General features: G+C 41.6%; 2 protein-coding genes across 3 annotated transcripts in view; one reads left to right on the top strand and one right to left on the bottom strand.

Annotated features, from left to right (window-relative positions):
* Window positions 1-2,735: 2,735 nt before the first annotated feature.
* On the bottom strand, window positions 2,736-84,833 carry ccdc12 (coiled-coil domain containing 12). Its single transcript, XM_060824443.1, has 7 exons — window positions 84,726-84,833; window positions 26,947-27,026; window positions 15,128-15,207; window positions 11,878-11,939; window positions 5,480-5,514; window positions 5,277-5,353; window positions 2,736-4,189 (listed from the first exon to the last, which is right to left on the bottom strand). The coding sequence occupies exons 1-7, from the start codon at window positions 84,807-84,809 to the stop codon at window positions 4,110-4,112; spliced, it is 498 nt and encodes a 165-aa protein (XP_060680426.1). The 5' UTR covers window positions 84,810-84,833; the 3' UTR covers window positions 2,736-4,109.
* Window positions 84,834-107,922: 23,089 nt separating this feature from the next.
* nbeal2 (neurobeachin-like 2) overlaps window positions 107,923-112,013 on the top strand; it is a 246,023-nt gene continuing 241,932 nt past the window's right edge. The window contains exon 1 of one of the 2 annotated variants that reach the window (XM_060823728.1): window positions 107,923-108,433. In XM_060823728.1, coding sequence (XP_060679711.1) covers window positions 108,383-108,433 — 51 coding nt within the window. In that variant the 5' untranslated portion in view covers window positions 107,923-108,382. Of the gene's footprint in view, window positions 108,434-108,919; window positions 108,942-112,013 lie in introns of those variants that run through there. The other variant, XM_060823731.1, reaches the window with a different exon arrangement.

Genomic DNA, 112,013 nt, shown 5'->3' with positions numbered 1-112,013 from the left:
ATTAATAATACAATAAGTTCACGAGGAATGGTCGGACGTGTATCCATTGGGGTTTAGATGAATGCAATGTGATCTATGACCCTGCGTGAACTTGACAGTGTGTATCCTGGGAAGATATTTCCCCTTGAGGGAATCGAGAACTATAAGACGCCGTTTTAAAAAAAAAGGTACTTCCCATTTCAACAGATTAGGAGGTTTTTCTCAGAGAGGGGTTACTTTTTAGAATTCTGAAGGCTTACTTAAGACAGTTAAGATAGTTAAAGGATATGGACCTCGTTCGAAAAGTAGAGCACTCAATCAAATCAATTATATCTGATCAAAAAAAAAGCCGGAAGGACTTAATTGCCTACTGTTGCTCCTAGTTCTTCTGTTGTAATTATTGCACCTGCATAATTTGTGATATCTCCATTATTTTAAGTCTCTCAACAGGTAGAATCAGAGCTCGCAGAACATGGGGCGCATTTGTCTGCTGGCTTTCTAAAGGGGCAGTTCACCTAATGCCACTTCTCCATATAACTATGTACATGTTTCCTTTTCAGATAATAACACAACTCCCTCGCTTTAATTGAACCCACTTCCGCCACACTAGCAGACATTGCATTCCAGATCAGAACATTACATTTAAAAAGCTCCATCACCATTACTTTCTCTTCCTTCTTTGCAACAGCACTTTAGGGAGACTAATGGAATGTTAGCCATTACTGTAAAATGATTTCAGTACAGGAAGAATGAAGTATTGCTTCAATTCAATAGGAGCTTGGTTAGATTGCACGTCCAGTCCCATGTGCAGTTTTCATCTCATCTCAGGTAAGATCTTATTGCCATAGAAGGAATGTGATAAAGGTTTGTCTAAAATAGCAGAAATCTTCTATAAAGAGAAGTGGGTAGAATGGTCCATTATTCACTAGGGTTTCAAAGAACAAAAGGTGATCTCATTGAAACCTATAAAATATTTTAAGGAATAGACAGGCAGAGACAGACAAGAGGCATTCCTTTGATTGAGGAATCCAGAACCATGGAATATAATTTTTTTTTATACTGATGAATTTGGGACCAAAATGAGAACTTCCTTTACTTAGAGAGGCGAATCTTTGGAATTCTTTACTCCAACCACTATGGAAGTGCAGTTTTTGAGTATATTTAATACATTTTTCATTATCAATGATGTAAGAATTGCAGGAATAGTATGGGTAGGAGGCATTAAAGTGTTTGGTCAACCATGATCAGATTAAATGGAAGAACAGGCTCAATTGTAATCTCTGGTTCTTGTCCCTTCTACCAACAAGAAATGTGGAAGTGTTTCTTCTTGTATATGTTAACCTGACCCTTCATGGTTTTGAATACCTATATCAAATCTCATTTTAGCCTGTTTAATCCAAGAAAAACAATCCCAGCTTTTCCAATCTGTCTTCATAACTGAAACAAAAACAAACTGCCAGAAAAGCTCAGCAAGTCTGGTAGCCTCTGTGAACAGAAATGAGAATTAACGTTTTGGGCTGAGTGACTTCCTCAGGGAGAAAGTCAGGACTGCAGATGCTGGAGATCAGAGCTGAAAAGGTGTTGCTGGAAAAGCGCAGCAGGTCAGACAGTATCCAAGGAGCAGGAGAATCGTCAATTCTCCTGCTCCTTGGATGCTGTCTGACCTGCTGTGTTTTTCCAGCAACACATTTTCAGCTCTGACTCTTCCTCAGAACTACTGTTTCTGATTTACAGTATCTACAGTTCTTTCGGTTTTCATTACTGAAAAACCAGCTTATGAACCTTTTCTGCACTTTCTCAAATACTTTCACAATCCTCCTGAAGTGTGATGCTTAGAAATGAACACACTATGCTGGCTGAGGCCGAACCAGCATTTTATTCAGGTTTAACATCCTTGCTTTTGCACTCTAAGCACCTATTTTTAAATAAAGCCCAGAACATCATAGGCTTTTTTTTTTAACCGCTTCCCTATCGAGAGTCAGCCTAACAGCCACTGGCTCCACCTTTTGCACCATTTTGCTACCAACGCACTGAAAACAAGTTGGAACATTCCTTAAAAAAAACTAGGGGCCATAAATACAAGTTAGTTTAATGAATAAATCCAACAATTAATTCAGATATTTCTTGGTGTGGTTTGAATATGAAAATCAACCACAGGAATGGGTGGCACAGCTGCCTCACAGTGCTAGTCACCCATTGTTCAGCACTATCACCACTCTTTCTCCCCTAGCACTCCATACTCCAACTATTGCATAAATGCTAACCCCTCCACAATTAACATCAGCTCTGTTGAAGTCATCTCAACTTGAAACATTAACTTGCTCTCTCTCTCTCCACAGATGCTGCCTAACCCACTATGATTTCCAGCAATTTTTGTTCTCAGTGCAGATTCCAGCTTCTGCAGTAATTTTCTCCGTTAGTATATTTGTCAGTCCTTGATCTTCCATTATACTTAACTTTTATCTTTAAACAGTACTAACATAACATTCCAATAGAATCTGACTGACCCCAGGTTTAGAGGTTAATATTAGTACTACTGTACTAGTCAAGGCCTCTGCAGATCAGGTTGTTTGAGTCAATTTCATTTGACCAGTCTGAGGAGTCACGTGTCAGAGCTGTTAATCTGAGTCTGGCAAACCAGGTTTCAATCAGACAAAGCAGTCTGAATAGTAACTGCTGAGATTATCTGACCAGTCAGTCAAAATGACAACGTAATTTATTTCACTGTAAACCCATTAGGATTGTTTTGTAATTTGTTTTATTATAAATTGGTGCATCAGTTCATAAAAAAAAGTACAGAAAAAGCTGTCTAAAATATTGCAGAGCAGAAAGCATAATCAGTTAACAAAAAGGTAAAAATCTGTTTTGTGAAATCCCAACTCTAAGTGCTGACATCAGTCATTGACAGAGATGGACACAGACGGAGATGTGGATGCATCCCTCATACAGAGATAAGGAGATACACATTTACAACCCTACACAGAGGAAGACAGACACCCAACATGAGACCTACAATCTTCAATGATACCCAGAAAGGAATAAGCTGAACTGAAACTCAATAATAAATTATTTTAAAAGAAAAGCTGCAGGTATGGACTCTTCAGAATTCCCACCAAAGGTCATTAACTAAAATATTCACTTTCCTTTCCTCTTTCAGATACTACACAGGATCTCCATAACAACCAGCAAATTATGTATACTTTTGATTGTTTTTGCAGATTGAAAATTTTTAAACACTACAAAAACTTATTCCGGAGCTCAGGTTGTGTCTCTGTCGACATTGATGTAAATTTCACTCTATAATTTCAGTGCACTTTAATGTTACTGGCTTCAACTTTCAGATACTGAAGGTTTTTGTAAAACCTCACAGCTCCCCATTCTTTTAATCCCTCCAATTCACATTGGTTAGATTTCCTGCAAGATCAAGTGAGCTGATGAGTGTCCATGATCATAAGGAAATACTTATGGTCTCTCAGGGACATGTTAATTATATTGCAGGTGTAGGTAGCTTTTCTCCTTTAACCAATTAACAATTCACCGCATGAAAAACTGGAGAAAACATAGGAGGATGACTCAGGACTCCAAAGTGACCAGTTACTGGTGAATAACTGCACAGTGCTTGAGACAAGTTGCACTGACTACTATGTCCAGCTCTGGTCAGCATAACACAAAGAATCATCCAAACTCTGAAATCAGAGTAGAGAATAGGCTAAAAGGTGATCTCTCATGTCAGATGGACTGAGCAGCAAGAAAAACAACTGACATTTTGACCGAGAAAATAAGAAACCAAGAGTGATCCAGGGAAGTATTGATAATAGTAATTGGTACAGAAAAAGTAAATACTGAGCCATATCAATATGAACTGTAACAATGGGAGATGCAAATTTAGAATGGATTTCAGCAAGTTCTTTACTCAGCAACAAGTTGAATGGAGTTTCAGGAAAGCTGGAGACGGCTGGACAATCACTGTAGAGAGGACTGGAGAATCATCTTGGGGAAAAAAAGGCTGAGAATTCTCTTTCCTCTTCACTGTGATCACTCAGTGAGTACAGCAATAGTGTTCTCATTCTAAGAAGTCAGCTGTTGTGTTTCGTCTCCCCCACACCTCCATTGTCAAGTGAAATTCTGAATCACTCTGAATCATAATCCTCCTGCTTCACAGCTCCAACTGCAGATGCCAGATCATCTTCATTACCTTTTAGTTTCTCGCCTGGAGGGATGGAACAAAAAAATTAACATTATTTCCAATATTGTTATTTCCAAATTTTTGAATAGGCTTTCTTCCTTTGCCCCTAAACTACCATCTGCTAGTTGGCAGTTGTGCTGAGGACTTCATGTTCACTGCTTCTATAATCACACTTGAACAAAATCATGTAATAAAAATAAAAGCCTATGTGTGCATGACCAATCGAGTATATGTAAGTAACAGTATGATGGAGAAGACAGCAAAAGTGTGAGAGTACAAGAACTAGAAAGACATGCAAGGGAGAGTCAGACATTGAGAGAAAAAGAGAAGTAAAAGACAGACGTAAAGAGTATGAGCGCGATTGGGTGCGAAAGAAATGAATTTTGTGATAGTGTGTTAGGTGTTAACAGGATCTTGTGTGGTTGTGTTGGCTCCTAACCAACAATAGGACAGCACCACTATTTGCTGAATAATGCACTGTACTGCTTAACTGTGGCTTTGTCTATATCTGTTTATTTTCTGGTTTTCTTCCTCTTCTGACAATGATGCCTGTTGAGCACTGTAGGATGTTGGCCTGGAGGTTAATCAATCGACTAGCTTTACGGTCACAGCAGAGACCGCTCCTGATCTCAGTCACTGATCAACAATAATGTTATCCAATGACAGAGCAGATTCAAGGGGCTGATTGGCCCATTCCTGTTCCCAATACATGTCTGTACCTAAACCTTACATACACCAGCTTATGCAAGTAGGCACAACATAAAATGGTGGAAATTACAACAGAAAAAGATGCTATTTAGCTGGTCACAGCAATGCTGGGGCCGGCCATAGTCTTTTTTTAAATTCTGCATGCCAATACATTCTTCCTTTCAAATACATTTTTAATTAACTTGCAAATTAACCATAAATTCTGCCTGGGTAAACATTTCTGATAAAGCATTCAAGATAGTAAGAAGAATCAAGTTAAGGAATTACTTTTCAATTAGCAGCATTCCTTCCACTTGACCTTAACCACACTGAATAAATTGTCTCAACAATTTTAGGAACTCTTTGGTGACCACCATTGCTTCCAGTGAAGGCAATGGAACCTGATAATTAATTAATTACTCACGGATCAGTTCTGCTATTGCTCTCTGTGTCCTCTTCTCCAGCTTTTCCAGTTTCTTAGCTACATCCCTCTTCAGATCCCTGCAAAAGAAAGTCCATCAAATTGAACAACGTATCACCAAATAGAACAGAAATTTGTATATATACAAATTAGGCACATTTGCTTCATAAACAGCATCTTGAGAGATTCAAAAATCAGATACCTACCAGTCAGGCTTCCTGGGAGCAAGGTTCACCAAGTCCTACAAAATAAAGTTTAAAAAATTGACAACATTTTAGCAACAGTTTAAGAATAGAAATTCAATTATTGCAGTTTTACCAAAATTCAGGACACTGGACTTTGGTTCCCAAGATCCCTTCCAGAACATTCGCTAGAGTGCCCCAATACCTACGAAGTTTGTGGCATGACCACAAGCAGTGAGTAAAAGTACCAATATCGGTTTTACATTTGGGGCACATTGGAGAGACTCCTGTCTTAAATTTCGCAAGCCACTCCAGTGCTAAATAAGCCCTGTAAAGTACCTTCAGTGGCATTGCCTGCATCCTATTACAAATCAAACTCCTTACATTCTCCCAAATATCCACCCATGCCTCTGACAAGATCTCTACCCCCAATTCATGAGTCCAGATGCTGCACAGCCGCTCAATGTCCTTCGAAACACTACCTCCTAGTAAACAGAAAAGGGTATTGATTGAGAGTGCACCTGTGGACCAAAGTACTCTCCTCTCTACATCAGGCTTGCAGGGACGAACCAATAATGTAGTATTTTTCTGTATAAAGTCCCTAATCTGAAAATAACGAACGAGGTCCCTCCTGGATAGTTCATTTTCCTGGCTCAGCTGTTTGAAAGACATCATGACCTCCCTTTCAAATACATCTCCCAAACAGGAAACTCCTCTAGACTCCCAGAACCTAAAGCCAGAATCCATTGATCCCGGCTGAAATCCTGGCATTCCTGCTATGGGAGTAAAAAGGGAAGTTTTATGTAAATTTCTCTCACTTTGTCGCATCATTCTCCATGCTTAACCATGTTAAGGACAATTGGATTTCTGCAATGCTCCATGACAATCTTCATCTTGTCCATAAACAACAAATTAATGAGGGGGCATTTTGCCTGGGAAGCCTCGATGTCCAGCCAAACTGACCTCAGGTCCTGGCAAGTCCAATCAGCCACAGAGGATATTTCTTAAAATTTGGAAAGTCCATGCCTCCACATCCCCTGTGGGAGCTGCAATTTAGCAAGCTTAATAAGAGGCTGTTGTGGTTCTGTTCGCCGAGCTGGGAGTTTTTGTTGTAAACGTTTCGTCCCCTTTCTAGATGACATCCTCAGTGCTTGGGAGCCTTCTGTGAAGCCCTTTTGTGATGATTCCTCCGGCATTTATAGTGGTGTGTCTCTGCCGCTTCCGGTTGTCAGTTGCTACTGACAACCGGAAGCGGCAGAGACACACCACTATAAATGCTGGAGGAATCATCACAAAAGTGCTTCACAGGAGGCTCCCAAGCACTGAGGATGTCACCTAGAAAGGGGACGAAACGTTTGCAACAAGAACTCCCAGCTCGGCGAACAGAACCACAACAACGAGCACCCGAGCTACAAATCTTCTCACAAACTTTAATAAGAGGCTGCCTGTGATGCCTGATGAAAGAACTGAGCCAACTGTTAAGCCTCCACAGCACTTGCCTAGGTATCGTCAAAGGGAGCATTCGCATGGGATATAATAAATGAGGAAGAACATTGATTTTAACCAGAGCTATTCTACCCAACCAAGATATCGGAAGAGCCTCCCAGCGCTGAAAGTCCTGTCTTATCTTCTCTAGAAACTGCACAAAATTAGCTTTGTATAATTGATCAAAGGTCAGAGTAATAAAAATTCCTAAATACAGGAAACCTCCCTGTGACCACCTGAAAGGCGGATTCCATCCCCGAGAGACTACTCCTACGAGAACCTCCACAGGCATGGCCTCAGTCTTCATAAAATCGATTTTATACCCCGAGAAAGAACCAAATAATCACTTGTATTAAATGGGACACAGATATTGTCAGGTTAGTTAGAAAAAGAAGAACATGATCTGCTTAAAGGGTGATCTTATGCCCCCCACTGATCCCACCTCCGGAGCAATTATGTTGGGGTCCCTCCGGGTAAGCCTCTGCCTACGGCTCAACCACTAATGTAAACAGCAAGTGAAAGAGGGCACCCTTGTCGGCTGCCTCTATTAATATTAAAATTGTCAGTCCGTATGCCATTAGTGAGAACTGCTGCCTTAGAATGACTATAGAATACTGGCACCCACTTGGCGAAGAGCCCTCCAAGACCAAACCATTTCAGGACATAAAAGAGGTATGGCTACTCCAAATGGTCAAACGCTTTCTCTGCATCCAGGGAGACTACCAAGTCCAGAATCGACCCTTGCTGACATACCTGGACCACATTCTGTACTCTTATAATGTTGTTAGATGACTTGCAACCCTTAATAAAACCTGTATGGTCCACCAGTGGAGGGCAAGACCTTGTCCAACCTCAATGCCAACATTTTTGACAAAATTTTGAAATCCATATTCAATAGTGGTGTGGGCCTGGATACCTGACACCTTAATCAAACTATCAACCTTGCCGCATTCAAAGACAATCCTAGGATCACCTGGTGGGTTTATTCCTTGGAAACTAGTGGCAGAAGAGTTAGATGGAAATGGATTTAAGTGACTTTAAATTAGGATGTGGAGGAGCCAGTGTTGGACTGGGGTGGACAAAGTTAAAAATCACACAACATCAGATGCCTGATAAAGGAGCAGTGCTCCGAAAGCTAGTGATTCCAATTAAACCTGTTGGACTATAACCTGGTGTCGTGTGATTTTTAACTTTAAATTAGGACACATTGCAGGAACCTTGCTCTCTACCTAAAGTTCAGAAAGGATGGCAACTGACAGAGGAAACAACAAATAGATTAACAACATTTCCTGGTCACTCTCCTGAGCAGGTATTCTGCAACAGGCAATTCCATAATATTCTCGAGTACTAACAATGTGATGAGGAATCAACTAGGTACCAGGTTACTTCGATGTAGACATGAGTAAGGAGGTACAATTTTCGTCCTGGGAATAGCAATCATAATATGGTGGAACATCTCATTTTGAATTTTAAATGAGGAGTTAAGAATCTGTAACTCAGTTCTTAACTTTAAGAAAAGCCAGTTATGGAGGTATCAACTGAGGTGGATTAGGAAATGAGATTAATTTGATAAGCAATAGAAATCACTCATAATTCTCCTGATACCTTGAGGAATAAAACCTCTACCAATCAGGTGGTACAACTGGAGCTAGACAAGTCAAAAATCTGTTGAAAAGAAGAGGCCTGCAATGTTGCCATAAAGAGTAGTTACTTTGAAGATTGAGAGGTCTTTATTAATTTCTTCATGATTGTTCGTTGACTTTGGAGAGATAAACTAGAACATGAGTAAATTAACAAGAAATACAGGAAACAGATTTTACAAATTTGGAGGTGCTGGTGTTGGACTGGGGTATACAAAGGAAAGTGAAGGTAAATCAGGCAGGAAAAATTACAATAGGGAATAAGGAAATGGCAAAAAGTCTTGTCAATCTTCACAGCAGAAGATGTAAAGAACAAACTTTAAATTAGGGAAACCTTATGTTTAAGGAAATTAATTAATTAATATTAGTAAAATAGAAGTACCGGAGAAATTACTAGGATGAAAAACTGACAAATCCTCTAGATCTTGTGGCCTACATCATAAAATTGTAAAGAATATGGCTGCACATATGATCAATTTATCAGTTTTGATGTTCTAAAATGTTGATAATTCTATAACAGATTTATGGATTGAAGACTAACAAGTGTAACCCCATTGTTCAAAGGCGGCGGCAAAAGGAAACTAGGAAACTACTTACTACTTAGTCTGACATTAGTAAAGTGAAAAATAATGGAATCTATTACTGTTGTTGTGACAACAGGGCATTTTAAAGACATCACAATTAGTAGAGTCAAGATTTTAAGTGGAAAATGAAGTCTGACAAATCGAGAAGAGGTGACTGGGTCTTTAGTGGAAGAGCCAACCCGAAGGGAAAATTTACCTTAGCTCGTCCTTACTCAACTAAACTGAGGTCCGAAGAACAGTCATATTGAATTGGAAACCTTATATGATCTTCTTTCTCCACAAATGCTGACAGATCTGCTGAGTTTCACCTTCTTTAATTTCAGTTTGCTAATATCTGCGGTATTTTGCTTTTAACCTACTCTCTGGGTTCTGTAGGTCCATTTGATTCCTGACCTCATTACAGTTTTGTTCTGAACATGGATAAAAGAGCTGAATTCAAGAGGTGAAGTGAGGGTAACTTCCCTTGACACTTGATCAAATGTGGCACCAAGAATCCAAAGCAAAATTCAAGTAAATGGGAATCAAGGGTACACCTTCCACTGGTTTGAGTCATACCTAGCACAAAGGAAGATGATTGTTGTGATTGTTGAAGATCAAGCACCTCAGCTGAACAACTCTGTATAAGTTGCTTGGGGTAATATCCTAGGCTCAATTGCCTCCACTACTTCATCAATATCCATCCTCCAACATAAATCCCAAAGTAGAGATGTTTGCTGATGATTACAGTATTCAGTACAAGACAACGCCTCACGCTGAAGAGTTCTTGTTCATGCGCTTTAAGATCTTGGTAATATTCAGGTTTGGACTGGAAAATGGTTACTAAGATGCTCACTCCATAAGTGCAAAACAATTGTGATCTCCAATCTCCAACAGAAGAGAATTTAACCATCTCCTCTTGAGGTTGAATGGCATTACTATTGCTGAAAATTCCTAGGGTTACCATCGAATAGATACTTAACAGGAAAGAGGAATGAACAAACAAAGAGGTACTCCAGATGGAGTCTGATTAAGGTTCTGTACAACTAATGCATAGTACCATACCTTTATTTTGTAACGTCCTTGATAGTACAAGTGTAACAAAGGAATGAGAAAAATATCAAACAGTTTAGCATACGATGGCATATTTATTTGTTGGCACCATCAACCAATTTTATTTTTCCTTTTTTGTTTTAATCCTAAATTTCTCCTTAAATTGTTGCTAGAGAAGGCTGTTGGGTATTTGTTTCCAATGTCTACACTCAGCTATCTTTCAACTCTTTTAATTCTCTAACTTCTACATTGATCTAACCTATCGCATACCTTTCTGTCCATTGGACTGAATAACTTGTAACAAATTCCTAAGTGTGAATGGAAGTAAAACATGGGGAAAGATCACAGAAAGGGAGATATGGGGCATCAAAAAGGTATATAAGTCATGGTAAATTGATTATAAGTATTCGCGTAAGAAAGAAAAATGGAGAATTAATCATGTTAAGAGTCAGCCTCAGTACCTGGGGCCAATGGGGCGGAGGATTCATTCTCGCAAAATAGGGAAAATACATAAAAGACCAGTGGCTTTGGGGCAGGGATATTTCGGCTGGAAGAGGTTACAAAGATTAAGATGAGGAAAATTGAAAGAGATTATCTTTATTAAACAGTTTTTAAAAAGATTTTTTAAAAATCATTCTGGGCAGAGGTCATTTCTGACAAGACCATTTATTTTACATCCCTAGTTTCACCTGTGAAGATGTGGAGAGAACTTCTATTTAGACTGCTGTAATCCATTTTGGGAAGGTGCTCCCACAAATTCACGTCTTTCCAGAATTACATCCAAGCAATAATAACAGAATTATGATAAATGTGCAAGTGTGAAATGTGAAAGGAAATTTGAAGTTGCTGTTGATTTATGCAATTGTTGGCCTTGAAGGGGTTGCATGTTTGGACGATGCTGCAAAAGCTTTCACGGCCCAAACTGAAATCATTCACTCATGAACCAATGAGTGGGCGGCACGGTGGCACAGTGGTTAGCACTGCTGCCTCACAGCGCCTGTAGACCCGGGTTCAATTCCCGACTCAGGCGACTGACTGTGTGGAGTTTGCACGTTCTCCCCGTGTCTGCGTGGGTTTCCTCCGGGTGCTCCGGTTTCCTCCCACAGTCCAAAGATGTGCGGGTCAGGTGAATTGGCCAAGCTAAATTGCCCGTAGTGTTAGGTAAGGGGTAAATGTAGGGGTATGGGTGGGTTGCGCTTCGGCGGGTCGGTGTGGACTTGTTGGGCCGAAGGGCCTGTTTCCACACTGTAAGTCTAATCTAATCGTAAGTCTAATCAATGCAGTTCCAACATTAGCTCTTCTTTACAAAGTCAAGTTTTCTTCAATGTAAGATTATAGTGTGTGTGCTTATATGTAATTAAGCCATGCACAGCATCACAGAAGCATAATTCTATTCTCGCCTACTGGCCAAAGAAACACATTGTAAAAATAAATGCATTCTCATCAGTGCTACAATAAATGCTGATAACGAGCTCGGAGAATAATTTGAACATTCTGACTACTTTCCCAACTAAGACCAGCAAAGATTTAGACCTGCATCTGGGGGCCTTCCTTTTACAAATGGTTTATTTACCAAGCAACTATCACCAAATCAAGTATTGTCTTCTGTCATAAACGTTTCTAAGCTGGACTGTTCAATATCAATTTGTCATGACAGTGGGGGAATAAAAAGCACATCACATACCACTTCTTCAATGATTGGCTCAGGCTTCCCTGCTTCAAGTTGATCCTTCACCTTTTCGTCCACTGTTGATACAAACATAGCATGGACATCCATGAACAGATAAAGTTAACTCATTTATACAGTACCAAGTAACACTAGAAAGTCACACATTCATCTGCTTCTTGAAATTTCAGCAACAATCCTGCAAGACATCAATTCATCATCTGAAAGTCTTCTGTATCTTTTCTTATTAAATATGTGATAGCACTGGAAGACCATACACAGCAAGAAGGACCGCTCTATTAAACCTACAGCCCTAATGGGCTATGATCACCAAGAGAAATTCAGTTTTGGTTCCTCCACCTCCTAGCTCAGGTACACTGTCAACCAACTCTACAACATCAGACACTGAACAAACCTACACCGCACTGCCCAGCAACATATAAATCAGTGCATTTACTCAAGTAAACATAAAGCCAGTAAAACCACACTTTTCATTCCAGTCTAACTTAAGTGTCACTCTTCAGCAAAAAGGCAAGTGGCACAAGCTTTATCCTTTGCAAATTGCACTCTCCACCATAACTGAGATTCAGCTAAGAAAGGTTGTGAAAACCCAAGGCTTTGACTATTTGTCACACCTCCTTTGGAAGAAGTCAGCCATTTTGCTATTATTTTGCTCCAGGACTGCAGGAATCACTGGTAAAGGTGGGATTTATTGTCCTTTTCTGGTCACCCTGGAAAACAAGTTAAGCTTTCTCCTCAACCGTTGCATATGGTGTAGCAATGAAGGAAGTTGCATGGTCCCCGGAGCTATTATTGTAGGACACTGGGTGTCTAGGACTCCATGTATAGGGCACGTCTTCTTCAGCTCCTTTCCCACATTTTATCCACTCACCATTCTTATTCATAATAACTGAAGAGCCTGCTAGAACACAGGCAAAAATAAACTTCTAAAGTCCACAGACATCTCTATTTCAGTACTCATTGTGATTTTGGATTCATTCCTTCCAACGTGGGCCTGCTCAACAGTTTGGTGTATTTGTACTAGCATAACCATGGAATCTGCATCAGGCCACACCTCTACACATCATAGAGGTGACATGAGATATTGGCTGTTACAGGGATATATCTTATTTGTAATGTAGTTCATAAATCAATAAACAATGAAGTCAGGTGTAATTGACTTATTGCACACAGAATACATGCAATTTTACTTAATATACCTGATAATGGTTGGTTGAGAATTTAAGAATACTACCATTGAGATTAATCTCTTAAGACTTTGAGAACCAACTCATCATAGACTGTCTCTAGCCAGATGAGCAGTCAGACCTGTCCCAGAGGTCTGTCCTAATATTTTAGAATAGATTGACAAAAAGTCATTTTGTTTTTCTACTAAAGAATTGTTCTATTTAACTCACTCCCTCTACATAACAACTCCCACAATTTTAGATTAGATTCCCTACAGTGACCCTCACCGTCCACACCGACCCTCTGCAGAGTTACCCACCCAGTCCCAGTTCCCTCTGACTAATGCACCTAATACTATGGGCAATTTCCCATGGCCAATTCCCCTGACCTGCATAAGCTGTGCAAGATGGCAGCTGGGTAGAAGGGATGCATATGGGCTCTTGCCTGGGACTCATCCGCTTCCATCTGCTTTCATTTTTTTTTTAACTTCGGCTCTTTTTCTTTCTTTGGTGGGTCAGTCAACAGCATTGAGAGTGGGTCGTGTACAGAGTGGTGGCAGCGGATGTGGCACCTTCCAGTGAGGCGGTGGCAATGGCAGCAAGGACATCCTCCCTGCACTCGGGCCGGCAGCAGTCGCAGCAGTGGCAAAGCTCCTCCAGCTGTCTGAAACAATGGTGGCAGCAGCAGACTCTTCACGATGGTGGTGCCAACAAGATGACATCTTGGACAAGGGCAACCAGAGCAGGACACTTGCCGCTGTGAGACTTTTGACAAGGCGGTAGTTGCAGCAGAGCCAGTAGGGGCAACTGTAGGTCCAGCATGGGAATTGGCAGCAGAGCCGGCAAGTAAGGCCAACAGTGAAGAGGTTGCACGACGAATGTCAGTTCATCCCTTCTCACTTAGGACCACAATGTTTTGGGTGGAGTAACTCATCCAGAATTATTGTGACAAACCTGTTCCTTTGACAAGATTGTCAAATGCTAGATTGTCCTTGGTTTTTATCAGGGAGGTTCTAAACGACCCAAGGTTCCATCATGTCTGAAGTTCGAATGGTTCATTGGGGCCTTTTGATTTACCTCTAACAGATAATGCCTCCGGCCTAAGCCTATCATGTCTTTTAAAAAAACTCAGTATAATCAAAGGAGGGTGGTCAGCTAACTGTGTAGCTAATCTTCATTTAGAGTTTTTTGGTTCGGTTGCAGCAGGGGATATGTGAAACACTGCTGAATTCTCTCCTCTGACTTGAAACCTGTAAACTTGTTTGTGTCATTTTTCAATCTTTGTGTTGAGGGATGTGTTTATGGAGATTGTTGCAAGTATCTTTGGAACAGCATCATTAAGTCAGGATAGTCTGTTGGGTTTGGATAGAATTAAGTTATCCAGTATTCTATTTTATGTTCTTTGTGTTTCATTCTGTAACTTTGTAAATAAATTCTGTTTGTTTAAAACTTGGCAGGTGTCCAATCGATTCACTCCAGGAATATCCACTACACATCTATCAAAAACAAATAGCAAAGTTATGATCTGGGCTACCTACTTAAAAATGTTTTGGGCGGTCAGGCCTGGTCCATACCACACAATAAATTAATGGCCATTGGACAAGGACCAGTTGTAATATCGACAATGTTATCAGACTATTACATTTCTCTGAAACATATGAATCAATAATGTATGGCACATCTTTAATTTCTTATTACTTCATCCGAAATAGTTCGTAACTGCAGAGTCAACCCTGACCAACAGTGCTTTAATGTTACATACTGGTGCAAAAGTTGGGCAAGAGGTAGAGATTTTAAAGTATTTGGTAGAAGGATAAGAAGGTAGGTGAGCAGTATATGACAGGGTGGTAGGCGTTTGGACAATATTCCTGAGAGATCAGTCAAGGCAGAAACTTCCACTGAATCTAGAAAAAGCACTTGGATTTACATTTGAGCTGCAGTATTCTATAAGTCAAGAACTAGAAAGCAGGATTAAACTGGATTGCTTTTCAGGTTGGCAGAGATACAGTGAAGCAATGAGCTTCCTTCTGTACCCTCCATCTTTCCATGAGAGGTATTTCAGCAGCCACAGATTTACTAACCTGAAGCTGGCTTGGCATTGGGCACCTGTCGTTCTTTCAGTTCTCTATCTTCTGGGACATAGTTGCGGAGTTTTAATTCTCTAGAAGAAAAAAAGAAATTCTTACAACTTCTATTCTTCAAAAAAAAATTACCAATCATTTTTTTTTAATTTCAGCTATCTGAATCAATGAAGGTAGCAAACGTAGCGAAAACTGGAAAAACTCAGGTCTGGCAGCATTTGTGGAAGAGAAATAGATTTAACATTGAGTCCAGTACATTCTTTCTTCAGAATTCTTCTTCCATCATCCTTCAACCACGTTTTGGCCAGAACTTTTTCTGAATAAGTTCAGCTGGACAAAGATAGGAATTGACTCAAAAAAAGGGTGGGAAGCATTCAAGCATCCCTGGTAAGAGATGTACAGGGAAAGAAACCAAATGAAATGGTACAAGTGGCACACAGCAGTCAAAGATGGAATAAACTTGGAAAGCAGAAAATAAGGCCAAGTTAGGAAGAAATAGATTGAGAAGACTGAGTGGACTGAAATAGAATAGATTTCAGGAAGGACATAGCAGAAGACTGCACAGGCACTCCAATTTTCTCAGTTTCCTCTTCATAATTGTTCTGACAATCCCAACAACAATATATTCTTTGCCTCTGCCATTCTCAGTGCTTCTCCCAGAAGCTGTTTATCCACAAATTTGAATTTGTGTGACTGCTGCCTTTTCAAGGATCCTTAACTACAAGATTTTTTTTAATACTGATTTATCAGCTGGACAGAGCATGTTAATAATCAACAAAACATGCCCTAACTCATGTTTGACGTGATGCGTGAGACCTCCTCAAGTCCAGAGTGAATGTTGAGGACTTTCCAGGACAACTCCATACCAGCTGAATATCACTGTGCTGCTATCTCATGTGTATTTATTCTGCTGGTGGGATAGGATGTACCCAGTGATAGCAACGCCTGGGACATGGTCTGTAAGGTACATCTTTGAGTATGACTATGTCAGGATGTTGCTTGACAACTCTGTGCAACAGTTCTCCCAATCCTCGTACAAGGCCTCAAAAGTTAGAAAGGAGTAATTTTCAGGATTGGTAGGGCTGCGGTTTCCAATGTTGATGGCAGGTGGTCAATACAATTTCATTTCTTTGTTTAGACTTTGTTGCAATTTGATACAAAGAGTGGCTTGCTAGATCACTTCAAAGTCAACCACATTGCTGAAGGTCTGAAGTCACATGTAGGCCAGATTAGGTAAGGAATTTTTCCCCAATTGAGAATAGTTATATGGTTTTTATTTCTTACTTTCATAAATAAATTTTCTTTAACTTTTAGTGATCCATTATTGATTCCTCAAAGATTCCCAACCCTAGAGTCTATCACTATTTTTTGTACTTTTGATATGCTCCTTGTCCACTTTTGTCAATCATGGGTGGTTCATCCTTCTCAGAAAATCCTCCTTTCTGACTAGAATAAATTTTGCCGGGTGTTAGAAAGCATCTGGTTAAATGTCTAGCACAGCACATTTCCTCACCTTACAGCTAAATCTGATACTTTTCTCATCTAACATCCATCTCTCACATGCACACACTTCCTAGCTATGATCATTTAATAGTGATTGAGAATGAATTCCTGGTATTCATTCTCTTCCTTCCTGAGCACAATCACACAAAGAGCACTGAAGCATTCCTGTCATTGCAACACTTGAACGTCACAGTGCACAGGTGCTGTCTCTGTCTTGCAGAATATCTGCCACTTGAGGGCAGCAAATATCACAACAATTACTCCAAATGGTATTCTAGAAAGTTTTTGAAACATACTGAAAGGATAGCTTAGTATTTTAAATGTATAGCTCAGTAACTCTGGTGATGCAGCTAATTTGCTAAAATAATAAATGATATAATGGGATGGATTAAGAGTATTGCCAAAGATTTCTGTCAACAATCAGAGGGGAAATAGCTGCATAGGACACTTACCCCGAGCATTGGCTGCAAGAGTCAAATCAATACATTTTAGGTAGTTACTTACAATACAGGAGCAAGGAAGAGGGTAAGAGGTGTTCACAGACAGAAATACTGAAGTTTTGAGAAGACAAACATGAGGCTGCAGTAAACAGATGCAATACAAAAGGGTGCAAAGCTAATGTCCCTGAGAGACGGGTAATGTCAGTTGCACTCATTTGAGATGTTTGTGGGAAAAATTTTGTTTACAAGGGTGTGTCATAGAGATGAAAGCCAAATACAAGAAAACAGGTTGGTAAGAGGTTTGCTCATAGCTAGTGAACCAGTCTTTTAGAATACTCTGGGAATACTAAACAAAGTAATGTTTTCTGGGGGAAATTTTGGCAAATGAAAATTTGTTATGGTGGCACTGGGTAATGCAACATTTTAAATAAATACAAAGCTCATTAGAGAGGGGTCAGTTTAAGGTAAGACAGATGACAGAATGAAAACATAGGTAGGCCAGATAGGTCTGAATAAATTGATCAATTAATCTCTGGATCATAATATAGGTAAATAGTGGACTCCCAACCTCTCTAACAAGTCAGGCAACATAGGATAATTGAAAATTTTTCAAAATTAATTATGTTTGAATGCAAGATTTTTGATGAGTAATGTTCACTTTGTTTGTCTCTCCACACTTAATGCCTGGTCTGTTCAGTATCTCCAACATTGTAAGTTATCAGATTTCAGCTTCCACACTGCTTTTGTCTAAGTATCTGGTTGGCAATGAGACCCGATCAGAGGAGAATCTTTTATTTTTAGATTGCCATCTATACTGGAAGCTAAAGTGGTTCGTTGGATTTTTGTTACCCAAGACCTTCAACTTTCATCACAAATGTTTCACAATGTGCCTTTCCAAGGGAGCCACTATAAGCTCCAAGTTGTTTTGTAGGGGCCATCAGCATTCCTCACTCTAGAGAATGTCACAACCTCAGTTGGTACACATTTCAGGAAGAGGTGATGGACTGCTGTTGGGATCACACAACATAAAAGAAAGAATAACACCATTTCAATTAATACAGGTCTACTGTTTCCACACTGTAAGTCTAATCTAAAAAAAAATGACTCTTTGTCTCTAATATCAGATTTTTTCTTGGTATCCTGGTCAATATCTATCCATTAACTAACATCATTAAACTGACTTTCACAAAACTGATGATGGAAGCCTGTACTGCATAAAAGAGCTTACATTTCATGTAACAATGACTATACTTATTTTGAGTTGAGGGGGCAAACATGGTCTTACTTTAAAAAGTCAATTAAAAGCCGAGGGAAGTGATTGCTGGGCCCATTGCTGAGATATTTGTAACAGGTGAGTTACCAGTGGACTGGAGGTTAGCTAACGTGGTACCACTACTTAAGGTGGTAAGAAAAAGGCAGGGAACTATAGACTGGTGAGCCTGATGTCGGTGGTGGGCAAGTTGTTAAAGAGAATACTGATGGACAGGACATATACATATTTGGAAAGGCAAGGTCTGATTAGGGAAAGTCAACATGACTTTGTGTGTGGGATATTATATCTCACGAAATTGAGTTTTTTGAAGAGGTAACAAAGAAGATTGATAAGGGCAGAGCAGTGAATGTGATCTATATGGATTTCAGTGGAATTTGACAAGGTTTCCCATGGGTGGCTGGTTAGCAAGGTTAGCTCTCATGGATTAAAGGGAGAACTAGCCATTTGGATACAGAACTGGCTTGAAGGCAGAAAACAGAACGTGGTGGTGAAGGGTTGTTTTTCAGACTGGATACCACAAGGATCGGTGCTGGGTCCACTACTTTTTGTCATTTATATAAATGATTTAGATGTGAGCATAAGAGGTATAAGTTAGTAAGCTTGCAAGTGACACCAAAATTGGAGGTGTACTGGACAGCAAATGTTATCTTAGATTACAACGGGATCTTGATCAGATGGGCCAATGGGCTGAGGAAAGGCAGATATAGTGTTTAATTTAGATAAATGCGAGGTGCTGCATGTTGGAAAAGAAATCAGAGCAGGATATACACTTAATGGTAAGGTCCTAGAGAGTGTTGCTGAACAAAGAGATCTTGGAATGCAGGTTCATAGCTCCTTGATAGTAGAGTCACATAGTGAAAGAGATGTTTGGTATGCTTTCCTTTATTGGTCAGAGTACCGAGTATAGGAGTTGGGAGGTCATGTTGCAGCTGTACAGGACATTGGTTAGGCCACTGTTGGAATATTGCGAGCAATTCTGGTCTCCTTCCTATCGGAAAGATGTTGTGAAACTTGAAAGGGTTCAGAAAAGATTTACAAGGATGCTGCCAGGGTTGGGGGATTTGTGCGAGAGGGAGAAGTTAAATAGGCCGAGGCTGTTTTACCTGGAGCATTGGAGGCTGAGGGGTGACCTTATAGAGGCTTATAAAATCATGAGAGGCATGGATAGAATAAATAGGCAAAGTCTTTCCCCTGGGGTGGGAAGTCCAAGACTAGATGGCATACATTTCAGCTGAGAGAGGAAAGATATAAAAGGGACCTGAGGGACAACTTTTTCACACAGAGGGTGGTACGTGTACGGAATGAGCTGTCAGAAGAAGTGGTGGAGGCTGGTACAATTGCAACATTTAAAAGGCATTTGGATGGGTATATTCATAGGAAGGGTTTGGAGGAATATGGGCCGGATGCTGGCAGGTGGGACTAGATTGGGTTGGGATATTTGGTCTGCATGGACGGGTTGGACTGAAGGGTCTGTTTCCATGGTGTACGTCTCTATGACTCTATATAAAAGGGATCTAAGGGCAACCTTTTCATGCGGAGGGTGGTGCATGCATGGAATGAGCTGCCAGAGGAAGTGGTGGAGGCTGGGACAATTAGAAATTTTAAAAGGCATCTGGATGGGGGTATGAATAGGAAAGGTTTAGAGGAATATGGGCCAAATGCTGGCAAATGGGACTAGATTAGGTTAGAATATCTGGTCGGCATGGCCAAGTTGGACTGAAGGATCTGTTTCCGTGCTGTATATCTCTATGACTCTTTGAAAATACTGTGGATCCTGAAAATCTGAAACAAACACAGAATGCTTGAGAAACTTAGCACATCTGGCTACATCTGTGGAAACAGAAACAGAGTTAACTTTCAAATCCAGTATGAATCTTATTCAGAATCACATTGCGAGGAGCAAATACAATGTACACAGAAATCCCTGCTTCAGGTCAGAAGTGTGGGGCCTTGGACAGTGAGGAGGCCTCCTGCATTTATATGAAAAGGTGCAAAGGGAAGAGATGGAATATCTGGTTCGATTAAGGAGTGGACCAGGGTTTTGTGGAGGGATCAGTCTTTTCAGAGAATCAAAGATTATCAAGTGTATGCAGGAATGTCAAGTTCAGTTTAAAATCAAATTAGCCATGATCTTATTGAATGACAGAGCAGGCTCAAATGGCTGGGTGGCCTTAAATTAGATTTTCCTACAGCGTGGAAACAGGCCCTTCAGCCCAACCAGTCCACACCGACCCTCCGAAGAGGAACCCACCAGACCCATTGCCCTCTGACTCATGCACCTAATACTATGGTCAATTCACCTAACCTGCACATCTTTGGATTGTGGAGGGAAACCGGAGCACCCGGAGGAAACCCACGCAGACACAAGGAGAATGTGCAAACTCCACACAGACAGTCACCCGAGGCTGGAATCGAAGCTGGGATCCTGGTGCTGTGAGGCAGCAGTGCTAACCACTGTGCCCCAAATGTTCATGTGTTCTTTGGAATGCTGATAGGGACAATATGTTTAAAGCAGTTAGCACTCAGAAAGGTTAACTAACATTACAAGATAAGCTCTGCCCATCAGGTTCCTATGAGGAGCTAATCATTGCATACCTGTGTTCAAACCACTATGTTCCATGCAGCTAAACAGTACTGTGTAATTATTCTCAAGTCTACCTTAAAGTCTCACAAGATACAATATATCAGTGTTACATGAGTGTAACTAGCTCAATGTCATGTAATAACCATACTCTGTTCAACAAGACTCTCGTTCTGCCAAAGACTTCATCTGGGCGTTGTTCAAGGTACTGTGAACCTACACTCCAAGGTCTCTTTGTTCAGCAACACTTCCCAGGACCTTTCCATTAAGTGTATAAGTCCTGCCCTGATTTGCCTTTCCAAAATGCAGCACCTCAGATGTATTTAACTTAAACTCTATCTGCTGCTCCTGGGTCCATTGGCCCACGTGGCAAATGGGACTAGATTAGTTTAGGATATCTGGACAGCTTGGACGGATTGGACTGAAGGTCTGACTCTTTGCTGTACATCTCGATGACTCTGTTATTTCTCTCTGTATAATAATATAAGTATTGCTGCATTAGATAAAATAACCTACAGATATAAATCAACATCACAGCAGCAGGGACCTTGTATTCAAATAAACACCATATCTCTGGCAGACATTTAAAAACCATTGAAGACTGATGGCAAAGCATAAATGAATTCTGAAAATTCACACAACCAGCAGTATCAGTTTCTGAGACTATAGTCAGCATTCAGAGCATTCGGTAAGGTATCGACCAGTCAGAAGAGAAAGCCAGTTTCTTTTTGACTGAAACCTCTTTGAAGATCTAAGTAATATCTAAGGGTCAATTCACTTGAAATAAAAGGACTGAAGTTACAAATATGAGCTAACTAAAAGTTACAAATGTGTGCTATTTTACTCCTGTCTCCCATAAAAATTCAATAGCCACAGCTTCATTTTTTTTAAAAAAAAGAAAAGCAACTAATTATCTAGTGCTCCAATAGGAAATACAGCTTTAAAAATACCAGGAAGCCATCTTTACACTAACCTCAATTTTTTTTCATATTGGTTCCAAAATATACAAGTCAAAAATGATGTCTCCTTATTTGGCATGATTGCAGTACGCAGGCAAAAAAGCTGCAGACACAATCCTAAACTAAAAGCCTGCAGTTCTCAAACCAACATTTTGAAGGGACCAAGACCAATAAAGGTGCACCAACAGGGAACAATGAAGGGAAATTGAAACAAAAGAAAGGAATGACAAGAGAGAAGCAATAATTTTTTTTAAAAGTGCACTGCATTTTATTCTTAAAAAATGCATACAGCTTGCAAAGAGAAATGGAAGATAAACAATTATGAATTGAGGATCCAGGGGCATACTTGTTGAACTACAACTATTCAAACAGTATACATTTCTATTTTGCAGAACAGCAGACAAATATATTTCTCAGCCCATTCTCCTGCTTTCTCTCCATAATCTTTGATCCCCTTACTAATCGAGAACCTATCTACCTCTGTCTTCAATACAATCAGAGACTTGGCCTCCACAGCTTTTTGGCAAGAATTTCCACAGATTGTCAAGTCATACAGCACAGAATCAGACCCCTCAGTCCAACTTGCCCCCACTGAGCAGACATCCCAATCTGATCTAATCCCATTTGCAAGCATTTGGTCCACGTCCTTCCAAACCGTTCCTATTCATATACCCATCTAGATGCCTTTTAAATGTTCTAATTGTACCAGCCACCACCACTTCCTCTGGCAGCTCATTCCATATATGCACCACCCTCTGCATGAAAAAGTTACTTCTTAAAATCTTTTTCCCCTCTCACCTGAAAACATTTAGCTTTGGATGCCCCACCCTATGAAAAAGATCTTGGCTATTTAACCTACCCTTGCTCCTCATGATTTTATAAACCTTTTGAAGCTCACCCCTCAGACTCTGATGCTCCAGGAAAAAAAAGTCCCAGCCTATTCGGCCTCTCCCTGTAACTCAAACCTTCCAGTCCTGGCAACAGCCTTGTAAATCTTTTGTGCACCCTCTTAAGTTTAACAACATCCTACCCCAGAAGGGCAACCATAATTGTACACAGTATTCCAAAAGTGTTCTGTACAGTTGCAGCATGATGCCCAACCCCTATACTCAATGTTCTGACCAAAGATGGCAAGTGTACCGAATCCTTCTTCACACCCTCGGAGAAAGTGAGGACTACAGATGCTGGAGATCAGTCGAAAAGTATCACACACTCTCATGAATAACACTGTCTTTTAATCAGGTTCAACCATAAGCGGTCTGTGCTGCTTTGACACTGCTTCGAACAACTGAATTAACTATCAAGAGCCTGCTGCTAATTCAAGGCGGCTGTGGTGTCAAGGATGTCCAATTATTAGATTTTGAAGATTCATTTGCTATTGGAAACCAATGAAATAATTTGTCTGCACCCGTGAAAGCAATAGTATCTTCCAGTCTCAGTCATGAGGCATTGTACAGATTAAAGTAATTCATTGCAAGAGGTATAAGTCTATTCTTGGGTTCAGTAAGCATTCTTCTGAGACTTATAAAGTTGTTGAATTAAGTTGGGTTGATTGTTGGTATTTGGCTTCTGAGATGCTGGAGGTTCACAAACATACTATGGAGAAGGTGGAACTATCATTGTCAGACTTTGAGATAACCTGGGATACCGAGACCGCATAATGTGATCACGGCAGATTTCAAAGCTAGAATTAACTGCTTAGCTCAGTTAATAACAATTGTAAGTCAAAAGGTGTGGCGGTGGAAAAGCACAGCCAGTCAGGCACCATCCAAGAAGCAGGAGAATCAACATTTCAGTGCCTTGCTGCTGCTCCCCACCCCAATTCTTGATGAAGAGCTTATGCGCAAAACCTCATCTCTAGCTCCTCGGATGCTTCCTGACCAGCTACGCTTTTCCAGCGCCACACTTTTTGACTGATTTCGAGCATCTGCAGCCCTCACTTTCTTGTAATAACAATCATAATGCAGGTGTCAAAAATTTATGATCTGAAATGCATTCCAGGACTTGAGCATACTATGTCAGCAGACTTTCCACATTATTGGAGATGTCTTTCTTCAAACAAGACATGAATCCAAGATCCCATTTGTCACTTTTGTTTAAAACTGCACTCTTCATAGATTGGAAGCTATCCTGGCATCCAAGTCATCACTCTACACTCAAAATAACATGATCAAAAACAGATATGCTGTTCAGCTATCTCATTTGCAGTTTATGGTATTTTTTGGTCCAAAATGCCCTGCATTATAAAAAGAAAGAATTGCAAGTACTTTGAAAGGCTGTACCAAGATGTGGTTTGAGCACACAATCTTATTTCTTTGGTTCCAAAAATTTTGGGATCCACTGGGGTAGGGAATGGTTCAATAATAAGCGCAAGTTCTTCATGTTTTTATCAATGAATGGAAGTCAGCCAAAATCCACAGTGGAAAATTCGAGAGGGCAGGAGACAACAGCCTTTTTCCAAAATGTCCTTCTCCTGACTGAGAAAGAGCACTTAAAAAATCTTGCAATAGACATTCTACTCAAAAAAATTGAAGGTATTTAACAAAATTGCTTTCATAAACATACAATACAATTTGATCAGAAATTTAGCTCGTAGAAGCCAGTACATTGAGATTTAGAAATCCCTCAACAGTGAAAAATTGGAAGCATCTGCAAGCCTCCAGGTGTTAAACAGCATACTATTTGCCTGGGAAAAGTCAGCTGTGGTCTGATCATTGTGAATTCTACATATTTCTAAACAGTGATGTTTCAACATGCTATTCCTTCCCTCCCAAAGTAAACTTAATAGCCAAAAGAGAGGCCATTGTTTTGGGTAGAGACTCACTACTAATTGATTAACACCTTTACTAGTCTCTTATCTATCCAAGCTTGTAGGCAGGCTCTGAGTCATGAGGTTACACTTTCAAACCCCACCCAGTGAGCACAGAACCTAATCAGCACTGTACTAAGTGACAGCCACGTCACCAATGATACAAATTGTTCCAATGAGACTTTAAAACTAGGTCCTTCTTGCCTGTACCTGTACTGACTTGGCATCATAGATCCCATGGCACGATACCAAAGAGGAGGAAATACCCCAGTGTGATGGACAATGTTCATCCCTCAACTATCACCACGTCAACAGGAGGCTCACTGCTGTTATAAAATTTAAAAATCACACAACACCAGGTTATAGTCCAACTGGTTTAATTGGAAGCACACTAGCTTTCGGAGCGACTCTCCTCCATCAGAGAACACAGGGGGCTAACACCTTCAACGTATTGTCTAGCTATCACCATTGTTAACAGCTAACCCGAGAATGCAATTTAAAAAAAGAGTTTTGTGATTTACACATGAAAGAAGAGAAACTATCACTATATTCTAACAGATGAAAGGCTTAACAGACAATCAATTTCTCAATGTATAATTTCAGTTACATCACACTGCAAATTTTTGCTATAAATTCTGTGCTACGAATAAGCCATCCACAATCACCTGATGAAGGAGCATCGCTCCGAAAGCTAGTGTGCTTCCAATTAAACCTGTTGGACTATAAACTGGTGTTGTGTAATTTTTAACTTTGTACACCCCAGTCTAACACCGGCACCTCCAAGTTATGAGATTTGATAGGGAGGTGCCGGTGTTGGACTGGATGGACACAGTTAAAAATCACACAATCCCAGGTTATAGTCATGGTGTTGTGAGATTTTTAATATTATGAGATTTGTCATCCCAAAAAGGATTGTCACATTTTGTAGAACTGTCACCATAAGTGCTTCAAAAGTCAGAAGTCACATGACACCAGGTTATAGTCCAACAGGTTTATTTGAAATCACAAGTTTTCTGAGCGCTGTTCCTTTGTCAGATGAAGTTGCACTTATTATTGCACCATTCACCTGACGAAGGGACAATGCTCCAAAAGCTTGTGATTTCAAATAAACCTGTTAAGACTATAACCTGGTGTCAAGTGACTTGTCCACCCCGGTCCAGCACCAGCACCTCCACATGATGCTTCCAAAGTAATTAACAATTCTCTGCAAGTGCAACAAACATTGGGAAAATTCAGGGAAGTTTGTGAGGATGCTACAAAAGTCTTGCTTCAACAGATCCTATTATATTATATTTCAGGTGTACAAGCAGTCATCTGGTAGCACAGAACTTGAGGATTATTGAAAAAAGTTTGTTTTCTCAAAGTTTTTCATCTTGCACTCATTGGGATAATTCACAAGGATACTAACTTAGCGAAAGAAGCATTTCTGTTGGTTATGCTCATTCTCTGTATATTGCTTATATTCTATTCTTACTTCAGAGTTCTAATACTTTTAGTTTCCACTTAGTTCCTTCCTGCTGTACTTTTTGTCAAATTGTAATCTCTTTCAAAAAATACTTAAAATGGGATTGAGGTTTTAAAAAATGTTTCATCTATTTGAAATGTACCAAGAGCTTTAACTGTAGTTAACTCATTTCAAATAAGATTTTAATTTCTTGGACTCAGCAGAAATCCACTGTTTGTAGTGTCAGTTCCTACTCAGAGGCAACTATGCTTTACCTAAATTGCTCAGTTAACCCAGCAAGTCATTGACCCACAAGATCATTGTAATCAAGCCAATCTTGTCCCAAGATAGCTTTGCTTTAGTTCATGGGGTATGAGCTTAATATTTATTATGCATCTGTTCCTGCCCTCGAGGAGATGGTGGTGGATTGGCTTCTTGAACTGCTGTGGCAACTTGGCCACATTTAAATGAGTGAGCAGATTAATTTTTAAATTGTTAAATTCCCATCATCTCCCATCACTCCCAAAGGCTCTGACACTGTTGTTTCATTATGGCTCCACAACCCAAAGCAGTTCTCTGACACTGTGGACAAGAATGAAGCACAACAATAAGTAGTGCTGAATGGTAAGTAATTAAGTATACTCAATGTTCTAATCTTTATGATCTCAAGATTCTCCACCCTGATGAGTCTAATAGTCACACAAAGCCAATTGGCGTCTGTGGAACTGCAACATCATACAAGTTAGTGTGAAAAACAAGGGAAAGTTAGGGTAAAAATGTTAAGACAGTCAGTAAATGCAATCTGCTCACCGGTGCTTCACCTCCTCATTCGTATCCTTGTCTTCTCTGAGCTGTTTATTTTCTGGCTCTCCTTCATCTTGGTTTCGGTTCTATAGATCAAAACGCAAAGAGTACATTGATTCACTTTGCCTGCAGTGCACTACTGTTCTCACATTAAGTCAAATAGTACAGGAACAGTTCAACTCATCCATGTCAACCAAGTTTCCCAAAATAAACGAGCATTTAATGTGCAACCAGATTGCAGTTCATTCAATTCTCCAAATAGAATTCACATAACCTAGGTGAAAAATGCATCACCTTGTACCGGAGTAATTTATTGATTCTAAATTACATGTTGGAGCTATCAGAAAAGCATTTTAATCTTTTTAAAACCTGCTCAGTCCAGTCTTTAAAATATAAATCATTGTTATTGGTGTCAGACTTCACATGGCAAATGTGGCCTCATGAAAAATGATGACTCAACTAACATGCTGTAGAACACACAATGTTGATGGTCCCATACCATGACAAAGATCAGCTGCTGCACAAGGAGAGGAGACAGAACTAGAGGAGTAACAAAGTTGAATGACCAGGAATGTCTATTTAAATCCAAAGTGAAACATTAGTGCGCAATAAACTTTGCTCAACTGCTCCTGTCAACTCCATTACATATTCTGTAAACTTTACATGTTGCCCTTGCTTCACTCTGGCCTGTGTCTGGTCTCCCACAGCTCTCTCTTTGAAGTAAGCTCACCAAGCTCTTGTTCCTTCATACCCACATTATTTTCTTTCTCTTCCATTCTCCCTCAAAATTGTTTGACCTTCCTTCTTTCCATGCCATTCTTGAGATCAACTATCCCTCATACTCCAGTTTCTGGTTTCTTGCTCCCTTTCTTCCAGCACGCATTGCATTGGACATGCAATATAGCCTGTTCCTTAATCAAGATTTCAATATTGTGCACAACAGCCAACACATTAAACTAAAGATTTACTTCTATTTAGGAATGAATGACTGAATGATATTGGAAACATACATGACATTTTCTTTGATCAAAAAATATGCAAGTCACCAGTAAAATAAATATATGGGCTGAAGAACTTCTGTTTTAAATGAAGGACAGGGAGCAAAAGAAAAATTTTACAATAATTTTTTTCAAATCCTGGGTAGAGTCAATGTTAATGCAGAGACATTTACAGACTCTGGCATGATACACTGTATATTCTAGTTCCTTTCCTTGAATGTATCACATAAACATTCAAAGGCACGACCATTTATGCTAACAATTAATATTCTGAGGTGCTGGTCCTGACATAAATATGAACTGTGCTTTCACTTCCCTGAAAAGCCTACAGGCAATCAAAGACAACTCAAATCTTCCAAATGCAAAAGCATGTCCGAGCTTGTGTCTCATACTTGCTAAAAACATGTACAACTCAAATGCATTCACAAAGTAAATTAGCTCCCCACCTACATTTTGAAATGTTTGAGCAAAGAGCCAAACTCTTTCAACCTCAGCAGGTGTTAACTATTATCCACCCGGTTTCCATGTCAGGTATGATAATAGCTGTGACACAGCCATTTGCTTCCCTCTCCACATTTTGCATACAATCTGGGAGGCAATGTGAGACCCAAAGTTAACATATCAGAGTCACAGAAGTGTTAGGGTGCGGAAGACAACTACTTATCCTGTTTTACCTGCATTGCTTTATTAAACAAGCATCATTACTTGTACAAAATCCTGGTTTTTCCTACAATCATGCATACATTTTATTGAAATAATAACCCAATGGCTCTTGAATGCCTCAACTGAACAACATAGTGAACATGATATAAACTGAAAATTATATAACAATCAACTTGATCTCAACAATGGCAACATGAAACTTTCAACCTATATCCTCAATTTTGGAAAATATGGAATAGGACAATTATATCATCCTTCCAAACCAGGTTGCATCTGCAGGCAGGTTTGTGAGCGCTTCAAATGTGAAGTCTAGTTGTTAAAAGTCTTTCACTAACATGGAGAGGCATTGAACAGGAACAGCTGATCAAGTATTCCAAATAGTAAAACACACTCAAATCTATGCAAAGTTCACAAGCCTGCAAATTAAAAATCCTTTCTCTCACACTAAATTTTAGATATTAAACTGACTTTCATGGAGAGTTACTCTGATCAATTGAAAATTTCAAAAAGGAACTCTTTTAAAAGATGTAGGAAGAAAGGAAACTGAGGGTTCAAAGCATGGGTTTGACATTTTTTTGAACGGGAGGTAGAGGAAGGAAATTATCACTTGTTAAAGTGGGAAGTTAAATGGAGATATAGAAGCAATGATCGCAATATAATCAAATGCTGAAAAATGTGTTCCTGGAAAAGTGCAGCAGGTCAGGAAAAAGATTGCAGGTCAAGAAGGCGATGCTGAGTCCGAGGGTTGGGACTGAGATGGGGGGGGGTGGGGGGGGGGGAATGAGGAAGCTAGAGAAATCTGCATTCATCCCTTGTGTTTGGAGGGTTCAGAGACGAAAGATGAGGTGTTCTTCCTCCAGGTGTTGTGTTGCCATGGTCTGGCGATGGAGGAGGCCAAGGACCTGCATGTCCTTGGCGGAGTGGGAGGGGGCGTTAAAGTATTCAGCCACAGGGCAGTTGTGTTGGTTGGTGCGGGTGTCCCAGAGGTGTTCTCTGAAACGTTCCGCAAGCAGGCGGCCTGTCTCCCCAATATAGAGGAGGCAACATCGTTTACCTGGACCGTCTCAGACTCCTTCCTTCCCTTCCTAGACCTCTTCATTTCTATCTCGGGCGACTGACTCAACACGGACATTTACTATAAACCGACCAACTCCCACAGCTACCTAGATTACACCTCCTCCCACGCTGCCCCCTGTAAAAACACCATCCCATATTCCCAATTCCTTCACCTCTGCCACATCTGCTCCCAGGAGGACCAATTCCAATACCGAAGAACCCAGATGGCCTCCTTCTTCAAAGACTGTAATTTCCCCTCAGACATGATTGACAATGCTCTCTACCGCATCTCCTCCACTTCCCGCTCCTCAGTCCTTGAACCACGCACCTCCAATGGCCACCAGAGCGCCTCATCTTCCACCTAGGAACCCTCCAACCACAAGGGATGAATGCAGATTTCTCCAGCTTCCTCATTTCCCCTCTCCCTACCTTATCTCAGTCCCAACCCTCGGACTCAGCACCGCCTTCTTGACCTGCAATCTTCTTCCCGACCTCTCCGCCTCCGCCCCCACCCCCTCTCCGGCCTATCACCCTCACCTAACCTCCTTCCATCTATCACATTCCCAACCCCCCTCCCCACTTTTTATCTCAGCCTGCTTGGCACACCTTCCTCATTACTGAAGAAGGGTTTATGCCCGAAACATCGATTCTCCTGCTCCGAGGATGCTGCCTGCCTGCTGCGTTTTTCCAGCAACACATTTTTCAGCTCTGATCTCCAACATCTGCAGTCCTCACTTTCTCCTAATATAATCAAATGCTCAAAGGCAAAGTCTATAATAACATAGTGATTATAGTACTGGACTATTAAATCCCATTGTCAAAATTTGGTGCATGGGATGCGGATTAAGCAACCTATTAGTCCTGGATGGTAGCAAACATCAGTGCTGATGGAGCTGCACTCATCCAGGCACATCAACCTATATTCCAGGAAGAGTTCTTAGGAACAAAAGAACACTTTTACTTTGAAAGCACCTCCCATCTCAAAAACCTTACATTATAATCAACATAAAATGAATTGTGAACCATGAAATGCACAGTGTAGAACACCAAAACAAAACAGAAGGCGGTGGATTGGCAGAAAGCAGGGACATGAAGTCCAATGTATGAAGTGTGAGCTGAGGCATTTTCATAGGAACATAACTACACAAAGAAACACTATAAAGTAAGAGTTACAATTCTTAAGGGGGTGCAGGAGCTGATAAACCTGCTTTAAAGATAGTAGGACTGATGGAAAGATAGAATATTCTGGGCATCAGGTACAAAAGCAAGGAGGTTATGGTGAACTTATATAAGGTACCTGTTCAACCTTAACTAGAGCCTTGGGGTAGTTCTGAGCACCAAACTATAGGAAGAATTTCAAAACATGGAGAGAATGCCAAATGGGCTTACAAGACTGTTTCCAAAGATGAACATTTTCAATCATCAAAGATAAATTGGAGAGGGTGAGACTGTTCTTCTAGGACAGAAGGCAAAGAGGAGTTAGCAACGAAGTTTCAAAATGGTGAGAAAATTGGAAGCAATAGATAGAAACTGTTTACACTCATAACAGGATCAAGAACAACAGGCAAAAATTCAAAGTGGTTTGCCAAAGTAGCAAATTTTATGCAAGATAAAACTTATTCATGCAATGAATAGTTCAGATCTAGAATGTACTACCTGGAATTGCAGTGGAGGCTAGTTCAATTAAAGCATTCAAGAGGGTATTAGATAATTTCTTGAATAGAACAATGCACAAGAGTACAGTGAAAAGGAAGAAGACTGGCACTAAGTCATAGTGCTCATTTCAAAAGTTAGTGTAGAAACAGTGGGCTCAATGGCCTCCTTCTGAATTGTAACACTTCTATGATCCTGTGAATGCATTTGAAGTCCAGGAAATATAATATTTATTCAATGCTGAGATAGACAAATTTCTAATCAGAAGCAAAGCCAAGCATTATGAGGAAAATGCAGGAAAAGTAGAGGCGAAAATGATTAGATCAGACACGACTTCACTGAATGCCAGAGCAGACTTGATGGGCCAAATGGCCTATTCTCCTTCTCCATCTTAAAGTAGCCATTCTGCTCAGAATAAGCGCTCACATTGTTAACTTTTCTTGGCAGTCAGTTTAGGGAATAAATATTGGCCAAATTCCAAACAAACAGAGGTTTCTGCACTACCTCCAAATATCCAAGTTTGATTAATTCTGCTCCTAACTCGTATTACACTATAAAAGAAACTTCAGTGCTACAAAACAATTGGGACAACCATAAATTGTAAAAGGCTCCTGAAAAATACGATTTTTATTTCTCTGAAATAGAGCCTTGAGATCTTTATCTTATAGACCACTGGAGGAGATGATGATATAACATCGTGATCCTCAGTAGTGCATTGACGACACCATCCGAGAGGTTGCACATTAGTCTGGAGTGCAAGTTGGACCAACAATGTTATGAAGCACACTGACATGCACACGCACAGCAAGACATCAGTTAAAAGTGAACATTTTTTTGAAAATCAAGTAATCTGGAAAATGTTTTCGGGAGGGACCAGTTAAAGTAAACAGTGTAGATCGAAGACAATGATAGGAAATGGCTACATTCCTGGCAACATGCGAAATATAAATTGCACATCTATGAGGTAAATATTGGAACAGTCCAATCTGCAGAACATTACAGGAAATAATTTAAGGAAGACTGTTTTCAGAACAAAAATTCTATTAAAGGGACTTAATCACTTGCATTACAGTACAAGAGTAAACTGCATGACTAAATACACACCCTGCCCAGTTGCAAAGTCCTCCTCATTACATCTGGAGAACCTGTGCTAATACTAGGAGGTGCACACCACAGTCTAGTCAAAAAACAGCCTGACACACTCTCAAAATCATATAGGCAACATAGCAAAATCCTCCATCACCATCCTTATTTACATATATCCCACCAGAAGGACAGTCTCATCAAAGAGACTGGGAGCTCTCAGCATTAATTCTAAATTCTACGTGGTCTCATGGCATCTGGACAAACACGGGCATGGAAATCACCTACTGATTATCTCCACTGCCCTTCTTCAGCTGGTGAATCAGTATTTCTCCATGTTGAACACCACTTAAAAATACTGAGGACAGTAATCTCACAGAACACATTGTGGGTCGGGGCCATCAACACCAGATCAACATGTTGGCAAAGGAGGAACCATGATGGCATGTTTCATTTTCTCTTGTTATATTTGCACTGTTTAATCTTCCATTTCAGTTTGAGTGCAGCTAGCCAATGGATCAATAGAACTGAGTCCTGATGAAAGGTCTTGCCCGAAACTCTCCTGCTCTTTTGACGTTGCTTGACCTGCTATGTTTTCTCCAGCTCCACATTTTATCGACTCTGACTTTCCAGCAACTATAGTTGTCGCTATCTTCAATAGAACTGGTACTAATGAAGCTGAAAAACATATCTGCCAGAAAGTATGCAGCAATTGGTGAGGGAACCAATCAAATGCAGGTGTACTGGTACATGGCAGTCTTGGTAGGAGCACCCAGTGTACAGTGTTGTACAGATGAAGTCCCACCTTAATACTGATATCTTCCTGCACTGTCTTGTGTGTCATGACCAACATTCTAAATGGTATAGACCCAGAAAAACCCAGCAGCGCCCCCTATCTTCTAAAAGATGGGTATGGATGGGTAACACATGTAGTTTGCTAACGATGTTCTCAGCCCATGAATGAATAAAATTTTAGTTTAAATTTTGTTATCAATATAAAATACTGGAACAATTTAGTTTCTTTTTTTTCTTTTATGCAAGGGGATGTGAGCATCAAAAGACAGGCCAGCATCTATTGTTCATCCCTATCTTGGAGAAGGTGGTAGTGAGCTGTCGTCTTGAACTGCTTAACCCCTCTATACCTCAAGGAGAAAATACTGAAACTCAGTATTGAAGAATTGATAATTAATATACGCAATGTTTGATTTACAGTCACAGGTGGATAAGTAATCTCACATTCAAGAATAAAGGAAACAATGATTGTTCTCAATGCCCCAAGATATAATCATACAGAATTCCCCTGCTCCAATATTTAGCAAGACCTGCTGGCAAAGATGCATGTATATACACCATGCATGTATATGAGGGTAGGATTCAGCTTAATTCTAGTGGTGATTGAACATTGATTATCCATAATCGTACGAAGAATGAGAGAACTCACTGTGCCACCGTGGGCGGCACGGTGGCACAGTGGTTAGCACTGCCTCACAGCGCCAGAGACCCGGGTTCAATTCCCGCCTCTGGCGACTGACTGTGTGGAGTTCGCACGCTCTCCCCGTGTCCGTGTGGGTTTCCTCCGGGTGCTCCAGTTTCCTCCCATGGTCCAAAGATGTGCGGGTCAGGTGAATTGGTCATGCTAAATTGCCCATAGTGTTAGATATGGGGTAAATGTAGGGGTATGGGTGGGTTGCGCTTCGGCGGGTCGGTGTAGACTTGTTGGGCCGAAGGGCCTGTTTCCACACTGTAAGTAATCTAATCTAATTTAAACTGCTACCACTTGCAGACATATGCAATATCATTGGCTAGCTTCACTCAAACTGAAATGGAAGGTTAAACAGTGCAAATATAACAAGAGAACATTAAACATGCCATCATGGTTTCTCCTTTGCCAAAATTCTAGTGACGTTTTGGAATTGGGAATATACATTCTAAAATAATGTCAACTGCAAGCATTCTGATGCTGACCTGTTCCCTTACCAGAGGATACAAATATGGGATTTTCCCTCACTGAAATAAAATTATTCTCATGATGTTGGCTATTAAAAAGGAATGCATTTTTTGTTTTCACAAGTATTGATACCATGACAGAACTGGATAGAGCCTGAAGCTCTCTCGACCACATATTTACATGTCCAGTATGATTATTGGTGGGGAAATACTAAGGCATCAAATATTTTCCAAAGGAACAGTGAAGGGAATTTCCCAGCATCTGATGTAGTTGGTTCATGTTAACATTTCATACCATGTCAACAGGGCTTGCATACTGCGGCCAAATCATAATTCTCATGCATGAAATTAATCATGTAAACTAAACATGAGGAACTTCCCATTCCAGATTTGGCATATATTATGGCTGTGTCAATTAAAAATGATCAGAAGTAGGAAGTAATTTAGTCATATGGCTTTGCAACACTCCCCAACTAGGAGAGTCGTGGAATATGGGTGTCACAGCATTTCTGCCCTTGTGACAGTTGTGACAAGTCACCTTCTTCACTTACTATAGTTTGAGGGAGGCATTTGAGTCAGAAACAATTGTACTAAACTTACATAGAGGTTATTACAAAATAATGAGGGTGGAGCAGGCTGGAATAGACTGGGAAAGGAGTTTGAGGAACAATTGCAGACATTTGAGAAAATAGTTCATGACTCATAGCAAAGATGTACTCCACAGACGAAAAAAGAATCTAGGAAGGCAACAAGTCAACCATGGTAAACCAGGGAAGCTAAGGGTTGCATTACACTGAAAGAAAAATCATTCCATGTAACAAAGAAGAGTGGATTAGGGCCATTTTAGAAACCAACAAAAGATAACCAAAAAATGTAGTCAGGTTAATAAGGTGGTAAGTCTTAAGTTATAAAGGTTAGATCACATGGGATCCAAGAAGAGTTAGCCAATTGGACACAAAATTGGCTTGACAGTAAGAATCAGAGGGTGGTGGTAGAGAGTTGTTGTTTTGACTGGAGGCCTGTGACCAATGGTGTTTTGCAAGGATCAGTGCTGGGGCCATTGTTGCCTGTCATTTATATAAACAATCCGGATGAGAATACAGGAGACATAGTTAGCAAGCTTGACAACGACACCTAAATTGGTGGTATGGTGGATTGTAAAGAAGGTTGTCCACAGTAGGATCTTGATCAACTGGGCCACCGGACTGAGAAATGGCAGATGGAGTTTAATTTAGATAAATACAAGGTGTTGCATTTTGTTCAGACAAACAGAGCAGGTTTGGGTCCTGTTAAGGGCCCTGGGGAGTATTGTCGAATAGAGACACCTAAGGGTGCAGGTACATAGTTCCTTCAAAGTGGAAGGAAGTGGACAGGGTGGCTTGGTACACATGCTTTCATTGATTAGAGCACTGAGTATGGAGGTGGGATGTCATGTTACGGCTGTACAAGACAGTGATATGGCCACATTTGGAGTACTGTGCACAATTCTGATCACCCTGATATAGGATGTATGTTATTAAAGTGGATAGGGTGCAAAAAATATTGACAAGAATATGATCAAGAACAGACAGTTTCAGTTATAAGAAGGGGCTGGATAGGTCAAGATTTTTTGAGTGGAGGATAGGAGGCTGAGGGGTGGTGAGTAATCAAGGTCTTCTCTCCAGGATAAGGAGTCCAAAACTCGAGGGTATAGGTTTAAGACGAGTCATTGAGATTTAGAGCATGAAACAAGTCCTTTGGCCCAATTTGCCCAAGCCAATCAGTTTTCACAATTAAACCAGTCCCATTTGCCTGTGTTTGGTGCATGTCCCTCCATATCTATCCCATCTTTGTCAAAATATTTCTTCAAATGACAAAATTGTACTTGCTTCCACCACTACCTCTGGCAGCCCATTCTAGACATTTATCACCCTGTGTGGAAAAACGGGTCCCTCTGGGTCCTGTTGTATCTCATCTCTCTCACCTAAGGCCTCATCACAGGCTAAGGTTCGACAAAAGGGTTAGACAGGCAGTGCAGAAGCCTTCCCGGGCCATTCCTCTGTAAAATATATAATCTGCTCTGGATACTATCAAGGGAAATGGCCTCTCAGGGGAAAGCAGCAATACCCAAATTCATTGCACCACTGTGGTCTCAGCTGCACTGGAGAGGAGTAAAAGGTGGGAAAACAATGACTTTAGGAGATTCATTTGTAAGAAGATTAGGTGTTTCGGTGGCCACAAACAGACCCAAGGATGGTACGCTGCCTCTTGGTGCTAGGATGAAGGACATCTCAGAATCTGTCAGACATTCTGGAGGGGAAAAGTGAACAGCGGGTGATTGCCGTACACATTTGTACCAATGACATCAGTAACAAAAGGATCAGGTCCTAAAAGCAGACTACAGGGAAGTAGGAAATTGAAAATTAGGACCTCAAAATTAGTGATCTTTGTGCTAGTCAGAGTAGACGTAGCAGGAAACAAAATAAAACAAAATAAAAACTGCAGATTCTGGAAATCAGAAACAAAAACAGAAATCACCAGAAAAAAAACAGCAGGCCTGGCAACACCTGCACAGCCAAACATCCCAGACTCTGAAGAGTAACTGGACCTGAAATGTCAACTGTGCCCTCCCTCCACAGATGCGACAAACCCGCTGCATTCCTCCCCTGCCCACTCCAAGCAATCCCTGCAGAAAAACAAGATATATCAGAGGAATACATGGTGCAGGGGTGAAGAGTTTCATTTTCCTGTAGCATCAGGATTGGTCCTGAGCTGGTGAAACCAGTACAACTGGACAGCCGACACCTGACCACAACTGGGGCTGATGCTCTGGGTGATTTTGTGCTAAACCAGTCAGGAAAGCTTTAAAATAAAATGGCATGGAGATGGTAACCTCGGCAAAGACAAAGTCAGGACTGCAGATGCTGGAGATCAGAGTCAAAAAGTGAGGCGCTGGAAAAGCACAACAGTCAGGCAGCATCTGAGGAGCAGGAGAGTCGATGTTTCAGGTCTTCAGCAGGAATGTTTGGGGGGTGAGGGGGGCTACTGAGACATAAATAGGAGAGTGGGTGGGGCTGAGAGGAGGTGGCTGGGAAGGCTATAGGTGGATGCAGCTAGGGGGTAATGGTGAAACACCTCATCTGCTGTGTCCGTTGCTCTTGATTTGGTCTCCTGTACGCCGGGGAGACAGGATGCCAACTCACAGAATGTTTCAAAGAATATCTCTAGTGCACACACACCAAACAACCCCACCACCCCACGGCTGAATACGTCAACTCCTCCTTCCATTCCACCAAGGACATGTAGGTCCTGGACCTCCTCCATCGCTACGTCCCAGCCACCAGACACCTGGAGGAACAACACCTTATCTTCTTCCAACCACACGGCATCAACGTCGATTTCACCAGTTTCCTCATCTCCCCTCCCCCCACTTCATCCCAGATTCAACTCTCCAACTCTGCACTGCCCTCCTGATCTGTCCCACCTGTCCATCTTCCTTCACACCTATCCGTTCCACCCTTACTTTGACCTATCACAATCACCTCACCTCCATCCACCTATCGTCTTCCTAGCTACCTTCCCCCCCCCAACCCCAACACCCCCCTATTTATCATTCAGCCCCCTTACTCACTTCCCCCCTTCACCGATGCCTTTTGAAGGGCTTTATGCCTGAAACAGCAACTCTCCTGCTCTCGGATGCTGCCTGACCTGCTAAGCTTTTCCAGCACCTCACTTTTCAAACCTATGCAAGGAGTCAGAGGAAAGGGAATCAGGGACAAGAACAAAAAACGTCAAGGAGAATAAGTGACAGGCAAAAAAAAAATCAATAGCCAAGATCAAACAGAGCCACGGTGAAAAAGAATGAGAACAAGATAAATACATTAAGTATTGTTCCTTAATGTACAGAGCATTCATCATAAGGTAGGTGAATTAATCACACAAATCATTAAAACAGATATGACATAATTGGGATTATGGAAACATGGATGAAGGATGAACAGTGACAGGAACTGAACATTGAGTAGTACTTAGGAAGTATGGACAACAACCAAGGAGGTTTAAAAAGGGACCTAGGGGGCAATTTTTTTCACCACACAGAAGATCATGCATATATGGAACAAGCTATCAGAGGAAGTGGTACAAGAGAGTACAATTACAAAAATCAAAAGATTTTGGACTGGTACATGGATAGGAATGGTTTAGAAGCATATGAGTCAATGCAGGCAATTTAGGATATCTGGTCAGCATGGACGAGTTGGGCTGATGGATCACCTTCTGTATTGTATGACTCTAAAAGGGAGAAATTAAACTGTGAGGTTCACTTCGCAAGTAATATCAAGATGGCCAGCAAGAACTTCTTTAAATACATAAAATGGAACAGAGAGGCCAAAGTGACCATAGGTCACTTGGAGGATGAGGCTGGGGAAAATATACAGGATGGAAATAGGAGTTGAATAACTAGATTGCATCAATTTTCACTGGTGAAGACAATAATAGCATTTCAAAATTTCTAACTATGTAAAGGGCAAAAGGACAGGAAATAAACACAATAATTATCACTAAAAAAAAATTGCTCAGGAAATTTTTGGATCTAAAGTTCCCTGGACCTGATGGGACAAATCCTTAAATAACTAAGTAGCTACAGAGACAGTGGATGCACTGGACATAATCTTCTAGGAATCCTTGAATTCTGTGTAGTCCCAGAAAATTGGAAAGCTTCTGATGAACCAGCTTTAATTAAAAAGGAGACAGCAAAAAACACAGGCAGCTTAACGCAAGTTAACTTAATATATGTTCTTGGGAAAATATTTGAGTCTGTTACAAAGCATGTAACAGCAGAGCATTTACAAATACATAATATGATCAGGTAGAGTCAATAAGGCTTCATGAAGTGGAAATCATGCCTGACAAATTTACTAGAACTCAATGGGATGGTAACAAGTAAGCTAGAGAAAGGAGAAGCAGTAGATGTAACATTTGAGAATTTCAGACTGCATATGACAAGGTATCACACATTTGGCTAATTAATAAGATATGAGCCTGTGGTGTTGGCTGAGGTTTATTAGCATAGACAAACGACTTGCTAACCAATAGAAGGCAAAGGGTGGTGATAATGAGGGGTATTTTCAGGGTGGCAACCTGTGGAGTATGACAGGGGTCATGGTGGGGCCACAATTATTTACAATATATTATAATTGCTTGGATAAAGAAAGTGAATGCACTGTAGCCAAGTTTGCAGAAGGCACAAAAATAGATGGGAAAGCAAGTGGTGAGGATGACACCGAATCTGCAGAGAGACATAAGCAGGTTAAGCAAGTGGGCAAAAACGTAGCAGATGGAACACAATATGGGAAAATGAGGTTATGGACTTGAACAGGAAGAATAGAGAGACTCGCTTTTATTTATATCAAGGAACACTGGAGGACAGAAAAGAGATTTGGGAATGCTCAAGCATGATTCATTAAAACATGCATACACATTCAGTGGATAGTAGGGAAGTCAAATGGAATGGTGGCTTCAAAGGGAATGAAGTATAAATGTAGAGACGCTTTGCTAAAAACAAGGCAAGGCACTAGTCAGACCACAGCTGGAATATGCTAATCAGTTTTGGTTCCTTTACCAAAAGAAATATATAATTTCAGTGCAGGTAGTCTATCAGACATCTCTAATGAAATACCGACTCTCCTGTTCGTCGGATGTTGCCTGACCTGCTGTGCTTTTCCAGCACTACACCTTTGATTCTAATCTCTGGCATCTGCAGTCCTCACTTTCTCGCAGTCTCTAAAAGGGTTCACTAAACGAATACCAGAAATGGAGCGATTGTCTTAAGAGATTGTGTTGAAGAGGGACTGTACTCATTGAAATCTAGAAGATTAAGAAGCAACCTTAATGAAACATATGAGATTGTTAGGGAATGTGACAGCAGAAAGATCGCTTCCCCTTGTGAGATAGTCTAAGACCAGAGGGCCCAATCTGAGGATAAAGGGTTGCACATTTAAAACAGAGTTGAGGAGGATTTTCTTCTCTCAGAGGGCAGTGAAGTCGTAGAATTCTTTACTGCAGAGGGTTGCTGAGGCTGGATTGTTAAGTATATCCAAGGCTGGGATGAACAGATTTGTAATCAGTAAAGGAATCAAGGGTTATTGAGGAAAAGGCAGGAGAGTGGAATTGAGCATTATCAAATCAGCCACAATCTCATTGAATGGTACAACACATTTCATGGGCTGAATGGCCTACTTCTGCTCCTCCGTCTTAGGGTCTTATGCAGGCCAAGAAACTGGGTCAGTATTCCAGGATTTTGACAGCTACAAGAATAAATCCCAATAGTTCCAAGTCAGGGTGACATCTGACTTGGGACAGAATTTGCAAATGTTTCCTCACATGCACCCGTCAGTCTTTTTTTGAGACAGCACAGTTGACAGTTGAAGACCAGCTATCAAAGAAGAATTAGCAACTTTGTGGCAGTGCATTTTGCAAATAGTATGCATAGTTGCCAATGCGAAGAATGAGAGACAGAGTGAATGTTTAATGGGATGGATGATTTCCAATCAAGTTGCCTTTGGGTAAGTGTGAGAGTAGATTTAATGGGTCAACCACTGCTTCTCAGGTTGCTTTGGATCAATTAGTTGTGCTCAAGGATGAAATGTGTGAATTCAAAGATGAATTTGGTTAAATTTCTGCTCTTTGACCAGGATAAGACCTGGGTGCAGTGGAAGTCTGGCGCACTGACCTCTACACCGCTGAAGCTAAACGCCAACTCGAGGACACCTCTTCCTCCTGTCTCCTAGACCATGACTCCACCCCCATCACCAAACCATCATCTCCCAGATTATACAGAACCTCATCACCTCAGGAGATCTCCCACCCACAGCTTCCAACCTCATAGTCCGGGAACCCTGCACTGCCCGGTTCTACCTCCTTCCCAAGATCCACAAGCCTGACCACCCTGGCCGACCCATTGTCTCAGCATGCTCCTGCCCCACTGAACTCATCTCTACCTACCTCTACACTGTCCTATCCCCCCTAGTCCAGGAACTCCCCACATACGTTCGAGACACCACCCACGCCCTCCACCTCCTCCAAGACTTCAGTTTCCCCGGCCCCCAACGCCTCATCTTCACCATGGATATCCAATCCCTCTACACCTCATTTCGCCATGACCAGGGCCTCCAAGCCCTCCAAGCTCTCCGTTTTTTTCCCTTCCAGACATCCCCAACAGTACCCTTCCACCGACACTCTCATTCGTTTGGCTGAACTGGTCCTCACCCTTAACAATTTCTTCTTTGAATCCTCCCACTTCCTCCAGACCAAAGGGGTAGCCATGGGCACACGTATGGGCCCCAGCTATGCCAGTCTCTTTGTTGGCTACGTAGAACAGTTGATCTTCCGTAATTACACCGGCACCACTCCCCACCTCTTCCTCCGCTACATTGATGACTGCATTGGCACCACCTCGTGCTCCCGCGAGGAGGTTGAGCAATTCATCAACTTCACCAACACATTCCACCCTGACCTTAAATTTACTTGGACCATCTCTGACACCTCCCTCCCGTTCCTGGACCTCTCCATCTCCATTAATGATGACTGACTTGACACTGACAATTGTTACAAATCCACCGACTCCCACAGCTACCTGGATTACACCTCTTCCCACCCTATCTCTTGCAAAAATGCCATCCTGTATTCCCAATTCCTCCGCCTCCGCCGTATCTGCTCCCAGGAGGACCAGTTCCACCATAGAACACACCAGATGGCCTCCTTCTTTAGCAATTTCCCTTCCCACGTGGTTAAAGATGCCCTCCAACGCATCTCGTCCACATCCCGCACCTCTGCCCTCAGACCACACCCCTCCAACCGTAACAAGGACAGAACGCCCCTGGTGCTCACCTTCCACCCTATCCTTTGCATAAACCAAATCATCTGCCGACATTTCCGCCACCTCCAAAAAGACCCCACCACCAGGGATATATTTCCCTCCCCGCACCTTTCCGCCTTCCGCAAAGACCGTTCCCTCCGTGACTACCTGGTCAGGTCCACGCCCGCCTACGACCCATCCTGGCACTTTCCCCTGCCACCGCAGGAACTGTAAAACCTGTGCCCATACCTCCTCCCTCACCTCTATCCAAGGCCCTAAAGGAGCCTTCCACACCCATCAAAGTTTTACCTGCACATCCACTAATATCATTTATTGCATCTGTTGCTCCCGATGCGGTCTCCTCTACATTGGGGAGACTGGGCGCCTCCTAGCAGAGCGCTTTAGGGAACATCTCCGAGATACCCGCATCAGTCAACCACACTGCCCCATGGCTCAACATTTCAACGCCCCCTCCCACTCTGCTGAGGACATGGAGGTCCTGGGCCTCCTTCACCGCCGCTCCCTCACCACCAGATGCCTGGAGGAAGAACGCCTCATCTTCCGCCTCGGAACACTTCAACCCCAAGGCATCAATGTGGACTTCAACAGCTTCCTCATTTCCCCTTCCCCCACCTCATCCTAGTTTCAAACTTCCAGTTCAGCACTCTCCCCATGACTTGTCCGGACTTGTCTGACCTGCCTGGCTCCTTTTCCACCTATCCACTCCACCCTATCACCTTCATCTCCTCCCCCACTCACCCATTGTACTCTATGCTACTCTCTCCCCACCCCACCCTCCCCTAGCTTATCTCTCCATGCTTCCAGCTCACTGTCTTTATTCCTGATGAAGGGCTTTTGCCCGAAACGTCGATTTCGCTGCTCGTTGGATGCTGCCTGAACTGCTGTGCTTTTCCTGCACCACTGATCCAGAATCTGGTTTCCAGCATCTGAAGTCATTGTTTTTACCCAGGATAAGACTTGCCCTCTCATTCCTCCCCAGAATAATTTTCACATTTTACAACTGACCTGGCACTTTTTCACCTTGGCAGGTGATGTACTTTAAATCAGACATTACACCACGGCCCAGTGGGCCTCTTTCAGTAGCTTCAAAGACCATGCAAGACTCTATGACGAGAAATCTGTAGTTAACCCAATGATCTGGCCAACATTCATCCCTCAGAACTAAATAGATAAACTGTTCATTGATGTCATTGTGGGATGTTCCTGTGGCAGGATGGCTATTGCATTTTGTGACAGTAAGGAACAAAGTTATTGTATTTCAAACATAAGTTCACAAATTATTTTAAGATGTTTGAATGTGATTAAAGATTTATACCAACAGTAGAGTCCTATTGCTGTTATGAACCAGCTGTTAATACCTAGATGACAGTATCAAGGAAGGGTCGACCATCTTGTCCACCAATTTCTCATTTAAACACGTTTACCTGATTTTGCAACTGTCCAAACATTTGCTATACATGTAGTTGCAAGAGAATAGACTTCAGCATTCATATGGATAAATATACCATCCCCAGGGTTGTTAAGCCCTTCCAGCCTCATTGTGACAATTTCCCAGACAACATAAACATCATCCCTTGATTTGCCCTTTCCCAACAGCAGGACAGATTTAGCAGAAGTACAGGCGAAGTAGTTTATAGTCGGGAGGGAGTTATCCTGAGTGCGTTCAACATCAACTTTAATGGCTTCAGATTAAACAAGAGCAAGGAAGCACACTGCTTATTACCACATACCATCCTCCCTTGGCTGATGAATCAATACTCCTCAGTACAAAGGAAGCACTGATGGTGGCAAGGGCACAAAATGAATTCTAGGTCAGGGATTTCATTGTCCACTACCAAGTAGGGCTCAGCAGCATTACTTCTGATTAAGCTGGTTGGATCCTAAAGGAGACAACTGATGGATCGAGTCTGCAGCAGATGGCGAGGATACCTAGAAGAGGGAAAACATACTTGACCCCATCCTTAACAATTTGCTGGCTGAAGATGCATCTGTCCAATAGTCTCCATTGTGTTGTGTGGCAACATCACCATGCCAAATGGGACAGACTTCAAACAGATCTAGCAATGCAAAACTGGGCATCCATGAGGCACCGTGGACCATCAGCAGCAACACTGTACTCCAGAACAATCTGCAACCTTTTGGCCAGGATAGCCCTCACTCAATCATTACTGTCAGCCAGAGGATCAACCCTGGTTCAATGGACAGTGGAGGATAGCATGCCAGGAGCAGCATTCGGCATACTTGAAAATGAAATGAAACTACCAAACAGGATTACTTTGTTGCCAAACACCATAAGCAGCATGTGATAGACACACCTAAGCAATCCCACAACCAATGGAACAGACCTAAGCTCTGCAGTCCTGCTACATCCAGTCATGAATGATGGTGCATAATTAAACTACTTAGTAGAGAAGAAGATTCCACAAATAGCCCCATCCTTAATGATGGAAGAACCCAACACATCAATGCAAAAATTAAGGCTGAAGCATTAGCAGCAATCTTCAGCCAGAAGGAAGTGGTGGAAGCTGGTACAATTGCAACATTTAAGAGGCATTTGGAAAGGTCCATGAATAGGAGAGGTTTGGAGGGATATGGGTCCGGTGATAGCAGGTGGGACTGGATTGGGTCGGCATGGACGGGTTGGACCAAAGGGTCTGTTTCCATGCTGTACATCTCTATGACTTTAAGTGCCAAGTGGATTATCCATCTCAGTCCGTTCCTGTGATCCCCAGCATTATAGATACCAGTCTTCATCAATTATGATTCATGCCACATGATATCAAGAAGTGGAGGCACTAAATATTGCAAAGTCCATGGGCACTACAGAAGTCCAGCAATAGTAATGAAGATTTGTGTTCTCAAACTTGCCAGTTCTCTAGCTCTTGCAGTGCAGTTAGAAAATGGATAACTACCAACCATGTGGGAACTTGACCAAGTGAATCCTGTACACCAAAAGCAGGAGAAATCCAACCTGGCCAATTACAATCCATGAGTCTTCTCTCAATCGTCAGGTGGTGTAGGAAGGGGTCATCAAAAGTGCTATCAAGCAGCATCTGATCAGTGACACACAGTTTGGGATTCACCAAGTTCACTCAGCTTCTGACCTCATTACAGCCTCGTTTCAAACATGGACAGAAGAGCTGAATTCCAGAAGTGAAGCGAGACTGACAGCCCTTCACATCAAGGCAGCATTCAGCCAAATGTGGTACCAAGGATCCTTAGCAAAACTGAAATCAATGAATATCAAGGGTCAAATTCTCCACTGCTTTCGGTCATACCTGGCATAGAGGAAGACGGTTGTAGTTGCTGGAGAAAGCCTAGAGCTGGGATGACCTATCTCTGAGGGAGATCTAGTGTCCGTGACCCAAGCATCTTCAGTTGCTTTATCACTGTGCTTTTCTCCATGGTAAGGTCAGAAGTGGAGATGTTCCCTGATGATTGCACAATGTTCAGCACCACTCGCAACAGCTCAGGTTCTCAAAAAACCCATGTTCAAATGCAACAAGACCTGGACAATATTCAGGCTTGGACTGACAAATAGCAAGTAACATTTACACTACACAAGTGCCAGGCAATGACCATCTCCAGTAAGAAACAACTGAACTAGCACCCCTTGACATTCAATAGTGTCACCACCACCGAAACCCCACTATCAACATTTTGAGGACTTACCATTGACTAGAAACTCAACTGGAGTAATGTAAACACGTAAGGGGGGGCACAGTGGCTCAGTGATTAGCACTGCTGTCTCACAGCACCAGAGACCTGGGCTCAAATTCGGTCTCAGGAGACTACGTGAAGATGGCATATTCTCCCCGTGTCTGTGTCCATTCAGGTGCTCAGGTTTTTACCCACAGTCCTAAGATATGCAGCTTAGGCGGAGTGGCCATGCTAAATTGGTTGCAGGGATAGGGCAGCTGGGTGGGATGCTCTTTGGAAGGCTGGTGTGAACCCGATGGGCCAAACGACCTACTTCCACCCTGTAGAAATTCTATGATAAAGACACAATGGCGACAAAAGCAGGTCAGAGGCTAGGAATACCACAGCAAGTAACTCAACTTCTGATTCTCCAAAGCTGTTCACCATCTACGAGGCACAAGTCAGGAGCATGATGGAATACTCCCCAACTGCCTGGACGAGCACAGCTCCAACACTCAAGAAGCTTGACACCACCCAGGACAAAGCAGCCCGCTTGACTGGTACCACATCTACAAGCATCCATTCCCTCCACCACTGGCACTCAGTAGCAGCAGTGTGTACTGTCCACAAGATGCACTGTGGAAATTCACCAAAGATCCTCAGGTTGCCCCTTCCAACCAAAAGGACAAAGGGAACAGATATATGGAACACCACCACCTGCAAGCTCCCCTTCAAGCCACACACCATCCTGACTTGGAAACATATCACTGTTCCTTCAATGTCACTGGGTCAAAATCCTGGAATTGTCTCCAAAGGGCATTGTACGTTAACCTACAGCACATGGACTGCAACAGTTCAAGTAGTCAGCTTCATCATCACTTTTAAAGGCAACCAGCAACAGGTACTAAATGCTGGCCACCCAGCAATGCCAACATCCCACAAGTGGAAAATAAAGCCTAGAGTACATTACTACTTGCACAAGGGAAGAGAAAATTATCAACAATTTCAACTACTGATCTGTTCAAACTCTGGATATAGAGGAAAAGGAGGCGAAAAAGAAATAAAATGGGAGACCAGAGTTCAATGGAGAAAACAGGCAACCAAAAACAAAGGGAGAAATGACAATAAGAGAAGGGAAAGGAAAATGAAAGACAGAACAAAGCAACAAAAGGGAAACCCACCTCCTCTGATTATTGAAGTAGTTTTCTACTCAGGTGTATTCTGAAGACTGTTCATTGCCTATCGGATGCTGGCAATTATTATGTCATGAATTTTTCAGCATTCCTGGCTGAGTGTAATTCAAGCTTATTGCAAAACTCTAACCAATTAGAAACCAAGTCTGAAAATGACTACGTCCAATTTTATGCAGCAAAAAGGATTAAAAATTGGGAGTGGGGAAGGGGAAAGGTATACAATCTCATATTGAATGACGTTACAAAAATAAAACCATGAAACAAGCTGGGTGCTTTATAATTATGCACAGTAAGTTCCAAGTGGTTGTTAGGGGTTAACTAACATTGTTTAAAAATGAACTAACACAGGTTCTGAAACAGAAAACTCAAACACTTAATGACTAATTATTAAGCCATTTATAGATTTTTTTCCCCCCCAAGCATAAACACTGCTAAGTACAACCTCTATCCTTGTTCTACAAGTGTACATGATCAGCTCCTGTAGTTCAACTGTGCAAACTGCCTGGTATATGCTGATAGCCAATAAAAATAGAGCCAAAAAAAAGAAAGGCAAAGATAAACATTGCTAAGATGAGAGTAGGATGTTTGGAAGTGGGGGTTGGGGGAAAAGAGAACAGGAAGAGACAATGACATAGACAATGCCTTTATGAAGAACGACAAAGATTCTTTCTACAATAGAGAGACCCAATAAACAGGGGCCTGGTCAGTGTACATGTCCATTTATAAACAGGGATTAAGCTCGTGGACTGTAGAAACAAACAAACATGTCTCACTTCAGTTAACGATGCAACTATTTCACCATTGAAAGTGATTTTGAACTCATAAATCAGCATACTGGACTTTGATAGTAAACCAGAAATGGAAATATTCATTCAGGAACCCAGATTAAATGATCATAGAATTAATAACATTTATCTACAGATTTGGCAATGATAAATAATTGTTTCTTTTTTGAGGTTCTACTCCCCAAGTCAAGACAGTATTTGCCAACAATGGATGTAATCACAGCTGCCTCACCATCTGGAAATCGCCGTTAATGTATCAGGTTTTTCCCTTCATTGTTCTGGTTCACATGACCTAAATCTTACTCTGTCTTATGAAAAATTAATGCTGCAAACGAAATAACACTCAGGACGAATGGCCACTCAGGCAAGCTGTCAAAGCATTCCTGGATTATGCAGAATTTCATCCTAATAACAGCATGCGTGTTCATGGGGGCAAGTGAGTGTTCTGGAGATTGCACTGAAGTAAATCGTGGGCGACACGGTGGCACAGTGGTTAGCACTGCTGCCTCACAGCGCCTGAGACCCGGGTTCAATTCCCGACTCAGGTGACTGACTGTGTGGAGTTTGCACGTTCTCCCCGTGTCTGCATGGGTTTCCTCCGGGTGCTCCGGTTTCCTCCCACAGTCCAAAGATGTGCGGGTCAGGTGAATTGGCCATGCTAAATTGCCCGTAGTGTTAGGTAATGGGTAAATATAGGGGTATGGGTGGGTTGCGCTTCGGCGGGTCAGTGTGGACTTGTTGGGCCGAAGGGCCTGTTTCCACACTGTAAGTAGTCTAATCTAGTAGTCTAAATAAAAATTGAGAATTAGCAATTGCAATATTGCAATTAGCAATATTATTTCATTTATCCAATGCCTATAATCGGAGTTCAGGAATTTCCAACCCCAATCTCTCAGAGGTTATTGACCTTTGCTCACAATAAGTAAAGTATTTTCTGAAGAGCAATAATAATAATTGAGGGAAACCCAGCAGTACCAAGTAAGCACCCTCAAATAGAAGTACATTATACAGTAAATAAATTTATTTCAGATGTTAGTTGAGGAATGTGTACTGCACATGCAATTGGGCTTCCGTCTCTCACAATGTGTTGAGTTCTTAATGCCTCCATAATGACATAGAGACAGGCAGTAAACATCCAGGGGATCAGTTAGCCCAGTTGGCTGGACTGCTAGTTTTCAATGCAGAGTGATGCCAATAGTGAGAGTTAATTCCTGCACCGGCCAAGATTACTCCTTGTTAACCTCTCCTCTTGTCTGAGGTGTGGTGACCATCAAGTTAAACCACCACCAATCTTTGTCCCTATTGAGAAAGCAGCCATATGGTCCAGTAGGACTATGACAATCGTACCTATATCCTAAGACCAAATGAAAAATGAATCACATATAGCAGGTGGATGTGTGAACACACTGTCCCAAAAGAGAACTGTGGCAAATATTGTTGGTTAATTCAAGAGAGCTCTTCAAACTCATACCAATAATGAGGATATAAACAAGGCTGACAATTCCAGTTCAGTCATAGAGTCATAGAGATGTACAGCATGGAAACAGACCCATCGGTTCAACCCATCCATTCCGACCAGATATCCCAACCCAAACTAGTCCCACCTACCAGCACCCGGCCCATATGCCTCCAAACCCTTCCTATTCATATACCCATCCAAATGCCTCTTAAATGTTGCAATTGTACCAGCCTCCACCACATCCTCTGGCAGCTCACTCCATACACGTAGCACCCTCTGTGTGAAAATGTTGCTCCTGAGATCTCTTTTATATGTTTGCCCTCTCACCCTAAACCTATGCCCCGTAGTTCTGGACTCCCCAACCCCAGGGAAAAGACTTTGTCTATTTATCCTATCCATGCCCCTCATAATTTTGTAAACCTCTATAAGGTCACCCCTCAGCCTCCGACACTCCAGGGAAAACAGCCCCAGCCTGTTCAGCCTCTCCCTGTAGCTCAGATCCTCCAACCCTGGCAACATCCTTGTAAATCTTTTCTGAATCCTTTCAAGTTTCACAACATCTTTCCGATAGGAAGGAGACTAGAACTGCACGCAATATTCCAACATTGATCTAAACAATGTCCTGTATAGCCGCAACATGACCTCCCAACTCCTGTACTCAATACTCTGACCAATAAAGGAAAGCATACCAAACGCCTTCTTCACTATCCTATCTATCTGCGACTCCACTTTCAAGGAGCTATGAACCTGCACTCCAAGGTCTGTTGTTGTGGTTCTGCTCTCCGAGCTGGGAGTTTGTGTTGCAAACGTTTCGTTCCCTTTCTAGGTGACATCCTCAGTGCTTGGGAGCCTCCTGTGAAGCGCTTCTGTGGTGTTTCCTCCGGCATTTATAGTGGCTTGTCCCTGCCGCTTCCGGTTGTCAGTTCTTGCTGTCCGCTGGCCGGTATATTGGGTCCAGGTTGACGTATTTGTTGATAGAATCAGTGGATGAGTGCCATGCCTCTAGGAATTCCCTGGCTGTTCTCTGTTTGGCTTGTCCTATAATAGTGGTGTTGTCCCAGTCGAATTCAGGTTGCTTGTCATCTGCGTGTGTGGCTACTAAGGATAGCTGGACATGTCGTTTCGTGGCTAGTTGTGTTCATGGATACGGATCGTTAGCTGTCTTCCTATTTGTCATATGTAATGTTTTGTGTAGTCCTTGTATGGGATTTTGTATACTACATTGGTTTTGCTCATTCTGGGTATTGGGTCCTTCGTTCTGGTCAGTTGTTGTCTGAGAGTGGCTGTTGGTTTGTGTGCTGTTGAGTCCTAGTGGGCGCAGCAGTCTGGCTGTCAGTTCGGAAATGCTCCTGATGTATGGTAGTGTGGCTAGTCCTTTGGGTTGCGGCATGTCCACGTCCATTGTCTCTCCCTTAGGCATCTGTTGATGAAATTGCGCGGGTATCCGTTTTTGGTGAATACCTCTTTTGCAGTTCTGGTGTACTGCAGTGTGTTGTGGCCCTTTTGAATAGTGTCCTGATGCAACTTCGTTTGTGTGCGTTGGGGTGGTTGTTTTCATAGTTCAGGACTTGGTCTGTGTGTGTGGCTTTCCTGTATACCTTCATGCTGAATTCTTCGTTTGGTGTTCTCTGTACCATCACGTCCAGGAATGGGAGCTGGTTGTCCTTTTCTTCCTCTCTCGTGAATCGGATTCCTGTGAGCGTGGCGTTGATGATCCGGTGTGTGTGCTCTATTTCTGTGTTTTTAATGATTACAAAGGTGTCGTCCACATATCTGACCCAGAGTTTGGGTTGTATTTGCGGTAAGACTGTTTGTTCTAATCTTTGCATTACTGCTTCTGCTATGAGTCCAGAGATCGGTGAGTGAGGTCTGCCGATGAAGGGCTTTGCCCGAAAAGTCGAATTTCCTGTTCCTTGGATGCTGCCTGACCTGCTGCGCTTTAACCAGCAACACATTTTCAGCAGAGATCAGTGAGCCCATGGGTGTTCCGTTGATTTGTTCGTATATCTGGTTGTTGAATGTGAAGTGTGTTGTGAGGCACAGGTCCAGTAGTTTAAGTATGCCGTCTTTGTTAATAGGTTCAACGTCCTGTGTCTGTTCTTTATGTCCAGCAGGTTGGATATTGTTTCTCTGGCTAGGGTTTTGTCGATAGAGGTGAACAGTGCTGTTACATCGAATGAGACCATGGTTTCTTCCTTGTCTATGTGTATATTTCTGATGATGTCCAAGAATTCTTGTGTTGGAATTCTCCAAGGTCTCTTTGTTCAGCAACATTCCCTAGGACCTTACCATTAAGTGTATAAGTCCTGCTAAGATTTGCTTCCCCAAAATGCAGCACCTCACATTTATCTGAATTAAACTCCAATTGCCACCTCTCAGCCCATTGGCCTATGTGGTCCAGATCCTGTTGCAATCTGAGGTAACGCTCTTTGCTGTCCACTACACCTCCAATTTTGGTGTCATCTGCAAGCTTACTACCTGTACCTCTTATGCTTGCATCCAAATCATTTATGTAAATGACACCTTAGTCATAGGTGATGGAAAACTCTAGTCTACTCCCACCTGGGAAGCAGATACCAACATCATACGTAAACCTAGTGACAAATCCGCAATGTATATCCTTCTAAAGTTATGTAGAGATGTGATGAATTTCTACAGAAAGGTTATATACAGTCGTTCTTTCATTTTATGAAAGACACACACACACAAAAACACGCGTGCAATATATCTTCAATTAATGTTTTCATTCTTATCCCATTCTCCAAATCCACTTGAACTCTTAATTTGAACTCAGTACTTACTGTGAAAAAGGATATGGAAGATATAGACTGCAGGGAAATAGATGGTGACATCTTGCAAAATGTCCAGATGACAGAGGAGGAAGTGCTGCATGTCTTGAAACGGTTAAAAGTGGATAAATCCCCAGGATCTGATCAGGTGTACCTGAGAACTCTGTGGGAAGCTAGAGAAGTGATTGCTGGGCCACTTGCTGAGATACTTGTATCATCGATAGTCACAGGTGAGGGGCCGGAAGACTGGAGGTTGGCAAATGTGGTGCCACTGTTTAAGAAGGGTGGTAAAGACAAGCCAGGGAACTGTAGACCGGTGAGCCTGACCTCAGTGGTGGGCAAATTGTTGGAGGGAATCCTGAGGGACAGGATGTACATGTATTTGGAAAGGCAAGGACTGATTCGGGATGGTCAACATGGCTTTGTGCATGGGAAATCATGTCTCACAAACTTGATTGAGTTTTTTGAAAAAGTAACAAAGAAGATTGATGAGGGCAGAGCAGTAGATGTGATCTATATGGACTTCAGTAAGGCGTTCGACAAGGTTCCCCGTGGGAGACTGATGAGGAAGGTTAGATCTCATGGAATACAGGGAGAACTAGCCATTTGGAAATAGAACTGGCTCAAAAGGTACAAGACAGAGGGTGGTGGTGGAGGGTTGTTTTTCAGACTGGAGGCCTGTGACCAGTGGAATGCCACAAGGATCAGTGCTGGGCCCTCTACTTTTTGTCATTTACATAAATGATTTGGATGCGAGCATAAGAGGCACAGTTAGTTAAGTTTGCAAATGACACCAAAATTGGAGGTGTGGTGGACAGCGAAGAGGGTTACCTCAGATTACAACAGGATCTGGACCAGAAGGGCCAATTTGCTGAGAAGTGGCAGATGGAGTTTAATTCAGATAAATGCGAGGTGCTGCATTTTGGGAAAGCAAATCTTAGGAGGACTTATACACTTAATGGTAAGGTCCTAGGGAGTGTTGCTGAACAAAGAGACCTTGGAATGCAAGTTCATAGCTTCTTGAAAGTGGATCGCGGGTAGATAGAATAGTGAAGGCGTTTGGTATGCTTTCCTTTATTTGTCAGCGTATTGAGTACAGGAGTTGGGAGGTCATGTTGCGGCTGTACAAGACATTGTTTAGGCCACTGTTGAAATATTGCGTGCAATTCCGGTCTCCTTCCTATCGGAAAGATGTTGTGCAACTTGAAAGGATTCAGAAAAGATTTACAAGGATGTTGCCAGGGTTGGAGGATCTGAGCTACAGGGAGAGGCTGAACAGGCTGGGGCTGTTTTCCCTGGAGTGTCGGAGGCTGAGGGGTGACCTTATAGAGGTTTACAGAAGTATGAGTGGCATGGATAGGAAAAATAGACAAAGTCTTTTCCCTGGGGTTGGGGAGTCCAGAACTACGGGGCATAGGTTTAGGGTGAGAGGGGAAAGATATAAAAGAGACCTAAGGGGCAACATTTTCACGCAGAGGGTGGTACATGTATGGAATGAGCTGCCAGAGGATGTGGTGGAGGCTGGTACAATTGCAACATTCAAGAGGCATTTGGATGGGCATATGAATAGGAACGGTTTGGAGGGATATGGGCTGGGTGCTGGCAGTTGTGACTATTCATACGTCCATCAAGATGTCTTTTACATGTTGCAATTGTACCAGCCTCCAAAACTTCCTCTTATTCCAATTCTTTGCAGTGCTGTGTTGTTGTTTGTTTGCACACTGATACTCTCATTTACTGGTTAGGAATTCATCCTTTCATTGTCGTTTGAGGCATTATTTCTCCTTCAGCAGAGGATATGCAGAGACTTTTTGGTATCTTCACATGTGACTGAGTGTGAGATTCAGACAGACAAAGACAGGCAAAGCAACACAAAGATTTTCTGATAATCTCAATTAGTAGTTGGTCCCACGCAAGCCACAGTCACCAGATCAATAACCAATCAAGACATTGTTGTCAAGCAATTAGCCCCGTTAGCGCAGAACCCATCAGCTTCGTGGACCCTATTTTTGACCACACAGTTCCGGAGCAAAGCAACACTGTGCACAACTCAGTGTGCTCCAATACACGTGGTTTTTAAAAATTGCAGCCTGTTTATTTTATACAAATATGTATCTTCCATTTTTCATTTACAATATAAAACTGAAGGAAATAAAAATGTGGTTTTCACAATGTAAAGTTGCTAACCTTGGAACCCATTAAGTTGGAAAGAAAACAGGGGGGAAAAAAATCATAAGACAAGAGGTATGCAGGAGAGAAATGCAAATGCATTTTTCAGAGAGATCAGCAGGGTCAGTGCAGTCTGACATTATTCCAAACACTAAACATTTCCAATAAAAATGACTCATTTTTAATAAACAGTAAGACAGTTTCACTTTATCACTATATAAAACTGACAATGATCAAGTACACAGTCAGAAAAACATGCAATGTTTTGGAAGTCAGATCCAGGGATGGTGGGGAGCAAGCAATTTCAGCTTTTTTGGAAATAGGGAGAGGCATTCCTGCCGGTGTCCTGCTGAAAATACAGAAATGAAGTAAACTGCTGACAGACACCAGAGTGAAGATCTGCAGTTCTCTTCATTATCAATAAATCCAGATGACAGCAGTTGATGGCAATGGGTGGAATTCTCGAGTTAGATTTCCCTCTTCATACTAAGTTACTTACACAGAAACATTTGGTGTTATTCAGCCCATCCTGTACATGTCAGTACTCACTTCTGAATCATATTTGCCCACGCTCCTCCCATATCGCTACATCCATTTTCCCATTTGTCTTCAAATTCAATCTAACTTCAAAATATTCACTGTTTCTGCTTTAACTACAAAATCTGGATGTGAATTCATACAAACTACTAGATGCGTTAAGCTGTATCAAAATCCTGGAATTCCCTTCCAAACAGCATTGTGTGTCTACTTACAGCGTGGACTGCAACAGTTCAAGAAGACAGCTCATCACACTACCACCTGCTCAAGGGCAACAATGGACTGGCAGTAAATGCTGGCCCATTGATACCCATATCCCACCAGTGATTTAAAAAAAGTTCTTCTCCTGATCTCTTAAGTGTTTTGGATGAAATCTTACAACATGACCCCACTAAAACATTCTGCTTCTCTCAAAATTATCCCATAAGTTTATAATTTTATACTTCGTTAATGCACCTTGTAATATGCATTGTTATAGTAAAATAGTTTCAAATCTATCTTCATGCGAATCAGTCTTCAGAGTTTCTATGAAACAAGTCCAACACTGAAAACAACACATTAAGTTTTTCTATTGTCAAACCATTATCTTTTCGGTTTGATATCCTATAATTCAGGATAAACCTCAAAATTAGCTTTTTTTTGGTCTTTTCAACCAAATGTGCTGTTTTAATGTCTGAAAAAGTTGTACTCTGAAATCCTTCAGCTTTTCTAGAGTATCAAGACTTTTTCAATTCAGATTACAATCACTGATTATTTTTAAGCTAAAGTGCTTCACCTCAGACGTACTGACATGGAATTACACAAGCTTCTTTTAGACTTTCAAAACATTCTGCCTAACTCATTTAATTCTATAACCAAATCATCACAGGGAACAGAATCAATTTCTGTGAAATACCTAAACTCTTCTAAACACTCTGGAAAAATTGATACTAGTTCATCTGCTTTTTTTCTTTCTAAATAGTTCAATTCAATTTGTTATTTACCGCTTATTCCATTCTTCTCAATGGTCTCTACAAATCTCCCACCTGACAGCTGATTAAAGGCTTTCTTAAAGTTTGTATAAACAACATCGACTGTGTTTCCCCACGTATCATGACTATTATCTCCTTGAACCATTCTATGAAGTTTCTTCAGCACAATTTCCCATTTGAAAACGTGATGTTTTACCTTCTTAACAGCACTGAAGGTGTACTGCATGGACCCAGTTGCTCAAAAATGCAGCTCTCCTCCACCTTAAGAGCACAGAAATAGGCAACTACTGTTGGACTACCCAGCAATGCCCACATTCTGTGCAAGAATATATTAAAGAAAATGTCTAACCACCAGTTTTTCTAGGTGTATTATTCATTCATATTTAGACACACTTTAAAATTTCCATGACCACAAACGGCAAACTAACTGATCTGCAATGATTTGGACTTCCTTTCTATAAATAAATATTACAATGACCACTCAACAGTCCTCCACTACAAATCCACTCAATAAAAGCATAAGACATAATTACTAGACCTCTGCTGCTCCCCCCACCCCTTCTCAGTATCTGGGATGTATCCCATCAGATAAGAGATCTTCCTTTAACCCAACTAATTTTTCATAAACTTTCCATGATAATATGATCATCTCACTCTCAATCTCCCTCAGAGTTCACCTGCTCTTGCAACATGTCCAAAGTACTTTATCCATCATTATTAACAGATGTTTCCCTCGAGTTCCCAGCCTATTCTAATAATTCTTTTTACTAATATATTTATGAAATGCCTCAAGTTCCTTTTGATGAGTCTTGAATTACTTCGCTCATTAAATCTTTCACCTCAGCAAGTCAAAAGCTGTAAATCCAAGCCTCACTTCAGAATCCAGGCACACGACACAGGCTGATCGTTTTAATGCAACATCATGAGGAACATAGGTGATGCAGCTGAAGTGTTAAAACTGTATTTCTTGACATGTCAATGTTGAAAATCTGACGTCACAAATCTCCCGCAGTTCTGGTATATTCTCTTTAATAGGGTTGTACAATCGAAAATAGTTCAAATCTTACTGAAGAGGAGCACAATGCTGAAATCTTGAGTCGTGCACTGAAACTGAGGAATGTCAAATTTCAAATGATCATGCCAACTTATAATACTGGAGCAAAGTATGGAAAGTGAACATTGAGTGGCAAGATAATGCGATTCCAGAAAGCAACTGAGAACTAACTACAGCAAAGCTATGGGATCAGGAGGTGACCAAATAATCAAGAGGTCCACATATTAACGTAAAAACACACACTAAGTAATAGAAACATAATATGGGGCATATATATCGCTGTTATACTTTGTTTACAATATAAATCATTTAAATAATAATGCAATGTTGCCTTAAAACTTATTGCAGAGAATCCTCTCACTAATACCTTCAACCAACTACTCAGACATTGTGAAGAAGAAATTAACTCGAAATTGAATCAATTCTTGATATTTCGTGTGGCCATTCAGTTGAAAAAGGTACATTTACATTCAGATACGTAAATTGAAAACGATAATAATTGGACAGGATAATATAATAAATTTTGTGATATCTGAGGTATATAATTTTTTTGCCAGTTTATCAAAAGTGCCAGTTCAAACAAACTTTGCTGTATCTCCCAAGCTCCAATGTAATTCAAGAATGCAATTCTATAACTTGCAAATATAAAATCTTTTAACTTGACAGTACGTCACTTCCACAAAGTGTACAGGAGCCACAATATGGTTGATGGATTATCCTAAATTGGTTATTTGCGTACCAAGCAACACAGTGTGTTCAGGAAGTACTGACCAGATGCAAAATCACTTCCAACAACACACATGTTGTTTTGGGCTTTGCAAGTACTGGCTGATTGAGCATGGTCTTTTCTCGAACCAATATGAACAATTAAAGGAAAATGGAGTCACAGAGATATATGGCATGGAAACAGACCTTAAACATACGTCCTCTAGTTTCGGACTCCCCCACTCAAAGGAAAATAGCTTGTCTATTCATCTTATCTATACCCTTCATGATTTTATAAACCTTGATATGGTCACCCTCTCAGCCTCCAACCTTTTCCCTTCCAGGGAAAATAGCCCAGTATATTCATCCTCTTCCTATACTGCAAACCCTCTAAACCTGGTAATTCTGGATTCTGGGATTGAAAAATGTGATGCTGGAGAAAAACAGCAGGCCAGTCAGCATCCGAGGAGCAGGAGAATTGGCGTTCCGGGCATAAGCCCTTCTTCAGGCTTATGCTTGAAACGTCGATTCTCCTGCTCCTCGGATGCTGACTGGCCTGCTGTTTTTCTCCAGCACCACATTTTTCAACTCTGGTCTCCAGCATCTGCAATCCTCACTTTCTCCCAATTCTGGATTCTGGGTAATCCAAGGTTGAGGACAGGTAAAAATTGTGGCTCTGAGAGCTGCTCTGTTTTTGAGGTATTCTTTGTCATAGAGTCATAAAGATGTACAGCATAGAAACAGACCCTTCAGTCCAACTCATTTATGCCGGCCAGAAATTCCAACTAATCTAGTCCCATTTGCCAGCAATTGGCCATATCCCTCCAAACCCTTCCAACTCATATACCCATCCAGATGCTTTTTAAATACTGCAATTGTACCAGCCTCCACCACTTCCACTAGCAGCTTATTCCATACATGCACTACTCTCTGCATGAAAAGATTGCCCCTTAGATCCCATTTAAATTTTTCCCCTCTCAGCCTAAACTTATGCCCTCTAGTTCTGGACTCCCCCCATGTCAAGAAAAAAACCTTAGCTATTTATTCTGTCCATGCCCCTCAAGATTTTCTAGAACTCTATAAGGTCACCCCTTCGCCTTCAATGCTCCAAGGTAAACAGTCTCAGCCTATTCAGCCTCTTCCTAAAGCTCAAACCGCCCATAGGAATGTTCCGCTTATTAGTATTAAAATTCTGGAACACTATGGGTGCCCTACACCTCACGCATTACAGCAGGTCATAGTGACAGCTCATCACCAATTTCTCGAGGACAATCAGGGATGAACAATAAGCATTGGTCCATCCAGCAATGCCCACATCCCAGGAATAAAGAAAACCATTCTCAGGAGGCTTTACATTAATGCTTCTAGTTCAGGACAGGAATGTCTTCTCCTTTAACCATTGTCTCCCTCTGCCGTTGAGAAAGGAACATCAGGGATCAGTCGCACACAGTCAAAGCATCCTCCATTTTTCTCCTCAATGGTACACCCCATGGTTAATTCCCTCCTCCAGTTCCCCTACTGTTCCATTCTCCCCTGTACTCACACTCAGAGTCACAGAGTTATGCAGCACAGAAACAGACCCTTCAATCCAATCAATTCACATGTTTGCCAAACTAAACTAGTCCTATCTGCCTGCCCCAGCCTACATCCCTCCAATCCTTTCCTATTCATGTACGTATCCAAAAAGCTTTTAAACTTTGTAATTGTACTCACATCCATCACTTCCTCAGGAAGTGTCATTCCATATGCGAACCACTGTGTAAAAACAGCCCCTCATTTCATGTTGTAATGTTAAAAGATTGAGTTGTACTATCTCTATGGACATTAATGTCATGTTAAAAGATTAAAGTGTGCTGTCTCTGGGTGGGGGCAGCATTTATGCAGGCATGTGGATGATTCACACTTCATTTGGCCAGCCATTTACCACTACTCGCCTGCCTGTCCCTTCCATTCAGAAATGCTTTCATATCCAATTTCCGAAGCAAGCCATATCACACCTACATTGTCTTGGGGAATGACTAAGTCAGGAAGTAGTTTACATAATGATTCCCCAGGATTAGGGCACTTACATTTATATTATCTCTGAGGATGACCTCATCCTACCACTGTACCTGGGGTAATATGTGGTTATGAGAGAGTAGCCAGAGTCTCTGTGAACATTACTAACTGACCTGTATAAAGGGGCTGTGTTTTCTTTGCTCAGGGCCTCTTTTGACTGGACTTTGCATGCCTGTGAGGGTCAAAGGGGGTCACCCAGCTTGTACAGGCTTTAATAAACGTTAATTGTTTGCAGAAGTGAATTACGTCTTCTGTGTGAAACCTCAGGAAAAGAACCTAGCAATTTTTAAATCTTTCTCCTCTTACCTTAAAATTACACCGCTTGCCTTTGAACCCTCCTTCCTTCGGGAAATGATCAGATAATGTTCTGGGGACCCGGGTTCAAATCCTGCCCTGATAGATGGTGGAATTTGAATCCAACCTTTACAAAGTCTAGAATTAAGACTCCAATGACTATCATGAATCCATTATTGATTGTCGAAAAAACCATCGGGTTCACCAATCTCCCTCAAGGAAGGAAACTGCCCTTCTTACCTGATGTGGCCTACACGCAACTCCAGAGCCACAGCAACATGGCTGACCCCCATGTTGAGTTTGATTTCCTCGAATTCTAGGAACAGTTAATTACTGCTATATAAGCTGTTGCATTCTTTTGGAACTTTGGGAAGATGCTACTTGATTTGATCCCTATCGCAGCCGATCATCACAGTTAAGCATCCAACATTATAGCATTACTGAAATTCGTAGACAATGTTACTCAATGATGTGGTGGGCTGAATGTCTTTTTGAACTTAGAGCAGCATTGCTTTCGTGAAAAACAACCCTTGTATAGCTACTGTCTAACAGCAACTGGAAAGGCTTGCTCATTTTGAATTGTTGTTCAAATTTTACAATACTTTGAGGTAATTATTTCCACGAGTGGGGGAAATCCAGAATGTGAGTGCCTATTCTTAAAAATAGCTCAATCACTTTCCAAACAAATGCTACTGGAAATCTGTAACTCTCCTCTCTAAAAGGATCAACTGTAATTTTATTTGGTATGGAATAAAGGGATATGCTTCAAACTTGGGCAAGTGGAATTGATGTCAAGATTACCCATGATTTAACTTTGGCAGAATAGGTTCAAAGAGCTAAATATTTTACTCTTATTCTTAAATGCCAGCATAAATCAAGAGTAAAACATGTTATTTACCTCATCCGTGCTTGTAGAATATTAATGAACTATAATCTCCACTGCATTTGCCAATCATACATTTCAAAAGTAGTACATTGCTAGGGGTGCTGAAAAGATTTTAATATGTAGAGTCATAACGGCCATTCCATCCATCAAGTTCATGCCATCTCTCTATACAGCAATCCAGTCAGTCCCACTCACCTGCTTTACACTTGCATCCATAATTTTTCCCTCCAATTTTATTTTGAAAGCATTGATTGTCTCTCCTTTAATCGCCACCCAAGTAGGTAATGAAACCTTGCAGGTTTTTAAACACTCACTGCATAAAAAGTATTTCCCCTATATATTAGCCAAAAACCTTAAATGTGACTCAGTTCGCCTTTGGACCAAGAACTAGCTTATCTAACCCTAATAATTTTGTACACTTCTATATAAATCTTCCTTAAATTTCCATTGTTCCAGAATACGTGCAGCTTTTCCACATTCTAAAATGTTTAGTATTTCAAGTGTTCCCTTGGCTACAAACTGTACAATGCAAGTAAACTAGACAGAATGCAGAAACAATACTGAGTTGTTATCATATAAATGCAAGTTTTTTTTCAACATTTATTGATATTGATGTCTACCTGTATTAAGAACACTTCAGATAACATACAATTGTTCAGATGCATTCTCATGGATCCAAAAAAATTAGCAGACACTAACATACCCATTAGTCTCCAGGCAATCCTCTTAACGTTGAGTAAATATTAATCAACAGTCAGGTTGAGACTTGATTATCCCATAAATCTTCTCTGCTCCATGTCTCAAGTCATTTAACTTGTTGAATAGCAATGAAGGCAAATCCTCAACTCCTTGTTTCAGAAGGCACTATCCATCTAAGATTTGACTGGGTCATTACATTGGATCTGAACTATGCATCTACTGCTTGTTTAACACTCACCTAAGATAACAGAAGTGAAGGAGCTCATTCAGCCCATGCTAGCTTTTTCATCTTGAAAAACCTTCCAACCCTTTTCAGTCATAAGAATGAAGTGCCTTATATAATTTTAGGGTAGCTATTTCCAGTACTAAATTTACAAATCCAATCAGTGTCTTGATCAGACACAGGGTTGCCTTTTCCTCATGCAAATCCTATGCACAATGTTCACAGTTACTTCATGCAACTTTTCCACTTGCAGTTTCTTTACCTCTAAAGATTTAACCATCAGATTTCTTTTATCTCTCCTCTTAAACCATGCAACTTTAGGTACCCTAATCCCCAAATCTAGAATGCTGCCCTTGCACTTTAGCAACCAAATATGAACAATGCTGAAAATATGGTCTTGTACGATTTTTAGCATAACTTCCAACAGCAACTTGTGTTTATATACCAAGTTACTCTACTAAAATATCCCCAGGTACTGACAGTTGCATGATGAGACAACATTTCACACTCAGCCACAAAGATTATATTCGGGAAAATGACCGAAAGCTTGGCCAATGAACTAGATTACAAGGAGAGTCATATGGAAAGAAAAAGAAGAGACTGGAGATATTTATGAAACATCATGGCACCTGAAATCACAATGGAATAATCTAAACTGAAGGGGAGAGAGCATTCAGATATGAAAATATGGTTGGAGGAATTGCTTAACTGGGAGTATCAGCCAATGAGTGTAGGTATTTTGGACTTGTGTAATTTAAGATGCCAACAGAATTTGGATGACATGATTACAAAGGATTGCATCGAGTAGACTGATCAAGACAGTACACTGGAATAGATCATTCTACAAGTAACAAAAACATGGATGAGAGTTTCAGTAGCAGTTGCACTGAGGCAGAAACAAAGTGGAGAGGTGTGTAAATGGAAATAGGCAGTCTCTGTGAAACATATGGATGCATCGTCAGAAGGTTATCTCCAGATCAAATAGGACACCAACACTGAACAGACTGGTTCAGGCTCAGACAACTGTCAGAGACAGGGACAGAGTCAGTGTAGAGGAAAGAGGGGTTGTGATGGATCTGAAGACAATGGCTTCAGTCTTCAATTTTCCTAACATTTAGTTAAAAGAAATTTCCACTCATCCATTCCTGAATGTTGGACAAGAATTCAAAGTTAATGAAAGTAAGGTGGCAGTCAATTGCACTGGCTAAAGTGCCATTCTTTGGATAATAAATTCACACCAGGAGATAGGATGGATATTTAATATTGCATGGCAAAACTGAAGTGGAGGAGTTCTGGTCATTATCCTTCCTTCACCATGTAATCTGCAAACTGCAGTTTCTCCTTACCCAAAATGGGAGACAATATCTTTCTCCCACTGTGTATAAATTCTACACTCCCGGGATCTAAATTATGCAAGGTGACAGGAGCAAGGCTTAAGGATCAGCTTTAAGTTGAAGCAGGTAAGTATCCTCATCTGAAAGGCCACTGACTTGTGAAAGTGTATAATATAAAAATGGATTGCACTGAAGTGCAAGCACACTGCCACTCCCCAACTTTGACGTTCTTACACTTAGCTTGCAAAGTGAGAAGTCCTGTATCCTACTGCAAGCTCACAGTAACACATTAGCATCTATAAAAAGTCAGTTCTAAATCAGAATGCAACGGACAAAAGGGAAACCTATGCACAATGCTTTCTTCGGAGAACATAGTGTGTAAAGAAGGAAAGTTCAAGATCCATCATCAGTTTTTTTTTGCTCTGTGCTAAATAGCTATTTACCAAAAATATTTTGAGTTAGGACAACCACAAGTTTCCTTTTCATACCCAATATAGCAGCAACTTCTCACATCACTGTGACTTTACAACATTGACAAACATCTGATGGGAAACTCTGGTTTCTGTTTTTTCAAAAAGAGATAGGACCTAGCTTTCTTCAATAATAAAAGAATTATTTAGATTTGCCTGACATCTGTTAAATACGTTCTGACAGGTTTTAATGTCGTGACTTTTAAGTGCAGTGACTGTAAGTGAAACAGCCAATGTGCACTGAACACCAACTGCAATGAGATGAACAACTCATTAATGTGGAATTGACTCAAGAATGAATGCTGACCAAGAAGAATTCGTAAATAGTTTCAGGATATCTTCTGTATCTGTTTCGACCATACTCTGGATCTCATCTGAAAGCAGTGCTCTCAAGAAAGTAGTTCTCTGACAATAACCAGCCAATGCCAGCTTGAATCACATGCTCAATCTAATCTCAACTGACAGTCATCTGAATTGGTGACAAGTATATTATCCAATTAAGGCCATGTGAATTAAACACATTCACATTATAAACCCCACAGTTTGCCCTTTGATGTGAAGGGCACTGCTTGTCACAGGCCACTCAGGTGTTTCCTTTCTTCCTGGTGGTGGAAATTAAATAAAGATTTGCGCACTTTGTGTCTCACACCTGCACACACACACCATGGGTGCTGGGGAAAAAAATAAGCACTACCGCAGTTAGGCGGTAGTGTGGGGTTAATGAAAGAAAAAAAACAGGAAATTCAACTCTATAAAAAAAGCAAAAACAACCCCACAGTCTCCTGCTACATTTTGACGTTCCTGCTGCACTGAAATTCCATCTTTTTGCAAATCTTACATGCTAACAGTGAAATGACCAGCCTCTTTCTTTGACTCATCAAGCACACATTAAAATAGATAGATTACAAGTTTAATTTTTACAGTTGGTGACAGTAGTGGTCATTTACTAAATTTATTACACAAAAGAAAGATCTAACAGAAGCAACAAAAGTTTCAACCAATTTCTCAACAATATCCTTCACAGATACTCATTCCAAGTGCCAATCTGACCTTAAATCCTTTATTTCCAGTTTGATGTCAGACAGACTTCGCTTCAGTTCTGACGGAATTCCTGATGAAGCACTTATGCCCAAAATGTCGACTCGTCTGCTTCTTGGATGCTGCCTGACTTGCTGTGCTTTATCAGCACCACCCTCTTCGACTCCCCAGCATCTTCAGTCCTCACTTTCTTACAGTTCTAATTTTTTTTATTTCAAAAATATACTTTATCCATAAAATTATTTGGATCTCTATACATTTCCGTCATGCCATTCTTGTGCACACATTACATTGTTTTACACACAGACATTGAAATTTATTTTTCCTATATAAAAGTCTGTACATTTACTATCCAGCTCTTCTGCTGAGGCGTTAGCAGAGCCCAAATGGCTGTGTGGGCCCCCTGTTCTTCTTAGGCAGGCAAAAGTTACACAGTGGTCTTTCCCCACCGCGCCTTGGCGGCAGCTGCCCCAAGCTTCAGCGCATCCCACAACACGTAGTCCTGGACCTTGGAATGTGCCAGTCTGCAACACTCAGTCGGGGTCAACTCCTTCAGCCGGAAGGTCAACACGTTTCAGACTGCCCAAACAGCATCCTTCACTGAGCTGATGATCCTCCAGGCACAGTTGATGCCTGTCTCGGAGTGCGTCCCGGGGTACAGGCCATAGAGCACGAAGTCCCGCATCATGGCGCTGCTCGGGACGAACCTCGACAAACACCACTGCAATCCTCTCCAGACTTCCTCTGCACAGACACATTCCAGAAGGAGGTGTGTGACAGCCCCTCTCCCCCCGCCGCAGCCGCTTCGAGGGCAGCGTGCGGTGCGGCTGAGAGTCCGGGCATGCATAAAGGATCTCCCAGGCCTTCTCACCACCAGCCAAGCCATACCTTGGTGCTTGTTGGAAAGTTCTGGCGATGAGGCATTCTGCCAAATGACTTTGACAGTCTGCTCAGGGAACCACTCGAGAGGATCCGCCCTCTCCTTTTCTCGAAGGGTCTCAAGGACTCCTGATGGACTTGTGGTCAAAGGTGTTTTTTTTCCATAAATTTCTCCACGAAGGACAGGTGGTACAGAACAGTCCAACTACTCGGAGTGTTCCGCAGCAGCGAGGCCAGGCCCATCCTTCGCAACACCGGGGACAGACAGAACTTCAACACGTAGTGACACTTGGTGTTTGTGTACCAGGGATCCACGCACAGCTTGTTGCAGCCACACACAAAGATGGCCATCAGGGCAAGGGTGGCATTGGGTGTGTTTTCTCCCCCATTGTCCAGGTCTTTGTACATTGTGTCCCTTCGGACCCGGTCCATCTTTGATCTCCACATGAAGTGGAAGATGGCCCGGGCGACAGTGGCAGCACAGATTCTGGGGATAGGCCAGACCTGTGCCACATATAACAATACTGACGGAACGTCACACCTGATGACCGGGTTTTTTCCGGCAAAGGGGAGTGACCGTTGCTCACATCTGCCTAGTTTCTGCCCCATTTTCCTGCTCCTCCCAAGTCTTGGCGCACGCCCCAGCCCCATCGAACCAAATACCCAGCACCTTCAGGTGGTCAGTCTTGATGGTGAAGGGGATAGGGGATTGGTCGGCCCAGTTCCCGAAGACCATGGCCTCGCTCTTGCCTCGGTTCAACTTGGCCCCCAAGTCCCGCTCAAACTGGTCACATATGCACATGAGTCTGTGCACGGACAGCAGATCCGAGCAGAAAACGGCGACGTCATCCATGTACAGGGAGGCCTTAACCTGTAGGCCCCTACTGCCAGGAATAGTCACCCCTCTCAGGCTCGCATCCTTCCTGATGGACTTGGCAAATGGCTCTATACAATACACAAACAAGGCAGGAGAGAGAGAGAGAGAGCAGCCCTGCCTGATTCCAGATCTTATCTGATTCCTACCTATTGACTGAGATTGCACTGACAATGTTGGTGTAGAGCAGTCTGATCCAATTACATATTCCCTTGCCAAAGCCCATTTTAGAGAGAACATCCCTCATATATGTAAACGATATCCTGTCAAAGGCTTTCTCCAGGTCCAGGCTGATGAGGCAGGTATCCACCCCCCTGTCCTGCACGTAAGCAATCGTATCCCTGAGGAGTGCGAGACTCTCAGCGATCTTCCTGCCCGGTACAGCACAGATTTGGTCAGGGTGAATCATAGGTCCCAGAGTAGACCTGACAGTTCTGATGGCATGGAAATCTTTACATGAACTGTTCAGAGTCTTCAGAAACTAAAACCCTTCCATTAGGGTGAGGTTGTTCATTTGAATTGAAATAAGATTCTGAATTCAAAATGCTAGTAAGCCCTTGGATAATTCTTTTGTCTGATATGCAAGTTCAACTTTGTAAACACTTCATCAATTAACATCACATGCAATCTGCTAGATATTTAAATGAAATCATACACCTTCTGAGAAACTGTCTTCACTTCAAAATTACAAATTAATTTCTGATGTCAAAAAGTAATTACCTCCACAGAACTGAAACCACACTGCCATTTTATTTCCAGCTTTAAAATTCAAATTCCGAAGGGCTGATGATATACTATTCATCTTGACCATGAACTCTAATTGGTCGAAAAGATATAAGGAGCTTTATTTTTAAACAGGAATCTGTATGGTGCATGTACACTCACACCGACTTTAGATAAATAGCTTCTGGACTTTGAATCGGCAAAACAATGACAATATAGTTCCAAGTGTGGATGGTGTTTGGCTTGGAGACAAACTTGCTGGTGGTGATTTTGTGGTGCACCTACCCTTGAAGGTGTTTTCATATAGTGAGTGATGGATCATCAACTGAAAGGTGACATTGTCCTGGAGCTGGGGCCTCTTGTGGTGCAGTGGTCGTGTTCCTACCTCTGAGGCAGAAGCCTGGGTTCAAGTCTCGTTTGCTCCAGAGGTATGCAATAACATCTCAGGACAGGTTGATTGGAAAATACTCACGTTTTCCTGGATGGGTGTTGGAAGTGCATTCAACTAGGCAAGTGGAAATTAATCAATCTGACTTGTGCCTTATTGATGGTGTACAGGCTTTCAGGAGTTAGGTGATGAGTTATCCACCTCAGAATTTTCACCTTCTCATCTGTCACTCTAGCCATATTTATATGGCTGCTCCTGTTCTGTTCCTTGTCAATGGCAATCCAAATATTTTATGAGTGAGGGAATTCTTATTTTTTTTCCTCTATATGTAAATGTTTTGTAAAAGATTTTAAAAAGCTTTTCAAGAAAAATATTTATTTAAAATAAAGTGAGGGAATTCAGTGGTGGTAATACCACTCAAAATCAATTGAAGATTAGATTCCCTCATATTGGAGATGGTCAATGCCTAGTACGTAGTGATCAATAACTTAAGTCCAATTCTACATGTTGGAGCTACATGCGATACTCAGCATGAGCTTTCTTTGGCTAAGTTTGACTTAGGAAAATCAACGTTTTGCCCGAAACGTCGATTTTACTGCTCCTCAGATGCTGCCTGAACTGCTGTGCTTTTCCAGCACCACTAATCCAGAATCTGATCTCCAGCATCTGCAGGCAATGTTTTTAACTAAGTTTGACTTAGTACTGCAAGACTCCAATATTGAGGGTTTATCAGGGAACTCCCTCCCAACTGTATACCGCTGCACTACTACCTTCAGTGGGTTGGTTCTGCCACAGTCGGTGTTGCTTGGATTATTGTCCATAAAGGGATTAAAGAATGAGTATGAATACGTCAGGCTGTTGTGACATTACTTTGCGAGACAGCACTGTCAATACTGGCACAAGTCCTCAGACAAAACTAAGGAGGACTTTGCAGGGTGAACAGGACTTTGTAGACGGTTGTCATTTCTGGCATCTAGGTCAATGCCAGAGGATCCATCTGATTTACTTTCTTTTTGATTTGGCAGCAGTTTGATACAACTGCATGGTTTGGAAGGCCAATTCAAAGGATAGCGAATAGACAATTACACTGCGGTGGATGTGATGTCCCCTGTAAACCAGCCAAGACTAGGAAAGCAAGTTTCCATCTCTCAAGGAGATGAGTGAACCAAATGGGATTCGTTACACAGTCACACTTACCTAGACTAGTTTTGTATTTGCAGCTCCATATTTACTAAATTAATTTAAATACCACGAGTTGCTTTGGTGAGATTCGAGTCACTATGTCACTACCTCCTTAGGTAATCTAATTAACATGGTTAAAACCATTAACTGATTCAATAGCAACTGGGAGATAAAGAATACTGGAGTACAGTGAGGCTACTGAGGACAGACAGCACAAAAGGGCTATGTCATGCAGTAGGATAAATCTGAACTCCCTCCCTAGAAGGCTGAGGTGAGATCAAATTGAAAATGTCAAAACTGAAAGTAATATTGCTTTGTTAGCTGAATGTGGATCCAATAAAGTTATGTAAATAGAATTCAAATACAGATCAGCAACAAATAAACAGCACAGCAGGCTCAAGGACCAAATAATCTAGTCCTGACCCTGTAAATCATAATAACACAGACGTCTGTTTAGAGAAAAGGGGAAAAGAACAGGTTTCACATCAGTGAATATTAGGACCACACCACTGAAATATATGAGTCTTGCTTGGAAAAGGCTTGTTTCCATTCGATCTTAAATTAAAAATGCATCAGGTTGCACTTTAAATTCGACAGAAGAGGAAGGGTGGGGCTTCTTCAAATGTTAATGGTATGTTCAGAGGTACAAACTACAAATGTTACTTGCAACTTTGTGCGTCAATGTCAATACTGCAAGGTCCAGTTTCTGTGAAATAACAGAAGATAAACAGACCCCTTCACAAGCCCAAACTTGCAAAAATCGCAGGTGCATAATCCTGGTTCATTTTAGTACCCTTGTCATGACTAATTACTCACAACCTATTATCTTCAAACTTGCTCTTACTGAATCATTTTCCAACTCATGGAGCTCCACTCTTATGACTCATGACTGTATTTTCAGTCATCTAGACTTAAACTCTATTTTTTGAGCACCCCTGCTGCCTCCAGACCTCATTTATTTTTGTATGCAAATTACTTTGGGTGAGTAGATTAATCCTTAGAAAATAGAACAAAAAGTGATTATTTTGTCAGCTGAAACACAACACAAGCAAAATGCAGATAAACTGAGAGGGGACCCGACAGAGGTGGAACTGACTGAGGGGCATGAACAGGATGGATAGCAAGCAAATAAAAAAAACCGAAAGAACTGTGGATATTGAAAATCAGGAACAAAACCAGAAGGTGCTGGAGAACCTCAGTAGATCTGGCAGCGTCTGTGGAGAGAAATCAAGGTTAACATCTCAGGTCTGGTGCCCTTTCCTCAGAGCTCAACTAGAGTAGAAAGTAGGTGTATCCTTTAGGTGAAGAATAAATAACAAGGGGGTATAATTTTAAGATAAAGCAGTGGGTTTAGAAGGGACTTTAGGAAAATGTTTTCACCCAGAGGGGTTGGGTATCTGGAATGCAGTGCTTGGGAAGGTACCTGAAGTGGGAAACCTCTCAACTTTTGAAAAGCAGCTGAATGAGCACTTGAAATACCAAAAAATGGGATGAGCATAGATTTAGATGAATTTTGTTAGTGCAGACTTAATAGGCTGAATGGCCTCTTCTGCACTGCATGACTCTATGAAAACATCAGTAATAAAGAAATTAGAAACAAACAGAATACTGGAGAAACTCAACAGATCTGGCACCTGTGAAGAGAAAATTAGAGTTAACATTTGGAGTTTATTAACCTCCTTCAGAACGGTAAGAATTACTGAGTTTCTCCAGCATTCTGTGTCACTTCCAAATTTCCAGTATCCACTTATTTTACCTTCATACAAAGACTTTAGTAGCCCTCAAAATCAACAAATAGACAATAGACAATAGGTGCAGGAGTAGGCCATTCTGCCCTTCGAGCCGATGAATCAAATGGTTTCCACACAGTAAAAAAAAGATACAACATAGCAGATGTTCTAAGATTAATCTTAAAACATTTTAGAATCATAGAGATACACAGCATACAAACAGACCCTTTGGTTTAACTTGTCCATGCTGATCATACATCCTAAATTAATCTAGTCCCATTTGCCAGCATTTAGATTAGACTAGATTAGACTTACAGTGTGGAAACAGGCCCTTCGGCCCAACAAGTCCACACCGACCCGCCGAAGCGAAACCCACCCATACCCCTACATTACCCCTTACCTAACGCTATGGGCAATTTAGCATGGCCAATTCACCTGACCCGCACATCTTTGGACTGTGGGAGGAAACCAGAGCACCCGGAGGAAACCCACGCAGACACGGGGAGAACGTGCAAACTCCACACAGTCAGTCGCCTGAGTCGGGAATTGAACCCGGGTCTTCAGGCGCTGTGAGGCAGCAGTGCTAACCACTGTGCCACCGTGCCGCCCACACCACTGTGCCACCGTGCCGCCCACAACCACTGTGCCACCGTGCCGCCCACTAATTGTCCCATTTGTCCCATTTCCCTTGAAACCCTTCCTATTCATAGACCTATCCAGTTGCTTTTTAAATATTGTAATTGTACCAGCCTCCACCACCTCCTCTGGCAGCTCATTTCCATACTTGCACCATACTCTAAGTGAAAAAGTTTGCCCTTCGGTCCCTTTTAAGTCTTCCCCTCTCGCCTTAAACCTATAGTTTTGACTCACCCATCCTGGGAAAAAGACCTTGGCTATTCACCCTCTCCCTAAAGCTCAAACCCTCCAACCCTGACAACATCTTTGTAAATCTTTTCTGAACCTTTTTAAGTTTTATAACAACTTTCCTATAGCAGGGAGACCAGAATTGAAGGCAGTATTCCATCAGTGATCTCATCAACATACTATACAGCCATAACATGACTTACCAACTACTATACTCTTATTACTTCCAAGCAATAATACCTCCTTTGAATCGGAAAATTGTGCATGCACTAAGCCATTAAGAAAGGTGATAGAAAAACCAGGGAATTATGGTACTAACAAAAATAGAAATTGCTGGAAAAGTTCAGGTTTGGCAGCAATGTTTTGGGTCCAGCGACCCTTCTTCAGAACTGGTGGTAGCTAATAAAAAATTGATTTTTATGCAGAAGATAGAGTTGGGAAGGGGGTAAGGAGTAAACAATAGATGAAGATAGAGCCCAAAGAGAGAAGAACAGTTGGACAGACAAAGTAGTGGATAACGGTCAGCCTGAGAGAATAAATAGCTATTAATGGGGACTATTAGTGGCTTACAATGAGTTGTGTATAATAGCAAACCAGATGATAACCTGGTGTGGGGATTGGGTAAGGACATGGGAGAAGATGCCTCAAGCCCTAAATTTGCTGAACTTGATATTGAGTCGAGAAGGCTGTAGAGTTCCAAAGCAGAACATTGGGTGCTGTTTTTCCAGTTTGCATTGAGCTTCACTGGAGCACTGCAGCAAGCCGGAGTCAGAGATGTTGGCCAAGTCAGCTACGAACAGGGACTATTAATAGCTCACAATGAATTGTGTGCAATAGCATGTGATAACAAGGCCTTATCTATGGGAGTTCAGGTAAGGACATTGGGGAAAGTACCTCAAGCCCTAAAATTGTTGAAATCAATATTGAGTCCAGAAGGCTGTGGAATTTCCAAGCGGAAAATGAGGGACTGTTCTTCCAGATTCATATTCATTAGTGAGTTTTGAGTAGATCTGTAGCTCTGGTTGAGGTTCTGGGTGTAAGTTTGCTCGCTGAGCTGGAAGGTTCAGTTTCAAACGTTTCATCACCAAACTAGGTAACACCATCAGTGAGCCTCCGGATGAAGCACTGATGGTATGGCCCGCTTTTATTTATGTGTTTAGGTTTCCTTGAGTTGGTGATGTAATTTCCTATGATGTCGTCATTCCCTGTTCTTTTTCTCGGGGGTAGTAAATGGGATCCAAGTCAGTGTCTGTTGAGAGTGTTCCAGTTGGAATGCTATGTTTCTAGGAATTCTCGTGCATGTCTCGGTTTGGCTTGCCCTAGGACGGGTGTGTTGCCCCAGTCAAAGTGGTGTCCTTCCTCATCCGCATGCAAGGATACCAGTGAGAGAGGGTCATATTGTTTTATGGCTAGTTGATGCTCATATACGCTGGTGGCGAGTTTTCTGCCTGTTTGTCCAATGTATTGCTTGTTACAGTTCTTGCACAGTATTTTGTAAATGACTTAGTTTTGCTTGTCGTCTGTGTAGGGTCCTTCAGGTTCATTAGCTGCTGTTTTAGTGTGGCGGGTTTGTGGGGCTACCATGATGCCAAGAGGTCGGAGTAGTCTGGCAGTCATTTCAGAGATGTATTTGATGTAGGGGAGAGTGGCTAGGATTTCTGGATGTGTTTTGTCTGCTTGTTTGGGTTTATTGCTAAGAAATCAGTGGACTGTATTTGTTGGGTACCCGTTCTTTTTGAATACACTGTATAGATGATTTTCCTCTGCTCTTCGTAGTTCCTCTGTGCTGCAGTATGATGGCTCATTGAACTAATGTTCTAACGCAGCTTTGTTTGTGGATGTTGGGATGATTGCTTCTGTCGTTCAGTATTTGGTCCAAATACTGAACGACAGAAGCAATCATCCTAACATCCACTCCCTCCCAACTCTGTCTTCATTTTCCTAGCTACCATCAGTTCTAAAGACAGCTTACTGGACCTGAACATGAACTCTGATTTCTGCCAGACCCTGCTGAGCTTTTCCTGTAATTTCTGCTTTTCAGCATCTGCAGTTCTTTCGATTTTTGTTTTTAATTATAATGCTAGTCTAACATCAACTGCCAGGAGATACAGTTTATTATTTTAAAAAGGTGACTGCATATCTTGAAAACCTTTAGCTCTCAAAGAACGAACTTGGAATCGTAAAGGGTAGACCATGCCCAAAAAAATCTCTCTGAAGATGCATTAAAGTATCAAATAGGAGAATGTCTTCGGACATTCTTATTTGGATCTCCAGAACCTATGTGCTCATAAAAGATAATTAACTAAAGTTAAAGTTCATGGAATCAAAGGCAAATTATTGATCTGGTTCAGAAATTGACTGAACGGAAGGAGGCAGAGAAAAGAAGAACGGGCAAATACTCTAATTGGTAGAATGAGACTTATGGTGACTCAGATGCATCTGTGTTTTTGGTATTAGCAACTTAGATGAAGGGATAGATAGTAAGAATAAATCGTCATTTATCAAAATTTTCCAAATATATAGGATAGGTGGCATTGTTAATGAATGTAAAACTTTATCATTATTTAGAAACATCTATAGATGAAGTGAATGGGTAAGACAAAAAGGATTTCAATGTATAGGTACGTATTCAACCTCATTGGACTGAAAAAACTGTTCTTTCTAAATGGTGAAAACCCAAGACATCTGTGATATAAACATGGTTAGAATCATAGAACATTAAACTTCCATGAACATATACAGAAAATCATCGAAAAGGCAAATGATATACCAGACTTCCTTGCTCGAGGACTACAATGAAAGGAGTGGAAAATTATGCTTCAGTGATACAAGCCCTTAATCAGACCACATCTGGATTAGAGTGATAGAGATCCTTCGGTCCAACCCATCCATGCCACCACATATCCCAACCCAATCTAGTCTCACCTGCCAGCACCCAGCCCATATCCCTCCAAATCCTTCCTATTCATATACCCATCCAAATGCCTCTTAAATGTTGCAATTGTACCAGCCTCCACCACATCCTCTGGCAGCTCACTCCATACACGTGCCACCTCTACGTGAAATAGTCACCCCTTAGGTCTCTTTTATTTCTTTCCCTCTCACACTACTAGTTCTGCACTCCCCGACCCCAGTGAAAAGACTTTGCCTATTTACCCTATCCATGGCCTTCAGTTTTGTAAACCTCTATAAGGTCGCCATTCAGCCTCCAACACTCCAGGGAAAACAGCCCCAGCCTGTTCAGCCTCTCCCTGTAGCACGAATCCTCCAACCCTGGCAACATCCTTGGAAATGTTTTCTGAACCCTTTCAAGTTTCACAACATCTTTCCAATAGGAAGGAGACCAGAATTGGATGCAATATTTCAACAAAGGCCTAACCAATGTCCTGTACAGCCGCAACATGACCTCCCTACTCCTGTACTTAATACTCTGACCAATAAAAGTAAGCATACCAAACGCCTTCTTCACTATCCTATCTCCCTGTGACTCCACTTTCAAAGAGCTATGAACCTGCACTCCAAGGTCTCTTTGTTCAGCAACACTCCCTAGGACCTTACCATTACGTGTATATGTCCTTCTAAGATTTGCTTTCTCAAAATGCAGCACCTCACATTTATCTGAATTAAACTCCATCTGCCACCTCTCAGCCCATTGGCCCATCTGATCAAGATCCCATTGTAATCTGAGGTAACCTTCTTCGCTGTCCACCACATCTCCAATTTTGGTGTCATCTGCAAACTTACTAACTGTACCTCTTATGCTCACATCCAAATCATTTGTATAAATGACAAAAAGTAAAGGACCCAGCACCGATCCTTGTGGCATTCCAGTGGTCACAGGCATCAGTGTGAAAAACAACCCTCCACCACCACCCTCTGGTCTTCTACCTTTGAGCCAGTTCTGTATCCAAATGGCTAGTTCTCCCTGTATTCCATGAGATCTAATCTTGCTATGGAGAAGATCTCCTGTGGGGAATCTTGTTGAATGCCCTATTGAAGTCCACGTAGATCACATCTACCGCTCTGCCCTCAACAGTCATCGAGGGATATGGGTACATTGCAGGAAAGTGGCATTGCGTGAGGAGGAAGCCATAAGGGCCAAATGGCGTTTCGCAATTCCTATTTCCTCTGTTCCTAACAGACATGGAAACACACAAAAGAGGAGTAGGCCACGTGGCCCTTCAAGCTTGCTCTGCCATTCACGGCTGATCATCCAAATCAACAGCCTGTTCTCACTTTCCCTACATCCTTTGATCCCTGTAGCCCCAAGTGCCAACTCCTTCTTGATACAAAGTTTTGACCAACTGCTTTCCTTGGTTCACCACTCTCTGGGTAAAGAAATATGTCCTCATCCCGGTCCTCAATGGTTTATCCTGCAATCTTAAATTGTGATCCCAGTGCTGAATTCCCCTTGCACTGGGAACATCCATCCTGCATCTCACCTAACAGTCCTGTTAGAAGTTTATGGATTTTTATGAGATCTCCTCTCATTCTTCCAAACTCCAATAAATACAATCCTAACCAAATCAATCTCTCCTCATAATCAGAAATCAGTCTGGTATACCTTTGCTGCATTCCACCTCCAGCAAGAACATCCTTCCTCAGAAAAGAGGACAAAAACCGTATATAACATCAGTGTGATCTCACCAAAGCCCAACGTAATTGCAGCAAGACATCCCTGCTACTGTGCTCAAACTCTCCCATTGTGAAGGCCAACATACCATTGGCCTTATTTTACTGCCTGATATACTATTTTGAGATGTATATTTTCAGATGTCTATAGCATGCTTCCCTTCAGCAACTGGTGTAAAAAGGATATCAAGATCTCATTGCACGTGCCCCTCTCTCAACTTATAGCAATGCTGATAAAAAAGCTGCCTTCCTGTTGCTATCAAAGTGGATAACATTACATCTTTCCGCATAATACTACTTCTGACATATAATTGCCCACTCAATCAGCTTCTCCAAATCTCACTGAACATCTTTGAATCCTCCTCACAGTTCACCCTCCCACTCAACTTTATGTCATCTTCAAATGCGGCAAGATTACATTTAGTTCCCTCACCTAAATCATCAACAAACATTGCAAACAATTGGGGTCCTACACTGATCCTTGCAGTACCCCACTATTCTCTCCTTGCCATTCAGAAAATGATCTATTCCTGGTCTTTATTTTCTGTCTGTCAGCTAGTTTTCTATCCACCTCAAATTACTTTCCCCAATTCCATCCACTTTAATGGTCCACACTAATATTTTATGTGGACTTTGTCAAAAGCCTTCTGAAGATACATACCGATAGAAGCTTTTAATTAGTTTTTATGTTCATTGCAAGCTTACTCTCATGATCTGTTTTCCCTTTCTTTGCTCTCCCTTGCTGAAATCTAAACTGTTCCAATTCCTGTTGTTTGTTCTAGCAAATTTGTATGCCTATCCCTTGGATCTAATATTATCTTTAATTTCCCTTGTAAGCCATGGTGTAGCTATCTTTCCCATTCTACTTTTGCATCAGACAAGAATTAACAATTAGTGCAGTTCATTCATACACTGAATGCTTACCATTGCCTTTCTACTGTCATTCCACTAAAAAACATTCCCTAATCTATCATAGCCAACCTGCACCTCATACCACTGCAGTTCATGTATTTCGATTAACACCCCTGTTTCAGCATCAAATTCATCACTATCCATGTTGATGAGGAATTCGATCAGATGACAGTCACTCATTCCAAAGGGCCTCTCACAATTAGATTGCTAATTATTTCCTTCTTATTACTCAATAACCAGTTCAGGATGGTTTGTTCTCCAGCTGGTTCCTCAACATATTGGTTCAGTAAACTATCCCACATACACTCCAGGAATTTCTCCTCAACAGTGCTGTTATTAATTTGATGTGCCTAAAATATTTGCAGATTAAAATCATCCACAAGTGCAAATATTCCTTTATTAGATGCATCCTTAATTTCCCATTTAATGCCATTCAGAATCTCAACTTACAGTTTTGGGATCAATATATGATCTCAACTAATTTTTTTTGCCCCTTAGTGTTTCTCAGCTCTACCCACACTGATTCTACATCAATGGAGCTAATATCATTCTCCACCATTGTGTAAATTTGCTCATTAACTAGCAATGCAACTTCACCTCCTTTTTCCTTCTCTCTGCCATTGCCAAATATTGAATATCCCTGAATGTACAGTTCCCAGCTCTCATCACCCAATAGCCATGTCTCGATAATGTCAAATATATTGTACTTGTTTTATTTATTTACACAATTAATTTATTCTTTTTATTTCAAATGCTCCATGTATTAGGAACAAGGCTTGTGTTTTTTAAGATTATTTGTCCTGTTTCTGGGACGGGCTAAATAGCCTATTCCTTTCTCTAATAAACCCTTCAACACAACTTCACATGAGGACATCACGCCTCATTCCAACTTCAAAATATGCAACCATTTTCCAACTCACAGAAAGCATTACTGTCCAATTCAGCTATAGTCACAGTCATAAATCACTAAACATCAATGATTGGGTCTCTAAATTCACCTATGCCCAAATTCACCACTAATTGATGAGACAGGCTTTCTGTACATGTGTAGATTGCTTCATTTAAATAGCATGGTTTAATACAGTCAAGTCGTCCAAGGTATTAGTTACAATAACAGGAGTGGAATAACAGCTAAACAAAATGAAACAAGGAATTGTGGATACCAAATCATGAGAGACATGGATAGGATAAATAGACAAGGTCTTTTCCCTGAGATGAGGGTGTCCAGAACCAGAGGGCATAGACTTAAAGTGAGAGGGGAAAGATACAAAAGGGACCTAAGGGGCAACATTTTCACGCAGAGGTGGCGTGTGTATGGAATGAGCTGCCAGAGGAAGTGGTGGAGGCTTGTACAATAATAGCATTTAAAAGGCATCTGAATTGGTATTTGAATAGGAACTGTTTCGAGGGAAACAGGCCAAGTGCTGGAACTAGATGAGGTTCAGATATTTGGTTGGCATGAACGAGTTGGACTGAAGGGTCTGTTACCGTGTTGTACATCTCTAAGACTCTATAAAGGTCTGAAACATACAAAATCAGAAATTGCTGGAGAAACTTAGCATTATCTGGTAGCATCTGTGCAGAGAAATCTGTGCAGAAGTGTGATCCTTCTTCAGAACATATATGCACTTGTGACTTCAAATCCCATTGTTGCAAAACTTGCGCAAGAATTTGATAAATCCATTCACCTTTTGGCTAACACTACATGCTCTATGCAGTTGATTTAATTGCCTTATTGTAAACAATTATCAGAAAATAGCAACTTAAAATTGCTCCATTTCAATTCTAAACAGGAACTATGGATTATTGTTGTGAGATACTTGAGAATGCTGTAGCAGAAAGGTAACCTAAAGTTGAGGCCAAGACAGATTGGCAAAACAGCTTTTAGATAAATCTGACTGTGCCTGCTTCACTCTTGAGAATCAACATTTGCCAAGCATTAAAAAAAAATTCACCGGCAAGAAAGTAAGATAATCAAAGCACAAGAGCTGCAGTCATTGACTCCCATATCCTTTGCCAATACAAATCACTGTGTATATATCTCCAGCTTCCTTGCTTTGTCTACTCAGAAAGGGCAGTAACCTATCTCAACAGATGTTTTAGGACACTTTGTAGCTTTTTGAGCTACATTTTGCTTTTAAAGTTATTTTTTATGAAATGGCATCAATGTGCAAGAAAACAAAATTCCATATCTGTTCCCTTGGGCCAAATATTTCTTGATCATTTCAAGCTCTCTAATGTCAGATAAAAGTATTGTTGTATTTACATGATTTGAATCTACTACAGCAAAGCAGCAGCAGCAACTTCCTCTTTCAACCGCAGTCCAAACTCGACCTTATCACAAACAGCAGTAGCACAGTAACTACTTCCTTTTCACATTCCCCCACGTTCCTGGGAGAAGCCATTAATTAAATCAATGAACTGTCAGTTTGGCTAACTTTGGTAGTCTAAGTCAGATGGTTCAAGGTGCACATAGTCACACAACAGAGACTTGAGTTTACAACCCAGACTGAGGCAACACCTCATCATTGAGGAAGCAGTGTGTGGTTACAGTTGACATCTTTCAAATACTTTGAGCAATACAAGCACAAGCAATCACATGCAATATTGCATAACATTCAGTAAGGAGGGAACCTTCCTGATCTTCTGGTCAACATTCTCTCCTCAAAGCATAATTTAAAGTAAATTACTCTTTTAGCTCACTGCCCCATTGAGAGGAATTGCTGATCAAGAACAACTAGGCCGGTCATGAGAATAGTCATTACACTCCATTGATGCAAATTTTTTCCTGTGATAAGTCCCTGCATAAATTCAAGGGTAGTTTCTTAGCTGTAATGGCCAGGTGATCGTAATCCAGAGAATATATTCAAATTCCACTTTTGCCAGTACAAATCACTGTGTATATATCTCCAGCAAGTTAATTTAAAAAAAATCTGTATGTAAGTAAAAGAGACCACAAAGCTGCCTTTGATTGCAGAATTTCACCACTGACTTTTGGAGAAAGAAACTTGGCATACTTATCCTACCTGGCAATATTTGTCCCCAGTAACTTAAAGATCACTGACTCTTAACTGCTCTCAACTGTATCAACTTCTCAGATTAAGTAAACATTGACGATAAATGTCATTCTCATCAAGAACAGCTATAATCCAAATTTATAAAACAAAGATGTATTACATAAAAGTACGAATATCCATGTAAAAAGTGGGTTATATTACAACTAAACTACTATGCATATAATTATTATTACCAATCTCTACTGAAACCTAGAGTCTGTGAGTTGGCACTAACATAAAAATCGCTATTGAACCAAGACTCAGAATTTCCATGCACTACTCGCCATCCCCATTTCTTTACCTGAATTCACCTTCCATCTAAAGAATATGCTCTCCCTTGTTGAATCCTAACTCATTATATAAATACCATTTTTACAGGGGCTCTTCTGAGCAAGTGGCAGTATTCTTTCCTCTGGAAGAGAAGGCCCACATTAAATCCCATTATCTCCTAGAGGTGTGCCATGAATAGCTTGACTGAAAATATCTATCAATGCCAATTGTTGTTTAATATTGGAAAATATCACAAGGAGTTTGTCAAAAAAAAACACAAAAGGAAATATTAGGACAGTTAAATAACAGATTTCAAAGAAGTTAAAAGAGGAAATGTCAGACCTTCAGTCCTAGGCACGAATGAATACTCTGCTACCAGTTATCAAGTTAAAATTGTCTAACTTGATGGATACAGAATCGGAGGGCTGTGAACTTTAAGGACAATGCAGATATGGAGCAGGTAGCGCCAGAGATGTGAAAACCACGAGAATATTAAAATTGAAGCTATTTCAGACCAAAAACTGGTACAGGATAAAGTCAAACGATCTAACAGGATCAAATCAGAGATCTGAATCACATCTTCCTCCCCCAATACCTTTTCCAGTAAAATATCATCCTCAGAATTCCCTTCCCGATAATCACAATCCCACTCCCAATAATCAATTGTCTGTCAAAACCTTATCAGAAGCAACTCACCATCTTGAACATTTTCTATCCTACTACTGGAAAAAAGAGACAGCAGCATGTACTATTTACACAGTGCACTGCTGCAACTCACCAAAGTTCTCCTTCAACAGCATCTTCCCAAACCACAACTTTCACCACCTACTACTAGGGCATCAGACATATGGAAACAGCACCTTTAAGTTCCCCTCCAAGCCACACACGATCCTAATTTTGAATTATATCTTTGTACATTCATGGTGGCAGAATCAAAGACATGGAACTTCCTTCCTAATGACACTGTGGCTGAATTGACAGCACATGGACTGTAGAAATTCAAGGAGATGGTTCATTACCATCTTCTCAAGGGTCCTTACGAACAGACAATAAGTAGTACTGGTGGCACTCACATCCCATTTCATTTAATTTTTTTAAAAAATCACCCTCCAAATGATAGCACACATCAATTCCCTGCAAAATGATCCAACCTATTTCTTACTGACCAACAAAGCATCCATGCTGTCAGAAATGAGCTTTCCTTCGTGAATACACATCCCATTGATCAGACCTTCCTCCATTACACCGGTTCTTCATCCCCACATCTCCTTCCGTTGCATCACTATTTGTTGGCCAAGATATTTAGTCTGCCCCTGCTGTGAACTCCAAGCATCTCTGGCCATGAGTTGAGAGTGTGGTGCTGGAAAAGCACAGCAGATCAGGCAGCTTCCGAGGAGCAGAAGAATGGATGTTTCAGGCATTCACCCTTCATCAGGACTCAGCCTTCGCTTCCACTTTTTTTTATTGTTTCCTTACATAAGAGCATAAAGGTAGAGCAGGAGGAAGGCAATTCAGCCCTTCAAGCCTGATGCGACATTTAATTAACATTCAATTCTATGGGCCAAGTGATAGTGGAACGAATGCAGATGTACGGTAACTTTTGTCACTGCAGACTCTATGGGCAGGATTGTATGATTCTACAATTCTATCATTAGCCTCTTAATTCCAGATTTTTTTTGGCCTCATTGTATGTCAGAGCTGATGGTCAAGTGAAGGAGAAGAAAACCCACCATACATACACAACACAAACAGAAACAGGAATACTCAGCCAATAAGGTCATGCTATTTGAGTATCCTTCCATCTTTTCTCATCTAAATGTATTTATAATCCTCCATTCTCTTCTCTCTCATACTCTTGCTCTGCATCCTCTTAAATATGTTTATTTACTTTGATCACTCCACGTGACAGGAACTTCCATATTTTCATCACTTTTTGCACCATGAAGTTTCCTCTGGAGTTACTCCTGATTTCTTGGTGACTATCTCAGATTAATTGTCTCTAGCTCATGCTCTTCCCACAAGAGAAAACATGCTCTCTGCAATCATTTGTTTAAAACCTTTCAGAAGATCACCATTAATTCACTCTTGAGCCATCTTAATAAAAAAAAAGGACAAAGCCCATCAATCCTTTCTCAATACCATGGGATTTATGTTCTCAATATTCTCAGTACCCTCGGCATTGTTTTAATATCTTTTTCTTTAACAAGGAAAGCAGAACTGAAGGCAGTATTGTAAATGTGATGCAATCAAAGTTTGATACATAGCTTCGCTATTTTTTAAATCTATCCCGCGAGAAACACTGGTTTTTTTTTAATGGTTTTGTTAACCTGTGGCATGTTTAGAAACTAATATATTTGTACTTTGACATTCCTTTGTTCCCGTACCTTAAGGAGTCTCAAATTCCAACTAATTGTGGCATTTCTATTCTTCTGACCAAAATGTACCGTACATCTTCACTTTTATAATTTGCCAACTATTTGTCCAACCTGTACTTGGAGATTATTTATTTATGCGACTCATCTGCAGTATAATTTGTATGACTGTCAACATCCAAACCATTTCTTGCACTTCTGCCCTCACCTTTCCCCTCAATCCCAAGACTACAACAAGATCCCCTACGTACTTACTTTGCACCCCACTAGTTTCCATATTCAAAGGATTATCTTCTACCTTTACTGCCACCTCTAGCTGGATACCTCCACCAAACAAATGTTCCCTTCACATCTCCTTTCAGCACTCCAAAGGGACTGTTCCTTTTGCAACACTTCAGTTCTCCTCCATCACCTCATTCTCTCGCCTCCCCCAATAATTCCTTCCTATATAATCACAGGACAAGTGGCATTTGTCCAAGGCCCACATTTTCATTCCATGCGAAGAATGATTTACTTGTACCTCTTTCAATGTAGTCTATTGACATCCACTGCTGACAACATAGTCACCTCAACATTGGGGACCACAAATGCAGAACAAGTCACCACTGTGCAAATTACCCCTGCTCAGTCCACATCAATTATCTTTGTCTTTACAGTCACTTGGCATTTCATAATACCACTTGGCCTCATGCTCATATTTCTATTTTTGCATGGTGTGTTTTGGTGAAGTTCAACACTACCTGGGGGAACAGCAGCATCTCATTTTCTATTTAGGTCCTTGACAGCCTTCTGGATCCAACACTGAGAAGAACAACTTCAGACCACATAACTGTAAGTTAATATTTTAATATTACTTCCTCAGTCCAATGACCCCGTTTTCTTCATCCCTCAGTGTTTGTACTGTTTTTATTCACGGTTTTATATTCAGACGGCTTTGCTTTTATTTGATTTCAAGCTTTGTTTCCAGCCCTGTTATTGGGTATCAAGTCTCGATCTATTGTTGTCTTCTCCATAAACATTACCACTCCAGTTGGTTTTTGCTCATTGGAGATCTGTGGATTCCCAATCCCCCTGAACCGCTCCCTGACCATAACTCAAACCAAAAGGCCTGTCCTTTTGTTCCACTTGCTCCGCCGTCTTTTTCAACAGCATAAAACACATGTCTCATCCACCTCTCTTCAGTTCTGAAGAATAGCCATTTGATTTGAACTATCAATTCTGCATCTCTCCCAAAGATACCACAAGACTGAGTTTATCCAACGCTTGTTTTTATCTTAAATTGCCAGCATCCGTGATATTTTGCTTTTATATTACAGCAAGTTTATGGAATGCATTTCTCTACTTTGTTGTAGAGCTCCTCAACACTGAATATTAACCCCACCAATTTAGTCATCCATAAGGTTAGACACTGCATTTTTGTTTCCAAAGTCCAAATGATCAATCTAAGCTGTAAACGTCAGCGATCTTTTTAGAAAATCAATTCCCCCATACTGCTGAACTGAATAACTACCATAATTCTCACTCTCTGCTTTGTTTTGAAACATGCTGGGAATCCATCTGTCACTTGCCCTTGACTCCACATTCATTGATTTTCATCACAGTTCTATTATGGGCAAAGGCCTTCTGAAAATCCAGATACGTTGCATCCACCACAATGCCACTGCAAATCCTCTGTTACCTTCTCAAAAAAAAACATTAAGTTTTGTCAGGCACGACTTTCCATTTTGAAACCCACGCTGATTGCTCATTATTGTATTTCTCATTTCCAAGTGTTCTTATTCCTTCCTTCATAAGTTTTTTTTCTAAAATCTCTGATATTAAACTGATTGGTTTATAAATATCTGTACATATTGTGCCTCCATCCTTAAATAGAGGAATTACAGTCAACAATCCACCAGTACACCTTTTCACACAATAACAGGATAGAGATAATGCCTTTGTATCTCTTCAATACATTCTTTTGGATGTACATCATCCGGATCAGGAATGTTACCTTCTTTGGGGTTATCATGTTAAGTTAGTGTGAAGTTCTTTCAATATAAACCATCATGCAGAAGACAGGAACAACTATCTGCAGTACTTGGTATTTTATGTCACTGGGAATTAGCAAGTTGAGGTTCTTTCTTGCGCAATGTCATTCAATGAATGTGTTGAATGTCGATACACTTTGACCAATCAATATTATTTTTTTTACCTTTACGACAAGTAGTAGTATCTTAAAAGTAAGGAAAGCTGTAAACATAATGTGGGACTGTCATACGATTCCCCAGTTTTATCACTTTGTAAACTGAGACCTAAGGTTAGAGGTCGGGGAGCTGATGAATACAGGCCCGAGCCTCGTTTACCTGTAGCTGCCGCTCTCTCAAAGCCTTCAGCCGCTCCTTCCTCCTGAGCGCCTCCTCCTGCAGCTTCCCAGTTCCATCCGCCATCTTCCGGCTGCCCAGCGCCTACAATTCCCGGCAGTCCTTACGACAGACGTAACCAGCCGTTCACAGGACAAACAACCAGAACCGTGATGAGAGGAGGGAACATCGAGTGTATCGATTCGTTCCATGCTTGACACCAAGCTGAATTCTTCATCAGCCTTATCAAACACCAAATCATTAAAACAAGTTAGGAACACAAAACTCTTAGTTTTACTAATATACTGGGTTATCTTGCAAAAGCCTTCAAAATCTAATCATTTAGACATATGTTTTCCTTGTAAGCTGTTAAGGAAACGAAGAGTTAAATTATTCATACATACTGATCAGATTCATCTCGTATACTTTAATATGGAGCCACAGTTCATTTCTAAATATTCTGGTTTTCTTTTGACCAGGTTTTCCCTTTGAATATATACTCTGTTAAACACAAAATGAATGTCAATAAATTAATAGCAAACTCAAGCTCAATACCAGAAGGGGGTGAAATAAAGCAGTTATGGTATATATTAAGTCTCTCCTATGTTCAATGGTCACCACTTGGTCCATAGTGATGTATACATCTCATGTAAGAATATGACAATAAAACAAAGGACCCAAGGTAAGCCAATCAGCCCTCACCATGGAATTCAGTGAAATCATGGTTGATCTGATCTTATCTTTGCTAACAGCCATTGATTTCCTTACTGATTAAATGTCTGTCTATATCGACTGTAAATATATTTATTAACCCAGTCTCAACACTGGTTGGGTAATGTAATGAATTCCATAGATTCATGTTCCTCAATGAAATGAAATTCTTCCTTATCTATGTCTAAACAGATGCCCCCTTTCCCTCCACTTTGCTCTGAGATTATGCCTTCTACTCCTAGATTCTTCCACAAGGGGAAACAATCTTTCCACATCTACCCTGTTAAGTCCCGTACGAATCTTACACATGTCAGCTCTGGACTGCCTCCAATGTCAATATATCTTTTCTTAGACAAGAGGCCAAAACCAGTTCACTGCATTTCATGTGTTGTCTTACTTGTATAGTTTGAGGAGAAAGTGAGGACTGCAGATGCTGGAGATCAGAGCTGAAAAATGTGTTGCTGGAAAAGTGCACCAGGTCAGGCAGCATCCAAGGAGCAGGAGGATCGACGTTTCGGGAATGAAGAAGGGCTTATGCCCGAAATGTCGATTCACCTGCTCCTTGGATGCTGTCTGACCTGCTGCGCTTTTCCAGCAACATATTTTTCAGCTTCTATAGTTTGAGCAAAACTTCAACATTTTTGTACTCCATTTCCTTTGAAATAAAGGCCAATATTCCAATTGCCTTCTCTACAACTTGCTGAACTTGTATGCTATCCTTTCACGATACATGCATGAGGACTTTCAAATCCCTCTGTGTTGTAACTATATGCATTGTTTCCCCATTTTTTTAATTCGCTTGTGGGATGTGAGAGTAACGAGCTGTGCCAGCATTTATTACCCATCCTTACATGCCCTTGAGAAGTTGAACTGCCCTTTGAACCACTGCAAACCACGAGAGATAAACCCCCAATGAAATTAGGAAGGAAATTCCAGAATTTTATCCTTGCGATATATCTCCAAATCAAGATAGTGTGTGACTTGGAGGGAAACTTGCTGGTAGTGGTGTTCCCATATGTCTGCTGCCTTTGTCTTTCTAGAAAAAAGTGGTCGTGAGTTTGGAAGGTGCTCTGTTAGGAGATTTAATGAATTTCTGAAATGCATCTACAGTACATCTTGTACATAATACACAATGCTGCTACTGAAATTAAGTGGTAAAGGGCATGGATGTATTTGGATGTGATGCCAATCCAGCAAGCTGCTTTGTGATACAGACAGGTTAAGTGAGTGGGCAAACACTAGACAGGTAGAACATAATGTGAAGAAACGTGAGATTATGTACTTTGACAGGGAGAATAGAGGAGCTTTAAATGATTTAAATGGAGAAAGACTGCAAAAAGTTACAAAACAAAGGGATTTGGGAATTAATCACAAAAACGAGCATCCAAGATCAGTGGATAGTAGTGAAGGCAAATGGAATTTTGATTTTTATCCCAAATGGAATGGAGTATAAAATTGCCAAGATTATACAACAGCTATGTAAGAATCCTACTCATTGACAACAGTTCAGACTTCAACACTATTATCCCCTTGAGACTGATTACTAAACTTAGTGATCTCGGATGAAGCCCCACTCTCTGCAACTGGATCCTCAGTTTCCTGACCCGCAGCCCACAATCACTGAAGATTTGGGACAATATTTCATCCTCACTAACACTCTACACTGGAGCCCCCCAGGGGTGTGTACTCAGCCCCCTACTGTACTCACTGTATCTCCATGACAGCGTCGCCAAATACCAGACTAATGCCATTTACAGGTTTGCTGATGACACCACATTAGTCGGTTGAATTTCAGATGGCACAAAATAGACCCCATCCGGGAGGTGGAAGATCTGGAAAAATTATGCACTGAGAACAACCTAGCTTTCAATGCCAGCAAAACCAAGGAACTCATTATTGACTTTTGGCGGGTGTTACTCATGCCCCCGACACATTAACAGCACAGAGGTGGAACGAGTGAAGAGGGTCAAGCACCTGTGAGTGGTCATCTACAACAATCTTCTTGGACTCTTCATGTCGATGCACTGGTTACAAAGGCCCAACAATATATCTTCTTCCTCAGGCAGCTGAGGAAAGTTGGCATGGCAGCGAATATCCTTGTCAATCTTTATAGATGTGCCATCGACAGCACTCTGTCTGGATGTATCACTACCTGGTTTGGCAACTGTACCATTCAAGATTGGAGATGATTACAGAGAGTGGGGAACTCAGCCCAGACAATCACAAAGGCCAACCTCCCAACTACAGAATCCGTCTACCAGGCCCACTGTCAAGGAAAGGCTACTAGCATTCTTAAAGCTCCATCCCACCTTGGCAATGCTTTTCTACAATCTCTACCATCAGGGAGAAGGTACAGAAACTTGAACACACACACACACACACACACACACACACACACACACACCAGCTGGTTTCGCAACTACTGTTGTTTGAATACTGAATGGACTCACGAACTCTTAACATTTGCCTGTACCTGTGTTTTTGTTTTCACCTATTATTTACTATCTATGCTACTTAACGATGTGATCTGTCTGCATTGCTCGCAAGACAAAGCTTTTCACTGTGCCTTGGTACATGTGACAATAATTTCAATTCAATTCAACTCAATTCAATTCAACAAGGCATTAGTCAGACCATAACTAGAAAACTGTGAACAGTTTTGGGCTCCTTATCTAAAGAAAGATGTACTAGCTTTGGATTTGAAGAGTGTGGTGCTGTAAATGCACAGCCGATCAGGCAGCAACCGAGGAACAGGAGAGTCAACATTTCAGACGTAAGTCCCTGATGAAGTGCTGATGCCCAAAACGTTGACTCTCCTGATCCTTGGATGCTGCCTGACCAGCTGTGTTTTTCCAGCACCACAATACTTGACCCTGATATCCAGCATCTGCAGTCCTCACTTTCTCCTATGCTACCATTGGAGACAATCCAGAGAAGGTTAATTCCACACTTAGTCAAATGTGCTCTTGATGTCAAGGGCAGTCACTCCCAGCTCACCACTGGAATTCAGTTACTTTGTCCATGTTTGAACTAAGGCTGGAATGAGGTCGGGAGCTGAGTGGCCCTGGTAGAACATAAATTGGGCACCAGTGAACAGGTTGTTGCTGCTTTTTACTTAAATATTCAATTCCTCTATTCCTCCTGCCATTGTGTGTAACCTTGTATTAAATGTTCACTTACGTGTTGACACAGACATCTCGACTACTAGACTCTATAAAAGTCTCAACTGATTGGAAAGACAAAAATATAGCTGCTCTATTCAAGAAAAGGTAAGGCGGTCAGCAGGAAACCTTTTTTTTAACCAGATAGCTTAACATCTATAATATGGAAAACGTTAGAATATTAAACAGGTTATAGCTGAACACCGAGAAAATCAAATAGACTCAACAGGCTTTTGCGAAAGGGAAATTGTGTTTTCAGAGCTGAAAATGTGTTGCTGGAAAAGTGCAGCAGGTCAGGCAGCATCCAAGGAGCAGGAGAATCGACGTTTCGGGCATGAGCCCTTCTTCAGCTTTTCTAGCAACACATTTTCAGCTCTGATCTCCAGCATCTGCAGTCCTCACTTTCTCCTAGAAAATTGTGTTTTCACTCATTTATTTGACTTGTCCAAAGATGTACAGGTTAGGTAGACTGGCCATGTTAAATTACGCACAGTGTCCAGAGAGGTGTGGGTTAAGTGCGTTAACCATCGGAAATGCAGGGTTACAGGGATAGGGTAGGGGAGCGGGGTCTGGGTGAGATGCTCTTTGGAGGGTCGGTGTGAATACGATGGTGAATGTGAGCAAATGCGAGGTCTTGCACTTTGGAAAAAAGAATACAAGCATGGACTACTTTCTAAACGGTAAGAAAATTCATAAAGCCAAAGTACAAAGGGATCTGGGAGTGCTAGCCGAGGATTCTCTAAAGGTAAACATGCAGGTTGAGTCCGTGATTAAGAAAGCGAATGCAATGTTGTCACTTATCTCAAGAGGGTTGGAATATAAAAGCACCGTTGTGCTACTGAGACTTTATAAAGCTCTGGTTAGGCCCCATTTGGAGTACTGTATCCAATTTTGGTCCCCACACCTCAGGAAGGACATACTGGCACTGGAGCGTGTCCAGCGGAGATTCACACGGATGATCCCTGGAATGGTAGGTCTAACATACGAGGAACGGCTGAGGATCCTGGGATTGTATTCATTGGAGTTTAGAAGATTAAGGGGAGATCTAATAGAAACTTACAAGATAATACATGGCTTGGAAAGGGTAGACGATAGGAAATTGTTTCCGTTAGGTGAGGAGACTAGGACCCGTGGACACAGCCTTAGAATTAGAGGAGGTAAATTCAGAACAGAAATGCGGAGACATTTCTTCAGCCAGAGAGTGGTGGGCCTGTGGAATTCATTGCCGCAGAGTGCAGTGGAGGCCGGGACGCTAAATGTCTTCGAGGCAGAGATTGATAAATTCTTGATGTCACAAGGAATTAAGGGCTATGGGGAGAATGCGGGTAAGTGGAGTTGAAATGCCCATCAGCCATGATTGAATGGTGGAGTGGACCCGATGGGCCAAATGGCCTTACTTCCACTCCTATGTTTTATGGTCTTATGGGCTAAATGGCCTGCTTCCACAATGAAGGGATTCGATGATAAGTAACAAGCAAGCAACTCCAAAGACCACAACAATTCAAGAAGGTACTTTGGCAATAAATGGTATTCTTACCAGCAATGCCCACATCCCTTGAACAAATAAAAGAGCTGGATAAAAGGGAACATGTAGAAATGGTATACCTGGATTTACAGAAGGCATCTGATAAGCTGTATTTTCTACTAATGCAACTGCTAAGTCCATGCTCATTGCACTTGCAGTGTCTGTGATGTCACAGTATTCCATCAGAAACCTTGTAAATTCAGTTTATAGGAAACACGCACACCAGAACTTCATTCTGAAAAAATTTATTACTAAAGACAATGGAACATGATTTGTCACACTCTGATGTTCATGGGATTTTACATATTTTAGGGGCAATGTAGCAGCTCAGTGGTTGACACTGCTACCTCACAGCACCAGGGATCTGGGTTTGATTCCAGCCTAGGGTGAATGTCTGTGCGGAGTTTGCACAATCTCCCTACCATAGTGTGGGTTTCTGCTGGAGTCCAAAGATATGCCATGAATTAGCCAAGCTAAATTGCTCCATAGTGTCCAGGGATGTGCAGGTTAGGGGGTTAGGCGAAAGAAATGTGTAGTTACAGGAATGGGGGTTGGCGGGTCTTTGAAAATCTTTGAAAACTTATTTTAGGTCAGTAGATAAATTATTAGTAAAGCAAGGTGTAGGCAGGAATGTGCAGACACCAGTCCAGCCATGATCTTATTGAATTGTGGAGCTGACTCAAGAGGCCAAGTGGTCTACTCCTGCCACTAATTCATCTATTCATACAATGATATGTAAAGCAATTCAGAGAAAGTTCACTCAACGGATTCTAACTGTTCCTTGGGGTGAAAGAATTATCATACAAAGGATGATTGAGTAGGTTCTACCTAAACCCTCGGAATTCACAAGAATGGGATTTTTTTGAACTGTATCAGATCCTGAGGGGGTGTGACAAGGTAGATGCTAAAAAGATGTTTTCCCTTTGGGGCTGTCTCAATCCAGAGGATGGCATTTAAAAATTAGATCTCTCCCATTTAGGACAGGAATGAGAAAAAAGTTTTTTTGTTTTGTGAGGCGGGGTGTGTGCAGATAGGAAAGTGAAGTAGGGACAATGATCAGATCAGCCACAATGTGTACAATCTGAATGAATAGTAGAGTTGGTTTGGGGAGCCAACTGTGTATCTGTTCGTATAGATTTTAAATGTCATGTTAAATGTTATTCATATGTTTCTTATATTTTCACCTGTTTCCTTCAATATAGAACCGCAATATTTTTCCAGATGTTTCTGTTTCCACATTTAAACCTTACATCATAGATATAGATCCAAACTCTGAGTGTTGTCTTTTAGATCTGTACAAACCTTGAACCATTTTTGTTTTGACCAACACATTTAATAATGCCGCCTTTGCTACTTTCTAAAGAAAACTGAGCTTTCCAGAAGTGACTACAACTCTTGTCATCTCCATGAGTCTCTATTTCACCTGCTGCAGGGAACTGGATAAACTTTCCAAAAATATAACAGATTTAACAGGGAACTGGATAAACTTTCCAAAAATATAAACATGTCTGTTTAAGACATGCCTGCTGGTCAATCAACTCCCAGATATTAAAAACATGTTAGCTTCAATTTTGCATGTGTGGGACACTGCTGCATTGGCTTCATTGAATTTTAAGCCGACTACTTTACTCTCTCTGTTGTGCCGGAAAGTTATGTGTCAGGTGTCTGTCCAGCAGCCCCACTCATTGGAGGGTGTGAAAACTGACCATCCTGCATCTTTTTAAGACAGAACTGCTACCCCATAAGTGAGAGGGCAATACTGAGTGAGTCAAAGTGCATCCGTGTTCAACACTTCCATTGAAGTTCGTTATGCATTAAACAAACCTAACCTGTTCATTGCAGAGCTTTCAGGGATGTAAAATGTCAAGTATTTCAGATTACTACTCCCTTTGTCCAGACTGTTATTTATGTGGAAAGGGATCAATAGTAATTTAGTGTGATGTTGTGATTTTTAACAGGAGGAGGCTTTAGTAATCAAGACTAATGAAATATACCAAAAGTGAAAATGTCTTATTTCATCATCAAAATAGTTAATTTGTTCCTCTTTATTTCTGCTATCCAGATTGGAAGAGACTTTCACCAGGTTCTTGCAGTAAACTCCAAAATTTCAATTGTTTAAAACAAACTCATTCTAGCAATAAGTGGCAAAGCAAGTACTATTTGGAATCAAACTATATTCCCTTAATACCAATACGCATAGTCACATGGCAGACAATACAAATCTTCAGAGATGTTAAACGTTTTAAGAAAAAAGCCAAATGGCTAAGACACTCCAATGAACCAAATAGCTAAACTCAAAGGATGAAAATGGGAAGATTATCACAGTCCACCCATGGTACGGAGCCTGTCCCCGTTGCTCAGAAGGGAATGGTGGAGAAAGGTAGAGCGATAGTTCTTGGGGACTCAATAGTGCGGGGAACAATTAGGCGGTTTTGCGGGGGCGACAGAGACTCACGATTGGTATGTTGCCTCCAGGTGCAAGGGTACGTGATGTCTCTGATCGTGTTTTCCGGGTCCTTAAGGGGGAGGGGGAGCAGCCCCAGGTCGTGGTCCACGTTGGCACCAACGACATAGGTAGGAAGAGGGGTGAGGATGTTAGGCAGGCTTTCAGGGAGCTAGGTTGGAAGCTCAGAGCTAGAACGAACAGAGTTGTTGTCTCTGGTTTGTTACCCGTGCCACGTGATAGAGAGTCGAGGAATAGGGAGAGAGAACAGTTAAATGCGTGGCTACAGGGATGGTGCAGGAGGGAGGGATTCCGGTTTCTGGACAACTGGGGTTCTTTCTGGGGAAGGTGGGACCTCTATAAACAGGATGGTCTACACCTGAACCTGAGGGGCACCAGTATCCTTGGGGGGAGGTTTGCTAGTGCTCTTTGGGAGGGTTTAAACTAACTCTGCAGGGGCATGGGAACCTGAACTGTAGCTTTAGGGTACAGGACCTTGAGTGTAGGGAGGTTAGGAACGTGGCATCAATCTCGAAGGGGGGTGCCTGTAAACAGGAAGATGGCTTGAAGTGTGTATACTTCAATGCCAGAAGTATAAGAAATAAGGTAGGTGAACTTGCAGCGTGGGTTGGTACCTGGGACTTCGAAGTTGTGGCCATTACAGAGACGTGGGTAGAACAGGGACAGGAATGGCTGTTGCAGGTTCCAGGGTTTAAATGTTTTAGCAGGGTCAGAGATGGGGGTAAAAGAGGGGGAGGTGTGGCATTGCTTGTCAAGGATAGTATTACAGCGGTGGAAAGGACGATGGAGGAAGACTTGCCATCTGAGGTAGTTTGGGCTGAGGTTAGAAATAGGAAAGGTGAGGTCACCCTGTTAGGAGTTTTCTACAGGCCTCCTAATAGTCCGAGAGAAGTAGAGGAAAGTATTGCGAGGATGATTCAGGTGAAGAGTGAAAGTAGCAGGGTGGTTGTTATGGGGGACTTTAACTTCCCAGATATTGACTGGGAAAACTATAACTCGAGTTCGTTAGATGGGTCGGTGTTTGTCCAATGTGTGCAGCAGAGTTTCCTGACACAATATGTAGACAGGCCAACAAGAGGTGAGGCCATACTGGATTTGGTTCTAGGTAATGAACCAGGCCAGGTGTTAGACTTGGAGGTAGGTGAGCACTTCGGGGACAGTGACCACAACTCGGTGACTTTTACTCCAGTGATGGAGAGGGATAAGTGTGCACTGCAGGGCAAGAGTTATAGCTGGGGGCAGGGAAATTATGATGCGGTGAGGCATGACTTAGGATGCGTAGATTGGAAAAATAGGCTTCAAGGGAAGAACACAAATGATATGTGGAGATTGTTCAAGGAACAGCTAATGGGTGTCCTTGATAAGTATGTACCAGTCAGGCATGGCGTAAAGGGCCTTGTGAGGGAACCGTGGTTTAATAAGGAATTGGAATCCCTTGTGAAAGGGAAGAGAGCAGCCTATGTAAAGATGAGGCGTGAAGGTTCAGTTGGGGCGATTGAGAGTTATAAGGTAGCCAGGAAGGATCTAAAGAGGGAGCTAAGAGCAGCGAGAAGGGGACATGAAAAGTCCTTGGTTGGTAGAATTAGGGAAAACCCAAAGGCTTTCTACAGGTATGTCAGGAATAAAAGCATGACTAGGGTAGGTATCGGTCCAGTCAAGGATAGTAGTGGGAAGTTGTGCGTGGAGGCGGAGGAGATTGGAGAGACTCTAAATCAATACTTTTCGTCAGTGTTCACTCAGGAACAGGACACTGTTGTTGATGTGAATATTGAGTCCCAAGTGATTAGAATGGATGGCCTTGAGGTATGTAGGGAAGAGGTCTGGGGAATACTGGAAAGGATGAAAATAGATAAGTCCCCTGGGCCTGATGGCATTTATCCTAGGATCCTCTGGGAAGCTAGGGAGGAGATAGCGGAGCCATTGGCCTTGATTTTTATGTCGTCATTGTCTACGGGAATAGTGCCAGAAGACTGGAGGATAGCGAATGTGGTCCCCTTGTTCAAGAAGGGGAGTAGGGATAGCCCTAGTAACTATAGGCCAGTGAGTCTCACTTCTGTTGTGGGCAAAGTCTTAGAGAGAATTGTAAGGGATAGGATTTATGAACATCTGGATAGGAATAATGTGATCAAGGATAGTCAGCATGGTTTTGTGAAGGGCAGGTCGGACCTCACAAACCTTATTGAGTTCTTTGAGAAGGTGACCAAGGAAGTGGATGAGGGTAAAGCAGTAGATGTGGTGTATATGGATTTTAGCAAGGCGTTCGATAAGGTACCCCATGGTAGGCTAATGCAAAAACTACGGAGGTATGGCATTGAGGGTGCATTAGAGGTTTGGATTAGGAATTGGCTGGCTGGAAGGAGACAGGGGGTAGTAGTTGATGGTATAGGTTCATCTTGGAGTGCAGTTACTAGCGGTGTTCCACAAGGATCTGTTTTGGGACCATTGCTGTTTGTCATTTTTATAAATGACCTAGAGGAGGGGCTTGAAAGCTGGGTGAGGAAGTTTGTGGATGACACAAAAGTCGGTGGAGTTGTGGACAGCGAAGAAGGATGTGGCAGGTTACAGCAGGATATAGATAAGTTGCAGAGCTGGGCAGAAAGGTGGCAAATGGAGTTCAATGTAGCTAAGTGTGAAGTCATTCACTTTGGTAGGAGTAACAAGAAGAAGGATTACTGGGCTAATGGTAGGCTACTTGGTAGTGTGGATGAGCAGAGGGATCTTGGTGTCCATGTACACAGATCTCTGAAAGTTGCCACCCAGGTAAATAGCGCTGTGAAGAAGGCATATGGTGTACTGGGATTTATTGGTAGAGGAATTGAGTTCCGGAGTCCTGAGGTCATGTTGCAGTTGTATAAGACTCTGGTGCGGCCTCATCTGGAGTATTGTGTGCAGTTTTGGTCGCCATACTATAGGAAGGATGTGGAGGCATTGGAACGAGTGCAGAGGAGGTTTACCAGGATGTTGCCTGGCATGGTAGGAAGATCGTATGAGGAAAGGCTGAGGCACTTGGGGCTGTTCTCATTGGAGAAAAGAAGGTTTATGGGAGATTTGATAGAGGTGTACGAGATGATTAGGGGTTTAGATAGAGGTGACAGTGAGAACCTTTTTCCGCGTATGGAGTCAGCTGTTACTAGGGGACACAGCTTTAAATTAAGGGGTGATAGATACAGGACAGATGTTAGGGGTAGATTCTTTACTCAGTGGGTTGTGAGTTCATGGAATGCCCTGCCAGTAGCAGTGGTGGACTCTCCCTCTTTATGGTCATTTAAGCAGGCATTGGATAAGCATATGGAGGTTATTGGGCTAGTATAGGTTAGGTAGGCTTCGGTCGGCGCAACATCGAGGGCCGAAGGGCCTGTACTGCGCTGTATTTTTCTATGTTCTATGTTCTAAGACTGCAATGTTGATAGTTACAGATTCAATGAGATTGTTTGGTCAGACTTCAGTTTAGATGAGAGTCAATTAGAAGTGACAATTCAGCTTTCAAAGTCTATGAAATAGTTAAAGATATCAATTTCTAGAACATATTTAGGTTCCTAGAAGATACTTTCCTGAGAGAGAAATCTATGCAACTTCTCCTGCTATAAGGTTTCATCTTTGGGTGGCTCAGTGGTTCAGTGGTTAGCACTGCTGCCTCACAGCACCAGGGACTTGGGTTCAATTTCCACCTTGGGCAACTGTCTGTGTGGAGTTTTCACATTCTCCCTGTGTCTGTGGGGGTTTCCTCAGGGTGCTCCAGTTTCCTCCCACAATCCAAAAGATGTGCAGGTTAGGTGAATTGGTCAGGCTAAATTGCCCATAGTGCAAGATACATTAGTCAGGGGTAAATGTAGCAGGGTGGGCTACTCTTCGGAGGGTCAGTGTGGGCTTGTTTCCATACTCTATGCAATCTAATCTTTACCCAGAGAGAGGGGAAGATCTTTCTTTTTGGTGCCAGCTTCTTAGAGGTTTGATCCTTCAACTGACACACTTCGATGTCCATTGGAAAACAGAAATTTCAGTTCAGAGGATATTGCTAGGAAACCTTCAGCACACAACCAATTCAAAATCAATTTGTTCAGCAATTACAGGCCACAGACATGAGAAGTTGTTGGCAGATAGGATCAGGGTTAACCCTAAGGCTTTTCACAGGTATGTCAGGAATAAAAGAATGAGGAGAGTTAAATTAGGGCCAATCAAGGATAAAAGTGGGAAGTTGTGTGTGGAGTGAGAGGAGATAGAGAAAGCACTCAATAAATATTTTTTGACAGTGTTCACTATAGAAAATGAAAATGTTGGCGAGGAAGATACAGAGATACTTGCAACTAGACTTGAAGAGATTGAGGTTCACAAGGCAGAGGTATTAGAAATATTGCAGAGTGTGAAAATAGACAAATCCCCTGGGCCAGATGGGATCTATCCTAGGATCCTCTGGGAAGCAAGGGAAGAGATTGCCGAGCCTTTGGCATTGATCTTCAAATCATCATTGTCTACAGGAATAGTGCTTGAGGACTGGAGGATAGCAAATGTGGTTCCCTTGTTCAAAAACGGTAGTAGAGGCAACCAGTGAGTAATTACAGACCAGTGAGTCTCACTTCAGTTGTTGGTAAAGTGTTGGAAAAGGTTATAAGAGATAGGACTTATAACCATCTAGAAAAGAATAATTTGATCAGGGACAGTCAGCACAGTTTTGTGAAGGGTAGGTCGTGCCTAACGAATCTTATTGAGTTTTTGACAAAGTGACCAAACAGGTAGATGAGAGTAAACTGGTTGATGTGGTGTATATGGATTTCTGCAAGGCATTCGATAAGGTTTCCCACAGTAGGCTATTATACAAAATGCGGAGGAATGGGATTGTGGGAGACATAGCAGTTTGGATGAGTAATTGGCTTGCTGAAAGAAAACAGAGGGTTGTAGTTGATGGAACATGTTCATCTTGATGTCCAGTTACTAGCGGCGTACCGCAAAGGTCGGTGTTGGGTCCACTGCTGTTTGTCATTTTTATAAATGACCTGGATGAGAGCTTAGAAGGGTGGGTTAGTAAATTTGCAGATGACACTAAGGTCAGTGGAGTTGTGGATAATGATGAAGGATGTAGTAGGTTGCAGAGAGGCACAGATAGGATGCAGAGCTGAGCTGAGAGGTGGCAAATGGAGTTTAATGTGGACAAGTGTGAGGTGATACACTGTGGACGGAGTAATCGGAATGCAAAGTATTGGGCTAATAGTAGGATTCTTGGGAATGCAGATGAGCAGAGAGATCTCGGTGTCCATGTACACAGATCCCTGAAAGTTGCCAGCCAGATTGACAGGGTTGTTCAGAAGGCATATAGTGTTTTGGCCTTTATTAATAGAGGGATTGAGTTCCGGAACCAGGAGGTTATGCTGCAGCTGTACAAAGCTCTGGTATGGCCACATTTGGAGTATTGTGTACAGTTCTGGTCATCGCATTATAAGAAGGATGTGGAAGCTTTGGAAAGGGTGCAGAGGAGATTTACTAGGATGTTGCCTGATATGGAAAGAATGTCTTACGAGGAAAGGCTGAGGGCCTTGAGGTTGTTCTCATTAGAGAGAAGAAGGTTGAGAGGTGACTTAATAGAGACATACAAGATAATCAGAGGGTTAGATAGGGTGGACAGGGAGAGCCTTTTTCCAAGTATGGGGATGGCAAACACGAGGGGACACAACTTTAAAGTAAGTGGAGATAGGTATAAGACAGATGTCAAAGGTAGTTTCTTTACTCAGAGAGTAGTAAGAGTATGAAATGCTTTGCCTGCAATGGTATGGATTTGCCAAGTTTAAGTGCATTTAAGTCGTCATTGGATAGGCATATGGACATATATGGAATAGTGTAGGTAGGATGGGCTTCAGATTAGTATGACAAGGCGGCGCAACATCGAGGGCCGAAGGGCCTGTATTGCGCTGTAATGTTCTATGTTCTATAAAGCCCAACCTTCTTTTTTCCTGAAAGCTTTTCTTATCTGCTTTCCCATCAGTCACTTGACTTCCAACCAAAAGAATAGATGGCTAACAGCCCATGTTAAATTTTTGACTCCAGTAATTAGATCAAACACAAGTCCCAAAAAAACACATCATTTTAAAACCTTTTCATTCCAGAATGTCCAAACATTTCCACATTCCAGTTCCTCACAGTCTGAAATAAATAAAAGTATTCTCAATAGTAGTTTTGATAACTAGGTTCAACTGTGAAACTTGCATGTTGAAAGGACTGTTCACCACCAGAACTAATGTGCATGGTATGGTACAATGTGGTTTCTGACAGCAGCATATTGCTTTTTCATTTGCACAAATGGTGCAATGATTATATTCATAAATTGGGTCATTTTCATTCTAGCAGCTCACACCTCAGATTCACAGGAGGGGTTTTGATGTCAGAAAGACACACTTTCCTTTGCTGTCCCTCTTTATCAAAATCACCAAACTGTTATTCCTCAAATGGACCAGCTTTATGTACATTCCTCTTTTTCTTTATTTCTCAGGGAAGAAAAGTTTTCTTTTGACCTGTTAAATATTACCTCTCCTTTGCAGAGCAGCAGTTGCAAAATGGTCAAATCTACCATCCGCTGTATGATACTATTGGCCAGACAACCCATGTAAGTTTTTCCTGTGGAGACATGATAATAGGATAGATTGCAAAAATTCTACTACATTGCAAATGTGTGCACCTCTGACTTTAGTGGAATTGCAAAAATGAAGCTTCTGTATGTTTAGCATAATTTGATCTGATATAATACTTGGAAAATTAGAATGTCCAGTCTTCTGATTTTTCTTCAGATTCTGGGCATTGCTGCCAATATTATGTTTGCTGCTCAATCTAAGTAGCCCTGAGAAAAAATCCTTAATCAGCTCAACAGCCCAGTTTATTACATGATTGCTTTTTTTAAACAGTTAATATAATATAAATTCTAATGGCCAAATAAAATAAGGATAAAGCGTGTGATTAAAATTGAGGTTGAATCATGTGTGAAGTCTGATTCACTCATCTCTTTGCCCTGTGACTGACTCTGTTTCACCTGAATGTAGTACATAGTTTTGAATTTCCAAGTGCAAGGCTGAAGTGGCTGAACTTGCACACTAATCCAGCTTCTTTCTTATCTTCTTTCATGCCCTCTCTGAGCTCATCTTGTCCATAATATCCACCTCACACTTCCTCACCCCGAGCCCCACTCAACTGTTGAACACCCAACATTCCCATCTGGTCTCCATATTTATGGTTTAATTCTCTATGTATTGTCCTTCTTTCATTACAATGTGCTGACATCAATCCTTTCTCAAGTAAATCAGGATAAAAATGGGTGTGTCACAGACCTGAAATGTTAACTCTGTTTCTCTAGAGAGATTTTGCCTGACCTGCTGAGTATGTACACCAGTTTCTGTTTTTATTCCTTGAGAAGTCACATGTTGGCCAGACCAAGTAAGGGTTGCAGATTCCCTTCCATAAGGACAGTACTGAGCCAATTGGGTTTTTACAACAAACAATAATAATTATCATTGCCACCATCACTTGAATTAGGTCTATATTCCAGATGTATTATTTAGTTTCAAATTCTATCCAAATAATTTTAAAAAAATCATTTTGTGGGAGGAGGACCTTCCTGGCTGGGCCAGCATTTATTGCCCATTCCCAATTGCTTTAAAGAGGGTGGCAATAATCACCTTACAGTGATAGTTGTGGAGTTTGTACAGCCTTTGGCTCATTGTATCTGCCCCAGTCATTAATCATCTATTTACCATAACACGTTAATATTTTCCAACACTTGGTCCAGAGCCTTATATGCTATGGCATATCAATATTTGTTGAAATATTTTTCAAATGTCTTGCTGGTACATGTCCCTACCAACCTGTTATGCACTGAGTTCCAGATATCCACCACGATCTGGGTTAAAATAAAGTCCTTAAATCCCTTCTAACCCCTTGCTCCTTATCTTAAAACTGTGCCCCCTTATTGTTAACCTCTCTGCTATGGGGAAATATTTCTTCAAATCTACCCTATCTATGCCCATTATGATTCATACACCTCAATCAGATCCCCCCCTCAGCACTTTCTACTGTAAGGGAAACAACTCCAGCCAAACTAGTCTCTCTGAAACACCCTTGCCTAGGCAACATTCTGGTCAATCTCCTCTACACCTTCTCGACCACAATCACATCTGTCTTATAGTGTGTTGACCAGAAGTGCAGACAATACACCAGCTGTGGCCTAATGTTATTTACAGTTCCATCTCATAACCTTCTTGCTCTTGTATTCAATGTCTTGACTAATAAAGGCAAGTATCTCATCTACCTTCTTAACCACTTTATCTTCTTGATGCCTTCAAGGATCTATGGCTATGCATACCAAGATCCCCTCTAGTATCAGGGCCCGACCATTCCAGATGTACTTCCTTATCTTGTCCATTCTTCCACAATACATCAGCTCACACTTTTCAGAATTAAATTACATTTACCATCTACATTCCATCTCTATCATTCAATAATTTAGGGTTTCCTTCTTGCTATTCAACACACCATTTTTGTGTCATAAGCCAACTTACTGATTATGTATCCTACATTCATGCATTCTGGAACTGCTGCAATCTGTTTGCTGTGGGTATACCTACAATGCTTTCATGGATTGGGTTCCAAGATCTTGACCCAACAACAGTGAGGAAATGGTGACATATTTCCAAGTGAATAGCTTGGAGGGAAACTTGCAGGTGGTTGAGTTCCCATTTCCTTCTCAACGGTATTGGTCATGAAAGATGCTACCTAAGATGCTTTGGTGAATTTCTTTCATGCATCATGTGGATAGCACAGACTGTTGTTACTATGCATCATTGATGGAATGAGTGAATGTTTGTGGACGTGGTGTCAATCAAGCAGGCTGCTTTGTTCTGGAAGGCATCAATCTTCTCGAATATATATATAGACCTGCACTCATCCAGACACATTCCTGACTTGTGCCTTGTTGATGATTGACTCATTTTGGGGATTCAGAAGGTGAGTTGCTCACTGCAGGTTTCTGACCTGTTCTTGTAGCCACTGTATTTATATAGCTAGTCCAGTTCCGTTTCTTGTCAATGCTTGGATGTTGATACTTGAGAATTCAGCAATGCTAATGCCACTGAATGTCAACAAGTAATGGTTAGATTGTCCATTATTGGAGACAGTCATTGTCTGGCATTTGTTTTATGTGAATGCTATTTGCTACTTGTCAGCCCAAGCCTAGATATTGTCCATGTCATTCTGTATTTGAACATGGACTGCTTCAGGATCTGAGGAGTTTGTGTTACTGCACATTGAAAACATCCCCACTTCTATCCTTTTAATGGAAAGAAGGTCATCGATGGAGCACCTGAAGATGGTCTAAAGCACTAGCCTGAAGAACTCCTGCAGAGATGTTGTGGAGTTGAAGTGGCTGAGCTGCCATCTTCCTTTTTGCCAGTTACGACTCAAAGCCCTTGCACCCCCCCCCCCCTCCGATTCCCATTGACATCAGTAATGCTAATGCTCCTTGATGCAACACTCAGTCAAATGCGGTCTTAATGTCAAGGGAAGTCAGTCTCATTTCTGCTCTGGAATTTAACTTTTTTTGTTCATGCTTGAACTAAGACTATAATGTGATCAGGAGCTGAGTTGCCCTGTCAGAGCCCAAACTGGGCATAAATGAGCAGGTTGTTGTTAAGCAGGTGCTGCTTGGTAGCCCTGTTGATGACCCCCTCAATCGCTATATTCTGCTCAAGAATAGACAATAATTGACAGTTTTAGATTTGTCTTGCTTTTTTTGTGTACAGGTCATATGCAGGCAATTTTCCACATTGTCATTGTAACAGTGCTTGAATAACTTGGGCTCGGCACACGAAATTCTGGAGCACTTTTTTTCAGTAGTAATGTTGGAATGTCATTATGGTCCATATTCTTTTAAATATCCAGTGCCTTCAGCTATTACTTGCTACCACATGGAGTGTATTGAATTGGCTGAAGACTGCCATCTGTGATGATGGGACCCTCTGGAGGAAGCCAAAATGGATCATCCACTCAGGACTTCTGGCTGAAAGTTGTTACCAATATTTCAGACTTACCTGAATTGACATGCTGGGCTCCCTCTTCATTGATCATGAGGATATTTGTAATACCTCCTCTTCCACTGAGTTGTTTAATTGCCCACCATTTTTCATGACAGCTTATGTCTGATCCATTAATTGTGGAATCCCTTAGCCCTGTTTATCACTTTTTCAGATTTTTCTACTTGTGCTGTTTGAGAATGTAAGTAGTTCTGTGTTATAGCTTCAACAGGTTGACACCTCATTTTTAGATGTAACTGATGATTTGAACCCATGTCACCTTAACATTAACCTGAGCCTCTTGGTCACTAACCCTTTGTAACATTACCTGAACTCACACCATTCCAGTTCATCTCCCAGTTGACAAAACCCTGACTGATGTCTTTGTTACTTCTAGATGTGAATATTCCAATTCACTCCAGGCTCGTGTTCAACATTCTATCCTCCATAAAGTCAAGTTCACCTCAAATCTTTGTTATCTCTCTTGCAAAAATCCCTTTCACCTGTCACTCCTGTGTTTGATGACCAACATTTCAATTGTAAAATTCACTTTCCCTGTTTTCATATCTCCACATACTGTCTCTCATTTCTATCTGTTTAGTCTTGAGGCTTACAACCCTTCGAGATATCCATGCTCTTCTAATTCTGGCCTTTTGTGCTTCCTCAATTTTGATCATGCTGTGCCTTCAGCTACATAGGTGCTAAATTCTGGAATATTCTGCCTCCCCTTCTCCACCTCAATGTCCTTCGTTTTAGACATAAAACATACCTCTTTCTCCAAGCTTTTGATCATCTGACCCAATATCTCCTTTTGTGGCTCAGTGTCATGCACTATTTCATTTTGCTCTTTTGAAGCACTTTGGGGAGTATTTTATTAAAGCGCTACACCAATAAGTTGTTGATGTTGTTGATTAGTTTTGAATATTTTTAGATTGATTTGTTTCTAAGCCAAGATACTAATATATTTAGCAGCTGTATTATTAAATGTGTGTTGCCTTGGTGGAAGGAAAGCAGTCTGGAGACATAACATTTTAAAATGCAATTGGAATTTCCCCAAAGGTTAGACCAGTAAAGAAAGTGTTGTTTTACAAGGCTGAATGTGTCAGTAATAGCACTTCCTGGGTATCCAGTGTAGAAATAATTTGAGACATGGCAAGTGGTGAGTGTAAAATGCTTGCAAAGTACAGTGACATTAGACCTATGGTTTCCAAATCTCTCCATATTTGGAGTTAGCCTGATAGCATGTCTGTTGTAAGGCAATTAATAGAGATTGATTATCATCATTAGTTAACAACTGTTGAATCATGTGAGTATTGAGATGGTACAGGACAAACTGATTGACCCTGTGTTTTTTTTTGGCTATAGCAATTCTGATTCTATGTGAACTTCCACAGTTCTAGTCTCAAGATCAGCTCCATAACATATCATGCTGCTTTCGATTTTTACTCTTTTAAATCATGAAAATGAGATCGACAAACCCGAGGGAATACTGCAATAGAAGCACAAACAATGAAAAGAAACTTAAAGAAGGGAACATAAAGTTACCAAATCAAACTAACATTATCAGGGCCGATGATCCACCCAGCCCCTCCGCTGGTTTTCTAAAGGCCTCTACGTTGCTGGTGAGCAACACATGCTCCTGCTCCTTGGGAACATGAACACAGACATATCTGCAAAAAAGGGGCAGACATTCAGGCACAATGACTCCCTCCACAGCCTGCTGCCTGGACCAATTAATGGCTACTATGGCCATGACCATGACCATGACCAGACCCATGAGGAGGCCCTCCGCTCTTTCTGCCCCTCCACAACAGTAGCCTATATCCCTGGATGACTAGTCCAGTAACATTACCATTATGCCACCAACTTCTTACCTCTCAGTTTCTACACACACAGGATATTTTAAAAGAATTCATGTTGTTTTGCTGTGTCTCCAAAAAAATGTAACGGTCAGTCAGGGGTTATCCTGGTGAACAAACATTTGATGGTGGTAACATATCTTGTTCGTCTTCAAGGGAGCAGCTGCACTATGTCAGAATTAACTGCCTGACAGGGCTAGTTTTTTGGAGTTCAACATACAGGTTGCTTTGGCAGAGCAGAATTGGTTGTAGAAAACAAACTACAAAACAAACCTGTGAAAAACAAACAGCCCAAATAATACTTGTAATAGTGATAACAAAATATTAAATAAGAATACTAGTGAAGAAAGCCAAATTAACACATAGAATTAATCTGTTGTTGGCAACACTAATTGTAAAATGAATAAAGCCCAGTCACCAAAGGAAGCTTCCTGCTACTCTTCAAATAGTGTTATTACAGACTTCAGAGCCAAGCAACATATCAGAGCCCCCAGTGGAACCTGTGTTATTTTTAATAATCTCAATTCGATTGATGTACGGACTTCAAATCAAATCTTTGCACAGGATATTCACAAAGCAAACACGGCATTTAAGTGCGAATAGTCCTCTAATCTCCTTTTGAATCACCTGAATAGTTGGTTTGTCAGTTTAAAATCTAATGTAAATGACAAACCCTGTTAGCTGTACCCCTTTAATACTGAACTGAAGCATCTGACCATAACCTACAGGTTTGCGACTTGATTGGAGTGCAACTGGTGCTAGAAAACCCTTAGTAATTTAGTAATTTGAATAAGTATACTTGGAGGATTTATTGAGTTAAGGGTACAAACTCACAAGGAAATGAATTTAAGCCATTTGCTTCTTTGACCAGTTCTCAGAGAGAACTATATAAATTCCATTTGATTTTCCCCCATTTACTGTTTGAAAGAACCAATTTTTTCATTACATCTTACTATCTTTTTGTGATTTGGCACTTTGTGCCTGCGCTAATGTAATACTCCTGTTTAAGACAGGACAGAGGTTGATGATAGGAAATTATATGCCAGTCAGCCTGACCGTAGTTGTTGCTAAGAGTTTAAAGTCTGTTATTAAGGATGAGACTTCAGAGTACTTTGAAGTGCATAGTAAAGTAGGACTGAGTCAAGGGGAGGTGTTGCCTGACAAATATTTCAGAATTCTTTGAGGAGGTAATGAGTAAGTTAGATTCAGGACAGCCAGTGGACATAATCTTTTTGGATTTCCAGAAAACCTTTGACAAGATGCCACATGGGAGGCTGCTAAACAAGAGCCCATTGTGTTTGGGGCAAGGTACTGGTGTGGGCACAGGATTGGCTTTTTTTAGATTAGATTACTTACAGTGTGGAAACAGGCCCTTCGGCCCAACAAGTCCACACCGACCCGCTGAAGCGCAACCCACCCATTCCCTTACATTTATCCCTTCACCTAAAACTATGGGCAATTCAGCATGGCCAATTCTCCTGACCCACACATCTTTGGACTGGGAGGAAACCGGAGCACCCGGAGGAAACCCATGCAGACATGGGGAGAATGTGCAAACTCCAGTTGCCTGAGTCGGGAATTGAACCCGAGTCTCTGGCGCTGTGAGGCAGCAGTGCTAACCACTATGCCACTATGTCACCTACGGCTGATGGGCAGAAGGCAGAGAGTGGGTATAAAGGACTCTTTTTCAGGATAGCAACCACTGAATAGTGGAGTTCCACAGGGATCAGTGTTGGCACTATGACTATTCACATTATACGTTATACATCTAGCTGAAGGAACTGAAGGCATTGTTGCTAAGTTTGCAAGTGGCACAAAGATAGGTGGGGACACAGGCAGTGTTGAGGAGGCTCGAGGCGGCAGAAGGTATTGAACAGGATAAGAGAGTGGGCAAAGAAGTGGCAGATGGAACACAATGTGGGAAAGTGTGAAGTTATACATTTTGGTTAAAAAAAAGAGACATAGACTATTTCTAAATGGGGAAAGGCTTTGGAAATCTGAAGCACAAAGGCATGTAGGAGTCCAAGTTCAGGATTCTTTAAAGTCAACACGTTGGTTCAACAGTTGGCTGTTCAGAATTAACAGGAATTAAGGGCTACGGGGAGAATGTGGGTAAGTGGAGTTGAAATGCCCATCAGCCATGATTGAATGGCGGAGTGGACTTGATGGGCCGAATGGCCTTACTTCCACTCCTATGTCTTATGGTCTTAAGAAGATGTTATCAATATTAGCATTCATTTTGAGAGGGCTAGATTTCAAGAGCGGGGGTGTAGTGCTAAATTTGTATAAGGCTCTAGTCAGACTGCATTTGGAATCTTATGAGCAGATTTGGGCTCACAGCACCAGGGTCCCAGGATCAATTCCAGCCTCGGGTTTCCGAAAGGTGCTCCGGTTTCCTCCCATAGTTCAAACATGTGCAGGTCAGGTGAATTGCCCATAGTGTTAGGTGCATCAGTCAGAAGGAGGTGTGTTGCTCTTCGGAGGGTTGGTGTGGACTTGTTGGGCCGGTGTGGACTTTTTTTTTAAGATTAGACTTACAGCGTGGAAACAGGCCCTTCGGCCCAACAAGTCCACACCGACCCGCCGAAGCGCCACCCACCCATACCCCTACATTTATCCCTTACCTAACACTACGGGCAAATTTAGCATGGCCAATTCACCTGACCCGCACATCTTTGGACTGTGGGAGGAAACCAGAGCACCCGGAGGAAACCCACGCAGACACGAGGAGAACGTGCAAACTCCACACAGTCAGTCGCCTGAGTCGGAAATTGAACCCGGGTCTCAGGCGCTGTGAGGCAGCAGTGCTAACCACTGTGCCACCGTGCCGCCCACTAATTGTTGGGCCAAAGGGCCTGTTTCCACACTGTAGGGAATCTAATCTAATCTAATCACAATGGTAATATTTATAAAGTAGCTCATCATATGTCTCAGGATGCTGCGGATAAAAGAAAATGACTGTTCACAGAACTAAAATAAGGTAATTATAGGGTGGAAACAAACTCGTGGGGGGAGGGGGAGCGGCCAGCTCACAGGGGGGCGCGCACCCCATTCACCTGGCCGTGCGCGCTCCCACACCTCCACCCCGGTCGCGCGCACGCCCTTCCATCTGGCCGCGTGCTCTCACTCACCTAGCCGCGTGTGACCTTCCACCTGGTGGCGCGCTCCCTCGCGATTGGCGGCGCGCGCGGCTTCTGTCACCTGACCGCGCGCTCCCTCTCACCTGACCCGGTGGGTGGCCAGCGGCAGAAGCGCGCGCGCGGGCGCGTGTGTGAACCCGGGCAAGTTGTCTTCGCTCTCTGCGCGCGCGCGCGCGCACACACACTTCCAGAATTTTGGGGGGCGGAGGTGGTCTGAGCGGAGGCGCGCTCCCGGTCAAAAAAAGGGGGCGGCTTTCCTTCGCGTGCGCGCGCGCGCTCTCTCTCAGAAGGAGAAGCGCAAACAGATTCAGCCAAAAAAAACCTCACACACACACAACAGGAGCAACAACATAAAAGAGAATAAAGAAGAAACCCCGGAACCGAGATGGCGGAAGCGCCTATTGTTTGAAAACAGAAGGGAGCGAGAGAGAGAAAAGACATTTACTCGGAGTAACTTACAACTTAACCAAAGGATTTAATTTTAAATATAAAGCGAGGAAACCCCAGCTTTCGGGATAAATACATGAGGAAAGAGAATCTTCACTGATGCTAAATTCTGTGCAACAATTCTGTTTTTTTTTGCAACGAGGGACTAATTTTACATTTGTTTTGTTTGCAACATCGGTGGGGAGAGGTGGAAAGTGGGGATGAAGAGTTGCAAGAAAAAGCTGCTCGTGTGAGAGGATAAAGAGAAAATAGTAAATTATTATTTTTTTATTAAAAAAAAGAAGAAAGCGCAGCTCCTGTTGGTCGAGGAATGGCTTCGAAGGAGCGGCTGTACGAGCTCTGGATGTTGTACTTCGCCAAGGTGAGTCCCACACCTGGACACGCAGGGCCAGGGACGCCAGTCTCCCATGCGTTCACCCCCGGCGTCTGTCTCAAAGTTTTTAGCTTCTCTTGCAAAGGAAAGCAAAAGTACAAATCTGCTGTCACTGCACCGTGACAGGAGATTTTTTTTTGCAATTTAGGTTTTTTTTTGTTGTGTGTTGCCTTTGAGAATAATCTTTCAATTCCACTTTTATTTCATATCACAGTGTTGTCATTTCTCATTTGAGGAACTATAACTTGCAGGATAGTTGAAGGTGGCTGTCTTTGTTTATGCTGATTTGTGAGATGTTTATGTATAAGCCAGCCAATGTTTGATGGTGATATTGAATGATCACGTTTGTAAAAGCAATCCAGGACTTAGTGCGGCCAACAATTGAAGTGTCTCATACGCACGATGCAATTTATTTGTGGACAGTTTAGTTCACTTCTCTGGGTTTAAAAAACGGTTCCTTGAATTGTTTGGAATATTCATTTAAATCGCGAAAGAGGTAGGGCATGTAATGCTGACCGATGTTCACTGCAAGTGCTAAACGGATTTATTCGTGTTATGGTAGTTAGATTTCAAACAAGAAAAAAGTTCTTGATACTTCTGTTTGTGTCTGAGCGAGATGCCCAGTTGCAATTGTCCAATGTATTGTCGATACTAACCGATTTACAAAGCGTAACTGTATTTGGGATTGTTCACCTTCATTGTTAGAATTGGTTCCATTGCAATAACACGGTGATCTTTTCGCAAATCAGACAGCTACTTCCAAATTGCATCTGTTGTTGTTGGAGAATGAGCTGTACTTTTGATATCATCATTTCCTGAGGAAGCATTTGTTTCGTTGAGTTGGTTATTTATTTATTGGTTTACATGCATTACGGTTTGTACGTGGATATATAGTGTGTGCATTGTATTAGAAGTGGCAGTCCCCAAAGAAGAGTTTGCCTGGTCTGGATCGGCTTTTGCTCCAGGAACCGGGTCCGGTAACTCTGTTGGGTCCGCCGATGGAGCCACTCCTTCAACTCGAGCGCTGGCTGTATGTGTCTGTGTGGAGTTCAACTTGCAAAACTTCACCTCTTGACGGAAATCACACTTCCATATCACTGCCCTCTTGGATGCACGAGCTTGTTGTCATTGTCAATGTTGACTCTGCTTTCTTCCCACAGATGCTGCCAGACCTGCTCAGTTTCTCTAGCGATTTCTGATTTTGTCCTGAAAGGACTCTTGGTGCCTCACCCTAGTGATTATTCTGCAGTCTGCACTGATGTAACAGATAATATCAACTATCAGCTAGTGAAAAGCATCACCTGCAGCTTAAATGTGTCTGAACTTGCAAAATTTATTTGTGGGAGGTGGTCACAGATGGTCTTCTAGTTTCTGGAATCAAAAGACTTCAACAATTACTTATTTGATAATTCAGCTCAGTGACCTGATTTGCAGAAAAACAAAACTAGGTGTACAGACAGCTGTGACAGTATTCTATGATTTCTAGAGATAAATTATACGCACAAATGAAGATGCATTGGCTGTGCTTCCTCAAAGGCGTTCAGGACAAATTCAACTGCTTTTGGAAATAACCAAATATATTGTAAAATGTATGGTTGTTTTCACTTTGAGGTTTGCACTTAAGTGCAGAACAGGAGGTGTAAATCCCTGCTAGATGTAATGGTCCAACCCAAAATAAATTTGAGATGTTCATTTCAAAATTTTTGGGGTTGGACTGTAGAGCTGGTAGAGTTCTGATCATAGTAATGCCTCTCGCTGGAGGTCCATTAACACAATAATAATTCAGCATGCTTTTGAATGTGGGAAGATGAAATAGTAATCTATGCAAGTAATGAATACTTCTGTGACGTTTCAGTAGCACCTGGAACTGTAACTGTAGCTGCCTGGCAGCACTAGCTCTCTGTTTGTGTATTTGCATTTCTTGTTCCTACTGCCTGCTTTCCCAACTTCGAGCAGCTCAACTACTCAATTACTGCACAACCCCTTAAGCTCTGCATCCCCTTGTTCTACCTCAACGTTGATTAGTGTCATTGCCATGAGAAGCACACCAAAACCAACTCTTGATGTCAGGAAATGCTAAATAAACTCCATTTGGTTTCTCCCACCCCCTCCAGTAATAATAAAATTATGTACTTAAAATCGGTGATCATAGGGTATTGCAGAGCGAGGAACTACACAGGCATAAACCTAGTTTGTACTACTGTGGTTAGGGTGAATTTAAAGGGAATGCATTGGTGAAATAGTTAAATTGAAGCTTTCTAGATTTGTTTTCGCTCAGCTGCTATGAAAATTAAGTAAATGGTAAACAGTGAGTAGAGCAGCTCTAAGAGGAGGCCAAGTGAAGCATGTGCTTACAAGTATTGTGCTTTGCAAACTCATGTGACTTAAAACAAACAAGGATTCTCATACCTTGAATGGGAACTGCAAACTAAAAAGTGTTGCAATAAGAAGAATGTATTGAAATAACATCTTTCAGAACCTCCATATGCAACCTGTGAAATAAATTTGAAACACAGTCACTGTTTTAATGTAGGAAATACTGATTTGGCTGTACACAGCAGGACATCACAAACAGTAACCAAGTTAAGAACATTTCATCTATTGATTTAGGGAGTGAATATTGGTCAGGACAGCTGACCTTCCCGAATCATCTGTGAAATTGCTACATGCAGTTTTACATGCATTGAAGAGGGCAGACAAGACCTTGCTTTTATGCTCTATTTGATAAGTTGATATCTTCTGGTCGAACTTCATAATTTTGTCAGATCCTGCTTCAGTTATGTATGCATTTCCAATTCCTCTTTAGTGCAAGAGAATTGCATTCAGTGCATGAATCGATGTGGGCTGCTTGTGTGTAGCCCTAGCAGCTATTTGTGAGAGAGTTACTTTAAACCGAGACATTGCTTGCTTTTCTGCTGTTCAAGTTAGAACACTTTTTTGGATCTTTACATGTTGGCATCTGAAGAATAGGGAGTCTAGGTTATAAGCTGAAAAATGTGTTGCTGGAAAAGTGCAGCAGGTCAGGCAGCATCTAAGGAGCAGGAGAATTGACGTTTCGGGCATAAGCCCTTCTTCAGGAATGAGGAGGGTGTGCCAAGCAGGCTAAGCTAAAAGGTAGGGAGGAGGGACTTGGGGGAGGGGCATTGGGAATGCGATAAGTGGAAGGAGATTAAGGTGAGGGTGATAGGCCGGAGAGGGGGTGGGGACGAAGAGGTCGGGAAGAAGATTGCAGGTCAAGAAGGCGGTGCCTAGGCGCCTAGGAACCCTCCAACTACAAGGGGTGAATGCAGATTTTTCCAGCTTCCTCATTTCCCCCTCCCCCCCCACCTTATCTCAATCCCAACCATTGGACTCAGCACCTTCTTGACTACCCCTCTCTAACTTTTGTATATTCTCACTCAAAGCACTAAAATCACTGAAAGACACCTAATGTCTTCCAGTTAACTCCTTTGTTATTTACCCATTTTTTTTTCATACGTGACACTAGCAGTTGAAGGTCACCCGGCTACTCTTCTGTGGAAGGAGCCACAGCTCATTTTGCCTCCATCTAATATTCATGGAGACACAC

Source organism: Hemiscyllium ocellatum, chromosome 4 (assembly GCF_020745735.1).
Source record: "Hemiscyllium ocellatum isolate sHemOce1 chromosome 4, sHemOce1.pat.X.cur, whole genome shotgun sequence".
Taxonomy (NCBI): domain Eukaryota; kingdom Metazoa; phylum Chordata; class Chondrichthyes; order Orectolobiformes; family Hemiscylliidae; genus Hemiscyllium; species Hemiscyllium ocellatum.
This window is presented reverse-complemented; position numbering and strand designations above follow the sequence as displayed.

What these genes read in the sequence shown, in the direction of transcription:
- ccdc12 (XM_060824443.1), bottom strand. Translation starts at nt 84,809, where the DNA reads ATGGCGGATGGAACTGGGAAGCTGCAGGAGGAGGCGCTCAGGAGGAAG. An exon ending in AATGAGGAGGTGAAGCACCG is followed by an intron (nt 15,208 to 26,946) that starts GTGAGCAGATTG and finishes TTTTTCTTCTAG; the next exon opens with AGAATTAAAACTCCGCAACT. An exon ending in CAATGCCAAGCCAGCTTCAG is followed by an intron (nt 11,940 to 15,127) that starts GTTAGTAAATCT and finishes TTGTATCAACAG; the next exon opens with TGGACGAAAAGGTGAAGGAT.